Here is a 107,839-nt window from a genome sequence, read left to right as displayed (position 1 = left end):
GTATTAGTGAGTGAGTGTATAAGTGAGTGACTGAGTGAGTGAATGAGTGAGTGAGTGAGTGAATAAATGAGTGAGTGAGTGAGTGAGTGAGTGAGTGAATAAATGAGTGAGTGAGTGAGTGAGGAGTGAGTGAGTGAGTCAATAAATGAGTGAGTGAGTGAGTGAATAAATGAGTGTGAGTGAGTGAATAAATGAGTGAGTGAGTGAGTGAGGAGTGAGTGAGTGTATTAGTAAGTGTATTAGTGAGTGAGTGTATGAGTGACTGAGTGAGTGAATGAGTGAGTGAGTGAGTGAATAAATGAGTGAGTGAGTGAGTGTATTAGTAAGTGTATTAGTGAGTGAGTGTATAAGTGAGTGACTGAGTGAGTGAGTGAGTGAGTGAGTGAGTGAATGAGTGAGTGAGTGAGTGAGTGAATGAATGAACCGATTGCTTGCAAATGTGACTGAGAGATTAAATGACGGCGGCAGCTTCAAACACGCGGGTTAAAAATAAACACAGGCTACAGAAGCATTCTGTATACACACCAGTATTCGATTCATTTGGGTTAAAGAGTTAAAGTGGGAGTCGATTCACTAAAAGACTCTTTATCGCCTGAATGCGTAGGTAAGTTGTAGAGACGTGTTCTGTCTGAGGGTGGCGCCATAACACAGTATATAACGTTTTGACCTACTTGGTCATAAGGATCAGGGTTCGCCAAACAGGGTTGTAATTCCAGTTCATCTCTGGAACTGTTTTTTTTTCTTAGATTAAATGATAGAACTACATAGCCTACTTTTCTTCTCAAAACATAAAGTGACTGGTTATATCTCTTAGAAGCAACAACAGCTTCAACTTTTTAATGGGTGTGTTCAAGCCAGTTTTATTTCTATTTCAATTAAAAGTTATACCATAAAATTCCATTTATACTACTTTGACCCAAATCATGTAACTATTAAAACCTTAAAATCTATTAACAATCTTTAATAACTTTGTCTTTGTCAATCACATCAGCCAATCAGCAGTGTAAAAAATGACACCCTTAAACTGATAACTTGAGGTTATGCTCAACACAACCAATTTAATTTTTTTCTGACCAGTGCTGTGAATCAAAGGTCAATGGCAATATTCCTCCTAAACTCTGGGTTAGCTCTCAGTTGTTCTGTGTTTAAAGCAGGGAAAGTATTTTATAGGATTTTACATTTATATGAATTGGCTCTGTAGGCCACTTACTGAGTTCTACCAGTTATACACACTGAAAAACTCCAGAACTCAGATTATTACAGAAGTTTTATAGTTGACATTAATGCTTTTATAAATACCTTATTTCCAACAAAGTTGAAACAGTGTAAAATGCAAAAACGATGCAAACATAAAGGCATGAGTTGTATATTAAGTACGAGCTGAATATGATTGAAAACAGTACTCACTTTTTGAAAATAAAAAGTTGCAGTTCTGCCAGTAGGTTGTGGACTTGCCTAATTTTAACTTGTCTTAAAGCTGTCTGGACAAAAGTTAAGACATTTTAATTAGGCAGGAAATGAAGAAGCAACAATCTTGACATACAAACTGAATGCTATAGGGAACATTTCAAAATGACGTGAAAGTAATCTGCCATGCTTCAAAAGTTATTTTAAAAAAGGCACTTTTATAGATTTTATTGTAATAAAGAATATAGTAAATGTAAGCAGAAGAGTACCAAAGGCTTGGTTGCTTTTTTATAAAATTGTGTAAAATTAAATATTAAAAACATAAACCTGCTCTTCATATTATATCTATGATTAGGATTTTAGCATGCTTTATTGTGTGCAAAATCACCAGGTTTCTCACCTTTTTTGGCCAGGGACTCAACTGTAAGGGCCCAAAATGTTCACACCCTCCATCCTTACATAGGCTATTGTTCCAGTACAGTACTCTACATAAGTGCATATTTCACAGACCAGCTAAGTGGTTAACTCACTATATGATTTAAGATGACGGTTCTGCCCATGTAGCTGATAGAGATAAATTGAATAAATAACCTAAGCTAGGAACTGAGCTGCATCTCTCAAATGAGCTAAGCTGGAACTCCATATGAACGGTATCTCTGTGACCCTATCTGATTCTCAAGTGACCCCAAGGTTGAGAACCAGAACCACTAGTATTCACCATTATATGGTCAAATGAAAAAAGCCTTTCTAATGTCTAGATGACTGGTTAATTTTTAATTCTAATACAGACAGAAGGTGAGAGAGCGAGTGAAGAGAGAGAGAGAGAAAGAGAGAAAAGGAAATAAAGTGCTTTCACAGTGACCTTTGTGTTTACTTATGGGTTGAGTAATAAACTGCCATGCAGTTGTCATGGTAACTCAGGTGTCATCAGGGTGGCTACATACCCAGCCCGAAAACAGCAACCAAAACCAAAAGAGGAGAAAGAGGTTGTGCCTTTCTTTCTGCTTATAGGTTCCCATACACCACACACACACCACAAAGACACACACACACCATACACACAATACAGACACACACCCAAAGGTAAGATCAGGTTACACCAGCGGCCTGCCACTGTGGCTGGCATGCAAACACAAAGAGACGTAAATCATGGTTGCAAAACAATGCGCATTTGAATATAGAATCCACAAATGAACCCTTTTACTCCGCCACAAAGAAGCTGCATGTCAAGTCAGACATTTCTGAAAAATATGTTTCACATCAAATCTCATCTGTTTGGACAAGTGATCAAAAGTCCATTATGAAATAAAATTTTACTTCCCATTTTATAGAAAAAAATAATAGACAAGAACAGCAAACTAACTAAAAGCCTACAATAGAAGATTTTATTGTGAGTAGAAAATGTGCTCACATACAAGAGAAACTGCAGTAAAACACAACAGGTGAAATACTTATTAAATCATAAGTTTAAATGCAAACATGCCTGTCATGGTATTAAATCCACCTGCAAAAGCACAGGTGCTGTTAGCCAGGTTTTGTGTCACTGAGATGTGAAACTGCACCAGTCAGTGTTAATAGCAGGGTAAACGAAAACAGTTCCAGTTCCAGTTTCATCCAGTATAAAGATACTGAAACAACTGTTCATACCATCATCCACCATAACCACTGCCAGACACTTTTTTCATTTTACTCACATGGGACGCGGGCCTTATGTGCTGCCTGAACCTGTTAGCGTATATCACAAATAATGTTAAGCATATCCGAATATTGGGGCGAGGGGGGAAGGGACATGTCCACTCAGTATATACTGTGATTGCAGTCTTGGCTTATTCATAGTACTGTATTACAAATCATTTCTGTTCTATTTTTTTGTGCATCTTTCTTTTCAATTTGATTCTGCTGTGCCACTAAAATAGTTAATCTAGCCTTTTGTGTTCCAATCAATTAAGCAGTCAACAAATGTAATAAGATCTTTACATTTCTCTGATGATTAATCTCATATCCTTAATGGTTTGATCATGTTTGATGCACTAACTGATCAAAAGTGGTAGATTTTTATCTCAGTCTTACTCGATGACTTTTTAGTATGTAGAAGTTAATGATTCAACTTTCCACCCCTTGTTATGCTGATTATATGACTTGTTATGAAAAACATTAAATTTAAGAAAAATGCTAAATAGAAGCATTTTCACCAGCAGTCTTAACACCCCTTCCCAACCACAGCATGGCTTCTATAATAAAAATAACTCGTACTGTTATACTATTGTTATATTCCTTTACTATGTTCTGCAAGGAACATGGTCCTGGCAGCTTGTCAGGGCCTTTCATGTTGTTCCAGATGCTTGTGGCAGCATCTGCAGAAACACTACAATAAAATATGTAAGTGATGATTGAATTCTTTAGTGTTTTTTCCACACATGTGATTTCAAATAATCGATCCAAGTAATATCACTCAGCTCCAGAAACAGTGGTTCATTTATTAACAAGAAATCCTTTATTTACATACATAATCTCATAATTAGATAGTCAGTGATCCACAGGATTGAGTAGCCCATGAATGTGTATAGAGACACATTCAGTTAGGTGAACACACTTTCATACACAGCCACAAACATGAGAGGTGATGTGGAAAAAAAATCTGCCACCCATGACTTTCTGCATTACATGTTTTAGTATGTATAGATGTATAGATGTTCAGGGAGTATCCGTCTTGCTAAGTAATCCCAAATATTTACAATAAGCCTTGATGCATCTTTCTTAGATGTAGACAAAAACACACAAAATAGACAAATGAACTATTAACAACTATTAACAAATGGCAGAAATCTTTCCTAAGCTAAATGCGTTATATGCTAAATCTTAGACGCTTTAAGTTTGTTAACATTGGCATTTTCTAATTTTATTTTTATGTTTTAACATTGCTTTATACTAATCAGTGACACAGTGAGTCTGGTTTCCCTGCAATCACTGGGCGCAAGGCAGTAACACACCCCCAGACAGGATGCCAATCCTTTACGGGCCTCAGCCATCCCCCCAGACACAGCCAATCATGTATGCATGTAAATGCCAACTGCTATAGCAGAAAGTGACAATTACTTTTGTAAGTAAATTATTGGTCAGTCTTGATCTTTATGATTCCAGGTGTGGTCAAACTGGATTTTTTACTTTATAAGTTGACGACAGACAACAATACGTCAGGCTTAGATTGAGCTTTAGAAAAGCAAGCTTATTTTTATTCCAGAGAAAATACCATGAAAATAAGCATCCACTAATAGATAATAATTATAATTATCTTAGTTTTTTTCAGAAAAAAATTGAACGCTTTCACTGGTGCTTCACCAAGGTTCACAAGTCCATGGATTAAATAACAAACAAACTTGCCATGAAGCAAAAGTAAGCTGAAACAGATTTAACACATTCTGTGCATTGTCAGTACCTAGTCAGACCCTTTTGGTTAGACCCTTACGTTTTATGGTTAGTCAGAAAATAGTGCTTCAAGCTGGAGCTAAGTAAGAGCTGTGACTGAAATGGACTGCCAAGTTAAATGAAATGCCAAGTTGAATAAGTACATAACCTGTAGTATTCTTATAAGCTACATAGCATACAGGGTGTGGTTTGGGATTCAGCTGGACATCAGTCATGAATTGTAACCATATTGGACTGTCAAAACTGTCAAAGCAGCAATGGCTGAAAATCACCAGATGAAGATGCCAGTTAAGCATGGCATGATAAAAATCCACAAATATTTTTCACATTGCATAAGCTGTTTAGTTAAACCAGCCTGTATTGTAGCATGAAAAGAAATTTTTGTACAGGCAGCAAAAATAAAGTCGGACTTTTGTCAGACTTGTATTTCAGTTACAAGACAAGTCTTGGAGGTGGCTGATTCTTTTTAATTTCCTTAACCTTTGAATTTATTATAAAATAAGATCAAAACACACAGCAACACAAGCATTCCTATTAAAATGACCAGATACAAAGCACAGCAAAAAAAAATCTAGTGCTTTGTTACGTCAGGCTAACTTGATCTATGTATTCACTGGTCCCAGACACCAAATTATGTAACTTGTTAAGAAATCAAGTCGATTCACCATTTTTTGTGAGTGCTCCTTAATAGACCTCTGGCACAATTGTGCAGAAGCTTGATTGTTGGAAATATTGAGCATACAAAGCAACTAACAGTACAGTTTGTAGAAGGTGCTTGACAATTTAGTTCTGAATTAATGTGTTATCAGATCTATAAAATTATTTTAAAAATATAACAATAAATTAACAAGCCTATTTTTTAAATTAACAATCCTATTATGATACCAGAAGACCGAGTATCTAAATGAAACTATGTGGATATGGACGGACACTAATATGATACTCTCACAGTAACAAAGCTGGTCTACGAAAAGCAATTAATGCATTTATGTTTACATTCAAGGCATTTAGCAGACACCAGTGATTGTGAGTTAAAGGCCTTGTTCAGAAACCCAACAGTCGCAACAGTGAGGCCACCCAGCAGTGGTTGGCCTTGAATTGTTAATCCAGTATCTTAACCACTAAGCTACCACTTCCCTATGTAATAAAATATTGTATAAAATATTTTGCTTTAAGAAAGCATGGTTCCTAGGTTCTTATGGATGCTCAATGTCATGTCAAAATCACATGTTTGCAACATTAAAAAAACTCCTATAATTTACTTTTAATAGACTCAAAGCAATAGCAAGCAGAGCAGTGATGAATAAAACACGGCTCGTGTGCGTGCTATCATAGGGCATTAATTTAGAAAATTTTGTAGTGATTGTAAAGCTTGCAAATTAAAAGCTGAAAATCCAAAATCTTTAAAAGAGGACAGTGGCCATGTGATAAAATAATATGGCTTGGAGCTGCTTTTTCATTAAAGCATTATACAACCCAAATGGTTGGAAGTGAATAGAGCTTCTATCAAACTTAATAGATTAATCAGCATTTTGTGAGGAGGATTTTATTTAAGTCTGATGTGACACTTCTTTATACTCAAGTCTATCTAACAATAAATGAATAAGCCTTAAAAAAAGATATGCAAAAATGCAGAAAATCATCTAGGAGGCAAATACTTTTTCACAGCCCTGTAGAGATTTGTTGATATATACATCTGAGTTCACACATACAGTAGAAAGCATAAAATATTTTAAAATACTTTACAAAAACAAAATAAGTGCTTTATCGTTCTTAAAAACATACACTAATGAAAACCTGGATTCATTATAGGCAAAAAGCTGAAAATCTACCTCTTAAGAAAATTCCCTTTTGACACGTATTGGTCCAAGACTGATTTTAAGATTTAAAAGTGCTTTCTTTGGTGGCTGGACAGTCGTGGTGCTATAGATAAAGAAAAAAGGCCACAGATGAACTCATTCAGTGCTTTTCTAGAAGGTGCTAAAGCAGATGCCACTGGTTAGACAATGACTCTCCTGTACATATACATCCAAAATGAGTGGAAAGTTCTGAGATCTGTCACTCTACTACACTTCTCCCTGAATTCAATGGTTTGGACCAGCATTAAATGTTGCACTTAGCCCTGTATCCTGATTCTTATCTCACCCACAGCTAGGACCCCCAGCTGTGACATCATCAATAAGAGGCAAAGCAGTGTTGTTGAGATCTCCGCTCCGTGTTCCCGTCCAGTACAGCCTGTAAAGCCAGGCTTAAGGCAGTGTGGTCATTGTTCAGCAACTCTTGACAGACTTGGACACATCTGAGGTCTTCATGATGACGCTGGCTCGTTTCTCAGTGGCAGAGGGTTGGTTGGAGGCTACTGGGGGGTGTGAAGAAGTATGAGGCAAAAGGTTCCATGTTCCCCCGCTACCATATGGGCTATGGAGGGTTGAGGACGAAGCATCCTGGACAGTGGTAATCCTAAAGTTGGGCTTGGATGGGGTGATGAAAGTGGACATGCCTGGTAAGGACGTACGATTCACGTGGGTGCCCAGTATTGCCTTTGTGTCCTTGTGGGTAGCCCATGAAGCTCTTTGCACATGCTGTAAAATAGAAAGAAAAGTGAAGTCATTAGGAAAGTCTGCAGACTTAAAGATATGAAGTATTGTAAACCAAAATACTGCCACAGCACAGAAAACCACAATGGTCTAAAGCTGGGTTCCCAAACTGGGTTATGCATATTCTAAAGTCTAAAATCCAAACATAAAAAATAGCTTTTAGAAAGTTCTAGCTTTTATAATAGCCTGTCTATTGGTCACATGATTCAAATCCCATTAACGTGATTAATGTACGCATATGCAGTGAAGCTTTCTGTTTTTAAGATGCAGTTTGGTGAGCTGCACAATGTGTGTGTGTGTCACCAGGTTAACGCGGTGATAAAACAGACAATAAATGAATAAACTAATGTTAATTCCTAGCACATGTGCCAAATTATACATTTAAATATTGCTGGTCGGCACGGTGGCTCAGTGGATAGCACTGTCGCCTCACAGCAAGAAGGTCCTGGGTTCGATCCCTAGGTGGGGCAAAAGTCTGTGGTCCGGGTCTGTGGTCTGCGGTCTATGTCTGTGTGGAGTTTGAATGTTTGCATGTTCTCCATGTGTCTGCATGGGTTTTCTCCAGGTGCTCTGGTTTCCTCCCACAGTCCAAAGACATGCAGTCAGGTTAACTGGAGATACAGAATTGTCCATGACTGTGTTTGACATTAAACTTGTGAACTGATTAATCTTGTGAAACCAGTAACTGCCTGTTATGTCATGAATGTAACCAAAGTGTGTAAAACGTTAAAATCCTGATAAATAAATAAATATTACTGCATTAATAAACCTAACAAGCCTATAGTAAACATATTTAGTCCTCCTCTTTCGTGTTTTTGCTATGTTGAAGTAAACCTTTCCTCATTATGTGAAGCTCTGCGTCATTTATCTTCATTCTGGAATGTGGAGAAACCTCACACGTTTGCCCGTCCCTCACACCCACGCACACGTGTGCTCACACATCCACATACAGACGCCTGCAAAAATTCCATGTCTGATTTAAATAAAATAAAATACCTTCTCTACAGAGACCCTGGTCAGAGTCACTGCAAACAGAACAAATGCTACAGCCAATCAATACTCAACAAACTACAAAAGAAACAGAATGTAATGACACTAAAAGCAGGAAAAAAGGGAGGATTATGTGACTGAGCAAATACACATGGGACATGGATGGAGATAAAAAACAAACAAAACAAAAGCACATGTAGAGCGTTGCCACACTAGAGGGGAGACCAGGGACGATGTTACAATACCACTGAGAAAGCCAGACATGCCAACATGAGGCTTCTAATGCATGGCAGACTTTTCTTGGGGGCAGTTTGGGTTTTCTTTGTAACTTTGGCATGAGATCCATGTTTCATCTTCTTGATGTCTGGTGTCAAAATATCACTTTCATATGGGCACAGAAAAATTGCCAGCTTTAGTTAATCACAATCACTAATAAGGAACAAGCCGGGCCATGCTAAAAAGTTAAATTGTATGATAGTACGTTTCATACATCAGGTTAAAAACCTAGCTCAGTTGTTTTATGTACACTACTGTCCCAGCATAGTTAAAAAAAACACAATAAAATTTGAAAGAACTTCCTTTTATAAATCTGTATGTGTTCCAATAATAAAAAAACAATAGAAGAAATTATTAACATCTCAAAACTGCCATGTGTCTTATTAGTGTATGTAAACTTCTGACTTTAACTGTAACCCATTTGGACATCATCATCAGTAAATAAATTAATCAATAAATAAAAACACTAAATGTCTTGCTGTTAATAATGACATCTTGGTCATTTGTGCTTTTGTCATAAAGGAATGCACTGCACATGCATATATTAGTTTGTTTACATTCAATAACTACCCCATACCCTCTCCCTACATCCTCTTCCTTTCGCCATATATTTAAGCTTCGAATGTTTGTGCTGTCAATAGTCTGGGGCACCACATTACTATCATCAAGCTGCAGCTAACTGTGAAAGTGAACCTGTTTCCTGAATGCTTGCAAATCATTTCTGAAATGACTGTGAAAAATGTCAAGTGGCACGGCTTGTGAAACAGTTCAGTTTTTTTTTCCATTAGTAAGAGAATGTGCGTCCTACGAAAGGGGAATTATGACTTTTTTACATTGCGCACTAAAAGTGATACCGAATACAGACCGACCTGAAACCAAACTATGCAAAACCAAACCACTGGCATTTGCCAAACCAGAACTACACTAAAGCTAAAATTGTACATCATTCAACCCTGAAACACTACACACTATTTATAGTACACGCGTTCTGAACAAGCCTGTTTATGGTCTGGTTAAAAAAGCATCGGAGATTATTTTTGTGTTAGTGTTATGAATAAATTGGCAGGGTGTATAGAACATAATAAAATACTTTTGAAATAAGTGGTGTAATATAGTAAAAGTGTCTAATGCTGAGGAAAACAGCACCTAAAAAACCCAGTCCCAGGAGGGCACAGCAGGACTTGTTTACATAGCTACTGTCAGTAATATTATAGAAACCCTGTCAAGACTCTTTCACTGTACAAAATAAATGTTCTCAACATATTAGGGATGTACCACCAATAACCCACCATTATCAGCCAGGTTTCATATCAACAAGTCATCCATGCTTTATTGAATTAAAAAAACACTAACAGCGTAATTGGTGAACGTGAATATATGAGCATATAACAGGTTTGTGTCGTCATTACGTTGTGTTGTATTGCTCATGATTAGCTCAGTGAAAGTCAATAAGCTAAATTAGTTCTCTGGCAGATTTCTGGACATTTCCTGGTTACTTTTACATCATTGGTACTTCCAACAAAGATTAATAAAACATTAGTCTAACGTAATCCCACTCATACCGTTTGCTTCTCTCAGATAATGACACACAATGTCTGATGGGTAAATTTTACTGTCAACTTTCTTTGTAGTGATGAACCGTTAATCACAACTCCTTACACAGTCTGAAGTTCCCTTCAAACTAAAAGCTTTCACTCTCTATGGTTTGGAATATCACTTGAAACTACTGAAGTGATTGGAATCCATCATTATAGACTGTAGCAAACAGTTCAATAAGGCAAACTAAACATGCTAATAAAAACAAAGATGCAGTCTGTATAATACTCAGACATGATGCAAAATAACCACACCACTGTAGTAAAAATCATAATAAAACACAGATCTGCATGTACAGAGTTTAACATGCAGTCAGGCGCCACGCTGAAGCAGCTTCATTGTTTGTGATTTTAATGTGTAATAGTTTGGTCGTTCATTATTTGAATCATATAAATACAATGCAAATGAAGGGTGTGTCAGGGCGAGTTTCAAATCAACCTTCTCACTCTGTGTGGACTGTAACTCAACTCTCAAACATCAGTTGTTAGAAAACCCACAGCATTAATCAAACAATGACTTATTTGACTTTTCCAAGATTAAAAATAATGTAAAGTTCAAGAACTACCTGAAGTGACTTGTTGCGATGCATATCGTTTGCTAGAAATACCTATGTAGCAAAGCCCACTTAACATATTGCTAGCTATAAATTTGTTACCCGCTATCATTTGTTGTGGTTGAAAATTAATCACACAAACAGATTAAAGGTTCATACAAAAAGGTTCATGTCACTTTATGTCCCTTTCCTTTTCTTTCTTTCTTATTATGCACAAGAACTAGAAGACAGGAACTGAAAATATGTGTTGAGCCATAGGACAAACATGCCATTTTCGGACAACCCAGAAACTCCACTGTGTGGTCTAATTTTTCAAGAAGAGAACTAAGTATATCTGCACCCCTATTATTTAACTATCAACACCAGCTTCATTATACACCCTATGACATACAAATACATAAACTTTGGTTTGTTGATGGAACAGTACATATTCCATACTCTTAGCTTGTTGTATTATACATGTTACTACTCTGATTTCTAAAAGTGTCACATAATTATACAGAGATCTGTTTTAGGGAAATATACAATACTCTTTCCAGAAATGATTCCACTGTACTATTTATTGGAACTAAATACAAATCTTTATAGTTAAAATCAACAATCTATCATCTACATTAAGATTAAACATAATATGAACATGAACTAGATACAAGTATAATGGGTGTAGCCCAGCACCTGCAAGAATTGAAAATGAACCCAATTTGCAGTATGCTTATCCAAACTGGAACTACAGTGTGGCTTAAAAACTACAAATAAAAACATAAGGGAACAAAAGAGGTGACCAAAGTAACAGAAACTACCAAAATAACAAATGAAAGACACAAGAACATCCACAGCCCTCACAACCAAGAAAGGAAACCCAAATTAAGCTGGGCGCAGGAATGCACAACCGGCACCTTAAACCACCAACATGTGCTCAGCATTGGTTCAAACATATAGCCCACTTTGGAAAAGGGCCATAATGCTGCCTCTGGGGCAGATCGCTCTGTCTGTTGGGGAGGATCTTTCATCTCAGCTTTGGTGCCAGTACTGGTCCTGAATATACCGTGGCAGTCTATTGGGTAGAGCTTTGGGCTGCCAATTAAAAGGTTGAGAGTTTGAATCTCAGCTCTGCCATGCAGCCACTGTTGGGCCCTTGAGCAAGGCCCTTAATCCTCTCAGCTCCAGGGGCGCCATACAATGGCTGACCCCAGATTCCAAATGAGCTGGGATGTGCAAAAAAAAGAATTTTGTTGTACTGTACACGTGTACATGTATACATGACAAATAAAGACCCTCTGAAATCTGCTCCTTTTTCATGCAGGCATTATTCCTCCCTCATACTGATGCACCGAATCAAAGTAATATAAGCTATAATATGACTCACATTCAGGTACCCAATATGAAGGTGTTACTGGCAGATATGGCAAGCCTGTTTTAATTAGTTCAAAGTGGGGCTGGATTACAAAAAAACAGTGCCAATCCATTGTGTAGCTGGACATGTTCTTACTATATCATCCTAGCTGGCTACAGGTGCATAAATATGGTCACTAATATTTTGCAGTGCAGACACTGTGCCAATTTTATTTGAAAAAGAAATTGTTACGTATTCTGGCTTTAAAGACACAAACATGACAGGAAGCATTACAGGAAGCAGACACGGACAGGGGAGTGGAGAGTAGATGAGAGGGAGGGAGATGCTCTGACGTCACTTTAAAGGAAACGATATGTATTTACGTGTTCGGTTGCACAACTATTACCATAAATTACAAATGCTTTGTTTGGCTGGGTTCCTGCACTGAAATCATAAGATCTTAAATCCCTGAAAGCTGTTTTGCTTCATGAAGCCGCAGTTTGCACATACCTCTTTGGAGTCTTCTTCACTGTGTGCACTGTCTGTATCACTCCCTGTGTACATAAAAAAATAGAAAGGGAGGTGAGACAGATTACTCTGGGTTTTCCTGATAGACGGGTTACTAAGGCCAAAAATAAGGGTGGGCAGAAAAAATAATGCAAGCCAATGGATAAAAAACAAGTTTGTTAGCGATACGGCACTTCCTTTTCTCTCAGGTATAAATGGCTCAGAAATTTCCACTTCAGGCATGGAGATAGGCTTAGTCATGTTCTGTTGAGAATGAGCCAATAACTGTTGTATGCAGTAATCACTCTTACTGCTAAAACAAACATTAAATCTAGAGTGGACTGAAAAACTTTGGCCTTTTTTTTAAAGGTCACATCTAAAGGTTTTAAAACTAAAATTTACTAAGTCAAAAACAAACTAAGAATGCAAGATACAGTCTTTTAAATGATTACTTCATCACATCTCAAGAAAAAAAGAAAATACAGTATGTTAAAATATGTTTTTTAAAAAGTCTGAGACTTCAGTGAACTACAGTGAGAGCCAATATCTTCCCAGAGGTGGTTGGCCTAATAAGATTTCATTAAATTAAGCCACAGCTAACCAAAAGGAACACAAAGGCTGGCCTCACCTGAGCCCTGGTGGTCACACTGACCACCAGGCCTTTTGGGATTATATTCTGTGGACTGATAAGTAGGATTGTGTGATGGTTAGTTGAACATGGGTGCTTTTACTTCTGGTGTAAAGCTAACAGGATTCAACAATAATCACATACCAACAGTCAAACGCTAACGGGAATGTAAAAGAGTGGTGGTGCTTTGCTGATTCAGGGCCTGGGTGACCATGAATTCGGTTTTCTACCAGAAAATAATAGAAGATGTCCAATCATTAGCCTGTACTGTGAAGCTCAAGTGCAGGTAGGTTATGCAACAACATCTGGTTGTAGTTGTTGCTGCTAAAAGTGGCATTACTAGTTACTAAGTATTATAAGTTACTGCAGTGTATAAAGCCCACCTGTGGTGGAGATTAGCAAAGTTGCTTGGTTGGAGGATTTTATGTCCTTCTGCCTTGCCATTTATGGATAGGGCATGGAGATGCATATGATTGACGTGTCAGTCCTCTTAACTGACAGTCACAAGCACCTTATTGAGCATTTATACTAAATATAGTATAAGTAAGGTTCTACCTAATTCATGGCCGTGAAAACCGCGTCATGAACCATGACCATTTGCTGTGAAATTCAAACTTTAAGGTTTGTGTTTAGCGATTTAACGTTTTTCATCCACACGTTTACTGGTTAATTTGCACTATGAGGCGGTCCTAGCAATCCTACGTCATTTCATTTAGCAAAGGCTTTGTCAAAATGTCCAAGAAGTGTAAAGCAGCTAAAAACACGACTCAGGTAACTAAGTTTGGAAAACTCCCAACCAAGGGGGGGGTGTCAAAACACGGACCAGTATTTTCATTAATATGAAGCTACATTCAACTATTAAGGGAGCCTTCGCTGTGTATTGTAGCTTCCATTTATTCTATTATTTAATTTATAAGTGTATTTATTGACTGCTGTGAAATGTGGCACTTCTTCGTGAAATCTGTGATTTTTGAAAAACGAGGTCTGTGAAATTAAGCAAATTTTCCCATGAATTTAAGAGAGTCCTAAGTATAAGAATCCAAAACCATTTAGTGTGACAAATTTAGCCACATGATTATGTGGAATAAATACGAAAGCCTTTCTGCATGTTGCACGCTGTCAGTTTAGATAGGTGTGACGAGCGAAAGAACTCGTCTGGGCTTGGCACGGAGCAAAAAAACCTGTTTGGATTAATCATGAACAGTACAGTAACAGAGCATCTACATTAGCAGCAAAACACCCAACCCCCACCTTCCAACCTTCAAACCTGCAAACTTCTCAAAATTTATGTCAAGATTAATTCAAATCAGCCTGGAGGTTTCATTCCACTTTACATTAATCCTCGAACATGATTCATATGCCAAAACAGATAAAGTACAGTGCAAGCAAAACACACATAATCTATGTGTCATGACTTTAATAATGAGTGCATGCGGCCCAAAAATGCTACGTCTGAACTGATGTGACTTGGTCAGAGTGGGTTATAAATTAACTCTAGACTCTCTAATGTGTGGGGAAGGGCAGCAATAAACAAACCTGGTGACCTTGGTGAGAGTTCAGTCAGATAGAAGGGAACCGTTATCTGCATTAAGCAATAAAGCCACTACCATTTACTATTGAACTATCGGTAAGGTAAAGCACAGTCTGTGAGGGATCTCTGATGTTTCAAAACCTCAATGGTTTTAAGAAGCATGCAATATTCAAAATAAAGACCAAAAATATCAGCATTCCTGGTATACAGTAACAAAAATGTGCACTGGGCTTTAGATATAGGGGTGATTCCTGAGGGAACTAAAGACACAGATTAATAAAAAGAGACAGACCTTCAAATGAGGACATGGGCGAGATCTGGAGAGGGTAAGGGTGGCTGGAACTCACAGCCTGCTCCTCGTTCTCTGTCACGACCTCAATGGTCTGACACACGTCTGGAATGATCAAATGGTCTTCAGCGGGGCTGCAGCCACCCACTTCTGTGGAAGAGAAACAAGGAAGGGAGACTGATTAAGAAGAACACACAAGAGGAAACTGATGATGCACATGTTTGTGTGTGTGTGTACGCATAAACTCTTATTAACCACCTTTTAGGAACACCATACAAATACTGGGTTAAATGTGCATTTGCTCATAGAACAGCCTTCATGATTCATCAGGTGTTGGAAACATTTCCCAAAGATTTTGGTCCAAACTGACATAATTGCATCCCATTATTGCTCCACTGCTGTTTATTTTTTGTTATTATTATTTTTTTATGCATTTTACCCCCTTTTTCTCCCAATTTAGCATAGCCTGTCTGCTCCTGGGGACTGCGACGGCATCCAAGGATGGTGTATATTTGCCTGACACACCGGACACATATGAGTGTGCACTTAGTGCCAGTCCCAGGCCCAGATTAATAGGAGAGTTGCATCAAAATGAGCATCTGGCATAAAAACAATGCCAAACATGTGGAGTTCGGTGGCCAAAAATCCTCCAGTGCTGCTTAGTGAAGCTGCAAAATGCTTTTTATTGACAAAGCCTTAAATATGGCAAACCAGACACTGCACGACATGACATTAACCCTCAGGTGAGTCTCCATGCTTGATCTTTTAAATACTTTTGTTTTTGTGTGGGACATTTTCACATCTATTACATATAAACAGGAAAGCTAGAACAAAGCTTAACTGTGGCTGCTAGCCTTTAGCTATGACCTGATGTTTACTTATACTTATATGAAAGGTCGCACGATTTACCTGCACCTGTGACAGAGTAATCTGCTTCCTGTTTGACTGCTTCAGGGCTCAGTGTGCAGCCATTGGTGCTCTCCCAGGCCGAGGAAACTGGGCATGGCTGCTCCTCCTGTGGTGCGCATTCATACACAAATACACACACACACACACACACACACACACACACAGACAAACACAAACCTTTAATCATGTTATAAATCAAAAAAGATGAGTCATGTGGAATCAAAACTTCTACCCACACCCAATCACTATTTCGAATCAGGTAGCTTCTAGTCAGGTGTTTAAAAAAATCCCTAAACAAATCTGATAAAAAAAATTTGAATCTAAAACAGAGGGTCATGAGGTGCTGCAGGGGTGCAGCATCATGGGTTCTATAGACCTGAATTTGATCCTTGCCTCCAGTCATTGTCTGTGACAAGTTAGTCTTTTAGTTAGGATTTTTCCATGTACTCTGGCTCCCTTTTAGCTCCAAATACATGCCAGAAGGTGGATCAACTACTCTTCCAAATGTGGGTGATTTCATGTGTGTTTGTGTGTGGCCTTCCAACAGATTAGCACCCTGTCCAGGGTACATTTCTTGTACCTTACTCATAAAACGTGATCAGATTATCGTCATTTTAAGCAAATCTCAGCAGATTGGCAGCTACAGAAAATGCTGCTGCACATAAAGGAGGCTCTGCCAGTTAAAACAGGCTTGTCCACATACATTTCACAGCCTTGCCTAAGAATGACTGAACATGATAAATAAAGACACAAAAAGCACTATCAGCCCTGTGTTTTTAGTATAGGCAAATGTGTTTGTCAATTGTCTTTCGATGAGATTCAGAGCACATTTCATGGCTGTAGATATACAGGCCATTTCATAGCATTTTTATTGCATCTGTATATAACGTATTTCTAAATGTCCTCTGTGACTGGCTGCTTTTACAGCTCGGAGGTTCTTGTGGACAAATGAATAAGCTCTAGCAAAAAAAAAAAAAGGTAAGTGAAAAAGAGAAGCAGCAGAAAAGAGAAATAATTAACTAGCTTACTAGCACACTGTGTGCTAATCATAATGCTGTGATATGATGCAAGACATTACGGTTCATCATAAAACTGGAAAAAAAAACAGCAAATTGGAATGCACAAACACAGTAAGTGTATTTAAATGAATAAATAAACAGTGTTCAGTCTGAGAGTCTTACCTTTATTTTCACTTCCTTATCTAGTCTCTTCTTTCCTATCAAACAAAATAATCCAAGAATTAAACTTCACTACATGGCACAAGATAGAATACTAAAATAAACCAAAATTAAATTCTAAATTACGCTTCATTCTGAGTCGTGCGTTGAAATCATCTTGCACCTAATAATTGCTGTACACACAACCTGAACTGTATCAACTTACAAATCAAGTGTGTCAGTACTGCGGCAGCAGTGGGTAGTGCTGTTGCCTCCTAGCAAGAAGAGCCTGGGTTCAATTTCTCGACCTGGCGGTCAGGGTCCCTTCTGTGTGGAGTTTGCATGTTCTCCCTGTGTCCTCGTGGGTTTCCTCCAGGTGCTCTGGTTTCCTCCCACAAATCCAAAGACATGCAGTCAGGTTAATTGGAGCTACTAAAATTGTGTGTGTGTGTGTGTCTTCCCTGTGATGGACTGGTGACCTGTATGAATATGTGCTTTTACCCAGGTATGAAACAGTAACTCACCTCTCTTTGACTGCCTTTCTGATGCTGACAGCATCTTGTAAACCCTGAAGGCATTTGTTCCTTTTTTGATGCTCTTGTCTTTCACCTCCTCAATGTCAGGAAGAGAGTTCATCGCACAGCGAAAGTTTGCCTTCCATGTTTTGGGATCAGGTTTGTTCACTCCTGGCTGATACTTACCTAAATATTGAATAAAAAAGTATAATATTGTATATATATATATAATCATACAGATCATGTATTTTAAAAATGCTATTAAGAATAGTTATGCTTGGGTAGCAGTTTAATCCTTATTAGGGCCACCATTCTGGGTGTGTTTGCCAGGGAAGGTTAGACAAGGAGTATTAAAAAAGGCCTGAGCTTGTAAATAATCAAGATTTCATGGCATACCTGTGTGTATGGCCCAGTTTCGGAACAAGGGTGCATCTTTTTCTACATCCCAGCCATGTCGCGCAGCATGCATCCATGGAATCTGGAATATTTTCTTTTCCTGCCAGACACATTGAGAACAATATAAGAAAAAACGATATGCTTGTGCAACGTATGCATGTGCGCAAAAGTCAGATGTATTATGTAGCTGCATAATGCTTCATAAACAACTATTCCACATCTGCAAAGAACAACTTTGTGTTTTTAATTATTTAATCCTTTTAAAGAAAACATCAGTTTACTTACCCTATTGACCCATTTCAATCCTGGTATTTTACATGAGTTGATCTGTTCCTCCAGCCATGGTCTCATGCGCATTCTCTCCACTGGCATACTGACCTAAGAGCAAAAGAAGAGTGAGAGGGTAGGGGATAAAAGAAAACAAGGGCTTAGACTAAAAACTAATCTGGATTTTATCATTCTTCTATGCTGCTACTTTTACTACAGGTTATAGTACACCTGATGCACTCAAAACTGCCTGACTGTCATGTTAGCATCAGTGCAGTTCTAAGAATAATCACCACCTAAAAGTAATCTGGTCAGTGGGGGTCCTATGGGGGTTCCTATTAATTAATAATTGAAGGTACAGCGGGGGTGACAAAGTGTACAGAGCAACAGATAGGTTACAGTGAGTGATTGTATGTCCTAAAAATACATATGTATGGTAGGTGCAGCTTAGAAAATAATAGGTGAATGCACATACCAGACAGGTATATATGTTTCCAAACTCCTGGTTATACATTAAATTGCTGCTTTTATTCAAATTGTTCATGAGAAATATTTCCCTTGAATTATCTGACTTAATGTACTAAAATGTTTGCAAATATGGTGCAGAAGTTTACACGCCTATGTTTAGAAGCTGTAACACACTTTAATGATGCAGTGTTGTCTAAAAGTCGTCCTGCTATTCGCGTATAAGCCTGACAGTAATGTCCCTGACAGTACATTACAGGAAGGGAAGGAAATAAACACTGTTATGATAACCACATGTTTATGAAATAATGGACACTAGAAATGATCATTTATTACTATTATTATGGAGAAGTGGTAGCTTAATTGTTAAGGAACTGGACTAGTGCTATAGATCCAGCTGCCAATGTTGGGTCTTTAAACAAGGCCCTTAACCTGTCATCTTTGTATCCAGGCACAATTGTAATTTACTTTGAATATAAATGTTTACTAAACGCCATAATTGAAAATGTAAAAATGTTTGACTGCCTGCATTAATTGTGTATATCTAACTCAGTTGTCAGACACATTAGAGGAATCCTTTCCTGATATTTTAGCTGGCATGCTGCTGATATAGTATTTCAATGTTTAGTTTTAGTATTATAGAAACTACAGTAGTGCTCATGTAATGCAGCTGTCTATTCAAAACCGGATCTTAGCGGTGCTATCTGCTAAACAGGCGTCTCCACAGAGTCTAAAGAAGGAGAAGAATGGCTGAAGCACTGTGATGGACTGGTGTCCTGTCCTGGGAATTCCTGCCTTCTGGGTCATACCATCTCAGGTTCATGAAAGCTTTATTTGGAAGAAACATCATTTTAAGCCGATGACCTTCATCCCTCGTGCCTCGTTAAAGTAAAGGCACAGCTGATATTTCATGTGAATCTATATAAAAACAAACTTTTATAGTAAACCATTTTAAACTGAACACTAAATAGATGCAGCCAACAAGTCAAGCCTACTGGTATAAGGCAATTAATAAGTGCTTTACCTTGTGCTATTAGTAACAAAATAAGGAATAGAAAATTAACGGGTAAAAGAATTATATTTCCCTCACTTTAATCATAATTTCAAACTTTCCAACCAGAAATGTGTGCAATACAGCATAATCTACATAACTTTGTTTTTGGACACAAAGACTGACTAATTAGTTACAAATTGACAAGATGTAACTACTTTACTGAACCTCTGTGGTGTTTATGCAAAGTAAAGTAGATCCTACTGTCACCAACAGGCATTAAAAAGAATCAGAAATGTACAATTTTGGGTTATAATAACAACATTATATACTATGATACTACCACTAATAATAATAATAACATTTGACATATAAAAATAGTAATATTTTACAAATTTGCAAGACATTAAAAAAAAATTTTAAGCAGTCTGATACTGATACAATCCTAAACATATATTCAGATTAAGTAAAATAAGCATATATAGGAAACAAATATCATACAATTATTATTATTAATAATAATAATAATAATAATTTAGCATTGTTTTGTTACCCCTTAAGCTTTGGGCCATAAATCGTGACATCATGTGGTCCAATAGACAAAAAAAGCCTTTCCCTTTGATTTTTTTTTGTATGTGAGCAGGGAATTGCACCATAACAACATCCCAAGTGACCCTATTGATAGCCTAGTGATAAAGTTTGTAGTACTTCTAAAATCATCTGTTCTGCTGGTTGTTAGGCTGGTACTATTTGCCACAATAGTTCACTGAAAAGTGCAATTTTGGATACAAACAAATTGCCCAAGGTACAAAGGTGCAGGTTACTGATACATGTGTTTGTTCCTGGTTTACCTTGTCAGGTGGTGTGTCCCACAGATAAGACTTCAAAACTTGGTCGTGTGTATGAAATATTTGTTACAATCTCTGATGAAGTGTACTGTTTACAATTATTTTGATTAAACTTATTTTTTAAAGTGGGCAACACAGTGATGCAGCAAGTAATGTGGGTGCCGCACAGCTCCAAAATCCTAAAGAACTGGTTTTAAACCTTAAATTTGACTACTTTTAATTGCTCCTAGTGACTGGGTGAGTGTGTGGTGCCCTGCAATGGATTAGCACCACATTCAGAAAATGTTCCCAGAACCCTGATCAGAACTTTTTCAAATATTTAAAAAATATGTTCTTGTAATGCACAGTGACACAGCAGGTAGTGTGGGTGCTCCAAAATATGCTAAAAACACATGTTATTAAGGGATGATTTCAAAAAATTCTGCAAGCTAAGAGGACAGCACGGAGGTGTGGGTGCTGCACAGCAAAATGGGTTTTGAGGATCTGGGCTTAATCCTCTCAGTGAATCACAGTACTGTACAAAGTTTTGCATATTGTCTGCACTGCCATGTAGGGACTTTGGTTTTGTCCCGCCTTTCAAAACAATCCTAAAGTTTTCTGGCCACCTTTAGACTGTAATTGCACCTGGGTGTAATTGAGTGAGTAAATGGGTCAGTGTGTTGCTGGTGCCCTGTCCAGTGTATGATCCCTGCATGTGGCACCAGGTCAACGAATGAAGGAATAAATAAACTACAAAACAACAAGATTGAAAATTTGATTCCTAAAAAACATAACATGCATTTTTATCAACTTTAATGAGATTTATGTTTAAGTTACCATGTTGACAACTGGAAAACCAATTGTTTACTTTTCTGAGGCCTTCTCAGGGTATTCTTAGGGTCTTAGGTGGTGGGTGAATTAGGATAGTAGGGGTCAGGATTCCTGCAGACAAGAATGAGGTATAAAATGGTGGTAAGATTACAATTATACTTTTAAAAAGAAAAAAACCCGAGCCCATTCAAAATGTACAATTTTGGGGAACCCCTTTTAACCTCAGTGACCTATTTACAGACGCAAACTGCATGCATTTTCCAAGTTGCACTGCATATTTGTGTGCAAGTCTTAAGTGTAAATTTGTGTCAGATAGTGTTACATTCATATATTCAGATTAAGTAATATAAGCATATATTACTATAATATAGTTTGTTTGTTTATTAGGATTTTAACGTCATGTTTTACACTTTGGTTACATTCATGACAGGAACGGTAGTTACTCATTACACAAGGTTCATCAGTTCACAAGGTTATATCGAACACAGTCATGGACAATTTAGTATCTCCAATTCACCTCACTTGCATGTCTTTGGACTGTGAGAACATGCAAACTCCACACAGAAAGGACCCGGACCGCCCCACCTAAGGGATTGAACCCAGGACCTTCTTGCTGTGAGGCGACAGTGCCGCCCCTATAATATAGGAAACATGCCATGAATGTTTAATAATAACAATAATAATAATAATAGTTTAGCATTATTTTTGCTACCCATAATTCCATTATTTGAAAGCTTTAAGTCATAAATCATGACATCATGTGGTCCAAAAGACAAAAAATAGACTTTTGCTTTAATTTTTGTATGTGAGCAGGGAATTGCACCATAAAAACAACCCAAGTGACCCTATTGGTAGCCAAGTGATGAAGTTGTTAGTACTTCTACAAACATTAAAAATCATCTGTTCTGCTGGTTGTCAGGCTGGCACTATTTGTCACAGTGGTTCACTGAAAAGTGCAATTTTGTATAAAAACAAATCGCGTTTTCCAAGTTGCACTGCATATTTGCGTGCAACCTTGGAGTGTCAGTTTGTGTAAGCATGTTGAAGGGAGACATTAAAATGATTTGAGAGAGTGAGTCTGGACATCAAGAAAAGCTTCTACTTTACACAACAGAGCAACATGTATGAAGTGTGTGAAATTATATCTTACAGTACTCACAGGACGCCCAGCATAACAGGTTATCAGTATTCTGACAGATTCCTCCTCAGCAGTGTGTATATGTCCTGTCTCAGCCCTGTCAAACTGCCCCCCCCCCAACTTTAACTGCCCCGTTCACCAGTCCTTATAGAGCGACCAGTCATTTCAAAAGTGAAAATAAGCTTTCCCAGACCCAGCTGGATCCAAAACACTCCAGCACTTTCGATTCTTTCTCTCTCACACAGCACCACACAGCCTGGCTACATAAAGCTAGCACACACACACACACACACACACACACCAAATTCAGCTCATATATAAGAAAGGCAGAAACGCTTTACCTGAGATTACTGCAAATCCCGCTGCAGGCGAGTCAGTAACGTCTCCCCCGGTTCACTCAGTCCGGATTTAATTCCTGAGCGCCGATAACAAAAGCCAAACTTGTATAAATTTTAGCGACCAGATCGAAAGCAAAACAAGTGAAGGAAACAGCGCTGTGTGGAAATCCCCTCCCGAGCTGCGTGTGTGTGTATGTGTGTGTGTACGTGTGTGTGTGTGTGTGTGTGTACGTGTGTGTGTGTTTAGTGTTGCTGTAGCGCGAGAGGGCGCTGGGTTGTGCGCGCGCCTCTATCGCGGAAGTGCTCGAGCGGGCTGGGTCGCGCGCTCATTTTCATTTTCACTTCCCCGCTTTTGTTTCAGCGCGCGCGACCCGAATAGAAACTCAACAGAGCTAACAATGTTTACTGTTTACACTGCACCTTATTACCATCGTTAATATTTATTATTATTACTGTTATTATTATTATTATTAGTAGTAGTAGTAGTAGTAGTATTACTGTTACTGTTATTACCATCGTTCATTTATTATTATTATCATACTATATTATTGTTAGTGTTATTACAATTGTTAATATCTATTATTATTGTTATTATTATTATTACTATTGTTACTGTTATTAACACGTGAATAATAATTATTATTACTGGTATTACAGTTAACATTTATTATTAATATTAACATTATTAATATTATTCTATCACCATATTCCTATATTATTATTATTATATTACTTTAATATTGTTACTGTTTACACTGCACCTTATTACCATCGTTAATATTTATTATTATTACTGTTATTATTATTATTAGTAGTAGTAGTAGTAGTAGTAGTATTACTGTTACTGTTATTACCATCGGTCATTTATTATTGTTATTATCATACTATATTATTGTTAGTGTTATTACAATTGTTAATATCTATTATTATTGTTATTTTTATTAATACTATTATTTCTGTTATTAACACGTGAATAATAATAATTATTACTGTTAATACAGTTACAGTACATTATTAATATTAACATCATTAATATTATTCTATCACCATATTCCTATATTATTATTTGTATTACTGTTATTACCGCGTGAATACTATTATTATTACTGTTAATACAGTTAATATTTATTATTAATATTACCATTATTAATATTATTCTATCACCATATACCTATATTATTTATTATTATTATTATATTACTTTAATATTGTTACTGTTTACACTGCACATTATTACCATAATTTATTAATTATTATTATTATTACTAAAGTATTGTTACTTTTATTATTATTATATTACTGTAGTATTGTTACTGTTATTAACATCTTATTATTAATGTTTTAATATTATCATTAATATTATTCTATTACCATGTTCATATATTATTATTATTATATTACTATAGTATTTTTACTGTTATTACCATTGTTAATATGTATTATTATTGTAAATGTTTTATTATAACTATTATTACTGTTATTACCACGTTAATATTTATTATTATTACTTTTAATACAATTAATATTGATTATTAATATTGCCATAATTGATATTATTCTATCACCATATTTATATATTATTATTACTAATATTTTACATACATAATTTATATATTGTAATATTAATATTGTAAATAAAGGTTGTTATTATTATTGTTGGTAATTATGCAATATTTGTAACCAGTACTGTTATTACTGTTATTCCCTCTGTGTTACTGTGCACAGTAATAAAGGCAGACAGCACAGTTGTTGGAGATAACAATACCTCCTAAACTTTTTTAAGCATACTGTGTTGTGGATCGACCCCAAAAGAGTAATAATATTAGACAGATTTGTCTCTTTTTCTTTAAAATGCATAATTGCAGGATTTTATCATTGAACAGTATCACGATTCTTGTTTTAAAATTGCCCTAAAACATCTTTGCACACAAAAAGCAAACATGTGCTTTCTAAAGAAATGAAAATGAACCTTAATGTGACATTAAACTGGTTCTGCTTTCTGTTCTCAAACTCAAATTTCATTGAAACCAGTTATCACTCTCTCCTTGGAATTATTTACAGTGCAACAGATGGCTTGTTCTCAAAAAGTTTATTTATTTAATAAATTCTACGCAAGCATTATAATCAGGGTTCCATTGGGCAATCACACACACCCTGATTTACTACCATACTTACACCTAGGGCAACACAGCCAAACTCTGTTGAAAGTAATGTAGGGGGGCGGTGGTTGTGTTCCTCACAGAAACAGTGCATAAGAAAATGTATGAACACGAGTCCCAAAAGCCCTGAACAACTTCTTGAAGGTTAGGTGTCGTGTCTGGGGTGTTTAAATGAATTGTGCCTAGGGATACCACAACTTTTTCCTGGTCAGGGTATTGGTGGGTCAGTTTTCTATCAGAATCACTGGGCAAAAGAAACATATATCTGGTTTCCTATACATAGCAAACAGATTTCTGACAAGCCTGGTTGATCTTTATTGTTTCAGACATACTTTTGATTGTGCAAGAAATGAAATTACAATCTTACAATTTTCTAAACAGAAATAGCATTGCACATATAGAGTAAATCTGTCGTGTACTTGCCACAGTTAGTTCAGTATATTGATGTTGAACTCTTAAACTTAATACAGGCAGGTATTGCTAATAATCTCTTTAATGCTCTATACGTATAATTAGGAGAACAAAATGTAACTGAAGCTGTGTTTTGGCTTGTGCCAGCCTCAGTAATGTAAACTGCTGTGTACTGTCTACCATTTAAACATATATTATTACTATTTGTCAACAATACTCTCTTTTAAGCCTACATTACATTTTTACATAAAAGTGGAACAATCATTTTGGAAAGTACAGCTCTTTGGTCAGCATGGACACTATGCATGGGATTTGTTTCATTCCGTGGAAACCAGGGAGGGTTGAAGAAGACTGGAACTCCATCGCCACCTTGTGGTTCACACGTGTCATGAGCTGCAAAAGCTCCAGCTCTCTGCCATACTTGGTTAACATGTCACACAGGGCAGAAATGAACCAGGACCCATTGGCTGTGTTTCTCCAAGCATAATAACCTATGAAAAAGAAGACGTGTTTAAAAATAACATTCAAAGCTTTACATACACGTCCATGTATTATTATGGGTTTAATACAAATAAGCTTGGACAAAAATTTACATTTGCACTTAGCAGACGCTTTTATCCAAAGCGACTGACAGTCTAAGCAATTAAGGGTTAAGGGCTTTGCTCAAGGGCCCAACAGTGGCAAGATGGCAGTGGTGGGGCTTGAACCAGAAACTTTCCGCTTACTAGTCCAGTACCTTAACCGCTAGGCTACAACTGCCTACAGTGTGCATACAGAAACTTTGGAAAATTATATCCTTGCTACTGATTATAATAAACTATAGCTTTACCCTTTGTGTGCCCATTCAATTAGGGCTAAGGTGACTGCATCCATTACAAAGTGCATGAAGTGGTGACAGGTTTTCCAGAAAAAAAACACTAAAAAGTCTGCCATTAACAATACAATGCTGTAACATGTCTGACACTCTCCACAGTTAAGCTTGCTTGACATTCTCATGGACATTCTCATTCTCAAAGAGGCTGACTAAGTGAAGGCTAACTTCTGTCAAGCTTTAAGAAGAAGTGTTTTAAGCAAGGGCTTCTATCTTCAACTAGAGTCTTAGAACCCATGGCAATATCAAGCTTGCTTCACGGTGTCACCCAGTGTTTCAACAGCTTCTGATTTAAGGCTGTAACCATTAATTGAACACTCAGTGAGGGACCAAATATACTGGGGAAAGTGGGGATTGGTTTTCTGCTATTCTAAAACATTCCTGCCCTATCAACAACTAACATTATGCAAAGCTAGTGAGTGAAACATGTTTATATTTTTTACATCGGTACATTGGAGAGGCATGTTAAGCATATCTGGATATTGTGGGGGATGCAGTTATTAGTCTGCAGTCCTTAAAAACACTACCAATGAGTATAAACAGTGCTTCTACCTGGAGCAGTGGAGTATGCATACAAGAAGTCAGCTTCAACAGGAATCCTCTGTGTGCTCTCTGAATCACAAACACTATCTGTCTCAATACCAGGGTCCAAGTTTGATCCCCGACAGGCCTGAACAAGATATAAAAAAGATAAAAGGTTCAGGAAGTTAATAATTATAAGAATAAGTGTGATAAATTTGTCTTCTTATAACCAGTAATTAAAGTGCATAATCTCAGTGCAAAGACCGTTGTGCCAATTTCTAGGGCATTATATGGCCACATGTATTTGGACACCTGGCCATGAGCTTGTTGGACAATAATTTATTCGTCTCTAACATTCTACTGTCTTCCTGTCCAGGATATTCCTCTGCTGCACTCAGTGTTTTTCCATAAAACCTGGCCCAGTGTGACCATGACCAGGATAAAGTGGTTGATGAAAATGAAATTGATCTTTTTCTCCATTCTCCATCTCTTTTCCATTTGTATTTACTTATGACCCCGTTTCCTTCCTTCTTCACAGTGTATAAAATAACCTTCACAGTGGAAAATAAAACTTGGCAAATAATGTCTTTAAGCCTTCTGTTAACATATAATTATTTTGATTTAAAAAAGAACCTGTATGAAGAACAGTTTAGGTTTGCCAACTAGTGAAAGACACTGGTCTCCTCTGAACAGCCCAGTCAGCTCACTGAGCTTAATACATCCATCAGTGCCATAGATAACATCTTCATCCCCATGACTCAGCAACACACATACAAACATGGCTGACTTGCTGTGATCCTCCTGGGACACTAAAACAAAAAAAAGACAACAAACATTTAAACTCAATCCCACTGTGATATAACTGTAAGAGGCTAAATACTGATCATGTCTTTGGTTTAGGATTGTTTTATTGTAAATGTGAACTATAACTTCATACAACCTAATTTGAAAAGCTCCTTCATTTTTGAAACACTTTGGTTCTGGCGGATAGTGCATTTAAAGCCCAGCAGTTTGAAGACTTTCAGCACTTTTTCAGCATCCAGATCTGTTCCATGACGCTCAGACATCACTACAAAAGGAAATATAACATCACTTTTTCCATGATGGAAAATTATCAATTAAAGCAATTAAATCTTTTTTTTTTTTTTTTTTTTTTTTTTTGTTGCTGTTCTTACTTGTGGATTCATGAAAATACTTGTTGTTGATGATGACACATTTCCCAATCTCAGGGTAGTCCATGCTATATGCAAATGAATTGGATACTGCATCACTTTTGGTAGACTCACTAGGAACAGAATGAGACCTTAAATCCATACAGATGTGCTTAATGCCATTCAGACATAATGGTTCAATGTAGGGTGAATTCAATACAAATGTAAATGATGTTTATTTCTATATACATGTAAAGTACCTAGAACAAACATGGTGGCACAGCCTTACCACTATAGATAGTAAAAAAAATTATTAACTTAGTGCTTCAGATAATACGAATGCTAACGTTAACCGATGGGAGAGCTTGTTCAAATTTCATTTCACATTAAAACATTAGTGTATATTCTTAAGGCTAATTAGCAATTCAAGCTATTTCTAAGACTCTAAGCTATTTCTAAGTTGTGATTACAGAGATTGTCCTACTTTGGACTGTTGCTAATTGTTTTCCTTTTCTGAGTCATTTTCCTGAATTTTAAAAATCTATTATTGATAAAATGAAAGAACGTTTGGGATTAAGCTTGGGACCACACTAAGGGTGAACTGATATGTGTCCCCCAATAGTCATATATTGGTATACTGGTTTACAAATCAGGCAATTTTATTTTCAAATTTTAGTTCACCATTTATGCCTTTTAGCTGAATTAAAAATATTGAGGTAAATAAAATTGCCATATGACATATTCTGTACACATGCCATGCTTTTATTGTTGTTTATGTCTTTTTTTTATAAATGTGCATTGAATTACTATGTACACTTAATAAGCTACATTCTGGTGTTTTAACAAAAGTACAACATCTAAACTGAGCCAATAGAAGCACATTATAACAAAGTGCTAATAACATGTGCTTAATGAAACAGAAAAAAAGATAAATAAGAATATAACACAGATGGAAAGCTGAGACTAACATACCAAGAACTGTCGCATAGCTTCACTTTTTTTTACTTTTTGATGTTTTACCTTTTGGAGTTGCTCTTTGGACTTGATTTAGAGGCATCTACCTGGTCACCTCTATCTGGTTTACCTCTGTTGTCTATGCCCGACATGGCCTTCAGAAGAACACCTTTAATTGACAAAAGGAAATAATGTTAGCTTATTTTAATACCCTTATTTGATAATCACCACTCAAATTCTCAGTAAAACTTAAAACTGCAGCCCAAACTGTTTAGCACAATATTACTTTGTACTGTACATGTGTTTACAAATGCCCAAGATGTTGCACCAATTACACCTGTTATTCTACACCTACCCACCCACAATGACAAAGTGAAAATGTTTTAGTTTCATTTTATTTTTGACAGAGTTTTATGTCCATATGTAGCCAGATCCCTTAATGCAATAAATACCTTATTTTCTGGAGTGATTTAGAGATGGTTGTCCATCCAACAGGTTCTCAAAACTTTTGGAGCTATTTTTTTGGGTTTGTCTTAACTCCCAGCCCAAGGTCCTTTTTGCCCAGAAACCCAAACTGGCTGGAGGGCCAACTCTAGGTGAGTCAAGCTTCTTCAATTTTAAAATTTCGTGAGGCAACTTTGGTCCTGGAAAGCCATAGATAGTTTTATATCCTTGCTCTGACCTATGCCTTGTCAGATCCAGAGACAATTACAGATATTCACAGCTTGTTTTTGTCCTGACAATTCAGTGAACAATGTTTTTTCTAGACAAATCTTATGGATAATTAAACAAGATGTATCTGACCACAATTTGAAGTGCCACAGCAAAAGGGCTGAATACCTGAATAGGTTTAGTTTTAATTTATGTTAAAAAAAAAACTAAGTCATAATGCATGACTAAGTGTAGACTGACGGGTACATGGAAATTATATCCAATTATATCCACAATACAAAGTGTAAAAGTGTAAAACTAATACTATTAATTACATTTGTGGGCCAGTTGTGGCCGGTTGTGGCCTAGTGGTTAAGGTTCTGGACTAGTAATCCAAAGGTTGCTGGTTCAAGCCCCACTACTGCCAGGTTGCCACTGTTGGACCCTTGAGCAAGGCCCTTAACCCTCAATTGCTTATACTGTATAATGTCACAGTACTGTAAGTCGCTTTGGATAAAAGCGTCTGCTAAATGCTGAAAATGTAAATGTAATTAGAATTCTCATGAGGTCTTTTTAAAAATACATGTTACAGTTAAATTGTATTCTTTCAGTCATTCAAAATTTGACTCAATAAAACACTATTTTACATTTTAAAATGTTGTTTCAGCCTATTTACAAGTAAAAAAACAACAACTAAAAACTGACTATTATATAGATTAAATGATAATAAAGAAAAACTTTTAAAGGTGTAACTCTATTACATATGGGCATTTCTGTAGCCCTGGAATATAACCAACGATTACATGATATAATCCTAGATTAAAATGAATTCAAATAGGACTTAAAAATTAAGAAATTATGTGTGATTTAGTTATTTATTTTAAATAAGATAAACAATATTTTAAAAAGGGTTAAAACTTTCGCCTCTATACAGTTTTACAGACAGTATTGTTATGCGCAGCATGTTCTTACACAAGCCACCAGTTTTCCTTATCAGTTACTACCAACTTTGTTTCTCCATAACTCTCGCTCACTCTATAATAAAAGAATATCAGTAACAGTCACTACAAACTAACATTTAACTTAATTTACTTACAATATGTTGTCCACAGGTGAAAAGTAAAGAAGGAAGAACACCGTGCTGAAAGTTTCAGTCAGAGCCGTAAGGCTGTCAAGTTCTACTGACGCGTCTCTAGCTCCGCCCACTCCTGTCCTGTACAACCTGAACATGTGGTGGCTCCGCCCACTCCTCACCTGTACAACCTGAACATGTGATAGCTCCGCCCACTCATGTCATGTACAACCTGAACATGTTGTGGCTCCGCCCACTCCAGTTCTCCAGAGAGTGAACCTGTGGAATCAGAATAACTCGCATTCACCTGTTGAACCCATAAGGGGTCTTTTTTTAACATCTGTACATATAAAATGACATTCTATTTCTATCTATTCTATCCCACATTTCCACATAAAATGACATCGTATATTATATAATAGTATGGTAAAGAAGCGTTTTTTCAAGTTTTCATAGCTTGTAAAATTAAAACTATACCCTTACAAGTTCTTATTGTTGTTGTTTATAAATTATTAATATTAATTAAATTATGATAATAATAATAATAATAATAATAATTTTAGGCAGGGTCGTGCAAGATCATGTGAGATTGGGGGGGGGGAGGGGGCTATGTTAGAGGGGCCAATTACTTTCTGCCCAAATGTGCATTGTGGGCATTAAGAGGAAACAGTCGATATTCAATAGAATTCAACATTTTATTTATGCAGTTTTCAGTCTACATTTTCTTGAGTTTGATGTAAACAGATCAACAAAGAATCACCATTTAAGGCATTTGCTCTGCTTAAATGTCATTTATTCAGTCCTTTTCTTTTTCATATTCAATTTGAGTTACATATACTGTATTCCTAGGGGGGCCGTAGAACCGTCACTGCATAGCCTGTGATTATTTATTTATTTATTAGGATTTTAAGGTAATTTTTCACACACTTTGGTTACATTCATCAGTTCACAAGTTTAATGTCAAACACGGTCATGGACAATTTTGTATCTCCATTTTACCTCACTTGTATGTTCTTTTTGACTGTGGGAGGAAACTGGAGCTCCCGGAGGAAACCCACACAGAAAGGACCTGTAGGAGCGCCCCACCTTGGGAGAACATGCAAACTCCACACAGAAAGGACCTGGAGGACCTTTTTGCTGTGAGGCGATAGTGCTACCCACTGATTAATACACCCCAGTGGGTGTATTAATTGTTCTTGCTCAGTGGAACCAGGTGGCGGACCACCGCGACCCAGAGCAAGATTAAGCGGTTAATGAAAGTAAATATATATATTTTTTTATTAAATATAAAACTAGAAAATCTAGTCCTTGTATTTCTTTAAAAAATGAGGTATTATTATCAAAAAGAAAGAAATATATAAGGTGTTGGTTATAGAATGACTACTATACTGTATTTAGGGAGTGGAGCGGCGAGGCGTCACTAAAACGCAGCGTAGATCACCGCGGAAAGAAATAGTCCTTTTCTAAGAACATACTAACAAACGATTGACTATAATCCGGATTAGAGTGGCCAGTGAACAGTAAAATGTGGATTTTTCTGTGGATAGGACTAGTATTGGGAGTATATTGTGTATTTCATAAGATCTACGTGCAGAGGAAAAGGTGCACAAGCACAGTGACGCTCCATGGAAAGACTGCGATAGTTACAGGTAACAGCACAATTACTGCAAACAGCTCTGCTCTTGAGAAAGTAGTACACAGTAAAACAGACGTGATCAGATTAAATGTAGATATGACCGCTGTGTAAACTAGCTTGTTTTCTGTTCAGGCAGTAACACGGGCATTGGCAGGGCTACGGCTCTGGCTCTGGCTCTGAGGGGAGCGACGGTGATTCTCGCCTGCAGGAGTAAACAGAGAGGTGAGGAGGCAGCGCGGATCATCCGCACAGTGAGTAGCGCCACTGATAACAGCACAATGCAAAGTCCTCATACACTGCACATTTACTCTTTTCTTTGTTTCTTACTAGCGAAATGTGGGCGGCACGGTGGCTAAGTGGGCAAGAAGGTCCTGGGTTCGATCCCCAGGCGGGGCGGTCCGAGTCCTTTCTGTGTGGAGTTTGCATGTTTGCATGTCTGCGTGGGTTTCCTCCGGATGCTCCGGTTTCCTCCCACAGTCCAAGATGTGCAAGTGAGGTGAATTGGAGACACTAAACTGTCCATGACTGTGTTTGATATAACCTTGTGAAGTGATAAATCTTGTGTAATGAGTAACTACCGTTGAATGAATGAATGTAACCAAAGTGTAAAACATGACGTTAAAAAACCCTAATAATGCGCATAGGTCATAAAGTAAGGCAATGGGCTGTCCACAGTCTAATTCAACATGACTAAAGTAATCGAGCATGGGTTTATTTATTTATTTATTAGGATTTTAACTTTGGATACATTCACGACAGAAACGGTCGTTTCTACTCGTTACACAAGAATCATCAGGTCACAAGTTCAATCCCAAACACAGTCATGGACAATTTTGTATCTCCAATTTACCTCACTTGCATGTCTTTGGACTGTGGGAGGAAACCGGAGCTCCCGGAGGAAACCCATGCATTTACATAACATTTACATTTTCAGCATTTAGCAGATGCTTTTATCCAAAGCGACTTACACAATGAGCTGAACACAATGAGCAATTGAGGGTTAAGGGCCTTGCTCAGGGACCCAACAGTGGCAACTTGGTGGTGGCGGGGCTTGAATCGGCAACCTTCTGTTTACTAGTCCAGTACCTTAACCACTGAGCTATCACTGCAGACACAGGAAGAACATGCAAACTCCACACAGAAAGGACCCAGACCGCCCCACCTGGGGATCGAACCCAGGACCTTCTTTCTGTGAGGTGACAGTGCTACCCAAAACTATTTGAACTGTAGGTTTTAAATTAGACAGGACAGGAGCATGTTTGCCATTTTGTTACATCCACATTCTTTTTAAAAATAAGAGACAGGTCTGGACTGCAGACAGGCCAGTCGGTCTACACAACAGCCGAAATCTTGTAACATGTGCCGGATGATACAGGTAGAGATGTCCCAGAAAAAGACATAGTCTAGGTGACATGTTGTTCCAAAATGCATACTTACCCCTTAGAATAATTAGTGCTTTAACAGAGGTGCCAGTTACCCATGCCCTTGGCACTAACACTTCCACCTACCATGACAGACCCTGTTTTTTTTTCACATTTCCACTTTGCATTTAGCATTGTAAGTCTCAGATGAGCTTTAAATGTATGGGTACCACCCTGCATAATATAAATAGATTTTTATATTTTATTTATTTATAAGCATTAATATTTGTCTTTTTAGGAGAGTGGGAACGATAAGGTGGTATTCATGCATTTGGACCTGGCCAGCCTAAGATCAGTCCGTGCATTTGCTGAGACCTTTCTTAAAACTGAGACCAGACTGGACCTGCTAATCAACAATGCAGGTAAAGCACACCTAGGGGCAGAGATCTGTAGAGAATTAATGTCCAGGTTTTATTTTGCTCACAACTTAAAAGAACTGCAAATGTCTAAACTATATGCTCTTTTTATACCTCAAAGAATATTAAAGAAATTCAGCATGCCATCTGTCTGCCTATTTCAGGTATCGCTGCTCCAGGGCACACAGAGGATGGCTTTGGGCTGGTATTTGGTGTAAACCACATTGGTCCATTTCTGCTGACCAATTTGCTTTTGGGCCGGTTGAAGGAATGTGCGCCAAGCCGAGTGGTCAACATTTCTTCCTGTGGTCATGATATAGGAACCATTGATTTTAACTGCATTAACACACATAAAACACTTGAACTAGGTTCCACTGACATGCACATATTTAGAAATTACTGCCACAGCAAGCTGTGTAATGTGCTCTTTACACATGAACTGACCAAGAGACTGAGGGGAACGAACGTCACCTGCTACAGTCTACACCCAGGCGAGTATTACACTCCAAGCAAAGATTGTCCTGTTTATGTAGTTTATCTTTTTAAAAGACTAACAACTTTGCAGCTAGCAGTGTGTATCCTGCAAAGTTTACACCAAAAGTTAAATGTGTTGTAGAAAGTGAATAGCTAATAGTTGTAGCCTAGCGGTTAAGGTACTGAACTAGTAAGCAGAAGGTCGCTGGTTCAAACCCCACCACTGCCAGGTTGCCACTGTTGGGCCCTTGAGCAAGGCCCTTTACCCTCAGTTGCTTAAACTGTATACTGTAAGTCGCTTTGGATAAAAGTGTCTGCTAAATGCCGAAAATGTAAATGTAATAGCTAGTGAAGTTCAAACCTGGATCTCAGCTGTAGTGGGACAGCATAAAAGACTGTTGCTTAGGGGCTGAATATTTTAAGGGGTTTGTGACTGACATGTCTACCATGAAAATGATGACAATTGTAAAACCAACAAAAAGCTCACTCTTATATTTAATAATTGTGTTATTCTTTGCTGCAGGGTCAGTGAAAACAGAGCTGGGTCGGAACCTGAATGGCTGGTACATGGTTGTTGTGAAGTTCATCATGCAGATGCTCTTCCAGACAGACGTGATTAGTGGCTCTCAGACCACACTGTACTGCGCCCTCCAGGAGGGCATCGAGCACCTGAGCGGCCGCTACTTCTCTGACTGTGAGGTGCAGGATGTGAAGCCTGAGGCCAAAGATAATGAAATTGCCAGGAAACTGTGGGACATCAGTGAGAAGCTCTGCAATCTTACCTGAGACAGAGGCTTGTTTACTTAATGAACAGCGTAAAATCATTTTACGCTTTATTGAATCGCTAAGGTGGGGTGGTGCTTGGCAGCAATACAGGTTGTGCTGGGTTATTCTAAGTATTTGTTTTCACTGTGCATGTGCATGTGCATGTTGAGGTGAAGAGGTAAAATTAGAGTAGTCACTGGCCGGATGCATAACATATCTTTGTTGATTATGGTCCTGTAGTTAAAGTCTGATTAACACTCATTGGCAGCAGAACTAGTCATAATAAAAAAAGCATGAAATCTTTTAAACACAGATCTGGTTGGTTGCCGATCTTGAATGTTTGAAGCAAACATCTGTTGACTTAGATCTTTTTTTTTGCTAATGGGAACAAACACTAATAAATAATTTATATTTAAACAAACGTGTAATCATTTGTGTTATTAATTCACATTTCAGTATCTTATTTCAGTATCTAATTTCAGTAATGTACTGACCACACTGTATAATTTTTTTCAGTTTTCAGAGAAGTGTTGCACAGCAGTAGGGTTCATTTCTATTCTGGTTTGAACCTGTGAATTTAGCTTTGATTACATTCATCTTCTCAAGGTTAGTTGGCAGGATTTTGGCCTGTGTTGTGCTAACATTTTATCTAAAACAGATTATTTAATCAAGCGTGTAGATTGTAAAGATGAGGCATAATACTTTATGTAGCAGCTGTATAAATACACCACTGAATGCAGTACAGACTAATGTAAATGTTTGGACATGACTTGTTGAATTCCGTTTTGTTCATTTTGTACAGTATGTGAAGAGAGCAAATACCTTAAACATTTTAATGCACAGTTAGCTTATTTGCGGAATTTCAGAACAGATCAGAATAAAAAACATCTGGTCAGTGCAAAAGTTATGGCACATTAAGTATTTGTATTTTCTGTCTAAAGCATTTGTTGGACTGCACTCTGGTGGGTTAACAAAGAATAACTAGTGTTTTTCGTGCATTTTAGGGTTTAAATAATGGGAAGGCCACAGCAAATCATTTTTCTGTTGTACAGGAATTTTAAATCAGAATTAAAACATCCAAGACATTTGGACCCTTCAAATTATAATTCACTTTAATTTTAGTCCTGGATGAAGTTAAAATATCTTAATAATGATTTAGCAATAAAATGTAGTCACAAGGCAGGACAACACCCTGAACAGGGCACTAAACCATCACCGTGCACCACACACTCACACCAGGAGGAAATTTAATGTAGCCAGTATAGATAAAAGGAAACCAGCATGGTTTGCACCCAGGTCCCTGGTGCTATCTGGAACCCCATACTACCTGCTGGGCCACTATGCTGCCACAGAGAAGTGCGTGTTATCTAGGACACAGATACGGCTGCTGTTATGACACAGTGAACCAAGAATACTGGTAATACAGCAAATTCCATTGTATTTTGTTGCTTTTTCAAACTCTTAAATGACATTGTGTTTCTCTACGTGGAAGTTAACCACAGGTCAACAGAATTATCTTGTGGCCTACTGATAAACTGCAGTATTTCAAGATAAAACCAGCACAGCTTACATTAAACTGTGTTTTTGTTAAATCAAAACATACTAGAACCAACATTGTCTGTTAAAAACAATGAAAAGATACAGAAGGCTGAATGTTACTGCGGTCAAAAACAAGCCAAGGGAGAAATGCCTCGGGTGCATTCCGTTTGCTCATTCTGCCCCACCCTTTCCAGTCAGCTGCTTTTGTTCCATACAGACTACTTAAACTGAATAGACATAGTTTAGTAATGCACACACTTGGTCTACAATTTACACTGCACTGTCAGAATAAAAACCAAATCATAGTATAGGAATCAAAGTATAGGAAACTGTGGATCTCTGCAATCAATCTGTGGCAAGGCATGGGTTGGGGAAAGGATATAACACAATATCCAAGGTTTTGAGTGTTCCCAGAGCCATGGAGGCATCAATAATTTTGAAATGAAAAGATCAAAACATTTACAGACTTTTGCCATCCAATCTGACAAAGCTTGAGAGGATCTGCCATGATGAAAATTCAGGTGTGCGTAACTTGTAAAGATGTATCCAGGAATAATTGCATCATAATTGGGGGGGGAAGGAAACTGATGGGTAAAAACGACAAAAGTATATAAATCAAATCCACATAGCAATATTGTGTGCAAAAAGGGTCTGAATTCTTTCTGAGCCCCGATGTTAGTAATGCACTCCTGCTTTAAAACCATTCTTAGATGCTGTAAAAGTCTTGTTTATTGTATTATTAGCAATTTTTTGCATGTCACGTGTTTGTATCTTACACTCATTATCAGTGACTAACTAATTTACCCTTAAGTAAATTAAAATTAATAAATAAATACTTTAACAAAGTTGTGAGTCGTGAAAAATTGAACATGTTGTATTAATGGATTTATGCAGTCAGAAATAAACACAGAGTAATATGGATTATTATCACGTCATTTTACATGGCATTCTAGATACCTAATAATTATATCTGACTTATAACTTTTGACTTCTCAGTGTTCATACAAATTGCTACTTGTGACTAATTTACTCCAGAACTTGCTGAAAGCTCGTCATTGATCATCTTTAACTGGCTTTCAGTTCCTGTGATGCTCCTGGCTTCCAAGAGCATTGCTGGTAAGCAGGATGGTCCATACTGTAAAAAGGAAAACAAATAAACATGTAAATAAACATGTAAATAGAAGAGTCCTGGGTATGATTCCCCAGCCAGGGTGCTTTGCTGTTGGAGTTTATATGTTGTCCATTTGGGTTTTCTCCGGGAGCTCCGGTTTCCACCCACAAGTCCAAAGACACACAGTCAGGCCAACTGGAGCTACTGACAATTGCCATAAGTGTGAGTGTGTGTAAATGTCCATGTGTTTCCTGCCTTTCGCCTGGTGAATCGGACCTGCTGTGACCAGGAAAAAGTAGTGGTTAAACAGACAATGAATGAATAAAGAGTATTTGATAATTCATCATACTTCTGCTAAGTAACAAAACACATTTGAAGTAGCATTTAATTTTTGCTTATATTAATAAAAACATGCAAGTTAGTTGACTCCAGTTTGTTACCGTTTCTTGCTCATGGGGATGTGCGGTGCGGTGCTGCAGGTATTTCTTGTTTAGCTGTTTTAGGTTAGTGAGAAAGGTTGTGCCCTGCTTCAAAGCCTTTAGCCTCTGCTCCAGCTCATTGTGGTCTTTCTCCAGCTTCCTCATCTCAGCTTCACTCCTGACAGATCCACAGCAAATATAAATGCTACGGTTGTGTGTTTGAAATGCAGGTTAAACACATTATATGACAAAAAATGAGGACAACTTCCTAATTATTGAGTTCGGGTGTGCCACATACACAACCAGTTATATTTATATTTTTAAGATTTTACTGTCATGTTTTATATTTTCGTTATATTAATGACAGGACGGGTAATTACTGGTTACACATGATTCATCAGTTCAAATTCAATGTGGGAGGAAACCCACACAGACTCAGGGGAAACAGGCAAGCTGTGACAGTGCACAGAGTCATCATGCCACCACCATCCAGTTATATAAAATTACATTCATGCAATTTTGTGGCAACAGTATGAAGAAGGCTGTTTCCTCTTCCAGCATGATTTTTTGTTTCTTTGATAAGACTGAATAAGTGAGGGGTAGGCAGCTCCTCCTGACTTACCTGATTAGTTCATTCTTCGCCTCCAAAAGTCGAGTCTTTTTTTGGTTCAGGGTGCCATTAATCTGAGCCAGTAAAAAACAATTAATGTCCCATCAGAGACAAAAAGTCAATAAAAAGTATATTCTATTGTTATACAGGATAAATAAGAAAGCACTGTTACCTTTACAGCTTTACGTTTCACACTGTTTAACTCCTTAGTTGCGGTGATCTGGAATGGACACGTTTAGATGTTATGCAAAACATGCATTCTGTCATTCTCTCTCATTCTACCTGCAATCTCGAAGACATGAAGGATTTAGTGTAAAGGAATATTTACAAAGACTGACCAGTTCAGTAAGTTGCTCCTCAAATGAGTTTGATAGTGCATCTATGGCTTTTTTAACAGATTCGGAGTTCACTGTCTTCCTAGACAGACAAAAAAACAAAAAAAAAAGGTAGAAATATAATTTGTGAATAATAGAGCATTATACACTATTCAGCTAATAAATGTATTACATTCCACAAATATGTCAAAAATGAAGCACTTCATCATGTATTATTACAAACATACTTGTACTCGGTGACAAATTCCTGAAAAGCTTCAAGGACAACATCAAGATCAATCAAACTTCCTCCAGGTTTCGGCTTCTTAGTGGGATTACCGTGATCTGCAAAAGAAAAAAAAGAAAATCTTTGTATCGCCTAAGTAGCTGAAGCTTTGAGGTCTCTCTCTTGTTTTAAGAAACCCCGGAACAGTATAAAAAAACATACATACTGTATGTAATAATTAGGGCAAATTATTATAAATAATTTTTTCTTCCCTCGATTTACAGCAAGCACAAGTTTACCAAAGCCAATTTATAATACTATAATTATTTATAATAATATAATAAAACTTCTATCTAGAAATCTTATTACTAACCTAGAATTTATTTAGCAACACACACTGCGTAAATATTTAAACTATTAAGAATATTTTACTGTTTATTAAATATGTAATAAAAAAAAGATTCGAAATGATTAGAGAAAATGGTCATTTGTTTAAACAAAAACTTCTGACTTTCAAATTAGATGTTATTGCTGCTATTTTTTCTTCAGCTGGTGTATACAAATCATACAACTCATTTTATTGCAGAGTGATTAGTAAACTCATCAGTGCACTCTTAGTGGGTTGATATTAGATATATTATTATTATTAGACTAAATGCAATTTTCACAAAGATAAAAAGAATTAGATGCATAATGGTGAGTTTTTAATTTGTATTCTGTGTTTTTAAAACCATTTAATGTTTTAACCTGAGGATCCAGATGAAGACTTTCTCTTCTGTTTCTGTCGTCTCTTCTGCTGACTGGATGGTCTCTGTAGTTTTACATGTAATACCTTGGGTTTGCTTTTGCTCGGGCTCTGCAATGAAAAGCTAAGTTGAACACAATCCGCATCAGTTTTAAAGCTTAAATAGAAGATGATTAAAAGCCCAGGCTACAACAGCTACAATGCTTGTTATAACATTTTATCAAACACTAACATGGGAGCCAAACAAACGTTCAGAATTTTAACATACATTATGGTAATTAATAAGAGTGTTTTACTACGTACCATGTTCTAATGTTTCAAATAGGCAATACCGTCCCCAACAAATAAATACAGCTCAAAAATATGTAAGCAATGCCTGTCAACTTACGAAGCTTTCATCCTCATCTGTCAACTCCTCTGATGATAAAGATGGATGCTGCTGCCTTTGGGAATAAGCTTTGTGGGGTGTCGAGTCATCAGCCAGGGCTTCACTGATTGGACCCTATACAAAAATAAAAAATATTTTACAATTTAATATTTTAATATTTAATTTTACCAGTAATCACAGACCAGCTACAGTGTATCACAAAAGTGAGTACACCCCTCACATTTCTGCAGATATTTAAGTATATCTTTTCATGGGACAACACTGACAAAATGACACTTTGACACAATGAAAAGTAGTCTGTGTGCAGCTTATATAACAGTGTAAAAATTTTTTTCCCTCAAAATAACTCAATATACAGCCATTAATGTCTAAACCACCGGCAACAAAAGTGAGTACACCCCTTAGTGAAAGTTCCTGAAGTGTCAATATTTTGTGTGGCCACCATTATTTCCCAGAACTGCCTTAACTCTCCTGGGCATGGAGTTTACCAGAGCTTCACAGGTTGCCACTGGAATGCTTTTCCACTCCTCCATGACGACATCACGGAGCTGGCGGATATTCGAGACTTTGCGCTCCTCCACCTTTCGCTTGAGGATGCCCCAAAGATGTTCTATTGGGTTTAGGTCTGGAGACATGCTTGGCCAGTCCATCACCTTTACCCTCAGCCTCTTCAATAAAGCAGTGGTCGTCTTAGAGGTGTGGTTGGGGTCATTATCATGCTGGAACACTGCCCTGCGACCCAGTTTCCGGAGGGAGGGGATCATGCTCTGCTTCAGTATTTCACAGTACATATTGGAGTTCATGTGTCCCTCAATGAAATGTAACTCCCCAACACCTGCTGCCCTCATGCAGCCCCAGACCATGGCATTCCCACCACCATGCTTGACTGTAGGCATGACACACTTATCTTTGTACTTCTCACCTGATTGCCACCACACATGCTTGAGACCATCTGAACCAAACAAATTAATCTTGGTCTCATCAGACCATAGGACATGGTTCCAGTAATCCATGTCCTTTGTTGACATGTCTTCAGCAAACTGTTTGTGGGCTTTCTTGTGTAGAGACTTCAGAAGAGGCTTCCTTCTGGGGTGACAGCCATGCAGACCAATTTGATGTAGTGTGCGGCGTATGGTCTGAGCACTGACAGGCTGACCCCCCACCTTTTCAATCTCTGCAGCAATGCTGACAGCACTCCTGCGCCTATCTTTCAAAGACAGCAGTTGGATGTGACGCTGAGCACGTGCACTCAGCTTCTTTGGACGACCAACGCGAGGTCTGTTCTGAGTGGACCCTGCTCTTTTAAAACGCTGGATGATCTTGGCCACTGTGCTGCAGCTCAGTTTCAGGGTGTTGGCAATCTTCTTGTAGCCTTGGCCATCTTCATGTAGCGCAACAATTCGTCTTTTAAGATTCTCAGAGAGTTCTTTGCCATGAGGTGCCATGTTTGAACTTTCAGTGACCAGTATGAGAGAGTGTGAGAGCTGTACTACTAAATTGAACACACCTACTCCCTATGCACACCTGAGACCTAGTAACACTAACAAATCACATGACATTTTGGAGGGAAAATGACAAGCAGTGCTCAATTTGGACATTTAGGGGTGTAGTCTCTTAGGGGTGTACTCACTTTTGGTGGCGGTGGTTTAGACATTAATGGCTGTATATTGAGTTATTTTGAGGGAAGAATAAATTTACACTGTTATATAAGCTGCACACAGACTACTTTTCATTGTGTCAAAGTGTCATTTTGTCAGTGTTGTCCCATGAAAAGATATACTTAAATATCTGCAGAAATGTGAGGGGTGTACTCACTTTTGTGATACACTGTATATGATTAACCAACAAAACATGATATATACAGTGGCTTGCAAAAGTATTCATACCCCTTGAACTTTTCCATATTTTGTCACATTACAACCACAAACATAAATTTATTTCACTGGAATTTAATGTGAAAGACCAACACAAAGTGGTATACAATTGTGAAGTGGAACGAAAGTTATACATGATTCAAAACATTTTTTACAAATAAAAAACTGAAAAGTGCGGTGTGCAAAAGTATCCAGCCCCCCTGAGTCAATACTTTGTGTAACCACCTTTTGCTGTAATTACAGCTGCAAGTCTTTTAGGGTATGTCTCCACCAGCTTTGCACATCTAGTGACTGAAATTTTTGCCCATTCTTCTTTGCAAAACAGCTCAAGCTCAGTCAGATTAGATGGAGAGCGTTTGTGAACAGCAGTTTTCAGATCTTGCCACAAATTCTCGATTGGGTTTAGGTCTGGACTTTGACTGGGCCATTCTAACACATGAATATGTTTTGTTTTAAACCATTCCATTGTAGACCTGGCTTTATGTTTAGGGTCGTTGTCCTGCTGGAAGGTGAACCTCCACCCCAGTCTCAAGTCTTTTGCAGACTCCAACAGGTTTTCTTCCAAGATTGCCCTGTATTTGGCTCCATCCATCTGACTATCAACTTTGACCAACTTCCCTGTCCCTGCTGAAGAGAAGCAGCCCCAGAGCATGATGCTGCCACCACCATATTTGACAGTGGGGATGGTGTGTTCAGAGTGATGTGCAGTGTTAATTCTCCGCCTCACATAGCATTTTGCATTTAGGCCAAAAAGTTCAATTTTGGTCTCATCTGACCAAAGCACCTTGTTCCACATGTTTGCTGTGTCCCCAACATGGCTTCTGGCAAACTGCAAACGGGACTTTTTATGGTTGTCTTTTAACAATGGCTTTCTTCTTGCCACTCTTCCATAAAGACCACATTTGTAATAGTTGTCCTGTGGACAGATTCCCCCACCTGAGCTGTGGATCTCTGCATTTCGTCCAGAGTCACCATGGGCCTCTTGGCTGCAGCTCTGATCAGTGCTCTCCTTGTTCGGCCTGTAAGTTTAGGTGGACGGCCTTGTCTTGGTAGGTTTACAGTTGTGCCATATTCTTTCCATTTCCGGATAATGGATTGAACAGTGCTCCGTGAGATGTTCAAAGCTTGGGAAATCTTTTTATAGCCTAAGCCTGCTTTAAACTTCTCCACAACCTTATTCCTGACCTGTCTGGTGTGTTCTTTGGACTTCATAATGCTGTTTACTCCCCAATATTCTCTTAACCAACCTCTGAGGCCGTCACGGAGCAGCTGTATTTGTACTGAGATTAGATTACACACAGGTGGACTCTTTTTAGTCATTAGCAGTCATCAGGCAACTTCTGAATGCAATTGGTTGCACTCAGAGAAAAGGGGGCTGGATACTTTTGCACACCGCACTTTTCAGTTTTTTATTTGTAAAAAATGTTGTGAATCATGTATAATTTTCCTTCCACTTCACAATTGTATACCACTTTGTGTTGGTCTTTCACATTAAATTCCAGTGAAATATATTTATGTTTGTGGTTGTAATGTGACAAAATATGGAAAAGTTCAAGGGGTATGAATACTTTTGCAAGCCACTGTAGGTCAATATATACACAACATACACAGACACAGTTGCCAATCGTTGGTTGTTTTATCAAGTTGATCACCAGCTGTTAAAGCCCCACTGTTGTTACAGTTGAGTCTCTAAACAAAGCCCTTACCCCATAATTGCTGTAATTTTATTCGGTCTTAACTGTAAGCTGCTCTAGATAAAAGCGTCTGCTAAATGCAAGAAATGTACATTTCAAAATATTATCGAGGCAGTGGTGGACTAGTTGTTAAGGTAACAGCAGCAACACTTTTGCTGGTTAAAGCCCCACCTCTGCTAAGTTGCCAATATTGAGCCCCTGTACAAGGCCCTTAACCCTCAATTGATTGCATTGTATTAGTCACCATTATAAGTTGCTTGCATAAAAGCATCTGCCAAGTAATGTAAATGTAGCAATCTATCTACATTTTTGTCAGCCTCACTCTATCGATTTATTAATTTATTGTATATAAAAAAAGTAACACAGACCTTAGATTGTGTTCTCCTTTTACCATCTTCCTCTCTGGTTTCTGAGATGGTCTGCAGATTTCTAAAAATAATAACATTTATAATCATAGGACTCAATTTAGAAGCTATATTTAGTAATAATAATTGCTTACTTCAAATAAAACATTCCTTAAGCATGTTTCTTAACAGCATACTACAAAAGACATTGCTAAACAAAAAACATTTAACTGTAATCCTATAATTATATCAGGCACATAAAAGAAAAATACCAACATACCGAGACTTTGGCCCTTGGTCTTTTTGCTCTACTGGTCTTCGATTCTCTTTGGATTTGGTGTTCTTCTGTTGTAACTGAACATCAGCTTTCTCTTGGGTTTTATTTTTTCCATTTTTCCCAGCTTGGGTAGATTTCTTTGGAGTCACATTCTGGGCCTTGTTCACTCTCTTCTCACCTGTCCCTTTACCAGCTGTGGGTTTTGGGGGTTGATCAGTTTGAGGACTGGTTTCATCTTCTAATGCAGTGCTGTGCAGAGGGTTACCTGAACACATCAAGCACCAAATGACTTCACCTGCAAGTCTTGACATGTAATTAGTGAGACACAGCAAAGCTGCACAATTCATTGTACAGTATTTTAATAGTAACAAGAATGACTAATCAGTGGCTTTTTAATTCCTTATAACAAAACTCAAAGCCTCATGAACACGTCCACCAGCAGTGAACAGAAAGAAACCGGGTGGAACCATAATGTCCAAGATAATATTAGTGGTCAGTCAGGGATCCTTTGAGATAGCTGATATTTTTATAAGTTGAAAAATGAGCTCCCAATTGAATAAACAGTCAAATTCTATTGTGGTTTTCAGTAACTGCTATACCCAACTCAGACCCTCTTGGCTTGTCAGAAACACACTCTGAGTGAAGTACATTTGCAGTGTATTATACACCTACCCATTTTTATACACATATGAAAATGTATATGAAACACATACATATTTCATTTCATATACGGGAGCCTAGTAGCTTTGGGCTATCAATTGAAGGGTTAAGAGTTTGAATCCCAGCTCTGTCATGCAGACGCTGTTGGGTCCTTGAGCAAGGTCCTTAACCCTCTCTGCTTCAGGGGCGCCATACAATGACTGACACTGTGCTCTGACCCAAGCTTCCAAATAAGCTGGAATATGCGAAATAATAATTTATTTGTACTGTACACCTGTATATGTATATATGACAAATAAAGGCATTCTATTATATACCTGCACTTTAAAGTAGTCAATCCTGATACTATCAGTCTGTGATGTGACAGAAAACATGTGCACCTAAAGTAAACCCTCAGAGACTTGAACAGAAGTCATCAGATGTGAAACACTGTGTCCTGTTTATTCCAAATGCAGTTCTGTATACTATAGTGTATAGCTAGTGGTTACTGTTTTTTTGTATATATTATTTGACAATACCATGAGGAGAATACAGGTCTCCCTGAAGGTAGCTGTCCTTCTCTATTGAGGAAACATCGAGACTATCTTGCGATTGTAAAACATTCTGACTTCCAGCCTGAAACCAAAGAAAATAGAAACAGATTAGCCAATCGTAAAATTACAACAGGAGACACAAAGTGCAATAAATCAACATTGCAAACACGTATTTGCATACTAATGTAATAAACAGTAGCATATAGCAAAAACTAACTGTTGTCGGTACTATTGTAAACACTGCTAGTACAGTAGTTTGTGATTTGAGACGGAGCCTGAATGCATAGCTAGTTATCGTTTGCCTGCTAACCAATGTTTCTTAACAGTATAAACCTTCGTTTCCTTCTGAAGAGCTTTCAGCATTTTCGTCACTCGACTCATGTTACTATAACTTTTAAATAACGTTTAAACAAACAATACGACGTTTTTACTTCAGAAAAGCTATCATGTAGCCGTAAGGAGGCGTTTTTCCACAAACGTTTCCCGCTGTGTTTTGAACGTGTGGCTGTGTCCTAAACCGCAACCTACTGAATAAATAGTGTGTGAAAGACACTATGGCAGGAAGTTCACATTAACAACTTTCAAGTGCACTATTATGTTATTTGAAACGCAGCCTGGTTTATACCATATACGATCTACGGGGAAACCTAATTAATGATTTAACATACATATATACATTTGTAAACAATATTTTTAATACATATAAAATATTTTATAAATAAGTAGATAGACAAGGTATTTATTTTGATAGTAGAACTTATATTAAATATAGCTATAAGTTTACCACTTGTAAAAATGGATCAGCTCGACATGTCTTTTTTTACCAGAAGCTTATCCCCAGCTGAGATACTAAAACCCAAATAACTCATAAACCATAACTATTATTATTATGAAAGATATACAATAAAGACCTGTGCACTGTTTGCAGTACACTAACTATACGACAGATAGCTGTGAGTTAATATCATACCACATAGTTGTGCTTGCCAGGTGAATAAATATGTACATTTTAACTAGAGACCGAATACGTTTGTCCTTGTTTATTTAAATAAAAAAAAAGATGCTAATCTGTTTACATTTGTTAGCACAAAGTCAAAAGCAAAGAGCACTTATTCATCAAAACAAACACACGGAATGTGCCTCACTACGCATGCTCAGGTTTACGACCCTGACCTACGTTCCGCGTAGTGAATTTGTGTGTAAGGTGCGTTCGTACTTTACGTTCTTTAAATTTAATCATTTTCATTAAAATTGTCCCCTTTCTGCATGTGCAAAGCAAAGTATTCATTAACTTACACTCTTCTGTCAGAAATGAAAGAAAAACGAACAAATATTAATTAGATTTAAGATAAAGTGTAAGCAGGGAGATAAATATACACTTTTGCTTTAAAAGTGGCATCAAGGACATAAAACAAAACCTTGGACTAACATTAAATGTGGTTTGAATTATTTCTTTTTCCGACGATAATTAGGCCTACATTTCATAATGCAGAGAAGCCTTTAAACATACAAATAAACCTTCGTCTTGACTAAAGAACGTGTGTGTGCAAATCAGGACAGTAATTAAGTACAGTTATGTAAAATTTCAATATATGTTCTTTATTTGTGCTTATAAGTAGACACAGACAACGAAATACTCTTTGTGCAAAATAAGCAGCATAAACAATACAATCATTTACCATTACAAGCGCAACATGGTCGCTGTTCCACCTGCTCGCAACCAACTTAGCTTATCTTAGCTGTTAACAGATGATCATTTATCCAAATAACCGCCCCTGGCATCCTTGCTGAGTTTGTCTCGTTATGGTTTCCTCTCTTTTCGTGTCTGCTTCTCCAGCTTTCACTGCTATGAAAGTTATAATACACTGCCTGGCCCAAAAAAAAACGTCAAACACTCTAATATTTCATTGGACCACCTTTAGCTTTGATTACGGCACACATTCGCTGTGGCATCGTTTCCACAAGCTTCTGCAATGTCACAACATTTATTTCTGTCCAGAGTTGCATTAATTTTGTATTGATGATGGGAGATTTGGACCACTGCACAAAGTCTTCTCCAGCACATCCCAAAGATTCTCAATGGGGTTCAGGTCTGGACTCTGTGGTGGCCAATCCATGTGTGAAAATGATGTCTCATGCTTCCTGAACCACTCCTTTACAATTTGAGCCCGATGAATCCTGGCATTGTCATCTTGGAATACGTCCGTGCCATCAGGGAAGAAAAAAATCCATTGATGTAATAACCTGGTCGTTCAGTATATTCAGGTAGTCAGCTGACCTCATTCTTTGGGCACATAACGTTGCTGAACCTAGACCTGACCAACTGCAGCAACCCCAGATCATAGCACTGCCCCCACAGGCTTGTACGGTAGGCACTAGGCATGATGGGTGCATCACTTCAGCCGCCTCTCTTCTTACCCTGATGCATCCAGCACTCCGGAACAGGGTAAATCTGGACTCATCAGACCACATGACCTTCTTCCATTGCTTCCATTCCTTCCTCGAAGATGATGTTTCCCCACTGTCCTTCCACTTTTTAATAATGCGTTGGACAGTTCTTAACCCGATTTTAGTAGTTTCAGCAATCTCCCTAGATGTTTTCTCTGCTTGATGCATGCCATTATTTGACCCTTCTGAAACAGATTAACATCTTTTCCACGACCACAGGATGTGTCTTTCCACATGGTTGTTTAACAAATGAGAAGCTACTCACTGCATCAGTTAGGGTTAAATAACTTGTTGCCAGCTGAAACATAAGCACCCATGCAGTAATTATCCAACGGGAGGCTCTTACCTATTTGCTTAGTTAAATCCAGGTGGTGACCTTTTTTTGGCCAGGCAGTGTATAATAAAATTATAATATTGCTTATTTATATTTAAATTAAATAATTGATTGCAGTTCCATATATGAACATTATAATTTGAACTCGTTATTTATTACAGTTTTGATAATAAACGGAAATTTGACCTAATTCACCGTTTTTCTGTCTGAATGTTTGTGGTGTTTCTGCGCCATCATGTGGATCTTTGCTGAGTTAACGTGTCCAGTTGCTCCTTCTGTAAACAAGAAATTATGTAGATTATTAACTTCAGATTTATGTAAAAACAACGCATTTCTAAAGAGGATTTTATTTTATTGTCTTTTTTATTTTATATGTAATGCTTTTGGAACAACATTCCTTAAATGATTTGCAATTCCTCTGTTTTTTTTTTTTCTTTGATTTTTTTTATTGTTGTTGAACATATACTGGTTATTGTTGTATTAACATTAATGTTAATTTGGTCATATGTTCATATATATTAAGTGTACTGTTATGTTTACTGTATATGTATATGTATGTTTATTTCTTTAAATGTTTTTGCTAGCTTGTTGCTAGCCTGGGTTTGCTCGTCTTCCGGGGAGATTTACTATATAAAGGAGAGTAAAAAAACAACGTGGCTGCACCGCAACAGTCTGTACAGGAGCTCAAATAATAAAGAAAATCAAATTTAACACGTTTCCATGTTGTGTTTTGAGCACTCATGCATATCGAGTGTTTTACTGTCAGACTGAGCAGTGAAATATATATATATTAATATTGCAATACATACATTTTTGTAAGTAGCTGCTCTCAGAAGGGTTGTAGATAAATTCATACCATTATGCCGTATCACCACCAAGCGGCTAACTCATACCACGTAGTTGTGCTTGCTGGGTGAATAAATATGTACATTTTTAATAGTGACCGAATATATTTGTCCTTGTTAATTTAAAATAAAATATAGATGCTATTGTGCTAACATTCATAAGCACAAAGTCAAAAGAAAAGAGCATTTATTCATCAAAACACAAACACGGAATGAGAGCCTCACTACGCATGCTCCGATTCACGAAACTGACCTACGTTCAGGGTGGTTCGTGAATTTGCGTAAGGTGCGCAAAGTGCGTAAGGTGCGTTAGTATTTCACATACATAATATTATAATAATTTAAACTACAATTTCCATAAAATTACCCCTAATTCTGAATGCGCAAAGACCTATGAGCAATATTTGGATCGATTTGCCCACCCCTAAACACAAGTAACTGCTGTCACCTGCTGGTACACAGTAATACTTCACATTGTCACATTTTCTTAGTGACCAATTATTCCTTTTGAAATATATTTGTATATCGTATGTATTTATATATTTTTAGCAATACCAACACCTGCTCTTCTGAGAAGCTTTGAAGTACGTTTGTGGGAATTTGTCCCTATTTAGACAAAACAGCATTTATATGGCTGGGCACTCAATTGATGTATCAGTTCATTCCAAAGCTGTTTAGTAAGGCTGAGTTCAGGGCTCTGTGCAGGTCACTGGAGTTTCTGTAACCTAATAATAATAATACATTTTATTTGTAACACACTTTACATTTGATACAAATCTCAAAGTGCCACAAGGTAAAAGACATCACTACAAAAAATTATAAATATAAAAGATAGCCGCAATCACTACATTAATTAAAATTGACTCTTAAGGTCTGCTAAAAAGAAAGGTTTTGAGTCTCTTTTTAATAGTCCCAACAGTCTGTGGTACCCTCAAATGGTCAGGGAGGGCATTCCAAAGGTGAGGGGCAGCAGAACAGAGGGCCTGATCACCCATGGCTGAGCTTGGTTCTTGGTGGGAGAAGGCGATTTGAAATTGTTGTTTTCATTTCTTTATAGACTTTGCTTTGTGCACAGTGGCACATTAATGCAGGAACAGGAAAGAGCCTTCCTTAAACTGGTGCTGAAAATGTGGAAACATATAATTTCCTTCAGATCATTGACTTACTGAACCTGTTAGCAACTTTTGTGGCTGAAACACATGAATTAACAAAGCAGGAGTCCCAATACTTTTGCCCATACAGTGTTGGTGTGTGACTCAAAGACTCAGGAACAGGAGAAATCTGCAAACCCAATTAGAATAACCAAATAACACAAAAACTCAGAATGAAATATCTGAATTATTGGGAAACTGAAACTAAAGTCCAAAGTAAAATGCAGTTATTTGGCCCTCAACAGACACTACAGTGCAGCAGATTACCTGAGCACAGTATTCAACCCTAAATTAAGAAACACCTTGACGAGGTACAGACTGAGCGCACACGACCTGGCCGTGGAGATGGGGCGACACACCCGGTCCTGGCTGCCCCAGCACTGCACTCTCAGTACAGTAGAGACGGAGCTGCACTTCCTCACCCAGTGTACCAAATACCACCACATCCGGTCCCAATTCTTTCCCAAATTTAACACCGTCATCCCCAAATTTACCTCCCTCCCAGACCCCAACAAACTGCTCCACCTACTGGGGGAGCACAGAGAGAGCTGCACACTGGCAGCACTCTACACACACACACACCTGCCACTAGGTGAGGGACAGTGGGTGATCATGTCACACACACACACACACACACCAAATGTTTATTTATATGACTACCTCATAACTGTAAATCTTATCACCCCCACCCTTTTTTTCTTCCACTTTAGCGCATCCAATTTCTGCCCGTCAATCATTCTGTCACTAATGCCGGCCCCTGCTCCTGATCGGGGAGGACGAGGCTGCTCCACGGCCCCTCCGACACGTGCACAGCAATCGAACATCTTATCACCTACACTTGACGAGTGCAGGGCAGTACAGTGCTGTGTACGAAGAGCCACACCCTCTACCGCACTCCTTTCCCATCTCCGTGCAGGTGCCACCAACCAGCCAGCAGAGGTCGTAATCGCACCAGTCTGAGAGAGAGTCCTCATCCGGCTTAATCCCGCCCCTATCTGAACAACAGGCCAACTGTTGTTCATGTGGCCGCTCAGCCGGCAGGCAGAGCCGAGATTCTATACGATGTATTTGAGATCTTAGCTCTAGCCACCTGAGCAGCTTGTTTGTTTATTAGGATTTTAACGTCATGTTTCACACTTTGGTTACATTCATGACAGAAACAGTAGTTACTCATTACACAAGATTCATCAGTTCACAAGGTTATATTGAACACAGTCATGGACAATTTAGTGTCTCCAATTCACCTCACGTGCACGTCTTTGGACTGTGGGAGGAAACCGGAGCACCCGGAGGGAACCCACGTGGACACGTGGAGAACATGCAAACTCCACACAGAAAGGACCCGGACCGCCCCACCTGGGGATCGAACCCAGGACCTTCTTGCTGTGAGGCGACAGTGCTACCCACTAAGCCACCGTGCCGCCCGAGCAGCTTGTAATTCTTATCATTTTTATTGTTATTATGTGCACTGTTTTTATTATTCTTTTTTTTTTGCACCTGTAACTGTTTTGTATATATTTGTTCTTTCTTATTGTTATTTTTCTTTTCTCTGTAACTGAGCTTTGGCAATACGAATGTCCTTATTTGTCATGCCAATAAAGCTCTTTTGAGTTTGAGTGTGTATGTGTGTATCCGCTAGATGTCAGTAAGGAGTCACTGTGTTCCGACTGTATAAAAGAAGAATAATTAGCGCGACCTGTCTAAGTATGTTTTCTCCTGGGTCACTGTCCTACATTTCAGTTTCAGCCTGTCACTCAAGGTAATCATTACACAAGTTTGATCTGTGAGATTAAATTAAATTCATTATTTTATACATTTCAGTATGTGTAAAATGCGTTGCATGTGACGGCGTGTCTGTGGCCTGCAGGGTGTGTGTGTGTTGGGAGTGTTAAGGCTGTTAGTTTGTTAGCTGTTAGCAGGTGTGCTAATAGATGTGAAGTGAACTCGTGGTTAAGGACAAACTGACATCAGCTGATCCGGGTTGATCTCAGAGCTGCTGCCAGTAAACTAACCGTTACGAGCTTGTTTTCGCCTTCGACTAAGAGTTAAACATTATATTCCTTCCTGACTGTTTCTGTTAGCGATGTTGATTTGAACCAGCTGTGATCCGAATAATATGATCTGTCACTTTTAGAATTTGAACAGGGTTGATCATTATTATTTTGTATTTAATTTAATAACCAGATCAGTGTCCTGTCAACATTCAGTACTGGTTGATCTGTCAAGCTGAATTCAGATGATTAATTTAGCAGTGTCATCCAGTTTTCTTCTACTGAAGGACACGCCCCATCTAACCCACAGCCAAAATAAATCGATTAGCATAGTTGCTAAAGCTTGGTTGTTTTAAGCATGAAGTAACAGATAGAGGAAAAGTTCTGATTAGTAGGATTTAGATAAATAAGTTCATGTATAAGAAAACTAAGAGTATAATTATGCAGGTATTTTAACGTCATGTTTTACACTTTGGTTACATTCATGACAGAACAGGTAGTTACTAGTTACCCATGATTCATCAGTTAAAGTTTAATATTAAACAGTTACGAACAATTTTATATCTCTAATTCACCTCACTTGCACGTCTTTGGACTGTGGGAGGAAACCGGAGCACCCGGAGGAAAACCACGCAGACACGGGGAGAACATGCAAACTCCACACAGAAAGGACCTGGACCGCCCCGCCTGGGGATCGAACCCAGGACCTTCTTGCTGTGAGGCGACAGTGCTACCCACTGAGCCACCGTGCCGCCCATTTACGTGGTTTGTATAGCTCATAGTTTATAATCACATGAAGGGACTTGATTATATATTCTTCCAGAATCTGACAGGGTAGAGCAAATCGTTCTTGTGCATAATCACAGAGAAAAAAATATTGAAGTAAAAAAAAAAGTGGTGCACAGCAGATACTAAGTTGCTGTAGTTCTTTTGACGAAATAAACCCTTGGTTTTTTTAATGTTTTAAATGTCTCTCAGTGATAATAAATCTATAATGACTGGTCAGAAAAAATTTTATGTCTTTATATTTGAAATCTAGCTGAAAATGAAGTTATAATAAACTCGCCAATATCCATTCAGATAGAGGATAACTGCAGGATGGTGCTCACCCGAGTGCAAGAAGATGCTCGTCTGATCTGGTGCGCACCACATAGACAGCGGTTATTGCAATTGGTTACCCATTCGATCTTCTTCCAACAATTGGTTGTGTCTTTAGAGCACTGGGTTTGAGTCTCAGTGGTAATGACAGTGAGCAATCATATTTTCATGTGCTGACACCTTTTGGCTGCCGAATGGCGCCCTTGCTGTCTGAGGAGAGCAGTAGACCAGCACATACCCTGTCAGACAATACATTTCTGTTTTTTGGCTGACAGCAGTAGAACCAGATGTGGGCTTCTGCTGTTTTAGCCTTTCCACTCCAGGGTTTAACATGATATGCATTCCAAGGTGCTTCTCTGCTCACCACGTCTATTGGATGGACGTCTACCATTCCATCAGCCCAATCCAGCCTTTCTGTTACCCCCCACAAAATTGATGCTTATTAAGTTTGTAATAAGATTAAATCAGCCTGTCTTGCACAATCAACTGTAGTGCGGTCAAATGTCCTCAGATGACAGTTTCCCTTATTCTAATGTTTGAACATTAACAAAAACTCTTGACCTGTGTCTACATGATTTTATCTGTTGTGCACCTGCAACTTTACTGAATAAATTGATAATTTCCTGAATTAGCAGGTGTACCAGTGGTCCTAATAAAGTGGCTGGTGAGTGTATTATGTGATGCATCTGATTGACTGAACTTCCTTTTCAATTTTGTATATAATTTATTCTTAGTTAATCATTTGTTAACTGAAACAAGCTGCTAATGTGAAGTGGTGAGTAGCACCAGTAGCACAGTGCAGATAAGTACAGTCCAGGCTTTGAACCTGTACAGACACAAACACTATAATCAGTTACTTTACATTTAAACAGTACTGTATAGTTAAAATGAACATGCTAACCAAAAAGCTTAGTCAGGTGTCGATTTACTTTTGGCTGTGTCGTGTAAACAGTTAAAATCTGAACTACTAGTTGTGTTTATATTCAAATAAAGTCATTTTTGTTAAAAGTTTTTTTTCCATCCTCTTATGTTCACTAACCGCTACATTATGGTCCTGATCACATTCAGTGTGTGAAAGTTATTACGCCCTTTCTAATTGCTTTGGTGGTTGTGTAGTTGTCAGACTAAATGCTTTTAGACCAAGAAACAAAACCATACACAAACAGAACATTGGTAAAACACACATTTATGAGTCAGACTTACCCTTTGTGATGTAACTATCCCATTTTATATGGGCACAGGACCAAAACTATGGGTGCCCTTATGTGTGGATCCCTCCATGGCTCGGTACATGTAACACCATGCTCATATTTGTGAGCCCAGTTCTAGGATTCGAACCCTGAAAATGCAGGAGGCTTCTACAATTACGCCGCATAAGTTCGCTTTTGTCAGTCAACACTTGATTACTCACAACTTAACAAAAGTAAACGAACAGGGGTCATTATTTTTATACCACTGGATATAAGAATGTACATTCTTGTGTGTCATTGAAGCAGATTGTTTCTCACAGAGGAAGAAAGATGAGTAGAGTCCATTTATGGATTCAAGTTACAGTGCTGTGAACACTGCTGCTTTCTGACCTCTCTATTTTTGCCAGTCCTTGCACACTCACTCCATATATAGCAGGTTGTGTACACTGTTAGGTTTGCTTTAGGAAAGTTAACACTCATAATTTAAGTGTTTGTCAATATATGCTTTGGTACTGCCCAAATATAATTCTGTAAATATTTTAAAAAGTTAGATTGCTGTAAATGAATAGTTTGTATTGGATTTAAGAATATTAAACATGTTTTAATATTCCACTGTGTCCACATTGCATGCCAGATATTTGATGGGTTTTTTTCTGTCTTTTTTCAGGTCGCACTAGCATTAAAGTGCGTTCCTATGGATGTGCCAGCTTACCTCACCAACCATTAGTGCACCTGACATCCCATGGGGGCAATTACCACCATGGCCCCAGACTCCTCCTTGCAACCTCAAGCCCTGCCCCCTTCTCATAGCAAGTCGAGTACCACAGGCCCTGTCCTTGCTCATGGCTTGGAGGTGGGCCTTGAGCCACGAGGTAAACACTACGTGTGCGGCTCTGTGGCAGCCTTTACCAACATAATGATCACCTTTCCTATCCAGAAAGTGCTGTTCCGACAGCAGCTGCATGGCATCCGGGCCTCAGAGGCTGTACGTCAGCTTCAGCACGAAGGTTTACGATCCCTGTACCGTGGCCTGCTCCCACCATTACTGCAGAAAACCGTTACAGTGGCCCTCATGTTCGGCTTGTACGAAGACTTTTCACGGCTGCTCCTGCACCACGGTCGGTCGTGCGGCTCTCCGGAGATTCTCACCCGCAGCACGGCGGCGTTTCTGGCCGGCACCGCGGAGGCAGCCTTGACCCCTTTTGAACGTGTGCAGACACTCTTGCAGGACCATCGGCACGCTGGACGTTTCCGTAACACGGCGCATGCCTTTGGCAGTCTGGTTCAGCAGCACGGGGTTCGAGAGTGCTACCGTGGCCTGGTGCCCGTGCTGTTACGCAACGGCCCCAGCAACGTGCTCTTCTTCGGGCTGCGCGGGCCTCTCAGGCGTCAGCTGCCTGAAGCACATAGCCATGCTGGACACATGCTGAATGACTTTGTGTGTGGAGGGCTACTGGGTGCTGGGCTTGGCGTCCTGTTTTACCCACTTAATGTTGTCAAGTCGCGAGCGCAGTCGCAGGTCGGAGGTGCATTTGTGCCCTGCAGTCAGGTGCTCCTGACTGTGTGGAGGGAAAGGGGCAGGAGTGTTGTCATGCTGTTTCGTGGTGCTACGCTCAACTACCATCGCTCGCTGCTCTCATGGGGCATCATTAACTCCACATACGAGCTGTTGCTTAAAATCTTTTGAGGAGGAAAAGAAACCTGACAAAACAGTGCACTAAGTACGCTCTGCAACTCGGCTGAGAATGTTTATTTTGCAGCACGCTGCCCACTTTAAGATCAAGGTCACTGCCACTTCCTTTTATATTCACCAACGGATCGTACCGTCCTTGGGATATTTCTAAAAAGAAAGTATTTATCATGTTGCCTGGACTTTCAGCTTGTATTTGTTAACCCACTGCCCCATATATGCACTTACTGATATAACTTTGGGAATTGGTATTTGAGACCTGAGGAAAGGGATCAACAATAAGTGTTACATCAACCAGCATTTGTCTCTGAGAACTGTTGAGTAATCTTTTGTGGTTGTAAGTTTTCCAGTCCTAATAAAACACAGACTTTTGTTTGGACCATACCACACTTATCTGGTTCATCTGTATTACATTCTCCCTTTTATTATTATTAAAGGAACAAATAGGCCAAAAATAGGAGGGTATGATTTTCCCTTAACCCCTAGGGTAGTGAATTATCTGGGACATGAATGGTAACTGAAGTTTGCTTTATTGCTTTATTAGCTTTCCCCTGAAAATTAAATAAAAATATAAAATAGCCCAAATTATCAAGACGAGATGAAGTAAGCAGCCAAAAACATATCTAACTTGCCATAAAATGACATGCGTCTTAAACATGGCAAATAAAATCCAGATAAATAAATCTACAATAAAGGCTCAATGTTACCAATAAGTAGAGAAATCAGGGCACTCGGCACACTAGCACACCAGAGCTGACATTTTGAACTCGCCGGCAGGCTGGGCGCCTACATGAACAACGATTGGCTGATTTTACAGCTATATGAGGAGAATTTAAGGCTACCAGCTCTTCAGTACTAGGTCGACTTCATTCCTACATGCAAAATATTGGCTTTGATTTGCTATGGCCTTAATGAACATTATCAAAATCAGTCAAAATATGTACCAGATAGGTGTACCTAATAAAAAGTCAAGTGTATGTTATAAATGTGGCTGATGAAATGTTTTTATACAGAGAGGAGAATGTGTTTATCAGATAAACACAGTGAATCTATTATAGTTGGCTGATGAGAGACAAGTATACAAAGCTGATGGCTGGTAGTTACATGTGGACTGGGGTACATATACAGTCCACTGCTTTTTTTTCAGAAGGAAGGACAGGTGTCCTCTCCTATTGCTGTAAGATATATAAGACGTTGCAGTTGTTCAGTCGACTTCCTCCAAGTGCACTGCGTGACTGACACTGGCATTACTTTCAAACAATGGATCTCAGTTCGGCAGTACTGACAGAATTTTTACAATTTAATATAAGACTATGAACAAACAAACAGCAAAAATGATGTGTAGACCAAAGCATGATCAAAAAGAAAAAGGAAAGTTGCCATGTGTGATAAGGAAAAATAGATTTATGGCAGGGTTTGTTTGTTGGAAAGTACTCATCTGTTAGTCTGTATCCAGGGTGGCACAGTGTCTCAGTGGGTAGCACTGTGAGTTGAACTAGAGATACAAAATTGTCCATGACTGGGTTTGCCAGTTCTGTCATGAATGTAATTAAAGTGTGTAAAACATGATGTTAAAATCCTAATAAATAAATAAATAAAATAAACAATCTGCATCCAACAAACAGGCAGTAATGGGGGAAATGCAAAAAAACAAACAAACATTAAAAAAAACAATTCGTGCCTTTATATCTCTTTATGGCCAAATAAATACCTGTTTTTACTTTGTAACTGAATAAGTTAAAGTTTTAGTGTCTTCCAATCATAAAATAGAGCAGTGTTTTTCCTCTTACATTGATTGTTTCCATGTAAATCACATAAAGTTTAATTTTCGGTATAACGGGTACACGTCGTTTTATCATTATTGTTCACCCATGTGTTATAAAAATACAAATGTAAGCACAACACAAACAAAAAACACTGACAAAGAGACACCAATGACTTACAAATAACTTCAGGTGAATTTTAACATTGTGGTTTTAAGATCTAATACCTTTTTAAAAGTTTGTTTTATTTTAAATACCTCTTTGGTGTTATGGTCCAAGTAATAGACTTGCCTTTGCAAGGTTAACAATGTTGATAGGAAAGAAAAAAGTTTGGAAGCACATGTAAAGATCTAACCAAAAATGGTAAAACTGCACACACATATTTATGAGGATGAATGAATAAATAATAAATGAAGATGATATGTGGAGCAATATGATGGGATCTTAAAAATATTACACGCATATGTGTAAGGTTATGTAGAATTGATTGTTTTTTGCAACTGTTGGTTGGTTTGTTGGTTTTGTCTTTGGCCTATTAAATAGAAGTGATATTATGCTGGATTTTGTTTCTATGGGTTGAAGTGAGAGAAAACAAGTGTTTTATCAGTTGTTTTTGTTATTTAAATACTTGCACATATATCTGCATTGCAGTTCAGTTTTGCCCCAGTCCCTTTGGCAAATTGTCAATTCACAGCTATGCTCTCAAACAAGTAAACTGTCCAGGAACATTAATGTGCCATGAATTTTTCATTTATGGATTATTAAACTATGTAGTGACAACCATGGCTTTTAAATTTTCTTATTTAAGCATACTTTCATAATAAATTGCTCTCAAAAACTATAGAAAGCTCTTTCAGCTGTATGATTATTGTTGTGTGAAATCTTTTCAATCAAAGGGTGACGCAAGGTGCAATTTGCACAAAAACCTTTTTTTTTATTAGGGATGCAAATTTCTTTTGCCTGACAACCGACCGTCATTAATCGAGTTTTATATCAAGTCACATGCTTTATTGATTAAAAAACAGTGTAATGTAGAGAACATGGTGTTGAAAAGTAATATAAACACTGTGAGCAGAAGCAGTTCAACATTATGAATGTAGATTTCAGACAGACTCTCATTATTATTATTATATTGGAAAATGTTTTTTCATTAAAAACAAAAGCTCTGCTAATGATTGTCATTTGGCGACGTGAGAAGATGGGTTAATCAAACATTATTGCTTTAATCAAAGGCTGCATTTAATTTTATTAAAGAGCTACACCAACACAGCAAATAATTCCAGGATTAATAACCATGGGATTGCGATCTATAATTTAAACCCATTCTCCCTATTTCATAGCTCACTAGTCACCAATCAGTTTCTCTTTACTTTTGTCTGTCATATAAACAGTTTTCCTCACTGGTAGCGCTGTAGAAAGGTCTGTGGTAAACTGGGTCAAAGACCAATCAGATCAAACTGTTAGCTCAGTTTCATTGTTAATTCTGTCAGTCAATATGAATTATTGTTTTAAAGCTTAGCACTCAGTGGCACAGACAGCAGAAAGCGGTTTTGCTGTATATCTTTTAAAAAAAGTCTTCCTTTCTTTTTTCTTTGGGTTATCGGTTTCTCATTAGCATCCCTATTTTAAATTTGCAGCATTAATGTCTAGACCTGGCTCTTTCATGCAACCTTAACATTGGTTTATGTTCGGTTGGTTTGTTAATTTGAAGTATGATAGAAACTGGAAGTATATAAAACAACAAAAACAAATGTGGTTAAATACTTGTGTTTCTTCTACTGTGTTGGTTGTTTTTCTAAACAATAAATGTTATGAGCAAGCCATCATTAATGAACTTTTTTTTTTAGACTGGTGACTTTTTACTGATGTTATGATTAAATGGAAAAACTCTGTAGTGGTCCTGTGGGGGTCCTGACCATTGAAGAACAGCATGAAAGGGGGCTAACAAAGCATGCAGAGAAACAGATGGACTACAGTCAGTAACTGTAGAACTACAAAGTGCTTCTATATGGTAAGTGGAGCTAATAAAACGGATAGTAAGTGTAGAAACACAGGTGGTGTATAGTGAATATCGAGAAGAGTGGACCAACTATGTAAAGTTTGAGTGTGAAATATCTGAAAACTAGACCATACAGTGTAGATTAAGAATGAAACAAATAACGATTAATCAGAATTTAAAAGCATATCATGAAAAAAAAAAATAAATTCTACAGCATTTCATTCAACTTCATCCTTTAATTATTGATACAGTAGAAGAAATGCAAAATGACTTCACGATTGTCCCTTCATTATTCAGACAGTTTCTCACTGCTTAGAGCAAGTCCAGGTTATAATATATGTGCAATTCGAATACAGGCTATCTGCATACACAGGTTAATTTATCAAATTTTTTCTTTTCACATTTGCTACAGTTATGATATGAACCACTAATACGGCCTTAAGCAAATGTTTGGACACCTGGTAAAATTCAACATGGTTTGCTTCTCTGAATTTACCATTTTTTCAATATGGTAAATTCAGCAAAACAGTAAATGCACCTAAAATATGCAAGCTTTGTTCTCTGTAAATGAAGTTTACACATCATAAAAAAGAAACATTAAATATATCCAGGGGTGTTCGAACATTTGCATAGGCTTACCCTCATTTAGGCTTGATATGGCTGACAAATTTCTCCACTAGTGTAAAGTGTTATAACGTGCGCTCGTGTGCTAAAAAATAAATAAAGGAAAAAAACACAAAATTTACATGACCACAAATTTAGTGTCTGTATAAGAAGCTTCCATCTACACTTTTCTGCTCTTGTGTTTCAGCATGATCTGGTAACTTAAACATGACTTTGCAATATTAGATTAGATTATTTGAAATAGCATTTGGAGTGGGATGTAGGCTTGTAGGAGTACTGCTGACATCTGGAAGCTCTTTAATAATCTAATGAACTCAGTCAAGCAGTAAAATGGTTTATGTTACACTAGATCAAAAAGACTGACTGACTTCCATTATCTGATCATCACAATTCAGAGGCTTTTATCGGCGATCGCACTGATTTAGAACCAGACTCACTAACACAGATCCAAACCTTCAACACAACCGGTATACACTACATGCCCAACTGAACATAAACACTTAGATTCAAATTAATTTGGTTATTTCAATCACACCCTATTTATTTATTTATTAATTAGGATTTGAATGTCATGTTTTACACACTTTGGTTACATATTTTTGACAGAACAGGTAATTATTCGTTACACAAGATTAATCAGTTCAGGGCTTTAATTTCAAACACAATCATGGACAATTTTGTATCTCCTCACTTGCATGCCTTCCTTCCTCCCGGAGGAAACCCACGCAGACACAGGGAGAACTCCACACAGAAAGGACCTGGACTGATCCACCCAGTAATCAAACTCAGGACCTTCTTGCTGTGAAGCGAGCCACCATCCAATCATACCTTATTAAATTAGGTAAAACATTTACTTGCCACTTTATTAGAATCACCTGTGTAACCTGCTCATTCATATGATCTTCCAATCAGGCAGTCATGTTAGTGTGAGGTCGATGTCTACAACAGCTCAGCCACAGAGCAGTAAGCCATACAAGCTCACAGAATGTGCCTACTAGGTACTGTAGTCTGGCTCTGGATGTGAAATCAGCACAAGAACTGTCTGAGCAACTGCAGACTAGCCCAAAGTTGTCATATGAATGACATTGACTGTTTATGATCTGTCATCTAGCAGACAGACAGATCAATTTGGATTTGGCTGGTGTAAGGAAAGCTCTACAGTGCCCACCATAGTGCTGGTTTATTGGGTTGATTGTATGAGCTGGCCTTCTTTGTTTCAGTACAGTCTATGAAATAGTGTACTCCCAACTTCTCATGCAGCATCTTTTGTTCAAGCATGACAATGCCCCGTGTACAACATAAGGTCCATAAAGAAATAGGTGTTGACTTAAGTGTTAGACACCAACTGGACTGTACACAGCTCTGACTCAAAACGAATCTGCAAACAGTGGTGACCCTACTAATGCTCACGTTCCAAAATCTAATGAAAATTCTTCTCAAAAGAGTAGAGACTGTTAAGAAGCAAAGGGCTGATCAAGTTCATATTAATGTCTTTAGTTTTGAAATAAGTTTTTTAAATGTATGTAAACGTTTAGCCATGTAGTGTATGTCAAACTCCAAAAGGCGAATCATGCTGAATGGTCCTAATGACTGTAGCACGCATGTTTTTGAAACTGTGTACTAATTCTTGAATACATTTTCTTAATCAGCAGCAAAGATCCATGTTGCATTTGCATAAGTACTTAATTTGGCCTTGATCTTAAAAATAATTCTAGATCAAGAATAAGGCTCAGGTTTGTTAGGGAAGCCCTGTTATTAAAACTAAATTATTAGTGATCAAGCAAAGTTTAAGAAACGTTCAACACAATTAGGTCCTTAAATCAGTGAAACTTGCATAGTAATAAAATTAGGCAAGATTAAAACACCACATAATGACCAGCGTGTGAGATGAACGGCGACGACTTCATTATGAAAATGCACCTCTCAGGTGAGGTGTGCTACATCATCTTTGGATAAAACAGAATGCTACCGTTAACAGTGAGCTAACTTGCTGTAGAAGACAAAAACAAATCTTCGCACTTACAAGGCATACAGTTCAATAATATTAGGAAAAATAAATCCAGATCAAAACCTTTCCTAAGAATCTTATTCTACTGACACATATGTATCGTCATATTCCTTCTCATTCATCTTTCAGACTAAATGAAGTGACAAGAACGTAGGTTAGTGAGTTGATAAATTACTGCACACAATTCTTACATTACTGAGTATTTTATATATCCTTCCTAGCATCTATGGTATTTACACAGTTAAGGGAAAGAGAAGGGTTGGCATTTGCTGCGGTCCACTTCTCAAGTACCATGCGCAAACCAGTGAAGAGTAGTGCAACAAAATGAAACGAAATAACATTATTATAATACTGTCTAGTTCCTTCAGATTTAACAGTTAGACCAAGAGGTAGAGGTTAGACCAATCTTTACACTGATGAGCCAAAACAATAGGACCAAACCCTAAAAATGTGCATAGGACTACTTATTTTGTAACAATTGTGTATGACATGTTTAGGGATATGTTAAATATTACCTGATGGCAGTTACTAACAGTACACATGTTGAATGCAGCAGATATGGGTAACATAAGGACACGAGTGACTTTGATATGGGCCAGTTGGACTCCCAGGCAGCTGTCTTAGGTACCACCGATAGTGTTCTAAGGAGGGACAAGCCACAAACCGCTGACATGTTGATGGGCAGCCAAGACTCACTGATGTCAAAACTATGGCAGAAGAGCTACTGTGGCTCAAATTGCAGATCATATTAATACTGGTGATGAGATAAACATGTCACAAAACTCAAAACACAGAGTCCATGTCCTGACAGGTCACGGCTGTTCTGACAACATATTTGTTAGGTGGTCCTTAAGTTTTCACTTATCAGTGTACATACAACAAAAAATGGAGATATAGGTTACAATGCACGGTGCACACACATAGTATGTAAAAATAAATAAGTACTCGAATACATACATAAGTAAGGAATTGTTAGAAAATAGCTACTGTATGTATTAAAAGCATCCCATCAGTTCATTAGGAGACTTGGCAAGACCACCAGTTTTAGAGGACTTATCTGCCCGATGTTGTGTGTACGGCACTTACTTTTATTCCGTGTGCCAGCACACATTTTTAAGTCTTATTGAGTGCTTAGCTCAGTTTTACTCGGACGCTCCAAATTCAGAAGTTCAAGGCTAAACTCCTATTGTCCGTGTCTGGCGTGTGTGTTCTAAAGAGCTGAGTAAGTGAGAAGACTGTTGAGATCAGAACCGTACACTGTTTGGCCAACAGCCTGACCCCCTCGGCTTCCTGGGCCGCCTCTACAGCCGTCACGAACTCCTTATAAAGACACACAATTTCCTGAAGCTTTTGTAGCGCCTCGGCTCCGTCTACATCGCCATGGCAACGTCCACAGTCCGAACAGGAAATCTGAAGGCAAGCTGCTGCGAGATGTACCAGAGCCCCGAAGCTATTGCCTAGAGAAAGAAGGGCATCGTCTGGTGCCCAACCAACCCGTGTGGCACGCTGGCATCCGGAAGCCAGCCTCCGTGCCTCGGCCTGTACCAAGCAGCGCTCCGTTTCCGAAAAGGTGTTACCGTTCATACTGCTACTCTTTTCGCACTGAGCCTTGTAGGATGTGGGGTTTATTGCGGTCTCTCCGTTCTTAAGCACTACCAGAAGTGCATCGATGTCTTTGTGCAGGGATGTGTAGCCCCCTTTAAGCCCTGTACCCTTTAATCCTGTTACGTACCGTCTGTTCTGAAGATCTCGGAGCGGATCATACACTGGACCTGAGGGTCGAGGCCGGGGTGGGGTCACAAGCGGACTAAGCTCCGAAGAGGTTGAAAGAGGGCGAGGCGTGTCTCTAAGCAGGGACAGAATGTTATGGGATGGTGCCTGGGTTGTCTGGGGCGGTTTGCTGATTCGTTTCTGACGAGAAAACTCGTACACCGTTAGATTATCATCAAAGCCACACAAATCCTCCGTATCTCCACTGAAGCAGTTGGTGTAAACGTTGTGACAGCCACATGTATCGTGTTGAGGTGTGGAATTGCTGGACGGAGGTGAAGGTCTTTCCAGACCATCTTGTGTGTTTATTTGAGACCTGGGCTGTTCTGATTTACAAGTTCCCAAATGTGAGAGAAGTTCATTAGAGTCTTTTAGTCCATTCTGCCTCAGGTCTGGATAACTAGCCAAAGACACATTTTCATTTCTATCTTTTACAGCAGTGGTCACTTCTTGCGGCCCATCTTTGAGTTTAACAACGATGACTTCGGCATCTTTCTCCTTCCAGTCATTCAATGCAGGCACTGATCTAGTTGTTGGTGATTCCTTTTTAGATTCATTGTGCTCAGATGAATCCTTGGATGATTTATTTTCTGTGGATTTTTGACTCAGTGCCACTGTGCCTAAAATTTCCTGGGAACGGGTAAGATACCAGGGCATGTCCTGGATCTTTCCACGTAATTCTGAAGCTGATAGACGACCAGAAGAAGTTCTGCTACTGAAACTAGGCCCAGTACTGAATGGATCTTTGGGATCCATGCTTAAAGATCCTCTGATAGGGCCAGATAAGAGTGGAGTGGATGTAGGAGTCGAGGCACTGCTTACTGTAACTGCATTATTTTCATTGCTTAGTTTACTCCTGAGGTTCTCATGGCTCAGAGAATGCCCCTTACTCAGAACTGTACCTGGTGCTGCCCCATTCCGTTGGGACCAGGGATGCAAAGAAACCCCATTTGGTGGTTTTATGTCGTCGTTTTTTATAACAGGGGCATCTGATTGAGAAACGTTGGACGTGGGTTCGGGTTTTGTAGAAACCGGTGCTGTATCGTCTGCCTTAGATTGCACAACATGCTGTGCTCCATGTTCTGCCTGTTCCTCGGTTCTAGTTATTCCATTTATTTTATTCTCTACAGGTTTTGTGTCATTTAGTCCGTCACTCGAACATTTTGCAGGATCTGCTGTGGTCACTGGCTGGGAGTTAGTTCGCCGCACTGCTGTGATTAAGGGCGAAGACATTGGTGGACCGCCTGTAACAGGTTTAAACTCCATTGTATCAGGTTCCATTTCTAAAAGCTCTGACGGCAGGTGAGCATTGCGTCCAGAAATATCTCCGTTACACTGCTGGCCTTTTGGCTCAGAGATTTGATTATCCAAAACTGACTTACATTCAAGCAAGGTTGATTGAGGGAGCAGGTTTAGCGCTTTACTATCCAACTCTCTTTCACCCATAATTGTTGCTTCAGAGGCAAGATTAAGGAGGCAAGGTTCTTTCTTTAGGTTGCTTCTGATAATAGGTAGGGAAGTCTCATTGTCCTGCTTGTTTGCTCTTCTTGGCATGGTCTCAGGTGCTGATGCCTTCTCCAGATTGACTATCTCAGTCATTTGCAGAGCATGGTCCAGCCGATGCACTTTTGCTTTCTTGTCTGAAATGAACAGACAAGATAAAAATGAGAAACAATGAAATTTAAATCATAAAAATGTAACACATTGACAGTAGTAGTTTTGTCTGTGTTGTTATTATTTTCTAATTCTAATGTCATTTTGTCCTATTGCAGCTTGTGGGGAGCTTGTCGTGAGATCCCAGCTCTCAATGGGCACAAGGCACACAGAAGCACCCTGGACAGGGCGCCAGTCCATCGCACTCACACATCTAAGGGCAATATTTTAGTATCTCCAATTAACCTGACTGCACGTCTTTGGACTGTGGGAAGAAACCAAAGCTTCCAGAGGAAACCCACACAGACACAGGGAGAACATGCAAACTCCACACAGAAAGGACCTGGACTGCTCCACCTAGGAATCAAACCAAGTACCCTATTGCTGTGAGGATTAACACAGAGCATTAACATTTTTCCATTTGGGTTAGTAGTAGTTTAGATGAAGCTCACTGACCTGCATGTCGTTGTAGGACTGGTGGAGTGAGATGATCATGGGCATCGTAGAACTCGTCCTCTGATTCTGAACCGCTGTCTCTGCTACTCTTGGCTGCTACCCTTAAAGAAGGTGGTTGTTGACCCTTCTCTCTGGTGGACTGCCCATTTGATTGCATTTTCTCTTTCTGGTTGAGGTTAGAATTTCTCCACTCTTGCATACAGGCTGGGTGGCTACGAATCCGTGCTAAAAGTGCTTGAACATTAATGCCAGAAACTGTAGATTTTATGCTATTGGTACTACCTGCAGCTAACAGAACCTCAAGATCTGCAGGCTTATAATTTTTGTTTTCATCTCTACCCTCCTCTTCATCGTAACTTAGTGCATCATCACTGGCTTCGGGAGGGCTCGGAAGGGAGTCAGAGATTTCGGAGAGCTCCCTGTACCTCAAGCCTGGGTGCTTATCATAAGGCAGATAGCTGGTGGCGTTTGATTCTTTCTCGTTCCGGCTGTCAGGTATCTCTAACAGGTATGGATGGTGGACATCTAGGCTAGTAGCCTCAGAAGCTTGATCTGATTTGGACATTTCCTCCTGACAAGTGTCCAAACGAGCAGGCCATGTAGTGTAAATCTTGCTACATTCCTCAAGAGCATTCAGGGAGCTACTGGAGAGACTCGAAAAGCTGCTGTTGACTCTTGGGTCAGTGTACCACCCCGTCTCAAGAAGTGCATCTACTTTGGCTGCATAGTCTTCGTCTTCAATAGATCCACTTGTACTTGTTGCTTCTATTGCACCTTCAACTCTGCAGTCATCCTCTGTGTGGGTCACGATCACTCTTACTATCTCAGTCTTGGCTTCATGTTTATGTCCTTCATCATCTTCTCGATCATCATTCGTATGAGTTGAGACAGTGTCCTCAGAGAGCTGTGCGTCTAGATTGTCCATGGAGTAGTCCTCGTCCGAGCTGTCATCCGAGTCACTGCCACAACGGAATCTGAAGCCTACAGAATTAGAACATTAGACAAGATATTTAGTATAATGTTCAACTAAATGGCATCATATTTGTATATGATCGTAATGGTTGCACATTCCAAAAAAACTTAGGACAGGGGCATGTTTTCCACTGTGTAATATCATTTCTTTCCTCACTAGGGTCTTTATCGTTGTATATTGTGCTTCATAATGCATCATATGTTATCAACAAGAGAGGTCTGGACTGCAGGCGAGCCAGTCTAGCAACTGCACTCTATTACTACAAAGCCAGGCTGTTTTAACATTTTCAAAATGTGGTTTTGTCTGACTGAAAAAAGCATAACAGTCTCTAAAACATGTCTAGATAAAATGCGTAGGTACCCCTCAGCATTAATGTTGCCGTTACAGATGTACAAGTTTCCATCCTATTGAACCTGACACACCCCATTACCATGTTTTTTTGTAATTTTCCTCAAAAAGTATTATGTCCATTATTTTCAAATGCAGTTTGAAATGTGAACTCATCAGACCACAACAAATGTTTCCACTTTGCATCCATCCATTTAAAATGAGCTTGAGTCCAGAGGAGACGGCAGCATTTCTAGACGTTGTTAATGTATGGTTTGCACTTCAAAATATTACATTAATACGACACCACTAATGGTAAACCAATTTTAAATTAGATTTGGCATAGTATATACTATATGTTCTAGCTCATTTAAACAGTTATGTCACTTGAAAATAAAGGAAACCAAATACATAATGTATTTTGACAGTTATGGCTACCTAAATTGCTTGGAATTTCTAGATCCTGGTGTTTTAACCCAGGTAAAGATGTAAAAATACTTTAAAAAGTTTAGTTGCATATTTAGGTGTACTTATAACTAGGTAGTTGAAATTCCAGTCATTATGTTTACCTTCATCTATGGGTATACGGCGTATTTTGGGACGAGGACCCCAGCGGAACACGTTTATGTTGTTATCCACCAACAATTTGCAGTAGCCAGCAAGTAGACAAGCCAAATCCTTAGCAGCTACTGCATCCATTAGCAAGGCCAAGGGCTGCACACAGAGACACAAATGCAAACATGACCTAAACAAACAGAATTATACTTCTGCCTATAATATCTAAATAAAGAAAATAGAAATAAGATAGAAGATACTTTGGATACAACACTAGATGACTGATACAGTGAAAATGGTACAAACATTTCCTACTATGGTGTGGGTACCCACCTGGATATCGTGCAGGTAGATCTTTAGCATGCTGACCCTGTCCGACTCGGACAGCACCTCTACACGTGAGATATAATGGAAATCTATGATGGTTGAGATCATATTCAGCTTATGATTGAGTATCTGACTGACACCAAACCGTGCTCCCACCAACAAACTCACCAACGACTCCCGGTCCTGCAGCTGAGATACATAAACACACAAAAAACATCAAACATCCAAGCTCCCACACTGGACATCTACTACAGTCGTTCAGGACCAAGTTGGAAGTCGTTCAGGACCAAGCTGGAATACAACAATGGCCAAGCAGCTCTAGCCAGCTGCGTTCATGCATTAAGACTTAATTATAATTCTGTTATTAAACACTTTAGCAGAGGTTCATGTAATTCACAAGAAAAAAACAAACCACAAATATACAGACACCTGAAAATAAATACTTCCTTGTCATATAAGCACTGTACAGTTTCATATTTAACGCCTTTCTTCGGATTTAATGGAAAACCATGTCCATGTTAAAGTTCTTTAAATGGTTGGTAAATGTTAATAATCGTATTATTAGTTCTACATTGCTATTTAACCACATATTATAATTTGTCAGATAATAAACTGATTTCTAATAATGAATTAGATGTAACAATATTATATACCATTACTATTATATATATATACAATTCCCAATTTAATTGTGAAGGAGTAATTAGTGGTAGAAACTAAAACACAAAGAATGCCCTCACCAGCATGGTGGCGTTGTAGGATCTTCCACTGTATGAAATCAGCTCTCCCATCTGAGTTAGATACGCTAACCTGGCCTGAGGCACAGAGATAACCTACAAAAAGAGATTTATCAGAAAAATAAATGCACATACTCTCTGAAATAGCCTGCAAAGAGACCTGACCTCAGCCCCACTGAACAGCTTTGGCTGTATCAGTGCCCAGCAATAGAAATGCTGCCATTATTTTCAAAAGCATTATTCCACACAAACCAACAAACTTACTTTCTGTCGAGGTTCCAGCAGTGACTGGATCTTCTTCATGTGACTTGTAAGAGCTTTTCGCAGGTCTTTTTCCCTCATGTTCCTCAGCAACGTGGGTGAAATGAAACTCTCCAAGCCAAACTCTTTACTGAACAAGGCAAACACATGCACTTTTAAACCACTAATAAATAAATAATTGGATAAAATTAACAATTCCCAAATCATGTGATGAACATACGTATAAACACATGCGTGTTTGTAATACTTACATGATATTCTTTACAGATGCTCTGGTAGTTTGTCCACAGCTGGCCATCCTTTCGTGCATATGCAGTGCTGCCAGCCTTATTGCCGTATTACACTTCATCTCCACGGCAAACCGCTCCTGCAACACGTCTCCAACGCTCTGTGTACACAAAATTCCAGTGTTATATCTCAAATCATAATAAATTATGAAATTATACTCTGTGACTCTATAAACACATACATAGGGTTACATCAGCCTACGAGGGGTCACTTTTAGACTTTTAGGCTGGTTACACTGGCCTCAAAAATGCTGATCGATCAAACTCCATGCTTCACCTAATTCATATTGTAAATACAGTCATACTTAAACACTTATACACATGCTGATACCTGCTGGAAAAGGTACTCGAAAGCAACTGGGTCATCGTGTAGTATGTCGACAGGGTCCCGGGGGATGAAACACACTCGGAAGAGACATCTATAATCGTGAGAGTCTTTCTTCTGCACCACCTGGGGAAGTAACACACCTTTAGTCTGGGTTACAATTAATTACACACCCCTGTACGACATATTAGAAGGAATGATAGAGCTTATGGGTATTTTTAGGACTAGAAAATCCAGTATATTTGGTTTTTGGCTAGCCGTCGAATAACGATGGTTGGTTATTAGGAAAATCTGCATCCAGAGTTTGATGAGTTGTCAACAACGTCGTTGCCTGACCTCACAAATGTTCTTTCGACTGACGGGGCACAAACACCCAAAAACACAAGCCAAGTTGTGTGGAAAGTCTTAGCAGAAGAGTTGAGGCTGTTATAGCTGCAACCAGAAGAGATTATAATGCTGAAGGTTTAGAAAAGGTATCGCTTACACACTTGTAGCATATTTTGTACTATGTTCTATTACTTCAAAAGGACAAAGAAAATTTAGTGCTATAATAACTATTTTGAAGCACTTTTTCCTGTTTGCAAACACAATTTGGGAGACACAGCGTGATCCTACCTCGTTATATTTGTGTTAGTATTGTGATTATAAAAATGTCACCTGCTGAGCGTTACCTTCTGTATAAGCTCATCTTCATGCAGTAAGAGGAGTTTGGTGATGCTATACTGCTGCTCCAGCACCAGGGAGAAATATTCAATACACCGAATCGACAGCTTGTCCTTCAGAGTTAGCACAATGTCCTTTATACACACACACACACATGTACATGAATCAGGGGATATCCATCACAGTCTTAACATGAAGTGATACAAGCTAATGACTAGTGTGAAATCTCTTAGAAGTATACGGCCCTTTGAAATCTGTATAACGTTTGTCAAACTTTTATTTAGTTCTGGTGATTTTAAGGCATATCGGATTTATTTGCAAGGTAAGGCATGGCTAGCAGAACCAAAATCAAAGTGCAGTCTGTATTCATTCATCTTCAATAACTGCTTCATCTTAATCGGTCACAGGGCAGCACACGCTCATCCGTTCAACCACTCTCTAACATTTAGGCAATTTAGAGCAGTCTGTCCATCATGCATATTTTAAGGAGGTATTAGGAAACAGAAGTACACAGAGAAAACCCCACACAGACATTGACCGGAGGTGTGGTTTGAACTCATGATCTTGGTGCCGTGCAGCACTTACACACTGGCTGCATACATCACATTTATGGCGTTTAACAGATGCTTTTTTTCATCCGAGGTGTAATACAGTTATGACCAAAAAACAACAGGAGCAACTGCTGTTTGTGGTGGTGGGGCTTGAACCATTGACCTGCTGATCAATAGTGCAGTATTTTAACCGCTGAGCTAAAACTGCCCCAGTGTTAAATTATGAAAAAATCCAGATTTCATAGGGTGTATACTAATATCTGAATAAAGTGTAAAAGCAGTTCTGAAGAAAATACTGCACTTAGAAAAGAAGGCAAACCTTAACAGATGTAGTTCTATCAAATTTGAAGGCTTTGGTCTGCCCATTCTCCAAGTACACCTTTAAAACGTTGGGCAGGAAGAGAAGAGAGTTTCCCTGCAGACACATAGAACTGTTATTAGCTTTATATTTATTAAAAACTGTATGCCATTCAAGTTTTGATGCACCACTATGTTATTTGCCTGTTATTCCTATATACACTGTATGTCAAAATGTATATATAGACACTCCTTCTAATGAATAAGTTCAGTAGTTTCAGTTACACCCATTGCTAAAAGTGTATTAACTGACTCATAAAAAAATGTTTTTTTATGCTTTTACCTTCATGACAACAGCTTAAGAAATACAGTTCTCTGTTCCAGTATATCTGTGACATGTTGTTAAAGGGGGAATTGACTGGTTGGCACAGAGCCCTGACATCAACCCAGTTTGTATGTCTTTGGGATAAACTGGAATGCCCTCAAATGTTTTTTGTACAAATGAACATAAATTGTAGAAACTGGTCCACCACCACTGAGATCTCCAGTTTCCAAGTTCAAATGTTAAATGTTATAGACCTGGCTGGGTGTATAACTGGCTCAATAGGCTGTGCCTGAGAGGGGGTGTTTGACTGGGTTCCCTATTGCTGCTGCAAATGCAACCACTGCTGGGTGGAGCCTGCATGAGTGGTGGATGATTTACATGGGGCAAAGCTTTCCCTCTATATGCAATATAGCTCTAGGTGAGAATTTGCCACTGGCAAGTGAAAGCAAGCAGTGAAAGACTGCACAAATTCCCCATAGACACACTCCAAAGGCTGTTCCAAAGTGTAATGTGGGCAGCTCCAAATAAATGCTCATGGTTTTGCAATGGGATTTTTAACCAGCCCATGGTCAAGGGTCCACTTACATTTGGCCACTTAGAAAATGAATAGTGACAATTCTCACTGTAAGGATGTAAATGACTAAATAAATTAGTGTATGTTGGGGCAATGTGTGTGTGTTGGGCTGAACCTGAGTGTGTCCGTTGACGACCACCTCCTCGGCAAAGCGCACTTTAACCGGATTTCTTCTCAGACGAGCTCTCTTTTCTGCTGTCATCAACGAGGACTTGGGGTTCTGCGTCACACACCCCAAGTAAGTGGTAAGTTTGGTAAGTTTTACCATACAAGAAGACACACACTTGCTCACAAAATTCTGAATAAACAAACAAGAAATATGAAACATGCAAAATGCTAAAGCTCAGCTGCAGATGATGTGATGTACTCACCAGCATATTTCTGAGGATGGTCACAGTTACAGAATCCTGGCACTCCCTAAAGGCAAAAGCACATGAAGATATAATCATGACGCATTTCCCAGTGAGTTCCTTAATCTTTCTTAGAGCTTTAGTTATGTAGTGCAATATATGCTTAATAAAACCCAGTTTGAGAATTCCATACAAGTTTAGCTAAAATAAGTCATATAGATAAATTAATAAAATTATGAACAGTAACCCCTAAATGCCAAGTATTCATGAGGATTGTAGTCAAAAGGTTCAGGTAATGTGTGAACTTTCGCTGACAGAAGAGTAACAGAAAAAAGTAAGAGACAAAGAACTCTTACCTGATCATGTTCTCTACATGTTCAGGAGACATATCATCTATGGCTTTGTTATTTAGTCTTAACACCTGGTCACCAGGTAAGAGGCGACCGTCTGCTGGTCCTCCTGTAATACAAACACAAAAATATCAATATAATACAGATTGCGTGATGGATTCAGTTGTATCCTCAAAACACAAGAACATAACAAAGACTTTTAGATTATCTGTGGTGAAATTACATAGACAGTGTAGTATGTACAAACCAGATTTCTGGGTCTTTTATTAAAGTACAATTAAAGACACACTATGATTTGTTAATTTTATTGAATCTGTATATACCTTGAAAAAAATACAACGAAATTACTTTTTGATATTTTAGCTGATCAACTTTTTTGTATTTTCTACATTTTCTAAACAAATTTTGAACTTCATGACTATAACACATCCAAAAAAGATTGGGACAGAGGAGAAATAAGAGTGAAAAGTTTATATGTATTAAGTTACACTGTTTGGAAACATTCCACAATAAGCAGGTGAATCGGTAACAGGTGGCAGTATCATTATTGGGTATAAAGGGAAGATCCACCAAAGGATCAGTCTTTCCAAACAAAGATGGGTCATTGCTCACGTCTTTATGTCAAGGTTAGTGAAAGAATTGTCAATCAGTTCAAAAAGAACATTCTTTAATGTAATACTGCAAATAATTTAGGTGTTTTAACATCTACCATATATAATATTGTAAAAAGATACAAGAAATCCAGAAAAATCTCAGTCCATGTAGGGAAAAGCCAGATTATAATGTTAAATGTAAGTGATCTTTGAGCCCTGAGACAGCATTTCATAAAAACTGTTATGTTACTGTAATAAATATAGTCACATGGGCTTAGGAGTACTTTGAAAAACTGTTGTCACTTAACGCTGGCCGCCGCTGGATCAGGAAATGCCACTTAAAACTCTATTAAGCAAAGAGAAAGCAATACATTAACTCATCAACTCTATGCAGAAATGCTGTCAAGTTCTCTAGGCCCAAGTTTGTCTCAAACAGAGCAAAAGACAGTAAAAACAGTGTGCTGTGGTCAGATGAGTCTATGGTTCAGCTTCTTTTTGAAATAAAAGACACAGAGTTCTCTGTACCGAAGATGAAATGGTCCATCTAGACTGCTACCAGCTAAAGTTGTAAAAGCCAACGCCAGTCAGGTTATCAGGTTGCATTAGTGCAATGGGTGACTTGCTTATGTGTGCAGGATCCACTGATGTAGAGGAGTATATCATGATTTTAAAGAGACATATCCTGCCACTACTGGGTAATTTTCCCCCCAAGAAGTCCAAGATTATTTTAACATGCACTACAACAGTCTGGCTATGTAGACATAGAGTTCTTGTGGTTGACTGGCCTGCCTGCAGTCCATATCCGTTTCCTAATAAGATGTATAGTGAATCATAAAGAGGAGAATCAGACAACAGCAACCACGGACTGTTAGGCAGCTGAAGCATATTGTATCAAGGAGAAATAGGCAAAATTCCACCTGAACCATTTAATTGATTAAAATTAATTAACCATGCATCTGTGCCAACTCTCTCTTTATAAGTGTGTTTCAGGCTTCGAATTTGTTTACATTAACAAAATACACTTAAGCTGGTCAGCAAAAACATTGGAACTCTTTGTACTTTTGTCTGTTAAAAAAGGTTCAACAGAATGAACAAATCTCAGCTTCGTAGTAATGGTAAAGCAAGATCTGTTTCAGCATTCTTTGCTCTCTGTCCTGGAGACTCACATTTGTGAAGACATTTGTCACACACACACACACACTTGCTCATTCATGCTCACATGCGCATCAACACATGCACACACTCATGCATCCACTCATACACGCACACACACACTTCGTTGTCTTTCCCTCCAAACATTTTCTTCCTCACTAATGTCTTCTCAAAGCTAAGCTCCTCTTTACATCAGATAAAACTGCCCTGATTCTGTCTCAGACCGCTTTTTCTCACCATGGTTTTAGGCCAAAATGTACCATAGCAACAACACCCCAACACCCAGCCCCCTACTTCCCACATGTCTCCAGCAGTAAAATGTCAATATCCCAGTGTAGAGCAGCCGTGTTTCATTTACGCAGAGATCAGCTGTTTTTGCTGCAGAGCATGTTATGTTAGCCAGCTTTTTTTAGACTGTGAGAATGTGTGTGTATATACAGTATATGAGGAAGTGAACATAAGAGATATTTTGGCTATAATTACATAATACAATAGAAAATGTTTTATTTCATTTAAATTTCATCAACCACTTTCAGGGTCACAACAGTTCAGGTCAGGGTCACACAGGGTCCAATTCAACAAAGAAGGCAGGAGTACACTAGACAGGGCACCAATCCATCAAGCTTAACTGGTCTCATTGTTCCTTTTTAATTGATTTTTTTTCTTTTGGCTGCTCCAGTATTTAGTATTGGGAGTTGCCAAAGCAGATCTGGTCCACACTAGATTTTTTTTATCTAGGCTTGGGACCAGCACTGGGGACACTGACAAGTGCACCTTCCAATGGCTAGGCTGTTTTTGCCACTCCCTTCCCCCATGCATTAGCTACATTAGCCAAGAAATAAATCTTCTAATTAGCAGTGTAGCTCTGATATTTGCTTTAAAATAATAAGAGATTTCTGTTATTATACTGTAGCCTCTTATAAAGAACCAGCTTACTGTAGTTTTAAGCACCAAACAGTATAGACTGTACAGATAATACTTACTTATGATCAGTAAAGTGTAAGAAAAATTGTGTAGGATGTTCTAAGCTCATAGCTTTGACAGATTGAGCATTCAGCTTTTTTCATTCTAAAAAAGAGGCAGGTTCTTTTAAAAATTCGACATGGTCTTTAACATCCAGTCGTGGTTTGCTCTGGCACTAAAGGAAACCAAACCTACCATGGTAAAACTATAAGATGAACATTTATTATAGATCACATACAGTATACACTGATCAGTCATAGCAATTTAAACATCCTTGTTTCTACACTCACTGTCCATATTTGTAGTTCTACAATTACTGACTGTAGTCCATCTGTTTCTCTGCATGCTTTGTTAGCCCCCTTTCATGCTGTTCTTCAATGGTCAGGACTCTCCCAGGACCACCACAGAGCAGGTATTATTTAGGTGGTGGATCATTCTCAGCACTGCAGTGACACTGACATGGTGGTGGTGTGTTAGTGTGTGTTGTGCTTGTATGAGTGGATCAGACACAGCAGCGCTGATGGAGTTTTTAAACACCTCACTGTCACTGCTGGACTGAGAATAGTCCACCCAACCAAAAATATCCAGCCCACAGCACCCTCTGGGCAGCGTCCTGTGACCACTGATGAAGGTCTAGAAGATGACCAACTCAAACAGCAGCAATAGATGAGCGATCGTCTCTGACTTTACATCTACAAGGTGGACCAACTAGGTAGGAGTGTCTAATAGAGTGGACAGTGAGTGGACATGGTATTTAAAAACTCCAGCAGCGCTGCTGTGTCTGATCCACTCATACCAGCACAACACACACTAACACACCACCACCATGTCAGTGTCACTGCAGTGCTGAGAATGATCCACCACCTAAATAATATCTGCTCTGTGGTGGTCCTGCGGGGGTCCTGACCATTGAAGAACAGGGTGATAGCAGGCTAAAAAAGTATGTAGAGAAACAGATGGACTACATTCAGTAATTGTAGAACCTCAAAGTGCTTCTATATGGTAAGTGGAGCTGATAAAATGGACAGTGAGTGTAGAAACAAGGAGGTGGTTTTAAAGTTATCGGTGTATAAGCGATTACTGTAACATTGATTGAGATTGTTTAGAGCTACTGGGGTGTTTTTCCTAACTTGCACCTGGGGAGCAGCAGGTGGCGACTGCTACTGAGCCTGACAGGCATGAAACACAAGTTTACACCCAGAGAGAACAATCCACAAATCCACACACACACACACACACACACACACACACACACACACACACACACACACACACACACACACACACACACAATTAAGTCAGTTTCCAGTATATCTGGTGTTATGATGAGTCTGATCTGATGTGGCACAGTTGGGTGCTTCACAAACAGATGCAAAACATTTCACCACAGACTAATCTCAGCACATATCACCAAGTCTGACAGGCAGAGTAAATGTCAGGTGTCCTGTCATCAACTGCAGGTGAGACAGCAAGAGTTCATGTACTTGTGTATGTTTTTCTTCAGGAACTGGAAATCTATATCCGTGCCCCCCAGTACTTCTTTTTCATCCAACACAATGCCAGTGCCACTTTAGAGAACCAGAGAATCTTTTTTAAGAATCAGCCCACGTTTCCACTGACTTAACAACCAATCCGTTACATAATAAAATGTGGGAGTTTACAAAAGCGCAGTAAAACAGAAAAACTGTGGAGGATTTAGGTTATACTGGGGCACATTTTACCTCCCAAACCCTTTATCTATGTTTATGTACAGCTTAGAAATATTAAAGAACAAAAAATTTTTTATGTGTGTATCTGCTCAGAGTTTGTTTACATCAGTTATATTAGCATTACCAATACCAGTACTACTCCTACTACAATCATGACAGCTAGTATTAGTACTAATCATAATGCTGTTATTTTACTACTGCTACTATTAGTACTACCCCTACAGCTACCACTACCAGTACTACTCCTACTACAACTATTATTACAACCACTACCAGTATTACTTCTACTTCAACAAATACTACCACTACCAGTACTTCTTCTACTACAACTACTATTACAACCACTACCAGTACTACTCCCACAATATTTGTGTATTATATTTTTCATTAACTAATTAAATTTTTACACTGTCATTACATACGTTATTTGTCTTGTGGGCAGTACTATTTCTGGTTTACCATTTTACAGCAACCACAATACACATAATATCATAAAATCACACAGCAATATCCCACTCACTTATGTTCGTACCTGTACACCTCAACCCAGTTTGTAAGAAGGGAAGTTATGTGAAACACACATGCTCCAGAAGCAGGACTATAAAACAGTAAATTTGTTCAATAGTTTGTTGGTAAAAACTTTTTTAGGTTTTGTTGTGTACCTGGAATCACATCCCTGACCAGCAGGGGAAGCTGTGTTGAGAGTGTAAAGCCATGGGAGTTCAGCACAGTGTCTCTAATCACCTCCACCGTCTCCTTCACTGGGTAATGGTGCTGGCCTCCATTCTCTGAACGGCTCGACTTCCGGTCCCACAGAATACGCTCCCTTTTGCACACAAACACATAAACACTCATTTCTCACCTGTAATAGGCTTTACATAACAGCCACTTCACTCCAAAATGCTTTTAGTCTTAACTATCTTATTGTTGTCTCATGAAAGATATATGATGTAGTTTGAATGTAGGGGTGACAAGGTGGTGCAGCAGATAGTATGGGCATTGCTCAAGTCTATGGTCCATGTTTGCATGTAGTTGCCAGTAGAAGGACTACATTTAATTTTAAACTTTGTAGTATGGCTTCGTCATACCTCACTGGTGACCACGAAAGACTACAGCTAATGACATGTTGTTACTATTAAAATAGGGCTTGTTTGACTGCACTCATTTAATTAAATCTCAGCTTTTATAGTTAGTAAGTCTATGAAGCGCTGACCAGTTCTCAAAAGGTGAATTATAGATTTTTACGAGTTAGAAATGGTGCCGTTTCTAAGCGAATTCTGCTTATTATATCATATTTACATACAACTGTATTTATAAAGTATATGGAAGACTGGCCTCTTTGTCAAGGTCAGAAAGAATATCCAAACTGTTATCTAATTGCTAAGAGAAAATATGTCCAGCTGGTCAGATTAAATCCATGAACCAGCAAAACAGGTCTACCATAAATTAAAAGCTGCTTGAAAATTTATGTAACTCCCACCAACAAGCATGCTTAACAAAAGAAAATATTTAATATTACATTTTTAATGTAAGACCTTTACACCAAACACTATCACATACACTATACTGTTCAGCTTGGTGTTTTATGCTTATGGCCTGGGATGCTGGCTGGTAGACAATCATGAGAAATTACGATTGTGAGCAACAGTGTTGTCATATTTGTTGTTAACCCATAACAAACTTTGAAAAGAACTAAAAACATGAACTTTTTTGGTCAAATACGTTCATGTTGTAACTTCAGTTATCAGAACAAGAACAGCTTTAGAAATTTGTAAAGACTAACACACTTTAATACACTTCAATATGATGATCGATTTGGGCAAGGTCAGCAGAAACACTGGGTGTACTATTCAGTCCTGTTGCACAAGAGTGAAACTTAATTTATAAACTGCATCTGGTCTAAATTCTATGTTCTAGTTTACAAGCTCATGTTGCCTTGAGGTTTTTCTAGATTCAATTCAGATATGCAAAAATAAACTCTGTATTTGGTAAGACTAGGGTGCATGACAAGCTATCAGTCAAACGTATTCACCCGTTACTGGGAGCGACCTGAAGGAGTCGTGTGTGTTTTACAGAAACTAGCACTGTCAGCAGCTGAACGCTGCATACAGCAAACAGCATGTAGCAAAACTGGCTAAAACTGAACAATGAGTACTGACCTGCAAACACAATCAACATAACAAAGCAGCTGGAACATTTCAACATTTAAACAAACGATTAGCACCTTGTACAGCATGGCTCAGGCAAACACAAAGGAAATCTATGAGTTTGTTTGCACAGGAGTGTGTTCATGCCAGAATATTTCTTTTTTCTGTGCTCAACAGTAGATCTAATGAGATTCGGATGATCTGGATGATGTGCTGTACTGATTTAAACAGGTAGATGTGAGCGTGTACCTGCTGAGGGAGTTTTGTGATCGGCGGAGCCATCTTCCTACGACCTGCTCCACCCGACGAACCCTACGAGGGGATCGACTCCTACTCCTCTCTCTTTCCTCCATCTAATTGACTGATAGCAAGAAAATGACAAAGAGAAAGAACAAGGAAAAGAAGATGGAGTTAAAAGAAGTCAAGTTCCCTTATTGCAGTCTATAGTTGGACAATAAATCATGATCAAAATAATGATTTCAAATTATTTTAAATTAAATCCTTATCAATTGTATATACTAATTAATTAAACAACTTTCTCAGGTATTTCATTAACTGTGATACTGTTTTAGTGACAATGTGTAATTAGAATCTACTTATTTATACATAATACTTGGCAACTGGCAATTCTGTGGTAGTTTGTTTTAATTATTTTTTTTATTTTTACTATTGTTTATTATGTATTAAATGCTGTGTGTATTTTGTATGAGCTACATTCAAAATAAGGTACCATAGTAATTCCCCTAAGGGGATTAATAAAGTGATCCCATTCCATCCCAACTCATCTCATTTAATCCAGTCCCATACTGTTCCATACAATCTAATCCTGTTCCTTCTCATCCGCTTTATAAAGAGTTTAATCTTTGCCTCCTGCCACTACCTGGGAAGAGATTTTCATTTTGTTCCCATGTCTATGTCGGTTTCCCACCTCCCAAAGACATTTAAAAGAAGGATTTGCTGACTGTAGCGGAGTTCTTTTGTGTTAACAGCTTTCTTGCAACTTTATTCAGCCTTTTATTAAAAGCTTGCAGCCATTTCTTCAGCAGCTTGTTCTAAAACAAGAACTGCTAAATGTAAAGCCACTATGCCTAAAATGCGGTGATGAGAGCTGTCACTAAGCAATGGTTTTTGGCCACAATTACTTATACTTATAGTATATAACCTATACAGTGTCAAATTTTGTTAGTGGATGCATTTTATTTGTTGTCGTTGTCCAATAAGCTGAGTTCATGTATTTCAGCCACAACAAGTTAGTGGCAGCGTTTTGAAAAATGCACTTTTATGTCCCAGCATTATGGTGGGAGCAAGGTCCATAAATATATTGTTTGATATTGAAAAAGCTTCAGTGGCCTGCATTGGACCCCACGGCCCACTAAACACCTTGGGATAAATGGCACATTCAATCGCTGAATCGAGACAGACCCTCTCTTACAACTATTCAGCTTCTGACCTCACAAACGTCCCTTTGGCTGGATGGACACAAATTCTCACAGGCACATTTTGAAATCTTGTGAAAAGCTCTTCCAGATGAGAGCAGGCTGTGCTTGTCAGGGTATTTGAGTACAAGCTGGTGTAAAATCCCAAGCTGATGTTTTAAGATGCACTTTTTTACATTTGTACCCACAATACATTGTGTCTCAGGACTGAGAATAGAGACCCATGGTGTGGGCTCACACATACACACACACACACACTCACACACACACACACACTTACACACACACACACACACACTTACACACACACACACACACACACACACACACACACTCAGAGCTAAGATAAGATATCCCCATCAGTGGGAATCAATCCCATCAATGTACCTTTATAACCCTTGTACTCTGTGGTGGCGTTTGTACAAGCTGGCAAGCAAAATGCAAAGGATAAAGGATACAATCAATGTGCTTAAATATGATGAATAGCAGCGCTAATAAAACTAGCTGATCGATAAGCTCATACCCTGACTGTAGAACTGCATTCAATCACGATATGGAGAGGAGAGAGAGAGCATGAGGGGTAAAAGAAAGTGAGCGAGAGGGTAAAAGAGGGCAAACCAGACTGCAAAATTTCTTCAGGCAACTTGACATGAGAAATAACCATTAAGAAAGAGCTCATTCATGGTTCTAACAATGTGGCCTCCTTCCTTTCACGATTTCACGTGTCCTGATGGTGACCTCAACATCATTTTTAAGTGTCACATACAAAGCTCCGTCCGTATGATACAAAGCTTCTTAATTCTGAGCTGCTATGGCAGACATGGTCAAAGTCAGGCTTCTCTTATATAATACATCTATACACTTATCCAGCATTTTATTAGGAACACGATTACACCTGCTCATTTATGTATGTAAGCAAGCAGCCAATCATATTTTAGCAGTGCAATGCAGCAAAGCATACAGGATACACAAGAGTGGCTTTTAATAAACAATTAATAAACGATCACACCGGCCAAGCAGGAAAATAAAGTGAGCGACAGTTCAGTGGCTAAAAAAGCCTTATTAATATTAATAAGAGAAATTAGAGGAGAACAGGCAGGCTGCTTTGAGCTAATAGGAACGATAGGGTAACTCAAACAAACACTCTTTATCACTTGCACAACACACTGAACCTTGAAGCTCCACCAAAAGAACATCAAACTGAGTTCAACTTCTGTCAGTCAGGAACAGGAACCTGAGGCTACAGTAAGCACGGGTTCACCATACCTGGATAGTAAAGGGTTGTAAAATATTACTTGGCCTGATAAATCTCGATTCTTCCTGGTAGGATGAGAATTACATTACCAGCATAAATACATGGACCCTATCTGGCAGTTTAGACCAGCCTCTTCAGTCACCAGATCCAAATCCAACATTAGTATTGTTTAATTACAAGATAATATTGTGTAGTGTAAACCCTAAATATGACCTTGTGAGAATTCTATGCTTAATTGTTATGTTTACAAAATGTATAGGATGTAGTTTTATGTTAAATGTTTTGTCTATAAAGTCAAACTTTGTTTATAGTTAAATGTACTGTAGTTTTACACTTAAAATGCAGATTACTAGCAGACTATAAATTTATTTATTAGGATTTGAACGTCATGTTTTACACTCATTGGTTACATTCATGACAGAACAGGTAGTTACTCGTTACACAAGATTCATCAGTTCAAGTTTAATGTCAACCACAGTCACGGACCATTTTTAATCTCCAGTTCACCTCACTTGCACGTCTTTGGACTGTGGGAGGAAACCATAGCTCTTGGAGGAAACCCATTCAGACATGGGAAGAACATGCAAACTTCACACAGAAGGGACCTGGACCGCTCCACTTGGGGATCAAACTCAGGACCTTATTGCTGTAAGCCTTTTTGCTGTGACCCACTGAGCCACCGTGCTGCCGGCTACTAGCAGACTACTACTATTTTTATTATTATCATTTTTCCTAGAGCCACGTTACCCAATTGAGTAAATGGTTTCAAGTTTTGGCAAATGGTAAGGTCTGGACCTCAGGGGCAGTGCGGTGGAGCAGTGGATAATGCTGTCACCTCACAGCAAGAAGGTCCTGGGTTTGGTTCCCAGATGGAGTGGTCCGGGTCCTTTCTGTGTGGAGTTTGCAGTGTTTCCCTGTGTCCACATGGGTTTCCACCAGGCGCTCCAGTTTCATCTCACAAGTCCAAAGACATGAAGTCAGGCTAAATGGAGGTACTGAAAATGCCCAAAGTGTGAGTCTCTGCCCTAAATTGTGACCTGTCCAGGGTGTTTCCTGCCTTTTGTCCAAACTTTTTTACAATTTTAAAAGGTTACATGACTTCTTTTAATGTGTCAGGAACTGTGAAACTGTCCTCACAAACCCTGTGTATGTGTGTGTGCGTGTTAGCTTAGCATTAGAGGATTAAACTGCACTTCCAGCAGGGTTTTGCCAGCAGATTTTCTCCCTCTGTACTGATACAGACTGATTCAGATGGAGCTGACCTAAGATGGACAGCTGCTGTCCATCACTCATTCCATAATTACTCTTCTACTCTGTATGACTACACTCCACTTTGTGAATGTGCACTGTTACAAATGTGCATTTTAGTTGGCTTTTGGAAGGTTCTTTATAATTACAGTATTAATTATTACAGTATTAATAATTACAGTATTAATGATTACAATATTCACTTAGGTCCAAACAGACCACACAACTTTTTAATGGGACGTTGGGTTGCTGTTGTTCTGCCTCTCTCGTGTGATCACTCAGGTTTGTTGATGGTGGACGAGGTGGCCACTGAAGTCCCGTGAAAGCTCTGGCTGTGTTACGTCCAGTTCTCTCCTTTAGTTACGCTGTAATAATAAGGGTTGCCAATTTCTCATGCTGTTCTCTGCACAACTGACATTTACTATTAATGATTTTGTTCATAACACGTTTTAATTACATCTTCTGTTTTTTTTTTGTTTTTTTTTACCCCGAGGTTGTTCTAATGTAAAACTTTTTACCCACCTGAGACTTTGAAGTTGCCATGCAATAATGCCATAATTCTTTATGCTTTTTACTGGTTATAACTTATGTTTGAAATCATTTTATATTATATCTGTGGTTTGTTTCCAGGTCACCTAAAAAGGATTTGAAGTTTTTTCCACTGTTGCCCTCATCTTGCTCAATAGTTTTCTGGTTTTTGGTCCTGGTCCTGGATTCTGTATACCTGCTTTGGAACAATGTATGTTGTAAAAAAGTGCTTTACAAATTAATCTGACTTGACTTATTCAAACTTTAACTTTCTGTAATCAGACCTCACTATTGGAGATAATTTATTCTAGTACTGGATTTTTTCCCCCCACTCAGCAGCAGTTCCCAATTCCAGCTCAATAACAGCTCAGCTGTCTGCAGTCCAGCAACAAATCAGTCTATTGGTATTTGATGCAGTTCCTCTGTTACTCTGCAGCTACAGTTTTTAATGCAGTATTCATTATACAATCCTAAATCATTCCTGCTGACACACACAGAACTAGCACACCTTTACCAACACGCTTTAGCAATCTGGCAATCTACATTTTATTTCTCTATCCTATAATCCTATAAATCCTGAGGTAATACTCAACAGACCCGCTTACCTACTGCCAAGCGAAAGAGATAATGGACAGTGGAATCTTTGATTACCTTTTGCATATCTGTAATACTACTGACACGTTGGATAACTTGATTTCTGCTAGTAGGGCATGTCAGTCGATCAAATATCTTGACTACAATTCGGTGCAGTATAATGTCCGTGCAGTAATGCATCACATGTGACTTGTTATTTGATCGTCTGTACAGTCTACAACTGGTTAAAATCACTCATAAATGTATCAGCTGTACAGTCTTCTGTTCTATCAAATTATTTGTAGTATTTCTTACAAGTAAAAACTAAATAAAGAAATTTCAGCTTGTTTTTGTGCATCTGACTCTGCAGAACTTGCTACAAAGTTATATACACTAATATACCCTCTGGAAAATGCAGCATTTACAAAATAAATAAAGAAATAAATAAATTCTAGAAATGCAACACACAGTCTGAAATATGTCAACTCACCCTCTGTGGATTCAATCAGCTTTAATGAAGATTTCAGTGGAATTAAAAAAGAACAAACACTGTAAACCTCTTCATTGTAAAAATAACTGAGGTGAATCCTGCTGTCATGCTATATCAGATTAGCTAATTCCTCCATGATTAGCACAATCGATTAAGGTCAGTAGTGTGGTTTCAGAAAGCCCTCTTTCAAACAAACCACAGCTTTTAATAACATTCTGGTCAAATGACAAAGATCACAGTAAAATGCTTGGACAAACAATATCTTCTTGATTTGAAAGGGCTGCTAATTATTAGCATGTAGACTGATTGGTATTGCAGGACACAGGCCCTGTCAGGTTATTGGTTAAACTATCTAAGTATGTTCATGATGTCGTTAATCTTCACAAGGGTGTCGGTTTCAAGTGTATTTTTATCTGACCACAACAAACACAGTGTGCTATAAAGCACTGAAGAATTCAGGAAAGGCCAGACAGTTTAATCCTGCTAGGTCAACCACATTAAACAACAATGCTTTACAGGGTAACAGTTTGGTATTGAAGTTTTGCTTTTTTTTTTTTCACCAAAAATGTTGTACTTACTGTAGTGGACTTAACATTTATTACTTATTTATTAAGATTAGAATGTTTTTTTCCTGATCTTATGATAAAACCATATGCACTTATGCTAAAATACCTGGACAAAATCTTAATTAATTACTGACCAGTATTAGTGAATGGTTATGCTAGCCAACAAGAAATTAGCAACATATTCACCTATATAAAAACACCTGAAAATCCCTACATGATAAAATGGCTTAAGGCCTTATTAAATGAAAAACATAAGCATAACTGGGATTCCAAAGTGCAATTATTATACCATTATAATTATTATTCATTTATAGATTTTTGCATTTTGTCATATTTCACCTAATCATCATCACTGCCAATAAGTATTTTTAAGTAAATTTAATACCATCACAAACCAAAAACTGTGATACTGGTTTGTGTTGTTTTCTTATTATAAATTCTTTAAATTATATATATTAAAAATTAACTCATTACTTTAATACTATCATCTATATTGCAAAAATTATGGACACCCAGCCATGAACTTGTTAAACATCCTGTTCTAAAACCATGGACATTATAATGGAATCCCCTCCTATGTTTTCAATTGTAACAGCTTCTGCTCTTCTAGGATGGCTTTCCACAAAATAGATAGATAGATGAAAGGATGGATGGATGAATGGATAGCTAGATAGATACTTTATTGATCCTAAAGAAAATTAAAGAATGTAAAATAAATATGCGTAACTGTCTTCCCCTATTCAGTTATTTGTAGGGTTAGCACTGGTGTTGGATGAGAAGTTGTGGCTTACAATTTGAGTTTTAATTCATCCCAGAGGTGTTTATTGCGATTGAGATCAGGGCTCTGTGCAGGCCACTAGAGTTCATCCACACCAAACATGTCAAACCATGTCTTTAAGGATCTCTCTTTGTGCAAAGTAAAACAGTTGACACGATGTTGAAAGCACTGTGATTATTTGAGATCATAATACTGTATTTTTTTACCTCATGCCTACTTAAAATGCAATTGATCTTACCTCAGAGTGTTTTGTTTCTTAGATGCTTCAAGGTGCAGAGATTTTTCAGTTTGATACGTAATCACATCCTTCTTGTCCAGGTTTACTAAGAGGTAGGGAAGGAGCGTTTTTACAACCATCGGGACCAATCAGTGAAGAGATCTGCAAGACAGAGAAGGGATGAGCTTAATTAAATGTGCTGGTTTTAAATTACTGTGCCACTGCATATGGCTTAACATAATAATAACACAAGTTAATGTGTTAATGCACATAAGCTTTAAAGAATCCTTTTTTGGCTTGGCACCAGATGGCAAAAGGATGCCATTCTTAATAGTGTGGACATGCATTTTTAACACTAGCGCATCAATAGTAATGTTTCAACTCTGTGCCCTGGACTCATTCTTGTTCTAGAATGCTCTGCTTTCTAAATACTTTATTTATTCTATAAAATGTCAACTACAGTGCCATGAAAACACAACTGTCCCTCTTCTGATTGCCACTACTTTTTTTCGTACTGGTCCCACAAACCAATATGATTTTGGAGTAAAAGCATTCATCACATTTAAGTAACAAAGTTACCCAACACCCATATCACACACAGGGAGCCGTACCACGTATGACATGCTGTGAATTCTGTGAACACCCCTTAGCTACTGCACACGGACTCGACCAGTCAGCAAAGCACTGCGACATAAATATAAACATTATTTCACATATATACATGTGTACAGTACAATACATTTTTAATTACATATTACAGATTGTTTGGAAGCTGGGAGCAGAGCCAGGGTTAGCCATTGTACAGTTCAGTGGCTGCTTGGCAGAGCTGGGATTCAAACCCACAGCCTTCTGATTAATAGCCCAGAGCCCTCACTGAGCTAGCACTGACAATCTACAGGGGTTGGACAAAATAACTGAAACACCTGTCATTTTAGTGTGGGAGGTTTCATGGCTAAATTGGACCAGTCTGGTGGCCAATCTTCATTAATTGCACATTGCACCAGTAAGAGCAGAGTGTGAAGGTTCAATTAGCAGGGTAAGAGCACAGTTTTGCTCAAAATATTGCAATGCACACAACATTATGGGTGACATACCAGAGTTCAAAAGAGGACAAATTGTTGGTGCACGTCTTGCTGGCGCATCTGTGACCAAGACAGCAAGTCTTTGTGATGTATCAAGAGCCACGGTATCCAGGGTAATGTCAGCATACCACCAAGAAGGACAAACCACATCCAACAGGATTAACTGTGGACGCAAGAGGAAGCTGTCTGAAAGGGATGTTCGGGTGATAACCGGGATTGTATCCAAAAAACATAACATAACATGCCCAAATCACGGCAGAATTAAATGTGCACCTCAACTCTCCTGTTTCCACCAGAACTGTCCGTCGGGAGCTCCACTGGGTCAATATACACGGCCGGGCTGCTACAGCCAAACCTTTGGTCACTCGTGCCAATGCCAAACGTTGGTTTCAATGGTGCAAGGAGCACAAATCTTGGGCTGTGGACAATGTGAAACATGTATTGTTCTCTGATGAGTCCACCTTTACTGTTTTCCCCACATCCGGGAGAGTTACGGTGTGGAGAAGCCCCAAAGAAGCGTACCACCCAGACTGTTGCATGCCCAGAGTGAAGCATGGGGGTGGATCAGTGATGGTTTGGGCTGCCATATCATGGCATTCCCTTGGCCCAATACTTGTGCTAGATGGGCGCGTCACTGCCAAGGACTACCGAACCATTCTGGAGGACCATGTGCATCCAATGGCGGTGCCGTGTATCAGGATGACAATGCACCAATACACACAGCAAGACTGGTGAAAGATTGGTTTGATGAACATGAAAGTGAAGTTGAACATCTCCCATGGCCTGCACAGTCACCAGATCTAAATATTATTGAGCCACTTTGGGGTGTTTTGGAGAAGCGAGTCAGGAAACGTTTTCCTCCACCAGCATCACGTAGTGACCTGGCCACTATCCTGCAAGAAGAATGGCTTAAAATCCCTCTGACCACTGTGCAGGACTTGTATATGTCATTTCCAAGACGAATTGACGCTGTATTGGCCGCAAAAGGAGGCCCTACACTTATTGTGGTCTAAAACCAGGTGTTTCAGTTATTTTGTCCAACCCCTGTATGTCTTTATACATTTAAACTGATTCCTCATCAGTAATCCAGGTATTTTACTCTGATTTCTCATAATCTGATTAGGGCCATATTCATATTATGATAATCAAATATGTCTACATGGCTATTTGGACCATCAGAAACTGACCATAATTATATAATTATAGGTTATTATAAGTGCATGAACCCCACTTTTATTTCAAATGAGACACTGCTAGCTTTTTTTCTTTTTTCTTACTGTCTTCTGCTGCTGGGGATCCCTGACTGCATTTGAGGAGGGTATATTTTCTGCTCACGCCTCCTCCGACCCGTGCACAGTCCTTAGTGGACCCTTCTTTTCACCCATGCTTTCTGCACAGGCGCCTCTATCTGCTAACCAGAGTCCTTACACAGTGTTTGAAGACCCCAAATGGTGCCCAACCGACCGGTGGCAGAGCCGAGATTTGAACTGTGGTTTTCAGAATCTCAGCGCTGGTGTGCTAGTGGAATACCGTTTCAGGTATCACCACATCATCTCTTTTGAGTTCAACATAAAATTGACTAGGCTGTGCCAAAACCCAACTTCCATTCCAGCTTTTTTTTTTAACTGATTTGTATTTTATATAATTGTCAAGCTTTCTAAACCAATCAGTTTGAGCTCCTGGACAGATGACCTTACATCTTTCTTAAAATGTCTCTGATTCAAAATGGAACACAAACATTAATGTCATAATCATACATTTAAACGTAGGATTCTTAGTAAGATTTTGTAAACAAGCCCACAAGGATTCTGATACTATCACTGCAGCAGAAATGCACCTCAGACTTCTTTCTTTTTTTATGAAGTCCTTTTTTCCACTTTCTTGCACCCTGAAATCTAGGCTAACTGTAACCTGTCTATGAATAATGAATTTGGTTATTGCAGCAACTGAATTTTTCCATTCATCACTTCCCCACAGAGCAAGAGAGAAAGAGATAGATGACGGCTGTGGAAGGATGTAACTACATTTTAAAAATTAAGGAGCAGAAAAAGAAAGAAATTGAGAATGAATAATAAAACATGAATAGTTCTGACAAATACAATAATAAGGCAATAAAAAGGATCAAGTTAAAAAAGACACAAAATAAAAGCATCACATGGAACACAAAGTGCATTTCTTTTAAAATAATAATGAAAATACAGAGAAAGCCTGACTCCTGAGGTATTGTGGAGGGTGGTGATAGTGCAGGGGAAGGCTGGATGGGTGGGTAAGGTGTGAACAACAGGGAGAAGAGGAAGGAAAGAGTGTGAGAAAGAGCTGAGTGAAGCAGACTACAGCAGGCTAGGTCTGCAATACAGCAAAAGCCTGCGTGATGGCATATTCATTACTGCAGTCAGTGCCCCAAAAAACAGACAAACACAACAAACAGATCCTTTACCTGCTGACTCCAAACTGCTGTATTCAAGACTCAAGTTCCTTTTAACAGCTGTGCTTTCCAAAAATACTGATCAGCCTGGCAGACTGTTTCTTTTGCCATGTTGTGGCTATAAATACTCCACATGCAACAATTACTATGTCAACACAAGCATGGAACACCACCTGTGATTCAGCCCGGCCAGCCTCTGAGTTATAGCATGACACCCTCAGCCAGTGAAACAAGTTTATTCCGGGTAAGTGGTTGCTTATTGACCGCCGTGTAATCACAGTGAATCTATGGACATAAGTGTGTGCATCATCACTGAACGTTTGATGGCAATCGATAACAATCTGCATCCGAAACAGGAATGAGTCAATCCGTCTTGAATCTGACAGAGATTCGAATCAATGCGTGGCAGTTTATGATTCCCTCTGAACTGGTTCTGAACCAGGCTGATGCCAAAGATCATCAACGTACTGTTTTTCCTTCCAGAAATAAACTGTGTTTAATAAATGGCTTATAGAATCAGAAGAATTATTACTATTATTTGACACCAGTTTCGAAAAAGCCTGTTGTTACAAAAAAGGGAATTTTCCCACAGTGTATCATAAGTTTTTATTCTACCAAACATATAGATTTCTAAAACAAAATAAGACTAAAACCTGGTCCATGCCTCATTAGAATGGGAAGCAGATTATATATATATATATATATATATATATACAGTGTATCACAAAAGTGAGTACACCCCTCACATTTCTGCAAATATTTCATTATATCTTTTCATGAGACAACACTATAGACATGAAACTTGGATATAACTTAGAGTAGTCAGTGTACAGCTTGTATAACAGTGTAGATTTACTGTCTTCTGAAAATAACTCAACACACAGCCATTAATGTCTAAATAGCTGGCAACATAAGTGAGTACACCCCACAGTGAACATGTCCAAATTGTGCCCAAATGTGTCGTTGTCCCTCCCTGGTGTCATGTGTCAAGGTCCCAGGTGTAAATGGGGAGCAGGGCTGTTAAATTTGGTGTTTTGGGTACAATTCTCTCATACTGGCCACTGGATATTCAACATGGCACCTCATGGCAAAGAACTCTCTGAGGATGTGAGAAATAGAATTGTTGCTCTCCACAAAGATGGCCTGGGCTATAAGAAGATTGCTAACACCCTGAAACTGAGCTACAGCATGGTGGCCAAGGTCATACAGCGGTTTTCCAGGACAGGTTCCACTTGGAACAGGCTTCGCCAGGGTCGACCAAAGAAGTTGAGTCCACGTGTTCGGCGTCATATCCAGAGGTTGGCTTTAAAAAATAGACACATGAGTGCTGCCAGCATTGCTGCAGAGGTTGAAGACGTGGGAGGTCAGCCTGTCAGTGCTCAGACCATACGCCGCACACTGCATCAACTCGGTCTGCATGGTAGTCATGCCAGAAGGAAGCTGACGCACAAGAAAGCCCGCAAACAGTTTGCTGAAGACAAGCAGTCCAAGAACATGGATTACTGGAATGCCCTGTGGTCTGACGAGACCAAGATAAACTTGTTTGGCTCAGATGGTGTCCAGCATGTGTGGCGGCACCCTGGTGAGAAGTACCAAGACAACTGTATCTTGCCTACAGTCAAGCATGGTGGTGGTAGCATCATGGTCTTGGGCTGCATGAGTGTTGCTGGCACTGGGGAGCTGCAGTTCATTGAGGGAAACATGAATTCCAACATGTACTGTGACATTCTGAAACAGAGCATGATCCCCTCCCTTCGAAAACTGGGCCTCATGGCAGTTTTCCAACAGGATAACGACCCCAAACACAACCTCCAAGATGACAACTGCCTTGCTGAGGAAGCTGAAGGTAAAGGTGATGGACTAAACCCAATTGAGCACTGTGGGGCATCCTCAAGTGGAAGGTGGAGGAGTTCAAGGTGTCTAACATCCACCAGCTCCGTGATGTCATCATGGAGGAGTGGAAGAGGATTCCAGTAGCAACCTGTGCAGCTCTGGTGAATTCCATGCCCAGTGGGGTTAAGGCAGTGCTGGATAATAATGGTGGTCACACAAAATATTGACACTTTGGGCACAATTTGGACATGTTCACTGTGGGGTGTACTCACTTATGTTGTCAGCTATTTAGACATTAATGGCTGTGTGTTGAGTTATTTTCAGAAGACAGTAAATCTACACTGCTATACAAGTTGTACACTGACTACTCTAAGTTATATCCAAGTTTCATGTCTATAGTGTTGTCCCATGAAAAGATATAATGAAATATTTGCAGAAATGTGAGGGGTGTACTCACTTTTGTGATACACTGTATATACATACCGATACATTAAAACCACCTCCTTGTTTCTACACTTACTGTCCATTTTATCGGCTCCACTTACCATATAGAGGCACTTTGTGGTTCTACAATTACTGACTGTAGTCCATTTATTTCTCTGCATGTTTTGTTAGCCCCCTTTCATGTTGTTCTTCAATGGTCAGTACCACCCAGGACCACTACAGAGCAGGTATTATTTGGGTGGTGGATCATTCTCAGCACTGCAGTGACACTGACATGGTGGTGGTGTGTTAGTGTGTGTTGTGCTGGTATGAGTGGATAAGACACAGCAATGCTGATGGAGTTTTTAAACACCTCACTGTCCCTGCTGGACTGAGAAAAGTCCACCCAAGCAAAAATATCCAGCCAACAGCGCCCCGTGGGTAGCGTCCTGTGACCACTGATGAAGGTCTAGAAGATGACCAACTCAAACTTTACATCTACAAGGTGGACCAACTTGGTAGGAGTGTCTAATAGAGTGGACAGTGAGTGGACACGGTGTTTAAAAACTCCAGCAGCGCTGCTGTGTCTGATCCACTCATACCAGCACAACACACACTAACACACCACCACCATGTCAGTGTCACTGCAGTGCTGAGAATGATCCACCACCTAAACCTGCTCTGTGGTGGTCCTGGAAGAGTCCTGACCATTGAAGAACAGGGTAAAAGCAGGCTTAAAAGGTAGAGAAACAGATGAACTACAGTCAGTATTTGTAGAACTAAAATTTTTTTTTCCCATGTAGCTTATCCAGGGTCTCATTATAGAACCCAAATGTATTCCCCAAATTCATGTGGGTTCATCGGATAGAATTTTCAAACATCCATCATACATTTTTAAATGGATTAACTTTATTGATTAAAGCATTGATCTTCAATCCAGAGGCTGCCTTACAAACCCCATACTTGTGTGTAATAGATTGGTGCCCTGTCCAGGGTATTCCTGCCCTGCAAACAGTGTTTCACAGTGGAACTGGATCTGCTGTGACCCTGACCATGTGGCACAGTGGGATATTCCGCTAGCACACCAGCGCTGAGATTCTGAACACCCTGGTTCGAATTTCAGCTCTGCTACCGGTCGGATAGGCGTAGCGAGCACAATTGGCAGTGCCTGCAGCAGACAAAATTGGCCACCGAGTCTGCTGAGTGGAAAAAGACCGGACTAAGTGGGTGGGGTCTTCAAACGCTGTGCAAGGACCCTGGTTAGCAGACTGAGGCGCCTGTGCAGAAGTGTATGAGCCTCATGTGTGAATCCACTGAGGCACGGGCGAAAAAGAAGGGGTTGAAGGACTACGCACGCGTCAGAGGGGGCGTGGAGCAGGTAAACATACCCTCATTGAATGCAGTTGGGACCCCCAGCAGCGGAAGACTGATTGGCTACACTAAATCAGGAGAAAATGGAGAAAAAAAGATACATAGTGAAGTTTAAATTATTTTCCAGGCACTATTTCTTTTCATTCCACCCCACTGAGCTTTTGGGCGAATCCGAAAAGTTGATATACCCTATGCAAAGCCCAGAAATGAAAGAGGGGGGTGGGGAATCACTTAGTTCATTCGTTCATTCATTGCCTTGTGTTGTTTTTTTTTTTCTTTCTCTCTCTCGCTTGATTCTTTCATGGTGACACAGCTGCTGCGTTTCCTCACTCCTCCCCCTGTTCTACTCTTCTCTGTTCTGTTCTTGTTTTCTAGCTCCCTTCCCTTCTGTCTATTTCTCTCAGAAAGAGCCAAAAGAGCCCTCTGTAAGCCCTGCCAGCAGGTCAGTGCTCTCTGCATTTAAATCCAATTGAAACTGCTGTTTGTCAGTACAGGCCCTGGCACAGTCTGCCCAGCTGGACCAGACACTGCTGTACTGAACAAGGCAGAATCAGAGACGGCTTAGTGTGGAGCAACTGTAATCAGTCTCATCCAGATTTGGGACAGAATATGACCCAACAACACCTAGCACTCGACAAAAGAACGGAAAAGGACAACAACATAGCAATCGATTATAATTAAAGATTTGGACAGCTGCTATTGTACTTACATTTTTGGCATTTAGCAGACGCCTTTATCCAAAGCAACTTACATTACAGTTACAGTATACAGTCTGAGCAATTAAGGGTTAACGGCCATGCTCAAGGGCCCAACAACAGCAAACTGGCTTAATCACTAGGCTGCAGCTTGCCTACTTTATTTAAAGTAGAAGTGTAAGCCCCATCTTTGAAGTGGGGTAACAAAAGTCTAAGACAATTGCTTGATCCCAAAGTAGATCAATCAGTGCTGACTGTTATGGACTTTACTCCAGTCACCTGACCTAAACTCAATCAAGCGTTTTTAATAGCACTTGAAGACAGAAAGTTGAGTATTTAGTAACATCACAAGATGCTCTTTGGAATATTGTAAAACCATGCAGGGATAACATGGATTATAAGATTGTGTACTTGTTGAGTCCATGCCAGCACGAGTACATGCTGTCATCATGACAAAAAAGGGGGTGGGCATTAATGTATTAATTTATTTACCCTAATTTAACCAGGCAAGACATTAAGAACAATTTCTTATTTACTATGACAGCCTGTTAAGCACCAAGGAGTACCTGTGGAAAGAAGAAAACAAGACATTAAAAAAGCAAAGAGAGGGCAGTGGTAGCTCAGTGATTACGGCACTGCACTAGCAATCATAAGGTCCTTGGTTCAAGCCTCACTGCCACCAAGTTGCTACTTTGGGCACCCAGGTGGCGCAGCGGGATATTCCGCTAGCACACCAGCGCCGAGATTCTGAACTCCTCAGTTCGAAACTCGGCTGGGCGCCATCTAGCAGGCATAAATTGCTGTGCCTGCAGGGAGGGATGACCGGACTATGTGGGCGGAGTCTTCAAACCCTGTGTAAGGACCGTGATTGAAAATTTAGAAAGATGCTAAATAAAACATGCTGAGTCTAAAATATACATACAGCTACTTATTAATAATTTGCTGGTAAAGAGCGTTTAATGTCATTGTAATTTTTGGCATGTACATGTATGACATTTAGCAGACGCTTTTGTCCAAAGAAACTTAGATTACATTATGACAGAATACCATGCAAGCAACTGAGGAATAAGGGTCTTGCTCAGGGGCCAACAGTGGCAACTTGCTGGTAGTGGGGATTGAACTGGCAACCTTCTGATCACAGATCCAGTACCTAAAACACTTCTCATTGCTTGTTAGTGATTATGATTACAAAAAAAGGAGAATATGGTTAGTTTGACTGCATTGAGTAAACAGTACATGGAACAGTGGTCTCTTGCAAAGAAAATCCCAAACAAATAGTCACCATATGCTGAGAGAAAAGTCATTCCGATGGTCAGATGTGAAATAATTCAAGAACCCTCAAAACTGGTCAGGCAAAAGTAAGATGTGGCTGAAACAATATACTTGGAAGTTGCAATGCAAAAAGACCCTGTTAACACTTTTTCTTCGCTTTTTCTTTGCACTTTTACTTTGCACAAACTTCAGTCAAGCTTTATTTATTGTTTTATTGAAATTCAGCCACTAGCATACAGAGTTAACAATAACAACTTACCAGAATGCATCCTCGTGTTTGCTGTGTTGCACTTACTGCATGGTGTGGCAAATGATTCTGTATTTCCTCTGTTACAGTAATTAATTCCATCCTCTCACATACACCCTGTCTGTCATAGCATTCCATTAGCATAATAAAAACTGAACCTCGAGTGTGCATTTTAATTTAATTCCAACCAAAAGGACTCCCGGTGCTGTATAATCTCACCATCATTCAAGGATTAATCGTCCACGTGTACAGGTTCTGTTTTCAGTTTTGCTCTTGGTAATGGGCGAGTGCTGAGGCTACAAACTCTGACTCATTCTAGATCTTGCAAGACAAAACGAGCACACTATATGGAAAAGAGTACTGAGACACCCTTCTAATTATTGAATTCATGTGTTTCAGCAACAGCAATTGTTCACAAGTACAATAAAACAAATCAAATGAAACTTTGCATCAACCGTGTTGGGAAGGCCCTTTCCTGTTCCAGCATGACTGTGTCCGTGTACATAAAGCAATGTCTATGAAGCCATGAAGAAAAGTTTGGTTTAAAGAAACTCTTGTGACCTGAACGGAGTCCTGACCTCAGCCTGACTGAACAGCTTTGGAATAAACTGGAACATCAACTGAGGTTTTCTTGACCAACATCAGTGCTTAGCTATTGACTGAAAGGGCACAAATCTCCACAGACATACTTCAAAGCCTTGAGAAAAGCCTTCCCAGAAGAGTGGCTGTTGTCACAGCTGAATCACAGATCACACAGGGGTCAGTCTATTTTAATATCATTTGTTTTTGAATGTAAATGGATCTTAGCAGGTGCTATTGACCAGCCAGGTGTCTACACAGACATGATCGGTTGTATATGACAGAGGTGGCCGAAGTCCCACAATGGATTAGCACCCTATCCAGGGTGTGTTTCTCTCTTGCACTCAGTGTTTCCACTTGTACCAGGCGCTATGGTCTCAATAAAGTACCAGGAGATTTTAAATCCCCGGCAGGGGAATCAAACCTAGGCTCTTCTTGCTGCAAGTCGACAGCAATACCCACTGTGACACCCACTGTTTTGTCAGTACGTGAAAGTTCAATTCGTGTCCCAAGTTAATCACCCATATGTTACATACTTGTTGGCTAGATGATGAGGCCCTGTTCTGTACGTCTTAATGTAGATCTTAAAAACTGGCCTGGCTGTGCAAAGAAGCAGCTGTATTTGGACCACATGAGGGGGAGGTGTACAATCAATTTTCTACTGTCTCATATGTCTAGCCACATATGTCTCAGCACATGTGTGTCAGTGTGTGTGTGTGTGTGTGTGTGTTGGAGGAACATTTCGGCTGTGGGCCAGGGAAGCTGCCTGTACTTCCTAATGTATGAGTAGTCCCTGGATGTTCCCCTTGATTATTCCTACATGAGCCAGCTTTATCACATGTTTCCATTTCTGGGTGACTAATGACAAACCCTGAAGCAACACACACTTACACACTGAGCGCTGCACATTAACAGATACGCAGCACTTCCACATGCACCCGACACTGTGCCTCCTGAACACCAAAATGGCCTGCTTATTCACAAGGACTGATAGGGGGAACCCAGATCTAATCCTGCCATATCAACTACTGATGGGAACAGTGAGAGAGTCTAACATTATGCAATGCTACTGAGTGGAATATGTTTATTTATAATTTAACAGTATGTCTGGGGGGGGGATGCCCCCCAATACATATATTATATATTATATAATATATTGTGATTACGGCCTTGGTGGGCATCCACACTGGCAAAAACATGGGTTTCTTCTCAGATGATCATATAGATATAGCCACATTATAGCCAGCAAAATACTAAAAACAAGTATTGAACGCTGAATACAGAATACACTATATCACACACACTCATGCCTACATGGATACAAGAGTTTTGCATGTTCCTCCTGACAGTAAGTAAACATGAGGTTCAAACCCTGCACAATATTGCCACTCTTATCAGTAATGGATTTCATGACTCATTAAAAAGACATGGAACAGTAATATCTTGACAAGGTCAGGAGGAACACCCAAACATTCACCTTACGTTGCTGGAACATTGGTGACACTGTTCACTGTCAAGCAAGCTTTACAATGCACTGTGCTTAAAGGTTGCCATGAAAGAAAGAAGCTCCTTTTCTACTTCTGCTTCTACCAGCTATGTGATCACTGTTTTCTGTTAGTAAATATCAATTATGCATAGTTCTTTTTACTTGACACTAAAAAACTACTTTACTATAACTGAAATGTGTAACTTAGACTAAAGAGATATAAAAGTTTATGGGGCTGAATATTGTTTAAGGCACTATATTAAATTGTAAGTATTTTAAATATTTATTTACATTTAAGGCATTTAGCAGACGCTTTTATCCAAAGCAACTTACAGTATACAGTCTAAGCAATTGAGAGTTAAGAGCCTTGCTCAGGGGCCCAACAGTGGCAACTTAGTAGTGGTGGGGTTTGAACCAGCAAACTTCTGCCTTCTGCTTACTAGTCCAGTACCTTAACCACTAGGCTACAACTGCCCTAGGAATGATAAATGAACAGTATTCTGAATTAAAATCTGCTTACAAAAATCCATTTCTGTATTCTGATCCTTTATTCTGTCACTACACCATAAACCCTCATGCACATCTGAATGAATTATAATCCAAAAATAAGTGGACACATGAACGTGCTCCTAGTTGCAATGCGTCATGATAGGAACTGGATTACAGCTGGAGGTCTGAACCAAAGGGGTGCACACAGGGTACAGACATACACAAAGCAGTGCACTGAGCCACACCTCACATCTTGAGACAAGGAAGACAGTTTGTCCATTTGGTAAAACACTTCCAAAACGACAACACTGAGCCCACATGCTTCAGGGATTCAGATCTCTTCTTTGTTTTGCCCATGCAAATGAATTCGTCCCTTTTAGTCAAACAAAAAGCCTTGGCTAGACAATAATGGGCACTCACATTGGTAGATTAGCTCTGGGCCAGACATCCATCCTATCATTTATCTAGCAAAGCATATTAAACACATACTTAGATCATATGTGTTATCTCCATAGACTATTAGATTATTTGTTTACTCTCTGTATAAGATTTGACCCCATTTATATGGAGCATAATACTTAATCAGGATACTGCAAGCCAGTCTCCCAGTACACACATTTCTAAAGCCTAAAACCTAAAGCATGTAAAATTTAACATTCAATCAGCTAGAAAACCAAAGAACTGAGTAATCTTTTATTGGTTTGAGGATTATAGTCAACGCAGTCCCGTTGTAAGACAATACGCATGGCATCAGATGCCACCATTGGTTAAATCAAACACAAACCCAGATTTATACCAACAGTACAATCATATATGACACTGATCGCTCCATGACAGTGCAATAATATTCTGTACTTGTTTAAAAAAGCACTAAGCATCAAATATCGTACATTAGTTTCAAGAACCGAGCAGTATGCTCACCTCGTGGTTTCATCTGGAAGCAGATCAGCAGATCAGCGGGTAGCAGGGCGGTTCATCAGCGCGGATAGATAGTCCTACATTCGGGAGGAATCCACGCATGGATCTGACGGGATGCTGTATGTATATGTCAGTGTGTGTAAATGTGGATGCTGTCAGCAGGAGGACCGCTCTCGGGTGTTTAATCCTGAGAGCGGTAGCTCATCCGCCCCACCCCCTCTACCACCTTCTCCTCCTTCTACCCCCTCCTCCTCTTCTATAGATCCTTCTGCTTTGCCCCAGACTTTCCGTGCATCGCATTATTGTTCTCTTCTAGCCCGTCTGCTCCCACGATTGCGCAACGCCATACCGACTAGTCCACTACAATGGTTAGAATGGTGTAGAATTGTGACATCGATGCACAAAACTGCCAGTAATATGCGAACTAAAAGACAACACTTATCTTTGTTTCTTAACGAAGATCAGTGTATTTAATCGTATGGTATGGTATGATATGATTATACAGCGATTGTGTACAGCAAATATGATTTGTCTGTATAACACAGAATAACTGTGGCGTTTTGCAATCAGTGCTTATAATTAACCTACTTGATTTTCCAAACGCTTTAAGTCACATTTCGGCGTCCATACAATTACAGCAAACAGAACGTTCCAAATTACACCTTGTTCCCTACATTGTGCACTACTTAGCCAGAGTCCACGTTTATTCTTTGATAATCAAAAGGCGTGTGCAGATTTTTAACTGATGTATAAAATCTACAAAAAGTAATTGTTTATACAGAAGATAAGTAATAAAACAAAGCACTTTTAATGCATTTTGCACTTTGTAGGGAGTAGGAAACATAAAGCCAAATTGGACACGATGACAGATCCTGTTGGATGACGTCAGAGCATATGACCGGACAACAATCATATGATCGGTGTTTACAAAAAAACGGTTCCGAAGTCGCTCACAGACGCCGTATCATATAATAAAGTACAGCAATTCTAACGGTAAGTAAATGATTTATACTATTTCTAGTCATGGTTTGAGTAAAGTATGCCTTTAAATATGCTGGCAGCGTTGCACGAACGAGTTAGCAAAGCAAAAAAAGCCAGATGTGTGCAAGTAGATGTAAAGTTTTTACTCACAATGGCTGTGTCCCTAATTGTTTCCATTCTCCCTACATAAGCGCACTACACGCAGAGTGATGGGTGTTATTTGGTATTTAGTGCACTATATGTTTAGTAAATAGCTCATTAATATGCAAGTGTTCTGTAAACATGTTATAATTTATTATTATCTGGTCTCCGGTCGACTCTTGAGTCCTGGTGGCCATATGGATAGTGTTTCTCCAGAACATCAAGTGTTCTGTTTAGGTCTGTAGGTTCTATTTATTCATCTTGTACAAGAAACCCCTTCAGCTAAAAGGAGCTGAGAGTGAATATTAATTTTATTGAATTGAATGGCACTACCAGGTCGCTAATTCAGGCCCTACCACTGCCAGGTTTCTGCTGTTGGGCCCTTAAGCAAGGCCCTTAACCCTCCATTGCTCAGACTGTATACTGTAATAAAATTTTGTATTTATTAGGATTGTAACATCATGTTTTACACTTTGGTTACATTCAAGACAGAAACGGTAGTTACTCCTTACACAAGATTCATCAGTTCACAAGTTTATTTTAAACACAGTCATGGACAATTTGTATCTCTAATTCGCCTCACTTGCACGTCTTTGGACTGTGGGAGGAAACCGGAGCTCCCGGAGGAAACCCACAAATACACGGGGAGAACATGCAAACCCCACACTGAAAAGATCCACCTGGGGATCCAACCCAGGACCTTCTTGCTGTGAGGCATTAGAGCTACCCACCGAGCCGTCCCTCTGTATACTGTAACTGTAATGTAAGTCGCTTTGGATAAAGGCATCTGCTAAATGCCGTAAATGTAATGTAAATGTTATTTTATGTTTTTCATTTCACGGAAGGTGAAATATTCGTGAGTGAATCACCTTTGCTAAACAATGGCAACTGATTCGTTATTGATTGTGTTTATCTTGACTCTTTTTAAAGGTGATCATGAGACTCGTTATCCTTGATGACTATGAGCTGGCCAGTGAGTGGGCTGCTAAATACATCCGGAACCGTATCGTCCAGTTTAAACCCAGTGCAGACAGATACTTTACACTGGGGCTTCCCACTGGTACGTGATTAGTGCACAATGAATACATTATGCTTCCTTTTTATTTACTATTCATATTTGCATTTGTTTTCTTGGATGAGTAAGGATCACACTCAATTTGCATCCATCATTTGTTAAAGCATTTATATTTACATACTTTGCTGCTGCCACATGTCTAATGAATTCAGTAATTACATGAGTGAGCAGTTCTACAGCTGTTTTTTTTAATAAAGTGGCCAGGGAGAGTATATACTCTTGCCATTAGTAACCTATTTGTAAACGTCTTATCCTCAATTATGTCTAATGTTTTTAGGTAGTACACCACTTGGGTGCTACAAGAAGCTGATCGAGTATTACAAAAGTGGCGACCTCTCTTTTAAATATGTGAAGACCTTTAACATGGATGAGTATGTTGGTGAGTCTGTGAATTTCATTATATAAACATTTTTACTTACAATTCTGAGCATCTCAAGCTCAGTGGTACAGTGGTATGGATGCACTGAATGGATTTTATGGGGCATTGCTCAAAAACCTATATACAGTCAATATTTGCAGGTTGAAAGGTGCTTGGTTGGCTACCATGAGCCCAACATTTAATATATCTCTGAAACATCTATATCTGTAACATGCATAATTGGTCCTAATAATTTGGCTCATCAGTGTGCAGTTGGGGCCATAATACAAAATTAATATTGGGCGAGTGGTAGCTCAGCAGTTAAGGTCACTGGTTTAAGACCCACCACTGCCAGGTTGCCACTGTTTGGTTCTTAAGAAAGGCCCTTTACCCTTGCATTGTGTACATTGGTAAGTTGCTTTGGATAGTAGTATGTGCTAAATGCTGTAAATGTAATAACTAGTACACGATGTGGCAAAAATGATTTGAAAACTTAACCATAAACTTGTTGAACATCCAATTTCAAAAACAAATGGTCATGCTGGAATAGGAAAGGGACTTCCCTAAACTGTTGCTGTAAAGTTGGAAGCATGTAATTTCCTTTATATAACTGATTTATTAATCCCATTAGCCATCGTTGTGGCTGAAACCCATATTCAATAATAATAATAAGAGGTATCCCAATTACTTTTGTCCATATAATGTAGCTTTGTTTGCTAAATTAGATTTCGTATGTGTCTCTTTAGGCCTGGCGAGGGATCATCCAGAGAGTTACCATTCCTACATGTGGAACAAGTTCTTCAAGCACATTGACATCGAGCCTCAGAATACCCACATTCTGGATGGCAATGCAGCTGACCTGCAGGCGGAGTGTAATGCATTTGAGGAGAAGATAACAGCTTCTGGAGGCATCGAGCTGTTTGTAGGAGGTGTGATCAGGATTAATGGTTATTTTTAAGCTATAAAAATTACATTGCCTTAATACAGATTTCTGAAGTGATCATGTCGTAAGAAAAGCTTAAAACACTTTAGTCCACTACAGTTTAGCAGATTTAATAGTTTGAGTGGTTTAAACTGTTTAATGATAATTATTAGGTCACGCTAGGGTTGTTTTTAATCACTCTTTTTTCCACCTCATTACAGGTATCGGCCCAGATGGCCACATTGCTTTTAACGAACCGGGTTCCAGTCTTGTATCGAGAACACGAGTGAAGACTTTGGCTAAGGATACGATAGTGGCCAATGCTCGCTTTTTCGGAAATGATCTGTCCAAAGTCCCCACCATGACGCTCACTGTTGGTGTGGGTACAGTAATGGATGCCAAAGAGGTAAAGACTACCTGCATTTTTTTTCTTCTGCATAGACTTTGTAAAGAAATGTTTCTGGTAAATTTGGTTTTGCTTTTAGCAGAAAATAATACAAACCAAATTCATTACATCTGGTGATGAATCAAACCCAGGAGACCAGATTGCGTTGTATGTTTTATGCTTGTGCATTTATTCTATTGTTCATTTAGCTATTAATTAAGCACATAAATAGCTCCACAGATTATAAAAAATGACCATCATGGTGATCAAACAGGGCAAGTAGAGATACTGGGTCTTGCACACCAACCCCAAATGGGCCAGCTTTTGCCTTGTTTAAAAGTTATGTTTATGTTTGACCAATAGTCTCGTAAAACACATGGAGATAAACAGCAGTTCATTAGGCTGTTAGTGATTATCATCCATACTGTAGATTCGTCCACATACCCGTAATGGCCCAGCTCACCACCAAGAGAAACATACTGAGAAAAGAATTATGAAAAAACCTCAAAAGCTAAAAGCAGTGAGCAATTTGGAGATGCCACACAAGTGCTGTTGTATGTGAATATATAAGTGTCTTTTATGTTACTGTATGCAAATGTTGACCATGCAACACTGGATTAACAAGAGATGAAGGGAAGGTGCGTTTTAGCTTTGGGGCATGTCCAATTAGCATATTTATTAAATCTGTAGTGGCAGCTTGGTGGGTAGTGCTGTTATCTCCTTTCTGAGCTGAGTTTGCATGATTTCCCTGTGTACATGTGGGTGTCTTCATACAGTCAGGCCAAATGAATTGAAAATGAATTGTGACTGTATTGTAATGTTCCAGGTTCTGATTCTGATCACGGGCGCACACAAAGCATTTGCCCTCTATAAAGCTATAGAGGAAGGAGTGAACCACATGTGGACAGTATCTGCATTTCAGCAACACCCTCGCACCATCTTTGTGTGTGACGAGGATGCCACACTTGAGCTCAGGGTCAAGACTGTGAAGTACTTCAAAGGTATGTGGGGACTTTTTCACATTCTGTGTTGTGTTGATTAACAGTGAATTAATTAACACGACCTTTATTGTCTGGCTTCTTGAAGGCAATATAAGCTTTTAATGTGAGTGGTGAATTTTAGGAACTCTACCCCAAAGTACCCCAGTATTTGTTGTTTTTAGCACATAAATGCACTTTCCAGGATCGACTCCAGAAAAGAGTGGCAGTAATGGGGCAAACTATTATGTAAGAAAAATCCCACATGGGCCGCTTGGGTGGGATCACATGAGCATCGTCCGTGTCTGCAGGACAGACTTTGACTGGGTTTCTCAGTGCTCCTGCAAGTGTGACCTTTGCTGGCTGGCAGACATCATGTAGCAGCCTAGCACCTCTCCTTCAAAATCTGTGGCTGTCCTTTACATTCATTACAATCATGGGGACGGCACAATGGCTCGGTGGGTAGCACTATTGCATCACAGCAAGGTTCTTGGGTTTGATTTCCAGGTGGAGCAGTCTGGGTGTGGAGTTTGCATGTTCTCCCTGTATCTGCGTGGGTTTCCACTGGGAGCCAGTCCAAAGACATGCAAGTGAGGTGAACTGGAGATACAAAATTGTCCTTGTATTTGACTGTATCTGACATTAAACTTGAACTGATGAATCTGGTGTAACTACCTGTCCTGTCATGAATGTAACTAAAGTGTGTAAAACATGACATCCAAATGAATAATAAATAAATATACATTATAATCAGGGGAATTGGAAATTATTAAACTGGCTAAAAAGGAAGGAGCGTTGCAAAAAAGTATCCCAGTTGTTTTTTGAACTCTAATCACAAGTGTGTTTGTGTCTGGGTGTTCGTTTCCACTGAGGTATTATTCCCATCATAGTTCCCATCATTTCTTACACTTATGGGAAATTTCCATTCATATTTCTACCCCTTTTCTCTTTCAGGACTGATGCATGTTCACAATCAGCTGGTGGAGCCCACACACAGCATAAAGGACTATAAGAACTAAGAATGTGTACGGACAGTTTTTCAGGTCTTGAAGGAATGAAAAGGGATTTGCGTCAGTTTGGTTTGCAGGGGTTTAATCAGGTTTCAGAGACGACAGCAGCCTTCAAGCCGAACACAGGTGGCTAAACTGAGCGAATACAAGGTGCCTGTGATGTAAATGATGTCTTTGCATCACATCTGTTAATCTGCCAAGCATATTTTATTTACATGAGTGATACTGTTGGCTAACTTGAAACTATTAGGTGGTTCAGTATTATAAAGACCACCACGTGGTGCATTTTTGGCCAGGTTAGTTTTATTAAATTAGTTTTTTAAATACAATTTGGTGTCTTATTGTTACAAAGGAAAAGTTCATCCTTCATGTAAAACACTATTGTATTAGATTTTAGGTCAAATACAATTCATTTTCCTTACAGATCATTTAATATAACCAGAAGTCGTTACTTGTACAATAAAAAGGTCACGCGAGCGTGGTTACAATTAATGACGTTTACATTTGTGTAAAATCCATCTTGCACTCCTTGAGGTACTTTTGGTACTTTTTCTTTTGAAATCTGAAACTCTAATACACTCCATCATTAAGGATTTTGTTATGGTTTTTATTTCAATGCGGTGAATTTAGTATCAACCTGCTGGGACTAAAAACTGATCAGAATCATTTGTTTTGTTTATGTTGGTTTAAATAAAGGTTTGAGGTTTTAAAGTTAGAACTACATGTACACAGAAGGTTTGAGATTTTAAAGGTAGAACTGCATGTACACTAAAGGTTCTCCACTCCTTCATTCTGGTTTTTACGATAATTGTCTTCCAACCCCAGTCCTGGACTAACATTTTATGAAATAAGCACTTGAACTGATTAGTGATTAACATTAGCGTCTGTTTAGTTTTGATTTGCTTGATGGTGCAGTAAAGCACAGAAAAGGTTTAGACACTTAAAATTGGAAAACACACTATGCTGGAAACATTCCTGCATGGCCCTGAGCCCACCACAACCCTGACCAGGATGAAGCGGGTAGTGAAAGAAAGTTAGACTGACTGGGTTGCTGCAGGAGCGTAAACATCATTAAACAATCCTGTAGCTCATGGTCAGTCATTCTTGTCAGATTAGTCATTGAATTCTCTTGACCCTAGATGACCCTCCTCCTTCTACTCTGTTGTAATTGGGGCTGTAGCAGAAGCACCAGGACTTACGGGTCGGAAGATTCGGAAGTGAACAGTACAACACTAGTCGGCAGGTCGTCTCTGAAATCTTGCATGACTGACGTATTTGGGACCAGCATTAACTGTGTTTATTTTCTTTTTCTATTTTCCTTCTTGAACATCTGTAGACATTATCAGACTTGATACTTGAAAGTATTTCCTACATGATCATTTTGTGAAGTAGCCTGATTCAGAAAAGTAAACATTTCAACATTCTACATTAAACTGAGCCTTTTTGGAT

At 38.9% G+C, this 107,839-nt stretch overlaps 7 protein-coding genes across 11 annotated transcripts; 3 read left to right on the top strand and 4 right to left on the bottom strand.

Annotated features, from left to right (window-relative positions):
- Positions 1-3,878: 3,878 nt before the first annotated feature.
- irf2b (interferon regulatory factor 2b) lies at positions 3,879-23,085 on the bottom strand. Of its 4 annotated transcripts, none has more exons than XM_063000412.1 (10): positions 22,971-23,085; positions 21,498-21,602; positions 18,396-18,488; positions 18,111-18,210; positions 17,724-17,900; positions 17,224-17,258; positions 16,043-16,148; positions 15,137-15,283; positions 12,689-12,732; positions 3,879-7,415 (listed from the first exon to the last, which is right to left on the bottom strand). In XM_063000412.1, the coding sequence occupies exons 2-10, from the start codon at positions 21,498-21,500 to the stop codon at positions 7,104-7,106; spliced, it is 1,017 nt and encodes a 338-aa protein (XP_062856482.1). In that variant the 5' UTR covers positions 21,501-21,602; positions 22,971-23,085; the 3' UTR covers positions 3,879-7,103. The 4 variants fall into 4 exon arrangements, with proteins under 4 accessions (XP_062856482.1, XP_062856483.1, XP_062856484.1 ...); XM_063000413.1 differs by lacking the exon at positions 22,971-23,085 and adding an exon at positions 22,642-22,713; XM_063000414.1 differs by lacking the exon at positions 21,498-21,602.
- Positions 23,086-25,523: 2,438 nt separating this feature from the next.
- casp3b (caspase 3, apoptosis-related cysteine peptidase b) lies at positions 25,524-30,822 on the bottom strand. Its single transcript, XM_063000957.1, has 7 exons — positions 30,783-30,822; positions 29,102-29,204; positions 28,106-28,233; positions 27,871-27,999; positions 27,564-27,739; positions 26,961-27,078; positions 25,524-26,028 (listed from the first exon to the last, which is right to left on the bottom strand). The coding sequence occupies exons 2-7, from the start codon at positions 29,185-29,187 to the stop codon at positions 25,799-25,801; spliced, it is 867 nt and encodes a 288-aa protein (XP_062857027.1). The 5' UTR covers positions 29,188-29,204; positions 30,783-30,822; the 3' UTR covers positions 25,524-25,798.
- Positions 30,823-32,283: 1,461 nt separating this feature from the next.
- On the top strand, positions 32,284-35,799 carry dhrs13l1 (dehydrogenase/reductase (SDR family) member 13 like 1). Its single transcript, XM_062999769.1, has 5 exons — positions 32,284-32,407; positions 32,527-32,645; positions 34,054-34,177; positions 34,336-34,662; positions 35,169-35,799. Exons 1-5 carry the CDS (start codon positions 32,284-32,286, stop codon positions 35,429-35,431), a joined length of 957 nt encoding a protein of 318 aa, XP_062855839.1. The 3' UTR covers positions 35,432-35,799.
- A 1,925-nt stretch (positions 35,800-37,724) lies between these two features.
- Positions 37,725-46,634, bottom strand: cenpu (centromere protein U). Its single transcript, XM_062999768.1, has 12 exons — positions 46,478-46,634; positions 46,130-46,226; positions 44,955-45,216; positions 44,699-44,759; positions 40,763-40,876; positions 40,377-40,485; positions 39,652-39,748; positions 39,428-39,506; positions 39,262-39,309; positions 39,102-39,163; positions 38,501-38,657; positions 37,725-38,084 (listed from the first exon to the last, which is right to left on the bottom strand). The coding sequence occupies exons 1-12, from the start codon at positions 46,523-46,525 to the stop codon at positions 37,971-37,973; spliced, it is 1,248 nt and encodes a 415-aa protein (XP_062855838.1). The 5' UTR covers positions 46,526-46,634; the 3' UTR covers positions 37,725-37,970.
- A 6,003-nt stretch (positions 46,635-52,637) lies between these two features.
- Positions 52,638-58,757, top strand: slc25a51b (solute carrier family 25 member 51b). Of its 2 annotated transcripts, none has more exons than XM_063000410.1 (2): positions 52,638-52,681; positions 55,869-58,757. In XM_063000410.1, exon 2 carries the CDS (start codon positions 55,944-55,946, stop codon positions 56,886-56,888), a length of 945 nt encoding a protein of 314 aa, XP_062856480.1. In that variant the 5' UTR covers positions 52,638-52,681; positions 55,869-55,943; the 3' UTR covers positions 56,889-58,757. The 2 variants fall into 2 exon arrangements, with proteins under 2 accessions (XP_062856480.1, XP_062856481.1); XM_063000411.1 differs by lacking the exon at positions 52,638-52,681 and adding an exon at positions 53,483-53,678.
- A 5,478-nt stretch (positions 58,758-64,235) lies between these two features.
- Positions 64,236-100,698, bottom strand: frmpd1b (FERM and PDZ domain containing 1b). The gene is made up of 17 exons (XM_063000956.1): positions 100,545-100,698; positions 87,743-87,883; positions 80,880-80,991; positions 79,146-79,309; positions 74,073-74,175; positions 73,738-73,783; positions 73,482-73,586; positions 72,490-72,585; positions 71,628-71,753; positions 70,963-71,082; positions 70,596-70,732; positions 70,348-70,474; positions 70,087-70,179; positions 69,353-69,535; positions 69,034-69,178; positions 67,165-68,145; positions 64,236-66,695 (listed from the first exon to the last, which is right to left on the bottom strand). Exons 3-17 carry the CDS (start codon positions 80,981-80,983, stop codon positions 64,447-64,449), a joined length of 4,779 nt encoding a protein of 1,592 aa, XP_062857026.1. The 5' UTR covers positions 80,984-80,991; positions 87,743-87,883; positions 100,545-100,698; the 3' UTR covers positions 64,236-64,446.
- Positions 100,699-101,461: 763 nt separating this feature from the next.
- On the top strand, positions 101,462-106,402 carry gnpda2 (glucosamine-6-phosphate deaminase 2). Its single transcript, XM_062999767.1, has 7 exons — positions 101,462-101,534; positions 102,594-102,723; positions 103,016-103,117; positions 103,843-104,025; positions 104,240-104,424; positions 105,230-105,404; positions 106,335-106,402. The coding sequence occupies exons 2-7, from the start codon at positions 102,600-102,602 to the stop codon at positions 106,397-106,399; spliced, it is 834 nt and encodes a 277-aa protein (XP_062855837.1). The 5' UTR covers positions 101,462-101,534; positions 102,594-102,599; the 3' UTR covers positions 106,400-106,402.
- Positions 106,403-107,839: the final 1,437 nt, after the last annotated feature.

The sequence above is a fragment of the Trichomycterus rosablanca genome, chromosome 8 (assembly GCF_030014385.1).
Source record: "Trichomycterus rosablanca isolate fTriRos1 chromosome 8, fTriRos1.hap1, whole genome shotgun sequence".
Lineage (NCBI taxonomy): Eukaryota > Metazoa > Chordata > Actinopteri > Siluriformes > Trichomycteridae > Trichomycterus > Trichomycterus rosablanca.
This window is presented reverse-complemented; position numbering and strand designations above follow the sequence as displayed.

Coding starts and splice junctions, on each gene's coding strand:
- irf2b (XM_063000412.1), bottom strand. Junction 16,149..17,223: donor ATAAGGAAGTGAAAATAAAG/GTAAGACTCTCA, acceptor TGCGCACCACAG/GAGGAGCAGCCATGCCCAGT. Junction 7,416..12,688: donor GTGAAGAAGACTCCAAAGAG/GTATGTGCAAAC, acceptor TCTATTTTACAG/CATGTGCAAAGAGCTTCATG.
- casp3b (XM_063000957.1), bottom strand. CDS start 29,187: ATGTCGGGCATAGACAACAGAGGTAAACCAGATAGAGGTGACCAGGTA. Junction 28,234..29,101: donor CCAAAGAGCAACTCCAAAAG/GTAAAACATCAA, acceptor TATGGATTTAAG/GTCTCATTCTGTTCCTAGTG. Junction 27,740..27,870: donor GAAGGAGCTTTTCAAATTAG/GTTGTATGAAGT, acceptor TTTTTGTTTTAG/TGTCCCAGGAGGATCACAGC.
- dhrs13l1 (XM_062999769.1), top strand. CDS start 32,284: ATGTGGATTTTTCTGTGGATAGGACTAGTATTGGGAGTATATTGTGTA. Junction 34,178..34,335: donor CCTGCTAATCAACAATGCAG/GTAAAGCACACC, acceptor TGCCTATTTCAG/GTATCGCTGCTCCAGGGCAC. Junction 34,663..35,168: donor CTGCTACAGTCTACACCCAG/GCGAGTATTACA, acceptor TCTTTGCTGCAG/GGTCAGTGAAAACAGAGCTG.
- cenpu (XM_062999768.1), bottom strand. CDS start 46,525: ATGAGTCGAGTGACGAAAATGCTGAAAGCTCTTCAGAAGGAAACGAAG. Junction 40,877..44,698: donor AAAGGAGAACACAATCTAAG/GTCTGTGTTACT, acceptor ATTTTTGTATAG/GGTCCAATCAGTGAAGCCCT. Junction 39,310..39,427: donor AGGAGCAACTTACTGAACTG/GTCAGTCTTTGT, acceptor TGTCCATTCCAG/ATCACCGCAACTAAGGAGTT.
- slc25a51b (XM_063000410.1), top strand. CDS start 55,944: ATGGGGGCAATTACCACCATGGCCCCAGACTCCTCCTTGCAACCTCAA.
- frmpd1b (XM_063000956.1), bottom strand. CDS start 80,983: ATGGAGGAAAGAGAGAGGAGTAGGAGTCGATCCCCTCGTAGGGTTCGT. Junction 73,587..73,737: donor CCATCCTCAGAAATATGCTG/GTGAGTACATCA, acceptor TGTGTGACGCAG/AACCCCAAGTCCTCGTTGAT. Junction 72,586..73,481: donor TCGTCAACGGACACACTCAG/GTTCAGCCCAAC, acceptor ATGTGTCTGCAG/GGAAACTCTCTTCTCTTCCT.
- gnpda2 (XM_062999767.1), top strand. CDS start 102,600: ATGAGACTCGTTATCCTTGATGACTATGAGCTGGCCAGTGAGTGGGCT. Junction 104,026..104,239: donor CATCGAGCTGTTTGTAGGAG/GTGTGATCAGGA, acceptor ACCTCATTACAG/GTATCGGCCCAGATGGCCAC. Junction 104,425..105,229: donor CAGTAATGGATGCCAAAGAG/GTAAAGACTACC, acceptor GTAATGTTCCAG/GTTCTGATTCTGATCACGGG.